Source organism: Rhineura floridana, chromosome 11 (genome assembly GCF_030035675.1).
Source record: "Rhineura floridana isolate rRhiFlo1 chromosome 11, rRhiFlo1.hap2, whole genome shotgun sequence".
Classification (NCBI taxonomy): domain Eukaryota; kingdom Metazoa; phylum Chordata; class Lepidosauria; order Squamata; family Rhineuridae; genus Rhineura; species Rhineura floridana.
In genome coordinates, this window is record NC_084490.1 from 10,724,885 (window position 1) to 10,867,122 (window position 142,238).

The following is a 142,238-nucleotide window of genomic DNA, read 5'->3' on the forward strand; positions in this document are numbered from 1 at the left end:
CTGCCGGCTTAGGAGAATTGTTGAGAGTTGAGGTGGTGGTTTTCTTTCCTTTTCATTCCTGCGCGTCAGCTGTTTAGCGGGTGCATAGCACACCTGTATTTACTTGCACGCAGGCGTTTGGTTTGTTCCCTGCCTTCGCCCCTGCTTTCGATGCTTTTGAAGCTATTGCCTGAAGGGAGTGTAGGTAGAGCTATGCATCTTTGAGCGGCCTCGCCAGCCTGCTATAGAGTGCAAGCAGTAGCCTCCTGCCTTGCCTGAGCTTTACTTTCTAAGTACTTAATAGGATTATTTTCCTGCAGATGGGTAGGTTATGCAATTGGCTTTAGAGGGGTGCCCTCAGCCTGCTCTAGAGCAGCGTCTGTAGCCTTGTGCCTCATGTGCACTTTAATTGTATGTGTAAATAATTTGATTACGTCATGCAGACTTGGCGTGCATATTGCATTTAGTCGCCACAGCAGTACAATATAGGGGGTTAAGTGGTGCTGGTCCTTTGGGTACCTTGTTTGTTTGTTTCTTTGTTTTGCAGCGCGCCTGCAGCCCTATGCTCATATTTCTCTATTACCCCCCTTCCTTTTTTCTCCCAGGCTGAGTTCAAGTTAATTTTTTATGTGCAACTTCATTCATTAGGGGTTTGGGGTATTTCATTGTGGGGTACAATTAATTGATTTCTCCCCTGGGCATATTTTGCCAATATAAATAAATATATGAATATATAAATAAATAATTTATTGGTTGATTGATTTGATTGATCAATTAATTAGTTAAGTGCCATTTATATGGTTTGTGTTTCATTTGGATTATCTTGAACTCAATACAGTTATATTTGGTTGTTTTGCAATCACTTCATTGTTGTTCCTTGGTGAGTTCAAGGTTTGACTTATAATGCTGGTTTAGATTATTTAGCTTCTTAATTCTGCTCTATGTATCATACAAAATAATAAATAAATTAAAATAAAATAACAATAAAATGATATGCCTATGCAATATCGTCTTTGGAGGGCATAATAGATGTTTTAATCTTGGTAAATAAAAATCCTGCCTCCTAGAATTCCTATGAGGCTTTAAGAAGAGCCATAAGAACATAAGAAGAGCCTGCTGGATCAGGCCAGTGGCCCATCTAGTCCAGCATCCTGTTCTCACAGTGGCCAACCAGGTGCCTGGTGGAAGCCCGCAAGCAGGACCCGAGTGCAAGAACACTCTTTAAAATATGTCAATATAGTGAGATTCAGTGAAAGGTAATGTATGCCATGTAAGTTTAAAGGAAATGCTCTTAGCCAGTTAAAATTCATCATTGTGGCTATCATTATGAGCCAAGATGTTTATGCTAATGATTACATTGAAAAGATTATAAATTCGCTGAATCAGAAGTATGGCTTTTTGTAGGATTACGTTTAATTGTAATTTTCTTTAAGGATCTCTAGTAGCTGATTAGCTGATAAAACTTAGTTATTTATTCAGCAGGAGTATGGCAGGAATGTTTTGATATGTTTGGTTGCATAAGGCATTCTATTGACTGTAGTTTCAAATCTTTTATTCTCATCACTGAAATATCTAAATGAAATATGTTCATTTTAAAATGACAGTTTACTGGTTCTTGCTTCAAGTGCTGTTAGCATTTGGTAAATCTATAGTATGAAGCTTTTGCAGGGCTTGTTTAAGTCGAGTTAACTTATTCCAAAAATGTCAATTCTATATTATATGTTTAACAATATGTAGATACCCTTTAAGTCATGACCATTTCACGGCAGTCTTGTACATAAGAAGCGATTGCTACCTGTCGTATTCACATTCAGTTGTACTTCAGGCTGGCAGTTCTTGTTTTTTATCATCTAAGGCCAACCTTCCATGGAAAAACTGCATAGGTTGTGTGGGCATTCGCTTCTTGACCAGGCCGACACGTCTCTGGGATTGTACAGGTGCTGTTGGCCAGATGTGAGAGTAATTGAACACTGGCCCATTTGTCATATCCAATTAATTTTTTTTTAGAGCCAGAGCTGTCCTGGCAACCGGTGACTGGTTTAAACCATTGTGCACAAGCACTCTCTCAGACAGTAATGCCTTTTTTGATGATACTTCAAGTTCACATTTAGAGGATTTTGTATTGCCATCCTAAAAAGGTGGATCCTATGCATCATGTCTTTGGACCTATGTTTAGACTCCTTTTATTGTAGGAGTTGCTTGGTCACTTGTACTTACCTTTTAGGTCATTTCCTCTGACAGAGCATTAATTCAGTGCATTTGTGAGAATACGGAAGTGGTGTGCTCGTGTTTTCTATTTCAGTGGTGTCTCAGATAGGAGGTGTGTGGATATCCCCTGTGGCTTACTTTTTGAAGGACCTCAGCGGCCATTCTTTGTTTGGGAGAAGCAGACTTGTCCTGGAGGATGCACTGCAGGTAAGCTTTGATGCAGTTGGTGGCTGGAATTTTGGTGTTAATTTCAGGTCCTTTGGTGTGCTGAGAAATGGCTGGCTTCCATGAGGGGCATGGGGTTTTCCTTGGATTTTATTTTCTTGGGCTATTTTTCCAATAGTGCTTGTGGTACATGTGTGGCCTTCTGCCCTTCAGAACTAAACGGTACGTTTTCAGTCCAGCCTGGCTATTGGTTCTTTGGTAAATTCCCAGACCCCTAGCTCTACTTGTGCCATGTGCCTTGTGCATGCGTTTGCTCTGCAATGTACATTCTTATATTTTGCTCATGGCTCGGCATGTTCCGGGTTTGCAGACTGATGCGACTGTGCCATCTTGGTATCCCCCACTTCGGCCGTGGCCGATATCAGTTTTACACCTTCATAGTTCATCTTCTCCTAAAAGGGGAGGGTGTTATCATAAGGAATATCTCCGCCCAACTTTCTGCCTGGCCTTTAATTTCCATGCCAAGCGCATTCTGAAACCCACTTCATGAAATGCAAAGGTGATTATGGCGCTCCACCCTAAGGCCGCCCGGTTCTATGTGGCCATTTACCCCTGATGCACTCACGATGCTCCTGCCTTCCATCAGCACATTGTGTTTCCCTCTTTATGAGGGAAAGTTATTCCTGGAAGTGGCCTTAATGGCTTGTAGGGAACCTTTTGCCCTGGTAATATATGAGCCTTCAAGGCAAGTCACGTCATGTGGAGCCCTGTGATGTTTTCAATGCATATACTCACTATGGACCAGGGGGGTAGTAGCTGGGTGTTGTAGCTGGGGTGCTACCCATGGCCCACCCGGTGTCTGGTTTTGCTGTAAAGGAGCTTTCTTTCTGTCAGGTCAGCGGGCCAGCGCTATCTTTTTATATGCATCAATGGCTATGCATTGGCTCAATTTTAATTTTGGTATATTCCCAGGGCCATGAGGGCCCGTGGGTGTGATACCCGAGGGGAAGGGTTACGTTTCTTCCATACAGGAGCGGCTGCTCTCGTAAACCTGCTTTTTGGAAGCTTTCTGGTCATACAAGCCGGTTTTACCTGTTTATCCATCTCGATGGATTCGCACTAACACAATTCTTTTCAAAGTGGACCAGCAGCAGCCATCGCCCTCGTGGGCATGCATCCAGATAGTATTCAGGCTATACGAGCCAGCGTTACCTCCTTTCCTATGGAGCTTTTGGAATTTGAGGTGGGGGCCACCATAGCTTCTGCCCTTGCTCCCAGCACTCAAGAGACCATATCAGCATGCCTTTGGAAAATTCCAGTCATTTCGAGCCCACAATGCTCTGCCTTTTGTTTGGCTAATTCCAATATCTCATTTGCTGCAGTTTATGTTATATTTAAAAGGGCAAAATGCTTCTTTTTCCACCATTGCCGGACACCTCTCTGCGCTGGCCTTTATTTCTAAGGCATGAGGATTGCAGGATCATTCTGTAGATCTTAGGGTCAGAAAGGTCCTTCAGGGTAGGTTGCGTTCCTCCCACAGGCCCGCTGACCGAAGGAGGCCAATCACGCCCGATGTTCTCCTTCAGATCCTGCCTTTATTTAGGTCTATGTGCTCATCACTGTATGAGTCGCACCTGTTCGCCGCAGTAACTCTGACGATGTTCTATGGTGCTCTTCACCCTAGTGAAGTATTGGCTTCCTCGAAGCGTGATGTGTCCTACCGAGCCTTCTGCTTTGGCGATTGCACATTAGGTGCTGATATAGTTAGGCTTTCCCTAAGAGTCTCTAAGACTGATCAAAAGGGCTGTGGCAGTATTATTTCATTGAATGTTTGCCAGGTTCCTGAATTGTGCCCAGTTGCTGCAGTGCATCTATTTCTGTCTATCAGGCCAGCAGGTCAGCGTTACCTCTTTATACATGCGGATGGTTCTGCCCTGACTCAATTTCAATTTTGGGCCGTTGTTCGGGGGGCTTGTTGGCCAGTGGTCGCAATGCTGGAGTCTATGGGCTGCATTCCTTTCGGATTGGGGTGGCTATGGCCGCTGCCCTCGTGGGCATGAGCGTTGAGGATATTCAGGCGATAGGAAGGTGATGTTCTTCCACTTTTAAGTCTTATATCAGGTATTGATTCTAATGTGTTGTTCTTTCTTTTCTTAGGTGTGCTGAGTCTTCCAGTGCCTGCGAGGGTCGTCCTGTGTGGCCACTCGATTTTATTTTGGGCCCATCGGAGGGCCTTCTCTACTCTTGCCAGGACACAGCTGCAGCTTTCTGCTAGAGCAACGGTTGGCTGGGAGACTCAGAGGGGCATGCTTTGGGATGTGTTCATGCCTTTGGTGTGTTGTATTATGTCATTAACTAACCGGCCCCATGTGCTGGTGGTTCATTTGGGTGAAAATGACTTGGTGCAGCGGCCAGGTATGGATCTGCTGCTCAAGATCACGCGGGATTTCAATGCACTCATCCAGTCATACCCGGACTTTGTTATAGTGTGGTCTGATATGCTGGTGAGGCATGTTTGGAGGGGTGCACAGCACCCTAACAGAATCGATAGATCCAGAAAGTGGGTCAATAAGAAGGTTAGGAATTTGGTTTTGTCATTAGGTGGGACTTACATCCCACATGACAGGATCTGTTTTCATTCTCTGTATTTGTTTCGGGATGATGGTGTCCATCTCTCGGAGAGTGGGTGTGATTTATTATTGGAGGATTATAGGTTGGGTTTGGGGGCTCTGTTTTCTTTGGGTTGAGGGGACCAAGCTTCAGCTGATCCCCTCTTGTGGCATCGAATTTGGGCAGGTGAGGTAATTGAGGCTAAAATTGAGGCGGATGAGGCATTTTGGTAAAGGGCACCCCCTGGTGAAACATCAAGGCATAATGCCTGGTGTGGATCTGGGGAGTGTCCACGTGGGACCGGCTTGTGCATCATGGTGAACGCCTGTACGGCGGGGCCAGGATGCGGAGGTTGGAACCACAAACCTGACTCCAATTGCAAGGAGGGAGAAGTTTTCCCACATCCTTGTCTGGGGAGTTGCAGTACGATGTGACTGACTTGCCTCCTGGTTTGGAGGGTCTATACCCTCATAGATAGGTTGAGCCTCACCTGCCCGAAGTATTTGATATTCATTAATTGGCTGATTTGAATTTGATTGATTATGTGTTATATTTTAATAAATATAACATTTCACCATATATGTGTCATGAGTCTTCTTTGGTGTGGTGGCAAAGTCATACTAAAATGCTGTCATTTTCATGAGGAACCTTTAAAAAAACAACACAAATTTATGAATAAATTTAAAGAATTGAAGACTAGAAAAATGTGAAATAGAGAGAAATGGAAATTGAGAGATCATCCATCCTTACCTGAAACAAAATGTTGCAGTGTATCCTCACTTCTTAGAAGTAACACTCCTGTTCAGAGTTCTACCCACCCAGTCATACCCTCCTCTGCATAGTTCAATTCACTTCTTTCCTACCCTCCTCCCATCTGAATATATTTATTCCTCTTGCTTTGTTTTACAGGAGGTTTTTTGCTCCTTAGGTTGTTTCTAAAATTGCTTTTATACTTTTGCAAGCCTTGGGGTTGCCTTGAGCATACCTACCTACCTACCTACCTACCTACCTACTTACGTTCTTACATATTCATTTAGTTAGCTTAACTTCTGTCCCTGGAAAACTGGTAGAAAGTATTATTAAAGCTAGATTAACTAAGCACATAGAAGAACAAGCCTTGCTGAAGCAGAGCCAGCATGGCTTCTGCAGGGGAAAGTCCTGTCTCAGTAACCTATTAGAATTCTTTGAGAGTGTCAACAAGCATATAGATAGAGGTGATCCAGTGAGATAGACCAGAGGTGATATAGATAGAGGTGATCCAGTGGACATAGTGTACTTAGACTTTCAAAAGCATTTGACAAGGTACCTCACCAAAGACTTCTGAGGAAGCTTAGCAGTCATGGAATAAGAGGAGAGGTCCTCTTGTGGATAAGGAATTGGTTAAGAAGCAGAAAGCAGAGAGTAGGAATAAACGGACAGTTCTCCCAATGGAGGGCTGTAGAAAGTGGAGTCCCTCAAGGATTGTATTGGGACCTGTGTCAGCTCTACACTGCATCAGCAGTGTCAGGGGGGGCTGGAAATTCCTGGGTCTTTGGCAGGGAAGGAAAGTCCTTAGCCAGCAGTCGGGTTGTAAATCTGCCAGGCCTATCCGAAGCGTACTTGCCGAGTCAGAAGTCCAGAAGCGAGGTCAGTGGAGGTCCGGGATCAATTGCCAAGGAGGTCAGTCAAAGAGATGCTGCAGGGAAACTAGGTCTACACAAAGCCACGCCTGACGTTGCAGTCAGCAACAAGCTGCAGCCAAGGTGTGCCTTATAAAGAGCAGGATGGACAGCAGGTGTGAGCCCTCAGCGTCTGGGCCTTAAGGAGACAGGCCTGCCTCTCTTCTGCCTGACCTTCTGCTGTCTACGTTCTGCAGGTGAGGGGGGAGTATCCTGTTCACTGTCTGTGTCTGGCTGCAGGGCCTCTGCTGTCCCTGGGGTGCTCTGCAGCTGAGGGGCAGAAGGAGCTGGATTCTCAGGAGGCTCCTCCGTGTCTCCTGCTGCTCCTGGGTCTGCTGCTGTTACTCCCGAGTCGTCCTCATCTGAGGAGTCCTCTGACAGGGCCATGACAACCTGTACTTTTCAACTTGTTCATTAATGACCTAGAATTAGGAGTGAGCAGTGAAGTGGCCAAGTTTGCTGACAACACTAAATTGTTCAGGGTTGTTAAAACAAAAAGGGAATGCGAAGAGCTCCAAAAAGTCCTCTCCAAACTGAGTGAATGGGCGGAAAAATGGCAAATGCAATTCAATACAAACAAGTGTAAAATTATGCATATTGGAACAAAAAATCTGAATTTCACATGTATGCTCATGGGGTCTGAACTGGCAGTGACCGACCAGGAGAGAGACCTCGGGGTTGTAGTGGACAGCACGATGAAAATGTCGACCCAGTGTACGGCAGCTGTGAAAAAGGCAAATTCCATGCTAGCGATAATTAGGAAAGGTATTGAAAATAAGACAGTCGATATGAAAATGCCGTTGTATGAATCTATGTTGCGGCCGCATTTGGAATACTGTGTACAGTTCTGGTGGCCTCATCTCAAAAAGGATATTATAGAGTTGGAAAAGGTTCAGAAGAGGGCAACCAGAATGATCAAGAGGATGGAGCGATTCCCTTATGAGGAAAGGTTGCAGCATTTGGGGCTTTTTAGTTTAGAGAAAAGGCAGGTCAGAGGAGACATGATAGAAGTGTATAAAATTATGCATGGCATTGAGAAAGTGGATAGAGAAAAGTTCTTCTCCCTCTCTCATAATACTAGAACTCATGGACATTCAAAGAAGCTGAATGTTGGAAGATTCAGGACAGACAAAAGGAAGTATTTCTTTACTCAGTGCATAATTAAACTATGGAATTTGCTCCCACAAGATGCAGTAATGGCCACCAGCTTGGATGGCTTTAAAAGAAGATTAGACAAATTCATGGAGGACAGGGCTATCAATGGCTACTAGCCATGATGCCTGTGCTCTGCCACCCTAGTCAGAGGCAGCATGCTTCTGAAAACCAGTTGCCGGAAGCCTCAGGAGGGGAGAGTGTTCTTGCACTCGGGTCCTGCTTGCAGGCTTCCCCCAGGCACCTGGTTGGCCACTGTGAGAACAGGATGCTGGACTAGATGGGCCACTGGCCTGATCAAGCAGGCTCTTCTTATGTTCTTATGTTCTTATCATTTGATTTATATCCCACCCTTCCTCCCAGCAGGAGCCCAGGGCGGCAAACAAAACCACTAAAATCACTTTAAACATCATAAAAACTAACTTTAAAATACATTAAAACAAAACACCTTTAAAAACATTTTTTAAAAAAGCTTTCAAAACATTTATTTTTAAAAAATGTTAAAAACATTGTTTTTTAAAAAAAGTTTAAAAAACCTATTAAAAAGCAATTCCAACACAGACGCAGACTGAGATAAAGTCTTAACTTAAAAGGCTTGTTGAAAGTGGAAGGTCTTCAATAGGTGCCAAAAAAATAACAGGGATGGCGCCTGTCTAATATTTAAGGGGAGAGAATTCCACAGGGTAGGTTCCGCCACACCAAAGGTCCATTTTCTATGTGATGCAAAACAGACCTCCTGATAAGATGGTATCTGCAGGAGGCCCTCACCAGCAGAGAGCAGTGATTGACTGAGTATATAAGGGATAAGATGGTCTTTCAGGTATCCTGGTCCCAAGTTGTGTAGGGCTTTATACACTAAACCTAGAACCTTGAACTTGGCCCTGTAGCAAATGGGCAGCCAGTGCCATTCTTTCAGCAGCAGGGTGGCATGTTGGTGACACCCTGCATTTTGCACCAGCTGCAACTTCCAGACCAACCTCAAGGGCAGCCCCACATAGAGCACATTACAGTAATCCAGCCTGGAGGTTACCCGGGAGTGGACAGCAGTGGTCAGGCTATCCCAGTCCAGAAACAGCTGCAACTGTCCAGCCAAAGCTGGTAAAAGGCACTCCTAGCCACTGAGGTCACCAGGGCCTGTAGTGACAAAGATGGATCCAGGAGCACCCCAGACTACAGACCTGCTCTTTCAGAGGGAGTACAACACCATCCAAAGCAGGCAACTGACCAATTATCTGAACTCGGGAACCACCAACCCACTGTGCTTCCATCTTGCTAGTATTCAGACTCAATTTATTGGCCCTCATCCAGCCCACCATTGAGTCCAGGCAGCAGTCAAGGGCTTGCGTGGCCTCTCCTGATTCAGATGTTACTGAGAAATAGAGCTGGGTATCATCAGCATACTGCTGACACCTCACCCCAAAGCTCCTGATGACCACTTCCAAGGGCTTCATACAGATGTTAAACAGCGTGGGGGCAACATGGTACCCTGCGGCACCCCACAGCACAACTGCCAGGGGGGTAAAAGACAGTCACCTAATGCTATTCTCTGAGATAGGATCGGAACCACTGCAAAACAGTGCCTCCAGTGGGCTGGGTATTGCCCAGCTCACCAAGTCGGCCCAGAAGGATACCATGGTCAACAGTGTCAAAAGCCGCTGAGAGATCAAGTAAGAATAACAGGGTTGCACTCCCCCTGTCCTTCTCCTGATAAAGGTCATCCAACAGGGGGACCAAGGCTGATTCAGTCCCATAACCAGGCCTGAACCCAGACTGGGATGGGTCAAGATAATCTGTTTCATCCAAGAGTACTTGCAATTGCTGCAACACAACCCTCTCAATCACCTTCCCTAAGAAGGGGGCATTTGTGACCAGTCGGTAGTTGTCACAAACCAAAGAGTCCAGGGTGGGCTTGTTCAAGAGTGGTCAGATCACCGCCCCTTTCAAGGTGGCTGGAACCACTCTCTCCCGCAATGATGCACTGACCACACCCTGGATCCACTCGGTCAAACTCCCTCGGCAAGCTTTAATAATTTATTTATTTATTTATTTTATTTAAAATATTTATACCCCGCCCTTTTTCCGAGGAACTCAGAGCGGCTTTCATTAAAACATTAAAACAGAAATAATTAATAAACATGATATTCAGTTTAAGCAATTTAAAATGAAATTAAATAAACATAGGTTAAAACTAATTACATTGGTTAAAAGCCCATCTAAATAGAACAGTCTTCACCTGTGCACGAACATTCGATAATGAGGAAGCACCGAACCCCAAAACTCCGGATAACCTCTCCCAGTGGTTTCCTGTAGATATTAAATAACATGGGGGACAAAACTGAACCCTGTGGGACCCCATAGGTCAATGGCCAGGTGGTCGAACAGGAGTCCCCCATAACCACCTTCTGGGTTCGTTCCTCCAGGAAGGACCGGAGCCACCGTATTACCGTGCCTCCAAGTTCCATCCCAGCAAGGCGGCCCAGAAGGATACCATGGTTGATGGTATCGAAAGCAGCTGAGAGATCCAGTAAAACCAACAGGGACACACTCCCCCTGTCCAGCTCTCTGTGAAGGTCATCCACCAAGGCGACCAAGGCCGTCTCAGTTCCACAACCTGGCCTGAAACCAGACTGAGCTGGATCTAGATAGTCCGTCTCATCCAAAAATCCCTGGAGCTAAGCAGTCACCACCCACTCTATTATCTTGCCAAGAAAAGGAATATTAGATACTGGGTGGTAATTACCTAATAATAGGGGGTCCAATGAAGTTTTTTCAGTAAAGGTCTTATTACTGCCTCCTTTAGACAGGACGGAATTCTGCCCTGTCCCAAAGAGGCATTAATCACTTCTATGACCCACTTAATCAATAAGCTTACTTATTATGTATATCTCTTTCTTCTTTCCCAGTGCCCTGTTTTGAATGTAGTCCAATTGGCCCTCATCATTAAGTTTTGACATTAGAGGGAATGTCCGCTGTTGACACTCAGTTGTCAACTGCTTAGGCTGCAATCGTATGCACACTTACCTGGGAGTAAGTTCTATTTGACTCAATGGAGCTCACTTGTGACTAGATAAGAAGCAATGTACTGTTGATGGGTTATTATTGTTATACTGCATTGAACCTTATGCGTTTGTAGTTGGGAGACTACATAAAATTGGATTGATTTGATTGATTGAACAGTCTATGGAGTAGTAATCCACTTCCTACAATAAATGTAGCCTGTGAAATTGAGCATCACAATGTTTAGGGAATTTCATCTGGCACCTTCATTATATAACTTCTGCCTTATTCTGACACAAAGTTGGGAGGGATAGCTAATACCACAGAGGACAGAAACAAAATTCAAAGAGGAGGGCCCGGATCTCTTCTTGAATGTCCCAGACTTCAGGACATGGAATAATGGGCTCAAGTTACAGGAAGCCAGAATTTGATTGAACATCAGGAAAAACATCCTACCTGTTAGAGTAGTACAACAATAGAACCAACTCCCTAAGGAGGCGGTGGGCTCTCTAACAGCATTCAAGAGTCAACTGGACAGCCACCTGTCAGGTATGCTATAAGTTGGATTCCTACATTGAGCAGGGGGTTGGGCTCAATGGCCTTATAGGCCCCTTCCAACTCTACTATTTTATGATTCTCTAATTCTATGATTTGATACACATAGGAGATAAGGTATATACTGGAAAGATACTAGCCTACAGTCTACAAAGCCCTGGAAAATAATATTAAATGTGCAGATTGACCAGATCTATGTCCAACTGAAAAATACCCTGCAGTGCTAGTGTTGTTAAAGGATCCTGGGCATAATTAGTAGGGGGGATATATGCAGTATTGGTAGGTCTTTCGAGGTGTCTTATGCTCAGGTGTGTATGTAGAGGGTGGGTAGGTCGAAGGAGGGCTGGCAACCTGTACCTCACTAGGTAGGAAATGGAGAAGCCACTGAAACAGAAGACCGGGGGGGGGAATGCCATGAGTGAGTTGTTGCTGTCAGTACCAGTAAATTGTGGAAACCAGAACATCACCTCCTTAATGTGGAACGAAGATCTATTTGACTTTATATTTCTGTGTTAGGCCGTGCTCACTCTCTCTCTCTCTCTCCAGATGGATTTTGAGGAGATTATTTTTTCAAAAAAAAATCTTTTTTGGAAAAAGCACACTGTAAAAGTGATTACCATGAAATCTTCTGTAGATACCCACTTGGAATTTGACATGGTTAATCCTCTCTACAAGAGCTTCATATTCTCATATTTCATGTCCCTTTGTGCATATTATCTCTATGGTGCTGCCAGCCCTTGACTGCCTAATGCTACCCATTTGTGTCTAGTATTGCAAACCTACTTTAAAATAAACCTCATATTTCCCCCCAAAACTGTAAAGAAATGAATAGGGGGAAAACAGGAGCATGAGGATTGGCATGACTGACCACCACAGTCTTTAAAAAAATGGAAAAAGCAAAGGTGGGCTAGTCTGCAATCCCATGGGGCTACCCGCTGGAAATTTGGCAGACTTAATTCCCTATATAGAAGCTACTATGTCACCAAACTTCATGCCCTGTGTGAAAAAATAAAGCCGTCATGTCCTTTTTAAAACAGTTTAAAATGTAAAGGTGCCTAGCATGAACACCCCTGGAGCTATCCACCTGCAACCTAGCAAGTTTAATTCCCTATATATCATCTACCATGTCTCCAAATTGCACGTCTCTAAAAACAAGACAGTTATATCATTTCAGTTTTGCAATGTAAATCAGTGGGATTTCCAGAGATTTGTAATACCCAGATTACGATCTGGATTCAGAATTGGGTCAGATCATGTCCAAATCTGTCCAGACTGGATTGGACCTGATCTGTATTTACAAATTAGAGCCATAAATTGGATCTAAGGGGGTACAAATGCACCAGAGAAGCAGGAGACCTGACCTTATATCTGAGATATTGTCTTCTTGTTGTTGTTATGTGCCTTCAAGTTGATTAGGATTTATGGCAACCCTATGAATCAGTGTCCTCCGAGAGCATCTGTCATGAACCACCCTGTTCAGATCTTGTAAGTTCAGGTCTGTGGCTTCCTTGATGGAAACAATCCATCTCATTTGGCCTTCCTCTTTTTCTACTCCCTTCTGTTTTTCCCAGCATTATTGTCTTTTCTAGTGAATCCTGTCTTCTCATTATGTATCCAAAGTATAATAACCTCAGTTTCATCATTTTAACTTCTAGTGACAGTTCTGGTTTAATTTCTTCCAACACCCAATTATTTGTCTTTTTCGCGATCCATGGTATGCACAAAGCTCTCCTCAACACCACATTTCTTTGTGGGTTGGTCTTTCACAGTCCAATCCACTTCCTGTGTAGCTTGGAAGAATTTGGTAACATGTGCCTCTGAGCGTATGGTGAGTAATAGCAATACCTGCAATCAGGACTGCATCCCCAAAAATGGATAATTACATTTTTGTATGTTTGTTGTTCTTACTTAGCTTCTTTCCTGTGTTATTACTGTTTCTATAAAAAGAGAATCTAAGGAGGAAAGGAGGAGAAAGGGAGGGGAGGGGGAGGGAAGGTTTGATCATTTGCATGCTTCTTGCATTCAATGGGCTTTATTCTTGTGCAATCATGCCTAGAAAAGGTGAAACTGATCACGGGGCAGAGGATAAGGGGGAAGGAGAAGGGGAAAGGGGATGGAGGCACAGGATGGGATGGGGAGAAGGAAGGGGAGGGGAGGGGAGAGGAGGGGGAAAGGGAGGGAGAGGAGGAGAGGAAGGGTGAAGGGACGGAGAGGAGGGGAGAGGGAGAGGAGAGAGGGAAGAGGAGGAGGGTAGGTTTGATCATTTGCATGCTTATTGAGTTCAATAGATTTACTTCTGTGCCACCATGCTTGGATATGTGAAACTGACATGGGGAGGGGCAGTAAGGGGACATGGGGTAGGGGGCATAGTAGGGGTAGCAATAAGGGTATGGGTAGGGAGGAAGGTGGAGGGGAGAACGGGTAAGGGTATGGAAGGTAGGTGATTGGGCGGGTGAACAATTCACAGAAGGAAAGCCCCTTTCCTTTCTAAAAGGAAAACACTGTAAACAGTAGCATAATTTTTCAGGGTTTCCTCCACCTTTTTATTCTACAGCAGACACATGTAGCCACCCACCCAAATTTAAACCAAAGCTGACTGATGAGGCCACATCCACACCAGACATTTAATCCACTTTAAACAGTCATGGGTTCCCTCAAAGAATCATGGGAAGTGTAGTTTGTGAAGGATGCTGAGAGTTGTTTAGGAGACCATTATTTCCCTCACAAAGCTCCAGTCCTGAGAATTCTCCACTGGAGCTCTGTCAAAGGAATAGGAGTCTCCTGATTAGCCAAGGTAAACAGCTGTTAGGTTTTTAGAACACTGACAGTTGGTTCTTACTGAGCATCCCCACACTCATCATTGACTCGAATGTTAACATTCTTAAATTAATTAAAAATCAGCCATGTATTTTTTTTAACTTTTAAATTGAGGAAGATGAAGCTCAGAGTATGGGGCAAGGTCAGTAACTGGATTACAGGTACTCTGTGAACATGGCTGATTTTTAATTAATTCCAACCAATTATGAGACACCTGACAGAAATAGGTCCAACAGGGGTCTGGTTTATTTTACTCTTGTTTTAGACTTTGAACTCTTGATTCTCTCTAAATGTTTTGTGTTTCACCATCAAAACTTAGAGAGTTTTTAAGCAAGTGTTTCTGAGTTCAGGACTATAAGTTTTGTAAGATTTTGTTTTGAAATGAGGTTATGGGTAGCAGTAGAATGGCATGAGGGTAAATTCAGAGCTTGGAAAAGTTACTTTTTTGAACTACAACTCCCATTAGCCTAATCCAGTGGCCATGCTGGGTGGGCCTGATGGGAGCTGTAGTTCAAACAAGTAACTTTTCCAAGCTCTTGTTTTCAATTTAACATGGCAGAATGCAAAAATTCCATGTTGGCTATAGTATACAGCCACTTTCATGGCTGTATACTAACTCTGAGGGGGGAAACATCTGGAGTCACCCTGTCCTGGACATTGTCACCTGTTCTGCTCTGAGTTCTGATCTGCAGCAGGAAGAATTCTTCCAGGCAGGGCAAGGCAGCCAGGACCAGAGTGGTTTCAAAGGGAGGAAGATAACTGTATCATGCCCCCACCTGTGAGGATTCTAACTGTCATCAAGAATCAGACTGTGCGGCAGGGGCTGCCCTGTCCTCCTGGCCTGGATGTTGTCACCTGCTGTGTTTCTGGATCTGATCTGTAAGGCTAAGTGCTTCCAGGAGGAGTGTACTGAATTTTTCAAAGGCAAGACAACCAGAACCACCACTGACATAGGCTGAAAATTTAAGAAATGTTATCAGTACTTGTGCTGGCTTTTCCCTCCTCCCTCCCATTGCTTTTTTCCCTTGTGCGTCATTGTCTTTTTAGATAGTGTGCCTAAGGACAGGGCCATCTTAGAACTGAGTTTTGCAGGCTCCTCTGAGAGCCTTTTTAGCTAAAGGGCAGGATAGCAATACTGCCAATAACAGCAGCAGCAGCAGCAGCAACATGAACTTTGTATGAGCATCTGCCATCCTGACAAGGTCTAATACTGGTTTCGTTACTGGGACCAGCTTTAGTTATTTTTCTTCAGAGCTTCAGTCCAGTGCACCAAACACTACCTGACATTTAGCAGCTACTATTTCTTCATCCTCCTATTTCCACAATTCCTTGCAGGTGTGCTGGAGTGCTTCTTTCGCTAAGGATAAGTGGCAGCGTTAACTAGGCCCAATGCCACGCCTTGCCATTTTGACATTCTGCAGGCCATTTCCTGCAGCTGAGCTGGAGTGTTTCCTTACTCAGACTTCGCTAAGCACATAAGCTGAGATGAAGCCCAGACCCCAACATGCACACCCATACACGCTACTGAAATCTGCCAACTATTCCAGAGGTGGGGAACCCAAGGGCCACACTGACTCATGGGCAAACCTCTGGGGATTGGGGGCAACCATTTTATTTATTTCAGAACTTATAAACCATTCTTCATTCAATTAATATCCAATCAGTGTACAGAACATTTTTTTTTAAAAAAACCCTGCTAGAATTAGAGACTGCAGAGATCAGATGTGACTCAACTTTACAGTAGGTTATAGTTCAGCTGGAGGAGGGTCAGTAGTCTGTGGCCTGTAGAGCGGGGACATGGCCTGGGGGAGAGTCACCAAGGACAGACAGAGAGGTCTGGATGGCCACATTTAGCTTCTGGGCCTGAGGTTCCCCATCCCTGTTTTTTCGTTGTACTCTGTCTCCTCCCCACAGGAAACACAATTCTTCACGGAGCACAGACAGCTTACCTCTTTTACAGGTTTAGTGTGAGAATGTAAAATAAGAAAACCCCTTTGCCCTGTTTAGACACTAAAGTCTAAATCCACATGGGGCATCACATATAGCACCCACAAGCCCTGTCTCCTTCACCCATAAATTAAAGTATATACTGTATATGTTTGATTTCAGATTTATGGTTGTGCCCCTATGATGAATGGGTCTCCTAATGCATCCCCTGCTCTCACCAGTCAACATTCCTTTTAAAAGACTCAATTACAGAAACAGTATTCAGCCACTCAGGGTTAAGGGTTCAAAGTGATATTGCAGAAGAAAGCATATTTATTACAGATAAGCTTTTTGTATGAGCTTCCAGGATTTTGGGAATTCTCTGACAAGACACCTTTGGAAAGCTCCTCCCCAGCTCCCCAAAAGGTGGAACACACAAGCCATGTTTTTCTCAAGTTTCTTGGGTCCTCTGAAGCAATAGGACAATTGTATTGCTGTTGGGGCAGTGGGAAATTTACTAAGCTGGTGACAACACTGTGACCTTTTACAAAAGAGAGCTACTGTTTTGTTGCAGTTCAAATGTTAAATGGGAACCTGGGATGGCAGGGTTGAAATCACCATTCAGCCACATGAATCTCACTGGGTGACCTTAGGCCAGTCACAGGTTCTCCACTTAGCTTACCTTGCAGGGTTATTGTGCGGATAAACTGGGGAAGAGAGAATCATGTATATGACCTTGCACTTCTTGGAGGATAGGTGGTACAAAAATGAAGTGCCTTGTTTAAGTAGGAGAACATTTTCCTTTATGGGGCAGAAAATGCTGTTGAGTTTGCAATGATCCTGTGTGGGTAAGTGCTTGAAGGGCACCCCTCATGTTGTAAAAATGGGGTTGGATCCAGACTTGCTGAAATCTTATTCCCTGGGACTTAAGCCTTATTGAATTCAATAGGGTCTGTTATTGAGTAGTCATGATTAGAATTGTGCTGTGAATAATGCTTACCATAGACCCATGAAACCAATGGAATTTAAGTTACTAAGTTAAAGTCATGTTGATTTGAATGGGTCTGTTCTCAAAATGACTAAGTCTGGATCTAAGTCTTAATAAACCATATGCCTGAGTAATCTGTCCTTTAATATAGGGATGGGGAAGTTGTTGGGGTCCAAATCCCATCAGTCCCATCCATTATGGCCAATGGTCAGGGATGGTGGTAGGTGTAGTCTAACAACATCTGGAGGGGCACAGTTTTTCCATCCCTGCTGTAAAGTATTCTCCACATCTGCTTCCTGAGGTGGTCCATTTCAGATTGGGTAGTGTTAGAGTGAGCTTTTATGAGAGGAAAACCCTTAGAGGAATTGTATTGTATATTAAAAGTTTTCTGCCACAGTCTATTCCTGGACACACAAAGTTCCTTCATTTTTTCTTCTTTATTAGCTGTTCCTTTTTGTTCAGATCAGGCCTCATCATAATGATGTAGGATTTAGGGAAAAAGATACAACCCAATAACCCAGCACTGGAAGTTAGGATAGAGAAAATCTCCACAGCCACCATGTATTTGCCTTTGGTGCTCAGGTAGGTTGGAACAAAGGACAACCAAACACTGCAAAATAACAACATGCTAAAAGTGATCGACTTGGTCTCCTGGAAACTGTCAGGTAAGTTTCTGGCTAGGTAAGCCACAGTGAAGTTGACAATGGCAAGGAAACCCATAAAACCCAAGACACAGTAGAATATAGTAACTGAACCCTCATTGCATTCCACAATGATTTCTCCAATTACTGAGTGCATATTAAGCTCTATGAAGGGTGGAGAAGTTGTCAGCCAGATAGTACAAATAGCAGCTTGAATGAAGGAGCAGGAGAGAACAACTGCGATGGCCAGTTTTTTCCCTATCCATTTCTGCATCCTGCATCCTGGCTTGGCGGACATGAAAGCTGAAACCACAGTTATTGTTTTGGCCAACATGCAAGAAATAGCCACTGAGAAGATGATGCCAAAAGTAGGTTGCCGAATAAGACATGTCAGTTTTCCAGGTCGGCCAATGAACAGAAAAGTACAAAGGAAGGAGAGCAGGATTGAGATAAGGAGAGTGTAAGAGAGGTCCTGGTTGTTGGCTTTGATGATAGGTGTCTCATGGTACTTCATAAAGATTCCTAGCACCAAAACTGTGATGGAAGAAAAAGAAAGAGCAGCAATGGCCAAACCTATCCCCAAGGGTTCTTCATAAGATAAGAAACTTAAAATTTTTGGAATGCATAAATCCCTGTTGTTGTTTGGATAATGATCATCTGGACACTGAAAACAGTCATCCATGTCTGGAAAAGAAAATGTGGATATTCTGGTGAATTGTACTTAGACACACTCCACATAGAACATTTCAGGGATCAAGGCTGAAAACCTGAACGAGGGCTACTAGTTAAAATCTGCAGTTCTGTAGGCATCTATTATATTTGCATGGGTATGATCAAAGATACACCTAACCTAGGACCAATATCCCTCCCTCCCTACCACTAGGAGCCCAGGGCAGCAATCTAGTGAAGGGAGTACCTTTTGTCAGCTTTGGATGGTAAAGCAGCTATGGGTGTCCCTGGGATAGCTTAACCACAACTGCCATGCACTGGTAACCTCAAAGCTGGATTCCTGCAATGTACTCTATGTGGGACTATGCTTGAAGTTTGGAGGCTGCAGCTGGCACAGAAAGTGGTGGCTAGATTCCTTGTTGAGGCAGGATTTGCAATGACTGCCAGTCTGGTACTAGGGCAAATTCAAGGTTTTAATACTAACATAAGGCATTATGCAGCTCAGGGCCAGGTTACTTGAGATATCACTTTGTCCCTTGCGTATTCAGTAGGATATTGTGTTCTGCAGGAGAATTATAACCTTAAATTGTTTCCTAAATATCAGAAGCTCACTCCACAATACATCAGAACAGGGCTTTCAGTGTGGCTTTCATTTCTGGGGAGATACAACAGGCACCCATTATCTGTACTTTCAAGATAATTGAGATATTTCTGTTTCAACAAGCTTTCTAATGGATGAATAGGTTTCTGGCATAAATATTACTTTTGTATTGTTTTAAAAACTATTTTAAAACTATTTTAGCTGTTTTTAGTATGTGTAAATTGCCTTGACACACATATAGAAGGTGATTCATAAACAAGGTCTGAATATCCTCTCTCCCTGGACATCATGACATAGGATTAAGAATTGTCTCTAGATTTATCTGTGGATAAATATTTGTTTTATTTTGATCAAATTAAGCAAAAAAGACTTAGACAAGAGAACACTCATATATGTGATAAATGTTTGTGCCAATAACTACCAACACCACCATGCAATGCTTTAAATTTTAGGGAAATAAGTAATATCTAAATGGGGGATCAGAAGCCAATATATTTAATATGCTTATATTTTTACCCTTCTGGTTTGCGATTTTCCCATCTGGACATGGAAGGCAATTATAGCAACAAAATGGCTTCCCTTCCTTCGTAGCTTTACTATAACCCAAATGGCAATAGTCATTACACACAGAAAGGGGAGAGACCTGTACATAAGTAAAAGAATAAATGCTTTAACATTTTAGGAAAATGTTTTGAGAGTTTGTATCTGTCAAGCATTGGGAGTAAGGATAATGATTTAAGCTTCATCTAGAAAAAACAATGGGTGAGATAGGAGGGGAATATCCCAGTTTGGAATCACTCCATGCTTTTCTGTTCACATCAAATTTGCATTCTGGATAGGATCATTATAAAATAAGGCAGCATCACTTTGGGCAGTGAACCACTTTTTGAGCATTGAGGAAATAATTGTAGAATATTGATGCCATGCGGGCCACATAATGATAAACACTTTATCTGGGGCGCACTTGGGTCTATCTTTAATAATAATAATATGAAGACAGGAATAAATGTTTGTTATACTGGAATTGAAATACGCAATCAAATTTCAACAAAATTACCTGTTATTTTGAGACTTTTCTTCTTTCATTTTGTGGAACAATGTCTACATTGCTAAGTTTTGGACTGTTGGAATATTGTGTACTATTTTTATTCTTACTATGTGAAAACTGGATAGACTGAATACTATATTCAATGAATATGCATGTAAAGACTGACACTGAGATTTGAAATCTCATTTTGAATGGCCTTTACGTACCTGAAAGATCACACAGAGAAAGTCACTTCAGTATTTGAACATTGTACCCTTTTGTAACAAAGTGAAGAATGACTTGTTAATATATTTGGACTGAGCCTACCTGGTTGAATCTTCTGGGCCACCTGATAACATCTTCATGAATGGTGAAGAATTTGTCTGGGGGAGCCTGTGGGTCTATCTTTCCAACCTTGACTCTGTGAAAGGACTGGTTTGGAGATGTGACCCAGTTGATAATATTGAATCCGCCTATTAATTTTCCATATTGGTCAAATGAAATCATTTCTCCAGCACTGTTGTTAAATGAGACACTTCTCAGAAAGCGGTGAAGCTAATAATAATAATAATAATAATAATAATAATAATATGCATACATCTTCAGATGATAAACTTTCCCATCTGGAGTCAATGGTTATCAGACCTTGTAAAGCTTTCTGTAGAGCAAGGATAGCCAACATGGTGCCTTCCAGATGTTGTTAGATTCCATCTTCCTTCAGCCCTACCAGTGTGGACAATAGTCAGGGAAGATAGGGTTGTAATCTGGAAACCACCATGTTAGCTATCCCTGATGTAGACTTATTATTGTTGTAATATTGATGGTAGTAGAAGTATTTTACTCAGAGCCAGAGAAGAATCTGGAGAGAGTAATGTCTCCTCTCTCCCCCATCTAATGCCTGCTATGTTTCATGGCAGGACAGCAGACCAAAGTAACTCCAGGAACTCTCATTTTCTCAAGGCACTACTGCAGTGTCATTGGGGCTCTGCTCTTTGAAGTGAATACAAGAAACTCAGAATCATAGTAAAATAATGAATAATTGCACATATGATTCATACCGATACAGTTAGAGGCAGAATAATTAATAATTGACATTGTTAGTATCCTCAGTTTCAGATTCCACTGAATCCAAGATGGCAATACCTTTTGTTAAAAAAATAAATTGCTAAATTAGATAATTTTTTTTAAAAAAACACACAAGCTAAAATCTTGATTAAAGGAAAGATGAGTTAGTATTCAGTGTCCCTTTTCACATATCTCAGATAATTTGAACATAGGATACAGCAAGTTACATTCATCAGAGATGGCAAAAATACTGTAAATCAAGTTCATTCTGGAATTAATATGAGAAGCACAAATGAGCGAACTATAAAATGGAAAATTAGCACAGTGATGGGGAACCTGACTTCCAGGGACCAAATATAGCTTCCTGCGCTGTACAAAATACATTGTTGGCACCCACTGAAATGATGAAGTCTCCTATGTTTGAGGGCTTAAGAAATTACCTGCCATGGCTGTTGATTCAAAAGCATCCATCTCCCTCTATTAGTTATCATCCTAGTCTTCAAGATGGATGAATGCATGGCATGCAAAGAATGTGCCACAGCATAGGCTGCATTATAGACACTGTAGCTGTGGCTGGTCATGCTCATTTCAAACATTGATACAGGAAGCATCTCCATCTTCTCCTCCCCAGTGCAGATATGCTCAATCATCATGTCTCCATCAGGGTTGGGGAAGACACAGTGAAATGCCTGTTGCCAGAATTCCTTGATAAAGCCATCTTCTCTTTCCAAAGAAGGCTTCCTCAATTGAATAAATTGCTGGAATTCTGATACCTCATTTGAATGAATTGCAAAAGAAATAGCACCATTGATGGGGTCTATACTCCAGTTTCTTTGAAAGGAAAATGATGTGAAATCCATCTCTGCAGTCATAATCCAAACTATACCTTGTTTCTTTGCTGGCATGTCCTCAAATTCAAGAAAGTGAAGCAAACTTCTAAAATCTGCCATGCTCTGCATTTCACCATGAAAGATCATAGTATTTGCTTTGCTTCTCCTGATGACAGTGAATATTCTCATCCCTACTGTCATAATGTCAGTGATGTCACTGGAAACATATATTTTTAATATGTTTTCTATGAAGTCAAAGCAGATACCACTCTGGGAAAACATGGGAAGCATATCATGTATAAACATCTGTGCACTCTCAACATCCAGGTAAATCACTCCAATCCATATCCAATGAAAATGCAAGAGTAACTGGAGAATCCCCCTATATTGATGGGCTCCATTTGGAAACATCCAGTAGAAGAAAACAGTTTGGGCATTGTTATTTTTCTCTGGAGCAGGAGAATATGTAAGCTAAAGAAGGAGAAAAGAGGGGAAAAAACCAGGGAATTATGCATTTTAATGGATTTATACTTCCTACCCTTTAAGAGTCTCCCTGGCAGATTACAAAAAGTTAACAATTACAATTAAATTCCCATGTTGAATGAACACAACTTACTTGTGGAATCTTGTAGAGGTCCAGTACAGTTGCCATGTGGAGACAGATGTTAGAGTTAGGCCCTCCAATTATTGCTATGAGCTTGTTCTGGACATCACATGTGTAGTTAGGGATGAATGTCTGACATGTGGAGAGAAGTTCCATTGAGGATTGAAAGGTCAAACTTGGTGCAAAATAATTATTATAAATGTTGAAGCCCAGGGTGACATTGGGTAAGATTTGGGGATTTTCATTGATCTCCTGTATAGCAAATACCAAGGCCAGGATGTGCTGGTAGATCTGAATCGCTAATCTGCAATGAGAGTTACTAGGCTGCATCACGTGTAATCTACATCAGGACTGGGGATTAGCCAGATTTCAGTCCAATGTATGTTTGTGAACAATATTGCACCGAAACAGAGGCATATATTGTAATTTGGAAAACATGCAGCTGATTTTTTTAGAAAAGTGGCGGACACACAAACACAAAACCTCTAGACATGGTAGGGAATGCAATAAGGGACTATGTAATAATGGCAAAATTAATTTATTTTATCAGATTTAGGGAACAACATTATTTAGGGATCCCGTTGGAGTAAGTTCAGGATATAAATTTAAGAAATAAATAAAATAATTAAAAATAAAAGACAATACATCTTTTTGCTAAGATGAAATACATTTATGGACCACTGTAGAATATATTGGCTATTCCCAAGTGCTAGCTGTGGATTTTCATTGTTTTGATAGTTAAGATATTAGTGTTTGCATGGTGCTTCTCCTTTTCTTTTTTGTAGTATAGTCTTGTATTTGAATGTATGAATACTGAATAAACCACAACAATTGAAATGTTTATAATAAGGAGATTTTTTTTTTAAAAAACCCTCCAGACATCATATTTACACAATGATAGAGAACTAGAGCAGTACAGAGCAAGCAAAAATGCTATGTGATATTGTGGTGGGCTGTGGAAGTTCTGTTCCTTGTTCACATAACACAGTAAGCCAAGGGTAGCCAATGTGGTGCCCTCTAGATGTTGTTCGACTACAAGCATCTTCAGTCCCAGCCAACATAACCAGTGCTCAGATATGATGAAAGCTGAAGTCCTGCAACATCAAAACATAAGAGGAGCCTGCTGGATCAGACCAATGGCCCATCTAGCCTAGCATCCAGTTGCCCATGGGAAGCCTGCAAGCAGGACCTAAGTGCAAGAGCACTCTCCCCTCCTGCGGTTTCCAACAACTGGTTATTCAGAAGCAAACCACCTCTGAGGGACATTTGGAGGGATGGTTCTCCATCTCTGGAACAAAGGTAAGAATAATATCCATTGCTTTTCTTACTGCTGGCCCTGCCCACGTTTGCCTCTGGCTCTACCTACCACAGGCATGAGGCTGCTGGAAAGTTGCTCATGAGTGAATGTGGCCATCAGGCTGACCTAATTTAGGAGTTCCTCAGTGGATGGGTCCATATGGAGAACTTGCATGGTGTAAAGGGGGGGTAGCTGGTATGGTGCCCTCCAGATGTTGTGGGACTATGTCCCATTAGCCCCAGCCAGCATGGCCAATGGTCAACTATGATGGGAGTTGTACTCCAACAATAACTGGAGGGTGTCACATTGGCTATCCCTGAAATAAGCCTTTACAAGGGTGGATATTGCTTCCCAGTAGTATAGGGTGAATTAATTGCTAATGCTCTACCACTGCTACAACTACTAGTACTACAACTGTGAAGCAGAGGCAGGGATATGAAAAGGAAAGGAAAGATGTAATGGCAACTATCCCCCAGTAAACAAAGGCAAATGTTAATCAACAGGATCAGCCAGAGAAATATGGTAAGATTAAAATAACATCTTACATGGGCTCATCAGCCAGTTCTTGATCTTGAGAGGGATGTTTTCTGAATGTTAACAGATCAGGAGCAGTGTAGATCTGAGAAATTATACCACCAATAACAAGATCCCCTAATTGATAGTATTTATGAAGAATAGGAATAGGTGTATTGATCAGATATTTAATGATAGGGATATTGCACACGCCAATTGGGAGCAGGACTAATACCAACATCAGAAATACTGTCATCTTGCATGAAAATCTTAATGCTGGACACCAGAATTTTGGACTCCAATTCACCTTGTGTTACAGTCAAGTGATCCTAAGTAGCATCATCAAGTGATCTTGAGTAGCACACCATGTCTTGAATGACCACTCATTTGACTGATTAGATGCCAGGACTGTACAATGTAAGGTAACTGCAATCAGACTGATAGAACTCTGTCTCTGCCTGTAGTCTCTGCTTTGATTGGCACATGGGGTGTATTAATAGCTTCCTCTAGGCTGCAATTATTTACTTGGCAGTAATCCCCACTGAATTCAATGGGACTTACTTTTGAGTAGAGATGTAACATTACACTGTTACTCTTGATTCACAGCTTTTGCTAGTGACCACTAGAATTATCTAGCGGGTCAGAGAAGCAGTAGAAGTAATCAAGGTTAATTTGATAATTATAGGGGAGATAATGACCTACTCAGAATTATTGGCTATCCTTGCCACTTCAGAAGAAAACATGTTTATCACATTTGGGGGTGGGAAGATAGCTCTGGTCTATTGTGAGACTTCTCCCTTTGATTTCAGAGGGACTAAAGTGTGACTAGCTTAGTCTGGATCCAAAACACCAGCTTTTAAAGACACAGAGAAAGAAATATCAGGAGGAAAAAAGAAGGGGGAGACCCCAAGATGTTGAAAAAAAGGGATTCTTGAAATGAATATCCAAGTAAGTTTTATTAAAAGAAAGCCCAAAGTGTTTTGGCCACTCAGTGACTTGGACTTCATCCCCTTTTTTCAGCATCTTGGGGTCTCCCCCCTCTTTTTTCTCCTGTTTTATCTTGGATGCTTGCCACCCTCATTGCTTACAGAGAAAGAAATGACCACCAGAAAAAAAGAGGCCAGAAAAAGAGGGTTTAAAAAACAAAAACTGACAGAAAAAGTAATTGCAACTACATTCTTATATTATAGCCCACTTTTCACCACTTAAAAAATAAAAGCATGCAATACACAAAATGTAAAATATACTCAGAGATTAAATAATCAGAGCAGCATCCATGGTGCAAAGGCCTCCTGGAATAGAACAGTTTTAACTAGGTGTCTGAAACTTAGCGGTGACTGTGCCTACCTGATTTCTACAGGGAGGAATTCCCATAAAGTTGAGCCCACGGCACTATTCTTAAATAGGAATAGATTCCCATAGTTAAACATCAGATCAATGTGCCTAATAATATAGTAACAGTTTCATTCATTGGTGGCATAATTTCTTAGATTTACATCACTTCTGATCTGCTGACATTCAGAAGACATATCATATTTGCAAGGCCTGCACTTGTAAAGGTAACAGAACATTTTGCCTGGGTTGCAAAGTAGGCCAGTTTTTGAAATGAAACATTTTCAAATTCAAGTGAAAGCTTCAATTGTGATGAACTAAAATCATGGGTAGGGAATCTATGAACTCCAGCTTCTATCAGCCTCAACCATGGTGATGGTGGGGATTATAGTCCTTTGACATCTGGAGAGCCACAAATTCCCATCCCAGTGTTAGCTCCAGGTTTTGGATAGTCCTGGGTTAAGATATCAGCCCTCCTTCCCTCAGTGAGTCTTTCTCATCACTGCAGCAATTCAAGGGGGCTCTTGTCACTCCAGCCCCTGCTGGGGTGTCAGCAGATGTCCAGTGATGCCAGCCCTCTACAGAGTAGAAGACATGGACCTCTTAGTAGGGTTGCCAGGTTCATGGCCTGAGACTTATCCTGTATCTTTAGGAGAAGAGAAAGTCAGTCAAGTGCAGGTGTTCTTGCAACCCTGCAATGGGAAAAACCACAAGGTGGAATTCTCCCTTCCCCTGCACAACTTTTAAAGATACAGAAGACCTCTTGGTTGCCAGACCCTAATTCCACCTTGTGGTTTTTCTCATTACAGGGTTGCAAGAACACCTGCACTTGGATGACTTTCTCTTCTCCTAAAGATACAGGATAAGTCTCAGGCCATGAACCTGGCAGCCCTAATACATACATACATTTGGTATGGGGCTGACCATAAAATGAATACACCAAAGCAATTCTGAATGTCCCTTAGAGTAGTGCATCATCCCCATGCATTGGGATGGAGTAGGAGAACTGGAGAAGGAGGTGGCAGAGGAAGCATGTCAGTACTTCATGGTTCCTGTTAAGCAAGTGCCTCCCTGGCTTCCCATTCCACCTGTGTTTCTGGCTGCAGCATGCAAGTGCAGCTGCATAGAGAGGAGACCAACATGGGAAGTCAGTTCATTGGTCCATCTAGATAAGGATTGTCCACACTGACTGGCAGAAGAACTCCAGTGTTTCAGACATGGGACATTTCCAGCCTTACAAGAGATGCCAGGGACTGAAGCTCAAATATCCTCTTTTCTGAGATGGCGGCTAAACTTGTGATGAAATCAGGCATAGTTTGGGAATTATAGTGCATGTAGTGTTAATTTGATGCAGTATAGAATGTGTTAATCTGATATAACATTGAACTAGAAAAGCAAAATTCCCAAGGTGCCTGTGATGCTAAATGTTCATTTCAGGCTTGATACTAAAACGCTAGCTTACCCATCCCATGTAGCAAGATACTATTCAAGAAGATAGGTACTGGAATGCATTGCGCCAGGGGGAGGTAGGCAGCACGGATGAGTGATCAAGTCCAGAGCGTTAGCTTAATGCAAGGCAACAAAGAGAAATCTGGAAAGTTACAAACAAGATGGGAGGGGCTGTGTGAGGAGGACTTGAGAGCATATAACTTGTAACTGTGTAAGCATACTTTAGACTGGTTTTCAGGTATGAGCCGAATACTTAGTCTCTCTTTTGCAAAATATATTGGTAATCAATAAAGGTGTTGTTTTATATTCTGGTCTCCCATCTGGTGTATTTTGGAGCTTCCTCCAGATGTAAAGAACCTTTTTGGTGTAACAAACTCACTGGGTGAACTTAGTGGCCAATGGTGGCCATGATATGCATATTGGATCCCTGCACCCTACAACCAGCCTGGGACATTTATTTCCTGCCAGTGGGGATTCTGAGTCTGCACACTACAATGGGGAGCACACAACAAAAAGATGCAGAGCGGTGTGTGTGTGTGTACGGTGGGTCAGCTTAGGAGGGAGACAGTCTGGAACCCTCAATGCTGTCTTGTTTCTCTGGCCTGGCCCCATAGTAGGAATTGCTTGTTGAGAAGGGAGAAGCACACTGAGCTCAGGGAGGGTGAAGTACATTAACAGAAACAGATTCAGGGCCTGAGATTTGGAATGTGCTCTCTCTGCCGCAAATCACACCTTCCCCCATTTCATCCTATGTTTATTTTACTTCAGCCCCCTGTATAGAATTCCTAGTGGCAAGCCCAGTTGTGCCTTTTTAATGAGTCTTCATCTGAATGAGGGTTCACTAATAGCATCTCTCTCTCTCTCTCCTGTTATCAGCATCAGGACTCGATCCTTGAATAAATGAAGGCAGTATTGTAGTTATGCTCTACATGCTGCAGCCATGCTCTATGGCCATATTGCACTGTGATCAATGGGACTGTTGATTCATGCTAACTTTCAATTCCCTAGTCATGTTTTAGACACATTGGCCATCAGCCATGAAATGCATGTCAGAATCTGATAATGGGTGGAGAAGTTGCAAGCTATGCAGTAGTGGTTTGAAGAAGAGGGACAGAGAGAGAAGCTGGCCAGTCGTTTTTGTATTTTCTCACTCTTAACTCTCTGTCTTGTTGGCCAGGAAAGCTAGAAACACAGTACTGGTTTTGGCCAGGATACAAAAAACAGCGACTGAGAAGATTCTGCCAAAAGAGGTTCTCTTCTGAGGTTGGCTAGTAAATAATGCAGAGCAGAAGAATGTAAAGTCAATGAGGACAGGATTTGCTTGGAAAAGTACCATTTAAATATTTTAAAATAAAATAAATGCTGAATGCGTTGAATTCTGGGGATGTGGACCAAACAAGCCACCCATTCATACTGCATGCTCTCTTTGCATGATCCCATGGTCTAGAGATATTTGAAATCCCCCAGAATAATTTATAGAATGGTGGGGATGGGTGGATTTCACCTTCCCATCCTATTTCTGTATTAAACTGAACATTTTTTCCAAATAATATTTATTATGATGTATAAAATCTGAAGTAAAATAAAAAATTAAATATATGTCTTTAAATGAATCTTCTTTCAAAATACTCATTCCGGAATGCATATCCCCTCCCCCAAAAATGAAGTTCACTTGTAGACATGGAGGGAATGAAGGGAAGACATATTTTTTCTTTGTAAATATTTTTTTTTTTAAACACAAAAATATTGGAAGATTTGCATCAAATAATTCCAACTCCTAACAGAAATGAAATGCCATTGGGTTGTACATAAAGGGAAAATCTCTCCACAAAAACCCAAATGCCAACAAACAGGACCAACACCTTCACACTTAGAAATACAGCACATTGGGAAGAACCTATATTTTTAGATGTAGGGGCAAGTCAGTCACTACCTACTAAATTCCCATTGTTTACATTGATAAATTTATATTTACTGGACCATCAGTGTTCTCCTTCTTTACCTCTTCTTTCTCATTAGCTGTTCTCTGTTGTTCAACTCAGGCCTCACCAAAATAATATAGCATTTCGGGAAAAAGATGCACCCCAGTAACCCAGCACTGGAGCCCAGAATGGAGAAGATCTCCACAGCCACCATATATTTGCCCTTGGTACTCAAGTAGGTTGGAACAAAGGACAGCCACACACTGCAGAAGACTAACATACTGAAAGTGATAAACTTCGCTTCATTGAAACTGGCAGGTAACTTTCTGGCTAGGAAAGCCACAGTGAAGCTGACAATGGCTAGGAAACCCATAACCCCAAAACACAGTAGAACATGGTAGATGAACCTTCATTGCATTCCAGTACAATTTCTTCAGTTATTGAATGTGTGTCAGCATCTGGAAATGGGGGAGAGGTTGTCAGCCAGATAGCACAAACAATAGCTTGAATTAAGGAGCAGGAAAGTACAATGTGAGCTGTTAGTCTTTCCCCCACCCATTTTTTCACTCTGGACCCCAGCCTGGTAGCCATGAAAGCTAGAACTACAATGGTGGTTTTGGCCAAAATGCAAGAAACTGCCACTGAGAATATCATGCCAAAAGCAGTTTGTCAAAGGAGGCACGACACCTCCTCAGGTTGGCCAATAAACAGCAAACTACAAAGAAATGCAAGCAAGAGGGAGATGAGGAGAGCATAGGTGAGCTTCTGGTTGTTGGCTTTGACAATGGGAGTGTCCCTTTGCCTGATGAAGATCCAAAGCACCAAAGTTGTGATGAAACAAAAGGATAAAGCAAAACTGGCCAAACTGAAACCCAATGGTTCTTCATAGGACAAGAAAATTATAACCTTTGGAATGCATGAATCCTGTATGTTGTTTGGATACTGATCTTCTCTGCACTGGAAACAGTCATTCATATCTGAAAAAATAAACACATTGAGTGGGGAAGATAACTCATTTGTACTCTCCTACAATTATATTTACAAGAAACCATACTGAAGAAGATCCAAAAGCAATTCAGGTTTTGTGAGAGCACTGAACCACAGGAATAAGAACCCCCTCACGTTATTTCTGCTTTCTTTGGATTACACAAAGATATACTGACAGACACACACACACATTATCATCACCTCCATCTTGTCTGAATACTATGGCTAAACCAAGAGAGGTCTCCTAATGCATTTCAGTTCCCAGGTTTCCCCATTACAGATAAGCAAAATTCATCCACTAGAAAGGGATAGAAGCAATGGTACAAGTGCATTGTTTGGGATTCCAGATTGACTAGTACTGAACTGCAACCTTACAGTAAGTTGCAGATTTTCTGTCAAATCTTAATAATTATGGCTCTAGTTTATCCATACCTATTTATCTCATACTGTTATTCCTAAGTATATATCCCAATGTTTGCTCCCAGTGATTGTAATAGGTAGCCCACCATGACGTGTAACACATCAAAATGTCATCATGTCCCTCATTACGTGATCTTCAACTGGCTAGAATCACACAGTATGGCGGAAGACACAATGGCATGGAAGGGGAACAGAGAGGATTTTCATCATTGCTGTAAAGCCCAGATGGGGAACTTCAGGCCCAGAGGACAAATGTGGCCCTCCAGGCCTCTCGGGACATTCCCCAGTCATTGTAAACTCTTCATCAGCCTCACTTTGTACCCTCCTTGAGTGTTTTTGCCTAACTTAAATGTGCCCTTGAACTCTAATAATGGTTAGTGCTCACTTGGAGGAAGGATAGACAGGAGGTATGTGGATGCATGTATAAAATAGCCTAGTGTACAGTTATCATTTGTTTCTCTGTCCACTTGGCTCTGGACTTGCCCACCACTTGCAAGTGGCCTCTGGAAGGCTTCCCGCAAAGGAATGTGGCTGTCTGGCTGAAGAAAGTTTCCCTATCCCTAGTGTAAAGATGATGAATAGTCACAAAAGAAGCAGATTAAAGTTACTTGGGGAGGGAGTAGTATACAAATCCTTAACCCCACCCCCTTTAAATGGATGATACTCTGTTCAGTCCTACTGGATATGCTGCCATTTATTTACTTTTGTCTTATTAAGGCACTATGCACAAGCTTATGTACACATGAGTGGCTTTATAGGAACACACATTCTTGTCAGAGACTACCAGCACCATCGCTGGAACATCAAAAACTTTTTAAATGTTAGAGAAACAAATGTTGCCCTCCTCAGGTGAAACCCCCTAAGATTGGGAGATGAAAGAAGCAACACACTCCCTTGCATCACCATTACTCCTACAGTAATCCAGTTGTTGGCATCTGAACTTCTTCACCATAAAATATTTTCCAGTTACCGGCATTAGAGATCATGGCCAATATATTTGAGAAGGCCTATGTACAACATTTCTTACCTGCCTCATTTGAAATCTTCCCCTCTGGACAAGGAAGGCAATCATAGCAGCAAGACTGCTCCCCTTCCCTCTTTGTCTTGCTAAAACCCGCATGACATTTGTCATTGCACAGAGAAATGGGGATGGCCTGTCCATAAATGAAAGGCACAGAATGTTATGGGTTTGAATTTTCTATCTCACTACTTGAATACAGTTAAGAATTTTTCCACATCGGGACTTCCGGGAAGTGGTGCTGGCTGGTGGTTGTCTCTGAGGGAGCTCTGCCTCAGAGGAAGCTTTTTTCAGGTTAAAAGCCAGCCAAGAGGAATCTTGGACTGGCTTAAATGTTCTCCAAGGTATAGGAGAACCGATCAGATCTTCCACAAGACTTCGTTGAGCTGTCGGCGGCTGGAATTGATCAGGAAATTCCTGAGATAAGAAGGCAAGCCGATCGGCTGAAGACGGAGTCAGGAATTCCACGCAAGCTGAACTGGAATAAAGCGAAGCGTTTTTTCTTCTCTCAAAAAAAAACGTTCTTAACCAGCGAGCCCACTTCTGCCTAAACCTTATCATTCGGCTTAAATTACTGCAATAAAAGGGATTTGTTTATGAATCAGCAATTGAGAAACCTGGGTGAGTCATACTTTTTCTCTTTTAAATATAATTAAGGAAGAAAGAAAATATAAACAACTTATATACTTTTTTTACGACAAAAAGCTGGCTTGAATTTGGACTTTTAAAGTTTAAAAACGGATGAGAGGTAATTATTATATTTTGGACTATTTTTCTCTTTGGACTATTTCTTGTTGGATGAATCCGCTGCTCGTATATGCTACTAATTGTTTAGTCTTGGCAACCAGAATTGTTTTGCATTCTTGGAAGCAGATAAGGACTGTGTTGTGCTGGCTGGATTTCAATAATAGGCCTGGAATATTAACTCTTCTTTTTGGTGGAGGGAAAAAAAGAAAAGAAATAGACTGCCCTTAGGTTCTGAAACAGTGATTAATATTAGAAATTAAAGGCCTCTTTTTGAAAATGACAACTAAAAAAACAACCAAGGCCCAGGGGCGAAGAGGTTCTATTGATACACAGGAAGAGGATATACCCCCAGAAATGTTTCAAAAAATAATGGAAGGGATTAATGCTATAAAACAGGAAATGAAACAGGAAATGAAAACTGAATTGACAGATATAAAAGACTATATTAAAACACAAGTGGATGAGATTAAAGGGACAATTGGGCAAATAAAGGAAGATGCAAAAAATACTAAAGAAAAGGTACAAACCTTGGAGAATAGAACAGATATACTAAATCTGGAACTAGAAAAAAATTTGGACTATTTAGCTGTGACTGAAATGAGAAATAAAGAGCATTGTTTGAGATTCCGTGCAATCCCTGAGGAAACAGGTGAAGACATTAGAGATAAAATTGTTAATGCTTTAGTAAAATTTCTGGACTTGAATGAAGATAGGATGGAATTTGAAATAGACAAAGTTTATAGAATTAACTCCAGATATGCAACAATGAAAAAAATTCCAAGAGATGTGCTTGTTCATTTCGTAAAGAAGACGACCAGAGATATGGTTTTACAGCAACACTTTAAATATACCTTTAAAATTGATGGTAAGGAAATACTGGTGATGAAGGAAATTCCTATTAGACTTTTACGTAAGAGAAAAGAATATGCTTTCCTTACAGAAAAACTTAAGCAATGCAAAATTCAATTTAGGTGGGACGTTCCAGAAGGAGTGATTTTTACATTCAGACAACAGAAATACAGACTGAATACTGTTCAAAAAGCAAGGGACTTCTTGAGAAAAGCTTCAAAAGACATGGAAGAAGATAAACTCAAAGATATGGATATAGTTCCTGGGAAACAAAGTCAACAAGGATATGCAGAGGAGGGGAAGGAAGATGATGGATCAAAAGGAGCATCAGGCAAATTTTAAAATACACGCTTAATGATGGATTACAAATACCTAACTTGGAATATAAATGGAGCCAACACGGCGCAGAAGAGAAAGAAAGTGTTTCATTATTTGAAAAAATTAAAATTGGATATAATTTGTTTACAAGAAACTCATATTCAGAAGAAAGATTCCAAATATTTGATTTGTAAAAATTTGGGTGAAGAATTTATTTCAGCTGGACCAAAAAAAAAAAATGGAGTTGTTCTCTATATTAACCCACAATTGCTTCCTAAATTGGTATTATTGGACGATAGTGGTAGATTTGTGGGGGTTGAAATTACTTTACAAGGTACAAATATTTTGATAGTGGGTATTTATGCCCCCAATGAAGATAAAACAAGGTTTTATACAGGACTTATGGAAAAATTGTCAGAGTTTTCATATGAGCATTGGTGTGTCATGGGTGACTGGAATGGGGTAATCTCACCAAAAATTGATAGGCTTTCTGAAAAAAATATCAAAGAGACACAAGGTAAATTACCGAAGATTTGTTTTGAACTCATGGAACATTTAGAATTGGTGGATACCTGGAGATATATAAATGATAATGCAAAGGAATTTACTTATTTTTCAGAAAGACATAAAACATTTTCGAGGATTGATATGATTTGGATGTCAAAAATTTTAGCGAAGGATATTTTTAAAATGGATATATTACCAAAAACTTTTTCGGACCACAATCCTGTGATATTAACTTTAAAAAAAAAAATCTTGGATTTAGATGGAGACTAAATGAATCTTTATTACAGAATGATAAAGTAGTACAAGAATGTAAGAAGAAATTAAAGGAGTTCTTTGAATATAATTTATATAAAGGAACAAGTGAAAATATTGTTTGGGATACTAGTAAGGCATTTATGAGGGGATACTTTATTAAATGTAATTCTGAATTAAAAAAAAAGAAACAACAGAAAATGCAATTAATTTTGGAAGAAATAAAACAAAAAGAGGAAGAATTGAAAAAGAATCCAGCTAAAGTTTCTATTGTAAATCAAATTAAAATGTTACAGAAGCAAGTATCAATGTTGACAGTTAGAGAAATTGAAAGGAAATTAAATTTTGCTAAACAAAGGACTTTTGAATTTGCAAATAAACCTGGGAAATGGTTAGCATATAAATTAAGAAAAGAACGTCAAAAAAATATTATTTTAAAGATACAAGAAGGAGATGAGACGCTGACAGATAATGTAAAAATCAAAAAGATTTTTCATCAATATTACTCAACATTGTATAAGTGTCAAGAAATTCCATCTGAAAAAATAGAAGAGTATTTATCTAAACAGAATTTGCCGAAAATTACAGATTTTCAGAGACAAGTTATTAATGGCCCTATTACGTCAAGAGAGATATCTGAAGCTATAAATAAAATTAAATTAGGAAAGGCGCCAGGACCAGATGGGCTATCTGCAATGTATTATAAATGTTTGGAGGAAGAACTCTTGCTACCCTTACAGTCTACAATGAATTCTATTTTGCAAGAGGGAAAGATACCGGATAGTTGGAAAAATGCTAATATAACATTAATACCTAAAGAGGACCAAGATTTAACTAAAACAAAAAATTATCGGCCAATATCTCTACTGAATAATGACTATAAAATTTTTACAATGATTTTGGCTGAAAGATTGAAAATAATATTGCAACAATTTATTCAGGAAGATCAATCAGGGTTTTTACCTAAAAGACAATTACGTGACAACGTCAGGAATGTTTTGAATGTGTTGGAATATTTAGAACAGCGAAATGATAAACAAGCAGCTTTGATTTTTTTAGATGCTGAAAAAGCATTTGATAATTTGAATTGGAAATTTATGTTCCAGGTTTTGGAGCAAATGGATTTTGGAGACAACTTTATAAAATGGATCAGATCGATTTATACATCACAGAAGGCCCAGATAATTGTTAATGGAGACTTAACGGATTCATGTGAAATACAAAAGGGTACAAGACAGGGATGTCCATTATCTCCCCTTTTATTTATTCTGGTTTTAGAAGTGCTGCTTAGAGATATAAGGCAAGATAAAAGGATTTCGGGATTAAAAATAAAAAAAGAAGAATATAAATTGAGAGCATTTGCTGATGATTTGATAATTGTACTAGAAAACCCTTTGGAAGGAATTCATATATTGATGGACAAATTAAAAGAATTTGGACCGTTAGCAGGATTTAAGATCAACAATCAAAAAACAAAGATGTTGGTGAAAAATTTAACTTTAAGGGAACAGAAAGAGTTAATGGACAAGACAGATTTTACAATAGAAAAAAAGTTGAAATATCTAGGCATCATCATGACAAATAAAAACTCAAAGCTGTTTCATAATAATTACGAAAAATTATGGACAGAGATTAAGAAAGACTTGCTAAGATGGAATAAACTACAACTGTCATTAATGGGTAGAATATCTGTGATAAAAATGAATGTATTACCGAGAATGATGTTTTTGTTTCAAACAATACCTGTAATATCCTCTGATTTACCTTTTAAACAATGGCAAAAAGATATTTCTAAATTTGTATGGCAAGGAAAAAAACCAAGAGTTAAATTTAAATTACTTCAAGACGCTAAAGAAAGAGGAGGACTGGGATTACCAAATTTGAGACTTTATTTTGCTGCCTGCTGTTTAGTCTGGATAAAGGAATGGATCTTATTGAGGAATAAAAGACTATTGGATTTGGAGGGCCACAATCTGAAGTGGGGATGGCATGGATATCTATGGTATGACAAAGTAAAAGTAAACGTAGACTTTAACAATCATTTTATAAGACGTTCTCTGTTGAAAATATGGAATAGATACAAACCAAGGTTTTATTCGAAAATACCATTATGTGTCTCAAGTCAAGAAGCGTTTTATAGAAGAGAAATGTCTGGAAAAGAGAAATGGTTAACTTATCAAGAACTATTAGAAAATGTACATGGAGAATACACAATGAAAGAGAGAGAACAATTGATAAAGGAAGGATATAGTTTTCATTGGTTTGCCTATTTACAATTGTTAGAAAGATATAAAATGGACAAGAAAATGTATGGGTTTGAAATAAGTAAATCTGATTTTGAAATAGGTTTGTATACAAATGATGAAAACATAATTGCAAAAATGTATAAACTTTTATTGAAAATGGATATGGAGGAAGAACAAGTAAAAGAGTGCATGGTAAAGTGGGCAAAAAATTTTGGTCATAACATACAAATGGATCAATGGGAAAATATGTGGAAAAAAGGCTTGAAATTTACATTATGTTATAATCTTAAAGAAAATTTTTATAAAATGATGTACCGTTGGTACATGACTCCAGAAAAGCTGTCAAAAATGTATAGTAATGTCTCTAATGTTTGTTGGAAATGTAAACAACAAGAAGGATCTTTTTATCATATGTGGTGGTCATGTAAAAAGGCGAAATTATTCTGGGCACAGATAGGTAGGAAGATGCAAAAAATTTTAAAGATAAATATTCAGTCAAAACCAGAATTTTTTTTACTGGGTTTTATGGATAAACAAATAGAAAAGAAATATGGAAGAATATTATTATATATGATTACGGCAGCAAGATTATTATATGCACAAAAGTGGAAAATGGAATCAATACCAACAATGGAAGAATGGCTACTGAAATTAATGGACTTAGTAGAAATGGATAAATTGACGTGTTTACTTAGAGAAAAATCGACAGATACATTCCTTAAGGATTGGAAGCCTCTCTTAGACTTTTTGTCGAAAGATCAAAATAAAATGATGATACTGGGATTTGATGATTAATTAAGACAGCTTATGGAGAAAAGGGATTCTGTATGTACATATTAAGGGACAGGTTTGATGTATATTATATACTTATAGCTGATCTGTGACAAATCGGAAGTCAACCATTTTATTTTTATTTTTTGTTGTAGTATTGTTATGTTTTTTCTTACTTTGTTTTGTTTGTTTTTTGGAAAAATTTGAATAAAAACTATATAAAAAAAAAAAAAAGAATTTTTCCACATCATAATCATATTGATTCTACAGAACACTTTTGTCAAACATACCCAACACTGCAGGTCTCTAGGACCCTCAGAGCTCTAGGTCAACTCTTGATTTAAGGAACCCCCTGGTGGGTCCTTCATCTGACAATTTGGGTGCCCTTTTCATCATAGGAATCCTTTTATCTTTGGTTTTATATATACAGTATTCTTTCTCTTTCATACTCCTATAGCCTTCCCCTCCTGTTTTTTTTTGGTTCGCCACTGTGGTTAACAACCTAACCACTTTCCAATTTTCCACTCTTTGCCTAGCTTTCCCTTCAGTCTCCATCTCCTCTGAGGCAAAGCTATCTCCTCCAGTGTTTTCTGTGTTTCCCCCTCATGTTTACTTCTGTTTCTTGCTGGTTTGCTCCTTTCACCCAGCTGTTCCCTGCTTCCCACCCTCCCCTTATGCTGCTTGTGGAAACATCATAAAGCCTTTAACAGTGCACCATTGCCCTACAACTCCACTTCCAGTCCACTTATCACCTCATCTGGTCAGATTAAAACGCGAACTAAATGATTGTCTCCCTAAACCCTATTTGCAATACGCTGAGTAAATGACTTGATAAGACATAAATGCCATACTTGGACAGAGCCCACCTGGTTGAATCTGCTGGGCCACTTGATAACATCTTCATGAATTGTGAACACTTTGTCTGGGGTGGCCTGTGGTTCTATCCTTCCAACCTTGACTCTGAGAAAGGACTGGTTTGGGAATGTGACCCAGTTGATAATATCAAATCCAACTTCTAATTCCTCATTTTGGTCAAAGGAAATCTTTTCTCCGGCAGTGTTGTTAAATGACACCCTTCTCAGAAACTGATGGAACTGAATTGGAGAGAAGGGGTGGGTATGGGAAGGATGCCCCAAAGGATGAAACTTATTATTATTATTATTATTATTATTATTTACCTTCAGCAGTAGGTCCCATGGCAGATTACAGAAATTTTAAACAGTACTAAAAACAGTTAAAACACATTACATTCACAATAGCTTGGACCCTGGATACATACATCTCAAGTGCCAAAGGCCAAGGTAAAGAGGTGCATCTTTAGCATTTTTATATACAAAGCTGGTGATATTTCTCAACTGAGGAAAATAGGTTATAGGTCCTTTAGAAGCTTTATCTAATCATAGCTGTATGGTGGACAGGAAAAACACAGTAATAATAGCAGCTGGTAATGATAGGTACTAAATTAATACAATGATGAAGATGAAACAAAGATGCAATGTGCCTTGCAGATAAAGGCTGCAGTCCTAACTCCACTCACCTCTGAACAAGACCCACACTGAATGCAGTGTGACTTATTTTTGGGTAGGGATGGTTAGGCAACTCACAAATGAAAAGAGAATAAGGGAGGGAGGGAGGGAGGGAGGGAGGGAGGGAGGAAGAGATCAAGTTAAAATGGTGCCTTGATCTAAAAAAATGCAATCTACTTAAATATGAAAGTGAAATAAAGGGAAGGAGGAAGAAAAAAAGGAATTCTGTTTTGCATATGTCTAGTAAATGGCCAATATGTAACACTATATTTGAACCACCCAGTAAAACCCTTTCTCAGTAGAATGAGAAGGTCACAACTAAACTGACCTGAAGTGTTTGTGTTTGTGTTTAAATTTTAAAGTAGTACAACATTATTTTATTTTAATAATTAAATAAAAAAGAAGAACTCTCCTATATATTTAATAGATGTGCTGAAGTGGGAAAAGATGCTTCTAATTCTCCCCCCCCCATAACATGTTATAAACATAATCAGTGATGTTGATTACAACAGTGATATTTATCATCCACTAGTGAACAAAACAGAAGCCATGAAAGACCTTGGGTTGTATTCAGCGAAGCCCTACTCACTGTAGACCAATTAAAATTAATGAACCTAACTTAGTCCTGCCTATTAACTTCAATAGGTCTACTCTGAGTGGGATTAGCATTGAATATCACCCCTAGAATTAAACAGCCAACAATCAAGCCAGGATGGAAAGTCTAGGCTGGTAAAAAGCAACCCTGGGCATCCCTACCAGCACCTGAGCTTCTCCAGACATCACTGAGTCCAGGAACATCCATGAAGTGTGATTCTGGTTTTTCAGAAGGAGTGCAACCCCATACCACACACACAAAGACTCAATTCTCTTGGGAAAAGGCTTGAAAAATTGCAACTCCTCCACAGGCCACATATAGTCCACAGGCTAGTGGGTTCTCCATCCCTACCTTAACGACTCCAGATAACTATTGATAAAATTGCTGGTAGTGATAGCATTTCTTGGAGAGGTGCTTTTGCTCTTACCAAGCCAAGCAGCCAAATACAAGTTCAGAATCTTGGCACTAAGTGGGAAATTAGAGCATGTTTTACTCCCAATACAGATAGTGTTCTGTATACGCCTTTGTTGCCTTTCTCTTTTGTGCCTGCCTAAGCCCATACTTTGCACAGTCACCTGTAGAATGACACTTAAAAAGAGGAGGGGCAGGCTTGGGATGTCAGTGAGGCAGAGCATCTAGGTAACAAGAGATTTTGACATGGTATTGGGATGAGTGGCTGCACCACTGATTTGGTGAGCTCTCCTGTGTTAATCTGTCCAGGACATTACCTGCCATGACTTTTGGACCAGAAGCCTCCAACTCCTTCCATTCACAATTTTTCTCTGATTGATTTTGGATGGATACATGTCATGCAAAGCATGTGCCACAGCATAGACTGCATTGTAGATGCTGTAGCTTTGGCTAGTCATGCTCATTTCAAAAACAGAGACAGGAAGAGTTTCCAGTTTCTCTTCCCCAGAGCACATTTTGCCATCTGTTATTTCTGTATCAGGGTTGAGGAAGAAACAGTTAAATACATGTCCCCAGAATTCTCTGACAAAGCCATCTTCTTTTTCTGATGTATGATTTCTGATCTGAACAAATTTCTGGAATCCCAACATCTCCTTGGTATGAATTGCAAATGATATAGCACCATAGATGAAATCTATGTCTGAACTTCTTTGAAAGGGAATTGATATAAAATCCATCTGGGCTGTCATGATCCAGACCTTTGCCTTGACTGGTTTGCCATCAGATTGTGGTAATTGGATCAACACTCTCAAACTGATCATAGTGTGAAATTCACCGTATACCACTACTACATTGGTAGTGCTTCTCATGATGTCATTGGATGTTTGAAACCAATCTTCCCCCACTACACCGACATCAGTGGAACCTGTTTTTTTAGAAGTTCTTTCTACAAACTCAAAACAGATACCATTTTGGGAATACAAAGGAAGCACATTCTGTACAAATTTCTCTCCATTGTCATCATCAACAGAAATTATCCCAATCCATGTCCACCCAAAGTACAGCAGAAGCTTGAGAATCCCTGTATATTGATGGTCTCCATTTGGGAACATCCGAAGGAAGTGAAAAGCTTCAATGTTGCTATTAATAAGTGGAGAAGAACCATATGTGAGCTAAAGAAAATAAAGGAAAAAAAGAGAAGAGACATGCAAATATAAAACTTCTGGCACGCTTGCCCAAATATTGATTAGTGGTACTATTTTAATGTGACAGAATGACACTGCACGTACCTTTTTTAAATATAATATTTTAATTTTTATGTTTTTTTTAAAAAAATACAGTATCTGATATATATGAGGTAATGGATGTGTTTTTTAAAAGTTCTTGCACCAGGTCCTGCTTGCAGGCTTCCCAGAGTCATAGAGTCACAGAATCATAGAATAGTAGAGTTGGAAGGGGCCTATAAGGCCATGAAGTCCAACCCCCTGCGCAATGCAGAAATCCAAATCAAAGCATTCCCGACAGATGGCTGTCCAACTGCATCTTGAATGCCTCCAGTGTTGGACAGCCCACTACCTCTCTAGGTAATTGGTTCCATTGTCTTATGGCTCTAACAGTTAGGAAGTTTTTCCTGATGTCCAGTCAAAATCTGGCTTCCTTCAACTTCAGCCCATTATTCCATGTTCTGCACTCTGGGACAATTGAGAAGAGATCCTGGCCCTCCTCTATGTGACAACCTTTCATGTACTTGAAGAGTGCTATCATATCTCCCCTCAGTCTTCTCTTCTCCAGGCTAAACATGCCCAGTTCTTTCAGTCTCTCCTCATAGGGCTTGGTGTCCAGTTCCCTGATCATCCTTGTTGCCCTCCTCTGAACCTGATCCAGTTTGTTTGCATCCTTCCTGAAGTGCGGAGACCAGAACTGGATGCAATATTCAAGATGAGGCCTAACAGTGCTGAATACAGGGGAACTAATACTTCACGCGATTTGGAAACTATACTTCTGTTAATGCAGCCTAATATAGCATTTGCCTTTTTTGCAGCCACATCACACTGTTGGCTCATATTCGTATTGTGATCAATGACAATTCCATGTTCCTTCTCACATGTCGTACTGCTGAGCCAAGTATCCCCCATCTTATAACTGTGCATTTGTTTTTTTTTCCTAAGTGTAGAACTTTGCATTTATCCCTGTTGAATTTCATTCTGTTGTTTTCAACCCAACCACAGTATTAGCTATGCCCCCTAATTTTGTATCATCTGCAGATTTGATAAGTGTGCTCTGTACCTCCTCATTCAAGCCGTTAATCTTCCGATTGCTCTCCTTGAGAAAGAGATGCTGGACTAGATGGCCTTTGGCCTGGTCCAGCTGAGCTCTTCTTAATGTTCTTAAGTTTTGGTTTGATGATTACCTTCTATTTTCTACATCAAACTCAATGCTTCAGGTCCATCAAGTTACTTTAGATGAACGTGACTGGACAGACACGGGAGAATGTTTGATGTTCTCTCTCATGAAAGAACAGAATCATATGCATACTATACTGGTTTTAGAACTCAGCTCATTTGAAAAATAAGTTTGCTTTGTGAAATGGCCTGTGAACACTTATGTTTGAGAGAGAGGAATTCAGCCTAAGGACATTTGACACTACCTGGACAGTGGCCCTGAAATACAGGTAATTTTTTATGTTAGTTTAGGGAAGGAGGAGAAATTCAATTTTGTTTGCATTTTAATGAGAAACTATCTAATTAGCACTTCTTGAACCAATATGCAAACAAAAACACAGCTATCCTTCAAAATTTGAATTTCTCTGAATTTTGCAATGCAGTTTCTCCAACCAAACAATACATACAAACATGCATGTATTCATGAAAATATATCACAGGAAAATGCTTGCAAAAATGTGTACATAAGGCCACCTTCCATGCTGAAGCTAAGCAGGGTCAGGTCTGGTCAGCGCCTGGATGGAAGACCACCTGGGAACCATATGTAAGCCGCCTTGGGTTTCATGAAAAAAGAAAGGCGGGGTATAAATGTAATAAATAAAGTAAATAAATAAATTCAAAAATTTGCACATTAAGAGAAATTTGCACTGAAATGCTGATGGATTTTAATGTGTTTTGTTTTTCAAAAAAACCCCACACAATTTTTTCTGTAAATGTAAATACCTTAATTTAATATTGGAAAAATAAGAAATGTAGAGAACCAAAACTGACAGATTTTCCATCCTTGGTGTAGTTGAAGGATATGTAGCATCCTGAGATAATGTAAAAATGCCCTCTAATCTCATAACAGTGAATAAATACCAGCCATGCAAATAAATGTCCCTGAATATGTAAAGAGGCATGCATAATATTTGGGGTATATTCTTTAGTTTATATTACTGGATCATGGTATGAGAACTTGAAAATCTCAGGCTTCTAGAATATAGTCTTTACATTGACCCCAAGTTACAGGATGAAGTAGCTTGCTGACCTCAGGAAGGCAGGTTAACCAAGTTAATAAGGAAAATTCCAAATTCCAGGTTTGCCCAGAAGTAATCCTTTAAACTAAACTATAGTCCATGTCCGAGGTAGAGCTTCGGTCAACAGGCAGATTTTAATTCCAACAAAAGATCCTGCTCCGAACTCATCCCCACTGTCTAGTGGGTATTACTAATTTATTTAATTAATTAATTTGTATCCAGCCCTTACTTCTGGCAGGAGCCCAGGGCGGCAAACAAAGTACTAAAAGACTTTAAAAATCATAAAAACAGTTCTTAAAATCATTAAAATAAAACAGCATTAAAAACTTTAAAAAAACAACCTTAAAAAAGGATTAAAAACATTATTGAAAAACACATTAGAGGGTTCACAGGTACACCTGTAACAAATATTCCTTAACTGTTACTTTTGTACAAGTCTGAAGAAATGATAAGGAATCCTCTTCCCTTTAGGATTTCTCAGCAATATACAAGCTGTGCCATATTATTTCAGTCATGTCAAAACAGCAAACCACATTACAGAGGAAAGAAATGCTTGAAGAGCCTGTTAAGGTATATATGTATCTGTTACCTGTGGGATCTTGTAAATGAATAGGGCGGTTGCCATGTTGAGACAGGTTTCAGAGTCCGGACCCCCAATGACCGTAACCAAATTATTTTAGATGTCACATTTGTAGTTAGGAATGAATCTACCTTGTGTGGAGAGAAGTTCCATTGCAGCAAGATAGGTCCGTCGTGGCCTTAACTTACTGTTTTTGATGTTGAAGCCAAGGCTGATATTGGGCAAGATTCTGGGATTTTCATTGATTTCCGTGACAGCAAATACCAAAGCCAAGATGAGCTGATAGCTCTGAATCGGCATCCTGTAGTGGAAGCATCATGTGGTGTCAGTATGCATCTGCTTTAGAAAATGATATTCACTCAATGCATGTCATTAATGTGTGCTTAATGGACACACTGAAATAAAATAGCCACTCAATGTATGTTTTATTTATTTATTTTTATAAATAATCAAGAAACATAAGGTGCCATACATGTGGTTCCCATGAGGTCTCCCATCCAGGCACTGACCAGACCAAGACTTCCTTAGCTTCAGCAAGGTGGTAGCCTCATGTACGTTCAGACCATATCCTGGGATCAAGGCATAGACACATTGAAATAAAATAGATGGATACCATCCACAAACTGTGATGAACCCTTCAAGGATGGACTCCTGGAACTGTTCTGTTCCACCCTTACTAATTCCTTAATGGCAAAGTGGTGCACAATCCCATGCAGACTTGAAAAAAAATTAAATCAGAAGTAAAAGCTGTTAGCTGCAGATGCAAATATTATAAAGTGAGTTTGTTACATATAGTATATGGTGGAGTTATCTGAGTATGCAGAAACTTTGGATATGGATATTAGATAAGGTTACAAAGATAATAGTTATGGAACTATTTTTATTATTTTATTTATTTATCTTATTTATTTATTAAACTTGTATACTGCTCCATAGCCCAAGCTCTCTGGGTGGTTCACAATAACTAAAAACAAATACAATTTAAAATACATCTTTTAAAAAACAATTTAAAACATAGTTTAAAAATTTAAAACAATATAGAACACATGCTAAAATGCCTGGGAGAAGAGGAAAGTTTTGACCTGGCGCCGAAAAGATAACAGTGTTGGCACCAGGAGCACCTCGTGAGGAAGATCACTCCATAATTTGGGGGCCACCACTGAGAAGGCCCTCTCCCTTGTTGCCATTCTCCGAGCTTTCCTTGGAGTAGGCACCCGGAGGAGGGCCTTTGATCTTGAACATATTAATTTATGAATCACTTTTTGCATATGTGTCAAGACAATTTACAAACATATAAACAGCTGAAATAATTTTTAAAACAGCATAAAAATAACTGAAAATAGGTTATTTTCAGGTGTACAAAATAAACAGCTAAAGGAAAGACCTTTTCATCTAGCTGGAAAAGCTTGTAAAAATAAAAATCTTCAGTTGTCTCCAGAAAGCACAGATAATGGGTTGCTGTCATTTCTCAGCAGGAAAGCTATTCCACAGAACAGGGACAGCCACACTGAAAGACCTGCTCTGAGTTACTGTGGAGTGGGCTTCTGATATTTTAACCAATAAACTCTGTTAGACTCTTATTAGGTTATTCAAAAGGAATTGGTTTGGAAGAGGAAAGAGAATTAATTTATTGTTAATTAATGGCAGAAAAAGTTTTAACAGCCCAATCCTGGAAGAGAAACTAAGCGCTTGAAATGATGAACTAGGAAATAAAGTGTTTGGATATTGATTAAAGTTGTGAAACTAACCTACTGAATTAAAGATAGAGAGAAAGAAAGGAAACCGGGAAAAATGAAGGTTTTTTATTTTTTAAAAAAATGTTATGGTAACATTTTCCTTTTAAGAGTGGTGAATGGGAAGAAATTGATGGGAAACTAGCAGTTATATTTAAGGACTAAAAGTTATATAAAAAGAAAGAGCTGTTAAAATGAGTGATGTTTTAAAATAGTTATTATGAACATTGTATTTATGAAGGAGATTTAAGTGTCATTTGTTTGTATTTTCTTCCAATCATATTTGTACTTTTTGATTTCAATAAAAAGTGGGGGGAAATGGAAAGGTCTAGTAAAATATACAATACCCCTTTATTGCTTACTAATTCACCAAAGATGATAAACCAAATCTAGAGGACCAGCCTACCTGAGAATTTTATCTTTACAGTAGGGCCCCGCTTATACGGCAGGTTCCGTTCTGGACCCCCGCCGTAAAGCGGAAAACGCCGTAAAGCGGAACCCCATTGACTTTAATGGGTCGCGTCACACGAAAATGACACAAAAATGGCGCAAAATGTCGCAAAAGGGAAAAAAGTAGCTTTTAAATTAAAAATGAACGCCGCCGCGTCAGCAGAACGCCTTAAAGCAGAATGCCGTAAAGCGGGGCCCTACTGTACAAATGTAGTGCGATATGGATTTTTAAAAAATGAATTCCTTACATGAGGTCATCAAAGAGTTCCTGAGACGGCTGTCTTTCACAGTTAAAAGGAATGGAAAATATGTAGATTTGAGACAGAATGCCAGCAACAATAAGGTCTCCTGACTGATAATAGTTGTGAAGAATATGAACAGGTTCATGAATAGGGCATCTAGATAAAGGCACCTTGCATGTCGCTTGAGGCATTGGACCATGAATAAACACATTTTGAATGAAAATCTTCCTGCTAGGCACTAATTCACCAGTTTCCACATAGTCAGAGTGCAGTCCAGCCAATAGATGGAGGGTACCCTGTCTGTTTCTAGCCCTACCCTTGAATGATATAGAGGATATTGTTAGTATCCTCCAGTCTTTCTAGTTTTCCTAGGTGCCACTGGAACTCTCCCAGGCCTTGGAGGAGAAGGAGATGTAATGGAGGTTAATTTCCTAATTACAGTGGAGATAACCATATAATTATATTTTCTGTGACATTGTACTATCCAGCAGTATTTTCTGGTTCTCAGCATGATAGCAGGAGATTTGCAGGCTTGTAATAACTCATGGCAAGAAAAGAAACCAGGGAAATGGGTTGCATCCAACTAGTTTTACTTAGAGTGGATCTATTGAAATGGATGGACATAAGTAACTTGAGGTTGAGGAGCACTGTATTTCAGTGGCTCTCCTACTTTCGGGACTGTTTCCAGAAAGTAGTTGGGGGGGGGACATGCCATGGGGGCTTTCCTGTGGTGTTCCACAAGGTTCCATCTTGTTCCCCATGCTATTTAACATCTATATGAACCTACTCTGAGCAGTCATCAGGAGGTTTGGAGTGAAGTGTTACCAATATGGCATCCAGTTCTATCTCTCTGTTCCAGAGAGGGGCTGAGGTGCTAGACCAGCCTTTCCCAACCAGTGTGCCTCCAGATGTTGTTGGACCACAACTCCCATCAGCCTCAGCCAGCATTGCCAATGGTCAGGAAAGATGGGAATTGTGGTCCAACAACATCTGGAGGCACACTGGTTGGGAAAGGCTGTGCTAGACAGTGTTTGGAGGGAGTGATGGGTTGGATGTGTACCAAAAATTGAAACTGAATCCTGAAAAGACAGAGGTGTTATGTGTTTCAAGTTATTGAGTCCAGGAAGTGGGAAGATAGCCTGTTCTGGATGGGGTTGCACTCCCCTGGAAGGAGCAGGTTTGTAGCTTGGGGGTACTCCTGGAACCAACATTGTCACTTGAGGCCCAGATGGCCTCAGTGGCTAAGAGTGCCTATTTACAGCTCCAGCTGGTTCCCCAGCTATGGCTGCTTTTGGAGAGAGATAACCTGGTCACAGTACTCCATGCTCTGGAAACTTCCATATTAGATCATTGCAATGCACTCTATATGGGATTGTCCTTGAAGATGACCCAGAAACTTCAACAGGTCCAAAATTCAACAGCCAGATTAGTGGTTGGGATTGCTTTTTGAACTCGTATATCCCTTGCTTTAAAACAGCTGCATTGGTTGCCAGTTTGTTTCTGGCCCCAATTCAGGGTGCTCACACTACTGTTTTACAGTCCTAAATGACTTAGGACTCAAATATCTGAGAGACAGCCTCCTTCCTTGCAGCCCCTCTCAGATCAGCAGAGGGGGACCTCTTGGTAGTTCTACTTCTGTCAGATTTTGGGGTGGGGGCAGGACAGGGCCTTCTCTGTGGCAGCCCGTAAATAGTGGAATATCCTTCTCATAGAGATGTGTTTTGGCACCTTCACTATACATTTTCAGCAAATGCTGAAGACACTCCTCTGTCTTCTGGCTTTTGACACCTGAAGTGTGTGTCTTGAGGACTCACCCTGTTCTTGTGACTGTAATTTGTTTTCAATGTTTTAACACTAAATTTTAAATTGATGTGACCTGTCCTGGGATCTGCTTTGACTTGGGCTGTTTTGCAAGCTGTCTGATTTGGGTCTGGTTTCCAAGTCCACTTTGTTTCTCCCATCTCCATCACTATTGGGATTTAAAAAACAAAAAAGGCTATAACTGATTTTCCTTTTAATGGAATTAGATGAAATTTGCAGGAATAGTAGCCCCTCCAGGGTGCAAAAAACCTGCCAAATTACAGGCAGATTTGATGGTTCCGTTTCACCATGCATTTTCAGCTAACATCTGATTCTTCAGAATATCTTCGTGATTGCTGAGTTCAATAACCACATGCACATTTGAATGAGGAAACAAACAAAAGCTATTGATTATATAAGACAGAAGAGAATTCAGCTTGTTGTTGTTGTTGTTCAGCTACTTCCAATTTCCACTGAGGGCTAATCTTGTAATTCCTATCTAGAGATGCCCCAAGCTTTTGCATAGGGTAGCATGGAAGAGGGAAGAGCTCTTTTGGAAAGCTTCCAAGCAGGGTCAAAACAAGCCATTTGCTATCAGCAGGTAGTGCACACCCTGCTTGTTTAAGGTCTGCATGGAATGCTGCCCCCATCTTGTAGACCTCTTACTCTCAAAGCCTGACAACTTATCTGGAGCATACCAGGGCAGGGGAAGATGGCAGCAAAGGTCCTTGATGGAACACATTCTCACACTGATGGGACTGGATTCCATATTTTTATCGTTTCTTTTTTGCATTTACTTATCTATTTTACATGTTATTTAACAAATAAAATTACATCAAAAAGAAATATATACCTGCTAACCCGCACAAACACTATGACTTCTTATAAGAGAATTAATTATATGGGTACACATTCTTATATTAAAGTATACAAATTATATGGATGTCCATTGTCTTAAATTTGTTGTTCCGATACATCAAGAAGGTAGTCCAACATTCCATAAATTGGTTTGCCTGTCCATATTGCTATTTCCAATAGTGGGTCAACTTAGATAATGTAACAATATCCCAGATCCTTACATACCACTCAGACGGGAGGCTTTTTTTGTGTGTGTGCTTCTAGGCTTTTGCTTTTTTTGGCTTTTCTGTTATTTAGTCTAAGTGCCCCAAAATGTGTAGCTGGCTCGGTTCTGAATCTGGAGTTGGGCCTTTGCACCTTAACAAGTCTGGCTTGGAGCCATACTCTATGTTACTGGAGCCAATTGCTATACAGGGAAGCTGCGGATTCATATGTTCATCTGGCACTGAAGGACTCATATATCTCTTGATGGAACAAAGCTGTCACAAAAGATCTCTTCACTTTGCCTTTCTACTTCAGAGCTGTGTAGGTTTAACAGCTTGCACACTAACTTTTTGGTCAAGCAGAGGATTCCTGATATTGACAGGCAGAGCATGACAGCCCTATCAAACCACTCCTCCTCCCCTATAGCCCTAGGACTAAATGTTCCTCCTAGCAAAGAATGTGCTCTTTATTTTGGCAAGCGATCTGTGCCAAAGTATAGGGGAGTATTTTTTTCTGGCTAGGGTTAATGCCATGCCCTCTATGATGTTGGCAGTATGCTTCCAAGGCATACCCTATGATAACAGACTATGTCCAAGTGGTTCTGGTGCTATGGAGTCTATAGCACACATGCATTTGTACTGTAATTTTTATAAGGGTTCAAGGGACAGGCTGATGAATCCCATTTTCAAAGGTTTCCTGGTTGAGCTGATGGGGTTCTTTTGGAAGTATTTTTCAATTGTAATAGTCCCTATGTTATTTTAAATGTTGCCAAATTTTAAGCATTGCTATTGACACTAGGGCTTAAATGCTTGCTGATTAGCAGTTTATAGAAGAACCGGTTTTAATACTGGTTTATTTGTTTGTAATGATCACTGGATCAATAAACATATTCAATATGTTTTAATACATTCCACAAGTTCTGCATCGTGCCAATTCATAAGCATGAAAGGAATTTGGGGCTGTTCAGGTCCCTTAAATATAAATTTAATAGAGATCCAACCACACAAACATTGAGTTCTTCTCAAGTAGCACTTGGCAGAGAATAACAAATGGACCAGTTCCCAAACAGTGTCATAATAAGCATCCATAGCTGTTAGAAATAATCAATATTGTTAATGTGTGCTTCTTTATCATAATAGTTATCAGCCACTGGCAACATCAAGCTGTGAACCTATTTCCTTAAGGGTGTATGAGCAACCCCATCCAGCTCAGGATAAATACTACACTAATCTGAGAATAAAAATCAAACCAGAAAACACAGTCACAGCAACCTTTATTCATGGCTAAGCCCTATGAGGAAATTAGTCACTAGCAGTGGATTTCTATTCATTTCAATGAGTCCTCTCTAAGCATGACTAAGTGTAGATTCAACCCAATGTGCCATATTAATGGCTAAATGTAGATGGAATGTCCAGTTTGATTCTCTATTTCTTTCTTCTCATTATATGGGCTCTGTTGTTCAACTCTGGCCTCACCAAAATAACATAGCATTTGGGAAAGAAGATGCAGCCCAGTAACCCAGCACTGGAGCCTAGAATGGAGAAGATCTCCACAGCCACCGTGTCTCTGCCTTTGGTACTCAAGTAGGTTGGAACAAAGGACAACCACACACTGCAGAAGACCAGCATGCTGAAGGTGATGAACTTGGCTTCATTGAAACTGTCAGGCAACTTCCTGGCTAAGAAAGCTACAGTGAAGCTCACAATGGCCAGGGAACCCATAAACCCCAAAACACTGTAGAACATAATAGCTGAGCCTTGATTGCATTCCAATATAATCCCTTCAGTCATGGCATGTATGTCAAACTCTGGGAATGGGGGAGAGGTTGTCAGCCACACAGTGCAAATAGCAGCTTGAATAAGGAAACAGGAAAGTACAATATGGGCTGCAAGTCTTTCCCCTACCCATTTCCTCATGGTGGACCCTGGTTTGGTGGCCATGAAAGCTAGGACCACTATTGTTGTTTTGGCCAACACACAAGAAACTGCCACTGAGAAAATGATGCCAAACACTATTTGTCGAAGGAGACACGTCACTTTTCCAGGTTCACCTATGAACAGCAGAGCACAAAGGAAGGAGAGCAAGAGGCAGATGAGGAGAGTGTAGGTGAGGCTCCGATTGTTGGCTTTGACTATGGGAGTGTCCCAGTGTTTAATGAAGATCCAAAGTACCAAAGCTGTGATGAAGCACAAGAAAAGAGCAAGACTAGCCAAAGTGATCCCCAATGGTTCTTCATATGACAAAAAATATATATATTTCAGAATGCATGAATCCTGGACATTGTTTGGATACTGGTCTTCTGGGCATTGGAAACACTCATTCATATCTGAAAAAGTCCATTATTTAAAAAACTTCCTATGTAGTAACTGGGAGTGTGCATTAGTTCTATGTGTCCCTGAATAATAAGGCAAATAGGGAATCATTGAGGATCTTCCCTTTTAAGCAAATATCATTGTTAATCAGATCAGGATGTTCATTTAGGGTGCAATCCTACTGGTATTATGCTGGGCTGAGGGGATACAGGATGTGGCAGATCTCTGGCTAAGCTGGCAGGATCCAGCTCAGCCAGGCTATGCTGGCATCAGTCCCGCATCCCAGCTCAGCCAGAGCTCAGCCAGGGCTTAGCCAAGATTGTCATATATTAAGCCAGTGTAAACCCAAAAACAGGGATGTTTGAGGGGTGTGGTGGAGGCAGGATTGAGGGGAGCGGGACTTCTGCAGAGCTTGGAAAAGTTACTTTTTTGAACTACAACTCCCATCAGCCCCAGCCAGCATGGCCACTGGATTGGGCTGATGGGAGTTGTAGTTCAAAAAAGTAACTTTTCCAAGCTCTGGACTTCTGCCATATCTTACTTCCATTCAGCATGGTCATGTGACCTCAGTCCCAGTGTAAATTAAGCCAAGAAAAAGTTCTGCCAGCTCAGCTGATGTTCTTGACTTCCAAGGCCTCCTGAATTGAGTTAGGATCTGGCAAACTTTAAATCAGCTTAAGATAACCTGTAGGATTGTGCCCTTTTATTACGATGGCTTCCTCAATGTAGTATTGCTCCCTTAGTCTCCACTTACTGTTGTTTCTGTTCATTTTAACTCTAAGATTTCCTTAATGTTCATATCTCACTATCTCACTGGGCTTTGCAATAAATGATATTGTCTAAAATATTTCCTACAGAGCACTGAAGAGCTCTGCAAGAGCTCTGGATTTTTGTTTCGTTGTTTATTAAAGCACTGCAGCAGAGGGCTTGTTCTGAAAAAAGGTAAAAGTTCATATACATTTTAAAAGAACTATATTTTGCCCTGTTTTAATGAAAGAAACAAAAAAGAACCAGATCTTGGCATGCAGCATTCTAAAGAACTTCAGATTCTAAAGACGAGCAAGGCCTATGAGGAAAGGCCAGTATGAAACTGCAAGGTTTTGGACAAATTTTAAGCAAGAATGCGTGCCACTCACCCTTCTCTTAATTGGATAAGAAAAAGCAAGAGATAAACCCTGCATCCTTCATGAGAGTTGACGGAGGAAAATTAATTTCTTTTACTTCCCCCCCAAAATTTCAACCTGTGTATCTGACATTTGGCAGCTTTATTATATGTCAAGGGGCTGAAGTGCCTGCAGATTTCATCTAATTTGGCCAAAAGGAGGGCTGGTCATAGCCATTTTTATATTCTCCATTATAGTGGAAACCACAGAGCTTTATTTTAAACAGAGTGGCTCAGAACCTAAATTAATATTTGAAGCTGAAGAGCACAGAGTGACTCAGAAACAGACCAGATTTGTTTACACACACACACACACACACACAGGTGCATCGTCAAGGTAAACTTAGTTTACGTAGTTGTTGTAAACTGTCCAGAGAGCTTCAGCTCTGGGGCGGTATACAAATGCAATAAATAAATAAATAAACTCTAGTGGTAATTGCTCCCTGTCATTTGGAGCTGTTGATTAAGGGCTAGCAGGTCAAATTTGGGAGGGGGTTGCACCATCCTGGAGCTGCAAGAAATCATGAAGGAAATTCAGAAACCATAATTTGGCCTAGAAACCATGTAGATCACAGCCCCACCATTAAACTTGTCTTCTCTCATTTGATTTAAATACAAACATACAAAGAAAGTATGCAAGAGCCCCCCCTGCCCCAACTTTTTATTGAGAATTGCCTAATGTATTTGGCAAGTCCTATACACTACATCTTTTACCTGTCTGATTTGAAATCTTCCCAGCTGGACAGGGATGACAGTCATAGCAGCAAGATGGCTTCCCTTCCTTCTTGGTCTTGCTATAACCTGAACGACACTTTTCATTACACAGAGAAAGGGGATGTGCCTGTCCATAAATAAAAGAGGGAGAATGTTATGTCTTTGGATTTTGTATCTTACTGGTCAAAGAACAACTAAGAAATGCATTGATGGAGGCATATCATAATGACATTGATTCTAGAGCAGTGTTCTTCAACCTTGGGTCTCTAGATGTTGTTGCGCTATAGCCCCCATCCTCCCTGACCATTGGCTCAGTGGGCTGGAGGTGACTTCTGGGGATTCAAGACTGAAGAATGCTGTTCTAGAGAGCACTTTGTATTCAATGGGCTGTTGGCATCAAATAAACCAATGACAGACTCCTTTTTGCAAGAGCCTGGCCTTATGTAGCCAAAACTGCCCCTTACACACAAGAGGGTGGTATCAGGAATTTACATTCAGGGAAAAGCTAAGGCAGAAAACAATGAGTTCAAGGATAACAGATATAGAATTTAAAAGACATTTGAAAGCAGTGAGTTGCTGTCAATTTGAGGTGCCAGGGTTCATATTTTGATAAACGTGATGTAGGTATCAGGACAAAATGGTTGACTTGGGCAGCAAAAAAAGAGGTGACTCCACAGCAGTGAATATCATCACAAAAGGAGCACTATATTAAAATATACTGAAGATCTCTTTCTCAGCATTTCTTGTTGGAAGTGTGGCAAGAGCAACTCCTTTTTGGGTTCTTTTTGCATTTTATTATTATTATTATTATTATTATTATTATTATTATCTTTATTTATACCCCGCCCTTTTTCCAAACTGGAACTCAAGGCGGCTTCCAGATAAAAACAAGTACACATCATTAAGAACCTATAAAAATATAAAACATATAAACATATAAAATCAGCATTAAAACAGGTTTAAACTATTAAGATGTTAAAACCAAATACTCTTAAAATACTGCAACCCAGTTTAGGAGCATACAGGTAAAACAATAACATACAGCGCCCTCTTCAATCACTACCCTTAAAACCTTCAGTTCCAAAGGCCTGCCGGAAGAAAACAGTATTTAGCTGTCGGCTGAAAGACTGCACAGAGGAGGCCATTCTTGCCTCCCTAGGGAGGGAGTTCCAGAGCCTAGGGGCAGCCACCGAAAAGGCCCTATCTCGTGTCCCCATCAGTCACACTTGTGAACGTGTTGGGATCGTGAGAAGGGTCTCTCCTGAAGATCTCAAGGCCCGGGCAGGTTCATATAGGGAGATACGGTCTGACAAATAGCCTGGACCTAAGCCATATAGGGCTTTATAGGTCATAACCAGCACTTTGAATTGTGTCCGGAAACAGACTGGCAGCCAGTGGAGTTGTTGCAGCAGGGGAGTTGTATGGTCCCTGTAACCAGCCCCAGTTAACATTCTGGCTGCAGCTCATTGCACCAGCTGAAGTTTCTGAACAGTCTTCAAAGGCAGCCCCACGTAGAGCGCGTTACAGTAGTCTAAGCGGGATGTAACTAAGGCATGTGCCATCATAGCCAGATCAGACGATTCCAGGAACAGGCGCAGTTTGCGCACTAATATTAACTGTGCAAAAGCATTCCAGGCCACCACAGAAACCTGGGCCTCCAGGTTTAAGGCTGAGTCCAGGAGCACACCCAAACTGCAAACCTGCGTCTTCAGGGGGAGTGTAACCCCATCCAGCACAGGCTGAATCCCTATTCCCTGATCCGCCTTTCGACTGACTAGGAGCACCTCTGTCTTGTCTGGATTAAGCCTCAGCTTGTTCACCCTCATCCAGTCCACCACTGCTGTCAGACACTGGTTTAGAACCGAGACAGTTTCCTTGGAATTAGGTGGAAAGGAGAAGTAGAGTTGGGTGTCATCTGCATACTGGTGGCACCGAACCCCAAATCTCCGGACAACCTCTCCCAGTGGTTTCATGTAGATATTAAATAGCATGGGGGACAAAACTGAACCCTGAGGGACCCCACAGGCCAACGACCAAGAAGTCGAACAGGAATCCCCCAGCACCACCTTCTGGGTTCGACCCTCCAGGAAGGAATGGAGCCATCGTACAACGGTGCCCCCAAGTCCCATTCCGGTAAGGCGACCCAGAAGGATACCATGGTCGATGGTATCGAAAGCCGCTGAGAGGTCCAACAGAACCAACAGGGACACACTCCCCCTGTCCAGTTCTCTGTGTAGGTCATCTACCAAGGTGACCAAAGCCGTCTCCGTCCCATAACCAGGTCTGAAACCAGACTGAAATGGATCTAGATAATCCGTTTCATCCAGGAATCCCTGTAGTTGGGAGGCCACCACATGCTCTATTACCTTGCCCAGGAATGGGATATTAGACACTGGTCGATAATTATTCATAATAGAGGTGTCCAGGGAAGGCTTTTTCAACAAAGGCCTTACAACTGCCTCCTTTAGGCACATTGGAACTCTGCCTTGTTGTAGGGAGGCATTGGCCACTTCCTTCACCCACTCGGCTAGGCCCCCTCTTGCACTTTTAATAAGCCAGGAAGGGCAAGGGTCTAACAGACATGTGGTGGGCCTCACCTCTCCAAGGATTCTGTCCACATCCTCAAGTTGTACAAGCTGAAAAGAATCCATTATTATTGGACAAGCAGGAGCCAAAGTTACATCCACTGAGCCTGTATCAACTATAGCATCCAAGTTGGAACGAATCTGAACTATTTTGTCTGTGAAGTGCCGTGCAAATTCTTGACAGCGGGCTGATGAGTGGTCTATATTACCCTCTCGGGGGCCAGAATGTAGGAGACCACTGACCACTTGAAACAGCTCTGCTGGTTGACTCCCCACAGACACAATGGTGGCTGAAAAGAATAATTACTTTGCTGCCCGCACTGCCATGGAGTAGGCCTTCAGATAGGCTCTAGCCCGTGTTCGGTCAGACTCGCTCCAAGTCTTCCACCAACGTCGCTCTAGTCTCCGTCTCATTTGTTTCATCACCATCAGCTCCCTGGTAAACCAAGGAGCTGGTTTGGCTCCATTCCGTGAGAGGGGACGCTCCGGAGCAATCATGTCCACCGCCCTGGCCATTTCCCCATTCCAGAGGTCAGCCAGAGCTTCAACAGAATTGCCTGCCCAGGTGACAGGAAAACCCCCAAGAGCTCTCAGGAAACCATCTGGATCCATCAGCCTCCTGGGGCGGACCATCCTAATTGGTCCCCCACCCCTGCAGAGGTTTTGAGTCTCAGTGAGTCTAAACCCAACCAGGTAGTGATCTGTCCATGACAACGGAACTACAGAGAGTTCCTTCACACCAACATCCCCATCATTCCACCCAGCACAGAACACAAGGTCCAGAGTGTGGCCAGCAGCATGACTGGAACCAGATATTACTTGGGACAGACCCATGGTTGTCATGGAGGCCATGAAATCCTGAGCCATTCCCACCAGAGCAGTCTCGGCATGGATGTTGAAGTCCCCCAGTACAACAAACCTAGGTGATTCCAACACCAACCCCGAGACCACCCCTGCTAGCTCAGGAAGGGAGACTGTTGAGCAGCAGGGTGGGCGGTACACCAACAGAATCCCTATTCTGTCCCGGCCGCCCAACTTCAGATACACACACTCAAACCCTGAAGACTGTGGGATAGGGCACCTGGTCAGGGGAATGGTATTACGATAGACCACTGCAACTCCAACTCCCCGCCCCCCCAGGTCTTGCCTGCTGCTGTACAGAGAAACCTGGTGGGCAAAACTGAGAGAGATTAACCCCCCCATCTTCATCCAACCAGGTCTCTGTAATAGAAGCCAGGTCGGCGTGCTCATCCAGTATCAGATCCTGAATGGCTGTTGTTTTACCATTCACCGACCTGACATTCATAAGCAGCATTTTCAACCCAGGGGGGTTATCACCCCGGCTATCCAGACTACTTGGGTGGGGAGACAGCTTGGGGGCAACCACCACCCTGTTGCACACCCATCTCCTCTGATGACATAACTGTCTCCCAGTTGGAGGTGCAATGCCCAGACTTCGGTGTTGCCCTCATGGCTCAGGAGAGAAGGACAAAAATGTCTCCTCTCTCCTCAGACAGTTGAAGAAGACAAAGGAAGGAGGGACAGGTCAACTTCCCTGAGCATATCAGTTTACAATGGAAGGAAATTAAAGAGCACAGATAAAGGTAGGCAAGCCTAGCCAGCTGGAGGACCCTAACTCTAAACTAGCCCCATGTGTGAAAGCAGCCATACATGCAACTCGTAGGCTAGTTCCACTGAATGCAATGACATGAAATGTGTAAAGGATTCTAGTCTTTTGGGAGCTGAGAATTTGATATTGGAAATCATGGTTTGAATGGTTTTATCCAGAGAGAGAAATGATTTCAGATTCTTAAACCTGAACCCTTTTGCAGTTTGTCACTTGTACCATCATCTGGGCACAGAACCTACCTGATTGAATGTGCTGGGCCACACAATGGCATCTTCGTCAATGGTGAACACTTGTTCTGGGGGAGCCTGAGGGTCTACCTTCCCAATCTTGACTTTAAGAAAGGACTGATTTGGGAATGTGACCCAGTTGATAATATCAAATCCATCTTCCAATTTCCCTTCTTCATCAAAGGAAATCTTTTCTCTGGCACTGTTGTTAAAAGAGGCAGATCTCAAATAGCGATGGAGCTGAAGAGGGAGAGAACAATGAGGATGCAACTATATGACAGGATGGTGATATTGTTCACTCCAGGACAATGATTAACATCCCTTGTAGAAGCTTCTAAAAGGCTTAGTGTTTAAGTAGAACTAGCAGCTGAACGGACACAATTAGTAATAATTGTGCACTTAATTCTGGGAACTAAATTAATAAAATGATGATGATAGCAATGAGGATAATGATGACAATGATTTGAGGTGTGGTGTGCTCCACTCCAGAGATGGTGAATTCAGCGGGCCTCCAAATGTTGTTGAACTACAATGCCCATCAGCCTTAGTCAATGGTTGATACATGGAGGAATGATTCAGTCTCCCAATACAATCCTTTCTCAATAGAACTGTGAGGTCAGTAGAACTGTATCTCCATTTAAAGGTGGTATAGCTTTCTTTTTTATTTTAATTTTTTAAATAAAAAATATTTAATAGAACATCTGCAGTGAAAAGGAATATTTCCAAACTTTCCCCCCTCCCTATAATGCATTTTAGATATCATACAAGACCACATAATCTTCCAAACTCCTAATGTGAAGAATTATATTAGTCAATGGTTCGCAACATGGAATTTATGCAATAACTATTGGACGTTGCAATTTGCATAATGCATAATGAAAGTTATGCAACTGAGATAGCTTGGATGGTTTTAAAAGATGAGACAAATTCATGGAGGAGAAGGATACCAAGAGCCAATGGCTCTGTCCCACCGGCACTGTCAGAGGCAGTATTCCAGTTGCTGGGAATCACAACTGGGGAGAGCCCTGCTTGTACCCTTCCCATAGGGATCTGGTTGCCCATTGTGAGAACAGGATGCTGGAGTGACGTGGCCCTTTGGCTTCATGCTGCAGGGCTCTAATGTTCTCATGAGAAGCCAAGATCCCAGCCATGATAAAAAAGAGGGATTTTTTATGATACTTGGACAGCTGGTGAGCTTTTTTGCATTTGTCTGCTTATGACATCACCTGCCATGGCTTTTGATGCAGAAGTGGCCATTGTCCTCTATCCACCATGACTCTGTCTTTGTATTTGGATGAATGCATGTCATGCAAAGCATGTGCCACAACATAGACTGCATTGTAGATGTTGTAGCTGTGGCCGGTCATGCTCATCTCAAAAACAGATGCAGGAAGAGTTTCCAATGTTTCTTTCTCCGTGCATATTTCTTCATTCTCTATTTCTATCTTAGAATTGGGAAAGAAACAATTAAATGCATGTCCCCAGAATTCCCTGACAAAACCATCTTCTTTTTCTGAGGTATGGTTTCTGTTCTGAATAAATCTCTGGAATCCTAATACCTCCTTTGAATGACTTGCAAAGGATAAAGCACCATGGATGAAATCTATGCTCCAACCTTTTTGAAAAGGAAGTGATGTGAAATCCATTTGGGCTGTCATAATCCAGACTTTTGTTTTGACTGGTATATCGTCAAATTGTGGTAGCTGGATCAAGGTTCTCAAAATGATCATGGTGTAAATTTCTCCATATACAACCACTGCAGTGGCATGGCTTCCCATGATGCGATAAGACATTGGGAAAAAGTCTGTCAGTACTGCACTGGTAGCAGTAGAAACAGTTTCCTTGGATAATCTTTCTATGAACTCTAAGCAGATACCACTCTTGGAATACACAGAAAGAACATTCTGAACAAAACTCTCTCCATTATCATCTTCACGAGAAATGATTCCAATCCAAATCCAGTTGAAATGCAACAGTAACTTGAGGATCCCCATATACTGATGATTGCTATTTGGGAATAACTGGTGGAAGAAAACACCTTGGTTGCCATTATTCATCACTGAGTCAGAACCATATGTGAGCTATAGAAAAATATTAAAAATGAAGAGGTGGCATTTCAGAGATTCATCTTTGGAAATACTAGGTTTCTAGTGGCACTGTTTTAATGTAACAGAATTGCATTCCCTATAAATGTTCATAACAATTTCTGAATATTTTTGTCACTTGAAATTCATCAGAGTATTTCCAAATATAGTCAATTTTTCCCTTAATCGAAGAGCTCCACCCCAGCAACAACAATAAAATTCAGGTTAACAGAGCTGACTGATAAGAATGTCTTCAAAGCATCAGTTCGTCATCCCCCCGCCATGATGGCCACCTTTGGGACGTGGCGGCCATATTCATATGCTCGTAAGTGAACAGAATTAGCATAATTGGGGTATTACTATTCTCCACTGGGAAGAGGCCATAGCTCAGAGGAAGAGCATCTGCCTTGCAAGCATATGGCTTAGGTTCAATTCCTTGACTTCTCCAGGTAGGGCTGGGATAGACCCCCGCCTGAAACCTTGGAGAAATGGTGCCAGTCATTGTAGACAATACTGAGCTAGATGGACCAAGCGTTTGACTCACTGTAAGACAGCTTCCTATGCTCCTGTGTTTACAGAGGACTTCATATACTGTAGCATTGTACCTTCCACATTCTTCTCATTAGAAGAAACATAGGAGTTAAATGCTATCAACACTTAAAATGGTTATGAAAAAGGCAGCTTAGAAATACACCAGTGGAGAATGGTGCAAAATTGTCAGGTTTAGATTTCTTGGAACTTCACATGCATGAAGAATCAACCATAACAACAAACCCCTATATTCTTCACCAGAATCCTTTGCCTGTTTCTGAGACTAATCCCATTAATCACAGCTGACTCCTTGGGCGGGGGAAAACCATGTAAGTCTCAACAGTTCTCCCTAGCTTGTACTGTTTGAGCATATACTTACAAGACATGTAGTGTGAAATGGTTTAGTCCATGGTGAATTAATTGGCAATAACTGTCCAGAGCTAGACCATTTTAGACAGGGTGGACAGGTTGCCATATTGTAATGGAATGAGTTCATTGCTCAAAGAGTATTAGCATATGATGATGAAGGGTGAGGTTTAACATTTTCCCTGAAATGCTAATATTCTCTATTGTAAGCCTTGCTTGTCTGAATGGCAATCCATTCAACTGAAGTCCCACCTCAAATCTGAAGACCCAAAAGTGGGTCTATGACCATCCTGGCAAATGTGAAGTTGAAGGGGCAGGATTGCAGCTTGAGACTGATAGACAAATGGTCAAGAAAAATCTAAGTACTTTGAACGAGTTCAAATCTGCAGGGCCTGATAAGCTGTATCCTAGAGTATTTAAGGAACTGCCTGAAGAACTCACAGAACCACGGTCTATGATCTTTGCAAAATGGTGGAGAATGGGTGAAGTGCCGAATGACTGGAGGAGGGCTAATGCCATCCCTATCTTTAAAAAGGGGGGGAAAGGATGAACCTGAGAACTACAGACCTGTCTGCCTGACATCAATCCCTGGGAAAATTCTGGAGCAGAATATAAAGCAGCCAGTCTGTATGAATCTTGAAAACAATGCAGTGATTACTAGAAGACAACATGGATTTATTAAGAACAAATCTTGCCAGACTAATCTTATCTCATTTTTTTAAATAGGATAATCTCCCTGGTAGACTGTGTGAATCCTGTGGACATAATATATCTCATCTTCTGCAAAGCTAAGTGCCCCATGATATTCTGATTAGCAAGCTAGCTAAATGTGGGCTGGATGGAACAGCTATCAGGTGGGTCCACAGTTGGCTACAGAATCATACTCAAAGAGTGCTCATCAATGGTTCCTTCTCAAACTGAGGGGAGGTAATGAACAGGGTACCTCAGGGCTTGGTCCTGGGACCAGTACTCTTCAGCATTTTTATTAATGACTTGAATGAGGAGGTGCAAGGAATTCTTACCAAATTTGCTGATGATACAAAATTGGGAGGGATAGCTAATTCCCTGGAAGACATAAACAAAATTGGAAATAGTCTTGATAGGCTGGAGCATTAGGCTGAAAGCACCAGAATGAAATTTAACAGGGGTAAGTGCAAAGTTTTACACCTAGGAAAAAGAAACCAAGTGCACAGTTATAAGATGGGGGATACTTGGTTCAACAACACTACATGCGAGAAGGATCTTGGAATAATTGTTGATAAGAAGCTGAATATGAGCCAACAGTGAAATGTGGCAGCCAACAGTGAAATGTGGCTTCAAAGCGGCAAGTGCTATTTTAGGTTGCATTAACAGTAGTATAATTTCCAAATCACGTGAAGTACTAGTTCCTAGCCGCATATGTGTTCCAGTCACGACAAAGAAGCAAAATTTCTAGATATTCTAAATGACTATGCCCTAGACCAGTTGGTCATGGAACTGACCAGAGGGACGGCAACCCTGGACTTAATCCTCAGTGGGGACCGGGACCTAGTGCGAGATGTAAGTGTTGTCGAACCGATTGGGAGTAGTGACCATAGTGCTATTAAATTAAACATACATGTAAATGGCCAATTGCCAAGAAAATCCAACACGGTCACATTTGACTTCAAAAGAGGAAACTTCACAAAAATGAGGGGATTGGTAAAAAGAAAGCTGAAAAACGAAGTCCAGAGGGTCACATCACTCAAAAATGCTTGGAAGTTGTTTAAAAACACTATATTAGAAGCTCAACTGGAATGCATACCGCAGATCAGAAAAGGTACCACCAGGGCCAAGAAGATGCCAACATGGTTAACAAGCAAAGTCAAGGAAGCTCTTAGAGGCAAAAAGTCTTCCTTCAGAAAATGGAAGTCTTGTCCGAATGAAGAAAATAAAAAGGAACACAAACTCTGGCAAAAGAAATGCAAGAAGACAATAAGGAATGCTGAAAAAGAATTTGAGGAGCACATTGCTAAGAACATAAAAACCAACACCAAAAAATTCTACCAATACATTCAAAGCAGGAGACCATCTAGGGAGGCGATTGGACCCTTGGATGATAAGGGAGTCAAAGGTGTACTACAGAACGACAAGGAGATTGCAGAGAAGCTAAATTAATTCTTTGCATCTGTCTTCACAGTGGAAGATATAGGGCAGATCCCTGAACCTGAACTAACATATTCAGGAAGGGATTCCGAGGAACTGAGACAAATTGTGGTAATGAAAGAGGAAGTCCTAGGCTTAATAGACAATATAAAAACTGACAAATCACCGGGCCCGGATGGCATCCACCCAAGAGTTGCCCTTGAGGGGCGAAATAAAACACGGACACATAAGCTTGGGTTGAATAAGGGCCACTTTATTGAATTACAGCAGACAAACCCAATTTTAAAGTGACCTGCAGAGGGAAATCTAGGTGCGGGACTAACTATGAGCAAGTAGCTTGCCATACAGCTCTTGGGCGACCAGGCCCTGCCAGGGCAAGGGCAAGCCCATCCGCTTACCCCTTACCCCGGCCACACCTTGTAGGTGAGTAGGGGGGCCTTCCTACGTCATCCCCACCCGGGGTTGAATAACCCTTGGGTGGATGAGATAAGTTGGCCCCAGAGGCAGCCCATATCCTGTCTTCGAGCCTCAAAGCCGTGAAAGACAGGCCTCCGGAACCGCCAATCACCTCCAAAGGTGCCTAAGGGGGCCACCTAGCTGTCCTTAACTATTTTACTTCCCACACCTTCCCTCCACAAAAGGGGGACAAATCTCTATTTAGTCCCCCTTTACCCCACTGCCGAGAAGCACCTCGCGCAGACCCCCCTGCAGGTCCCCAAGAAATATATCATTACCTGTGTCAGACAGGTGAATGCCGTCTGCCCTATAAAGTTCAACCTCCCAGTGCCGAATGCGTGAGTGTGGGATGGTTAACCCACCATGCGGAAGAAGGGCCAAGCGAATCCATCGGTTGACCATCTTCTGCGCTCTATCTACAGCTTGGGGATCCCAAACCCCCTGCCACTCCCTCCGTGGGAGTATGTCTGACCAAATCAGACGAATGCCAGGCCACCTTTGCCTGATGAGCTGCATGTCACTACATGCTTGAGTGAGGAGGGCCTTGCCCTGTATCAAACCAAGGTCATTTCCACCGAGATGGATGACCAATACATGCGGAGTAATCCGTGTCGCCTGTTGCTGGAATAGTGCGGGTAGGAGCCCCTCCCAATGCATTCCTTGTCGGCCAAGCCACTGTATCGCCGACCATCTGCTGAGGCCCAACTGGGAGCCGGCGCTCGAGTTCGCTGCCCTTCGAGCTGCCCAAAACACCATGCTGTGGCCACAAATAAGGATGCGTGTCTGCTCCTTCCCCGACCAGCAACCTGTCAAAGATGCAAATGGTAAGCTTCTGCAATTCCTGTCTTCAGAAGGGGCGAGTATAGCCCTTAAAAGCATCAGAAGACCAATGCTCCACCGCTTGTACCTGTGCCTGGGAAAATCCCACACCTGCTGCTGTAGAAGCAGCTCCAATTCGAAATGAGTGGGTTCCAAACTGTGCAGGGTTGTGCCCAATCCCTTGCAAGGCACGTTTAATCAAGGCCCAAAATTGGTAAATGGATAGGGGCTCCTGGTTGGCATGGATAAACAAATATCCTTCGTTTGACCCCCTAACATCCAAAAATATCTGCAAAGACCGTACAGGGCAAAGTGTAGGCACTGAAGACAGGGCCAAATACACACGTCGTCCCTTACACTTCTGGTCAGTTTTAGACCTTCGCAATACTATGCAGGCACCCCCTCCATCTATGGATATGTCTGAAAACTGGAGAGCACGCCCAGACCAGTCTCGCTTTGAGCAGGCTACTACTTCTCCAATCCTGAAAGCCCCAAAAAACAATGTAAGTGCTACTGCCTGAAATAGCTTGGCTTCATAGCTGGAGGAGCAAAGTGCTGCCAATTGTTCGACCATTCCCAGTAACATGTCCAGAGAAATGGGACGACGGGAATCCGGTGGGAACAGTTTTTCCCTGGCCCACCCTGTCAACATGCGGCGGACCCTGAAGTCTCTTGCATTATCACGAAGGCCCCTTGCTTTGGCTAAAAAGGAAAGCCCCGCCAGCTTACCTTGCAGGGCACTGACGGACAGGCCGCGTCTCCTGCCCTCCACCAGGAATTCCGTAATATGACTTACCGGAATAGGCCACTCAGGAGTATATCCCTTGGCGGCCCAGAATTCGTGCATTGCCCTACCTGCCCTTCGGTAACTGGTGAGCGTGCTGGGGGCGATGGAAAGGCCTATGGCTCTCTCCGACTCCTCTCTCCAATCTCCCATATCGCAGAGGGAACGGCCTCCGGCTGAGCTCTGACCCACGGCGCCAGCTGACAGAAGCGATCCATCTGGTTCCGTGACAGAGCATCAGCAACACCATTATCAATGCCCGGAACATGCCGTGCTCGGAACAAAACGTTAAAACGCAGGCATTGGAGAACGAAGGAACGGATGAGACCCATAACCCTAGCGTTCCTGGATGTAAGGGAATTGATGACCTGGACTGTAGCCATGTTATCGCACCAAAAATGAACCATGGAGTTTTTCAACTCCACGGCCCACAGATATACTGCAACCACTATTGGAAAAAATTCCAGAAAGGTCAGATCTTTGTCTAGACCGTGGAGCGTCCATGTCTGTGGCCATTGTCCCTTACACCAGGAAGACCCGAAGACTACACCAAAACCATAGCCCCCAGACGCGTCAGATTGTACTTGTAATTCTGCTTCTAAAAGTCGGTCCTGCCTCCAAAAGGACACTCCATTGAAATCCTGTAAGAATGAGGACCACACCGCAAGGTCAGCGCGTAATGCTGCTGTCACCCGAAATCGATGGTGGGGTTGATGCAGCCCCGCCATGGCATCATAGACTTGACGGAGGAAGGCTCTGCCAGGTGCTATAACCCGGCAAGCAAAATTTAGGTGCCCTGCCAACTCTTGAAGAGTGGAAAGATGAATTTTTTTGGCCCCCGTGACTTCCTTAATCCTCCTATGTAGCGTAAGAAGTTTGTCATAGGGCAGCCTGCAGCATTGTTGGTCAGAGTCAATTTCAATGCCCAAAAAAGTCAAGACTGTGGCGGGACCCTCAGTCTTCTCTGTGGCCAAAGGGACCCCGAGTTCCGTTGTTAAGTCATGGAACTGTGTCATTAGGTGTTGGCATACACCAGTGCCAGCACTGCCCGCAAACAAAAAATCGTCGAGATAATGCACCACCGAAGCAAGCCCCGTCCTTCTTCTAACTGCCCATTCCAAAAAAAGTACTAAAATGTTCAAATAGGACGCAGGAGATTGAGCATCCCATTGGCAATGCCCTATCCGTGTAAAAATGGTTGGCAAAGGAAAAACCCAGCAGTTCAAAATCATCTGGGTGGACAGGTAGAAGGCGGAAGGCGGATTTGATGTCACACTTGCCCATGGAGGCACCTCAGCCACAAGCGCGCACCATGCGCATTGCAGCATCAAAAGAAGTGTAGTAGACAGTGCATAGACTGTCAGGAATGAAGTCATTGACTGACTGTCCATGTGGATATGACAAGTGGTGTATTAATCTAAACTCACCCAATGCTTTTTTGGGCACAATACCCAAGGGGGACACCCTGAGAGTAGGAAGGGGGGTGATGTAAATGGGCCAAGCACCCAACCTGCCTGCACTTCCTTATCAATTTTCGCTTGCACAAGCGCCTCCATGCCTGTGATGGATCTTAAATTGGGTGACATGAAGGCAACTCGTGGACCGTCATAAGGAATGTGGAAGCCTGACCAAAACCCTTGTAATAAAATATGTGCATCCTCAACTGCCAGGTAACCAGCTAGTAAGGTTCGTAGAACGTGCCATTTAATTGGGGAGGGGCCCTTTTCCTTGAGTAACTCCAGGTGGGGGTTGCTTTCTGCCCCCTGGCTGGTCCTTAGTACCTCCCCTGTAGAATCGCTGTCTGGGGCAAGCACTGGAAGGATGTGTGGCTCTGCAGTTGGCACACTCGTATCGGAAATGACATGGGTTGCGTGCGCACACCCCTCGGGCATTAAAGTCCCAGCACAACCGCCGTGGTTGAACCCCCTGCCCCGCATTAACGCGGGGAAGGGTAGTGGCCGACTGCCGGCTGAGAAGATGCCCACTATCGCACCTGTCCCCATTCATGGCCCTTGCTGCAGACATAAACTGCAGCCATAGTTCGGGTTCTTTTTTGTCCCACGGTAGAGACCCATCGCATGCCACACGCATACGAAAGACCTTGTCGTAAGACAGCCAAGCGGGGCCAGAAAACTCTATATACGCCCTGTATATAATGTCTAAATACTTCAGGAGAGAGAGCCCTCTCTGGGGCTGCCTCTCCATCACTACCCCAGCGTAAATCAGGTATGCCAGTAACCAATTAGTCCAGGTACGGTCAACCTTACGCCGTCTGGGCTGTTCCACATCACTCTCCCCATCCTTATCTTTATCCTTCTTGGGGTGTTCTCTATATAACAGGGTAAAGACATCCACATACTCCCCCCGCCAAATTTTTTCTTTCATCGCGGGGAGTAAGTGGAATCCTAGGGTGACGGATGCATACCCAAAAGGGATGGCGTTCGCTGCTATTGATCCAAAAGGGTCGGCCACCACCTTAGATGCCCCCGCTGGTTGTTCAGCGGGAGTATGGGTTGCATCGAGCTCAGCAGGTGGCACCACTGATACCGCCACCTGACCAGAGCCTGTATGCTACCATATTTGAGTGCACGCAGCCTGGTGTGGGGGCTGCAACGTTCTAGAATTCATCATCTGGGAGGGAGTAGATGTCGTCCCAGACCCAGACTCACCTGTGCTCACAAGAGGTCAAGCCACACTCGATCCAATAGTAGCCACCTCATCTCTGGTTCCCGGTGCCGTTATTGTTGCCACAGGAGGCACCTGCCTTGCATTCCCTGTCTGTTCAGAGACAGGGCAAGACTCCAAGGCGTCTAACCGGGCTAAAATTAAGGCAAGGACATCAGCGTTAGCTTCCTGCCGCTGCCCCACGGCTGTATTAGCCCGTGCAATGGTCTTAGCCCGTTTTGGCCGCCCCACAACCCCCTTGGACGTACCAGGAGTGGCCGCCATGTCTGCTGCAAGCAAAGGTAAACCGGGACCGGGAGCAGGTGATACTCAACCCCGATTTTCTAACGCCTCTAGGCGCGCCAAAATAGCAGCCCAAGGCGATGCATCCTCCTCATCGGAAGAGCCAGGCATCGGGGGGGCGTTTCTGGGTGGGCCGGGATGCCTTCCCTTTCCCTTTCACCCCACCTTTACCTTTTTTGGGCATCGTATTATTATCAATAGTAATAGTAATAGGAGTAACAATAACAATAGCAACCACCCACAATATAAACCACTAATAAACTAGAACAATACAAAGGGTTAACCCAATAACAATAGCAACCACCCACAATATAAGCCACTAATAAACTAGAACAATATAAAGGGTTAACCCAATCTTATATGAAAAAGGGGAGGAGAAACGTGTGTGTCTTGCTTAACTAGCTGCTGAGAAGCCAATATAGGCAAGCCTCGCAGCTCAGCCACCAGCAGGGGCTGAAAAGTACAAGAAAGTGAGTGCTTGGTGAACTAGCTATTGCCGGGGGGGGCAGGGAGGGGCCGCAGCGCCCTGCAGAGCAGACCTTGATATCGCACCCGGCCACCCAGCCGCAATCACCCCCCCCCTCCGGGGTAAATCAGGCCAAAATAGGCCAAAGAAAAGGCCCGAGCTGCTCTAAGGAGCGCCGAAATGGCCGCAAATCGACGCAGCAAAATGGCGCTGATCAGTGCAACTCGCGGCAAAACAAAATGGTCACCGCAATCGTCCAGCGACGTCCTCTTGTCCCTCGTCGTCCTCATCGCGATCCGAAGAGGAAGGTAGGAGGAGCGGCTGGGCTTAAATAGGCCCAGCGGCTTCGCCCCACCCTTGCAGCCAAGTCGCGCTCGCGTCATAGGTGCGATGCGCGACTACCCCCCCCTTCAAATTGGAGGCGGCTGCTTCGCCCCCACTGGCAACTATGCTCCGCTCGTCAGCTGTGCGACGAGCGGAGCGTCATTTCTCAAAGAACTCAAATGTGAAATTGCTGATCTGCTAACTAAAATATGGAACTTGTCCCTCTGGTCCTCCTCTGTGCCTGATGACTGGAAAGTGGCAAATGTAAAGCCAATCTTCAAAAAGGGATCCAGGGGCGATCCCGGAAATTGCAGGCCAGTTAGCTTAACTTCTGTCCCTGGAAAACTGGTAGAAAGTATTATTAAAGCTAGATTAACTAAGCACATAGAAGAACAAGCCTTGCTGACATAGAGCCAGCATGGCTTCTGCAAGGGAAAGTCCTGTCTCAGTAACCTATTAGAATTATTTGAGAGTGTCAACAGGCATATAGATAGAGGTGATCTAGTGGACATAGTGTACTTAGACTTTCAAAAAGCTTTTGACAAGATACCTCACCAAAGACTTCTGAGGAAGCTTAGCAGTCATGGAATAAGAGGAGAGGTCCTCTTGTGGATAAGGAACTGGTTAAGAAGCAGAAAGCAGAGAGTAGGAATAAATTGACAGTTCTCCCAATGGAGGGCTGTAGAAAGTGGAGTCCCTCAAGGATCGGTATTGGGACCTGTACTTTTCAACTTGTTCATGAATGACCTAGAATTAGGAGTGAGCAGTGAAGTGGCCAAGTTTGCTGACAATACTAAATTGTTCAGGGTTGTTAAAACAAAGAGGGATTGAGAAGAGCTCCATAAAGACCTCTCCAAACTGAGTGAATGGGCAGAAAAATGGCAAATGCAATTCAATATAAACAAGTGTAAAATTATGCATATTGGAGCAAAAATCTTAATTTCACATATATGCTCATGGGGGCTGAACTGGCAGTGACCGACCAGGAGAGAGACCTCGGGGTTGTAGTGGACAGCACAATGAAAATGTCGACCCAGTGTGCAGCAGCTGTGAAAAAGGCAAATTCCATGCTAGCGATAATTAGGAAAGGTATTGAAAATAAAACAGCCAATATCATAATGCCGTTGTATAAATCTATGGTGCGCCCGCATTTGGAATACTGTGTACAGTTCTGGTGGCCTCATCTCAAAAAGGATATTATAGAGTTGGAAAAGGTTCAGAAGAGGGCAACCAGAATGATCAAGGGGATGGAGCGACTCCCTTATGAGGAAAGGTTGCAGCATTTGGGGCTTTTTAGTTTAGAGAAAAGGCGGGTCAGAGGAGACATGATAGAAGTGTATAAAATTATGCATGGCATTGAGAAAGTGGATAGAGAAAAGTTCTTCTCCCTCTCTCATAATACTAGAACTCGTGGACATTCAAAGAAGCTGAAAGTTGGAAGATTCAGGACAGACAAAAGGAAGTACTTCTTTACTCAGCGCATAGTCAAACTATGGAATTTGCTCCCACAAGATGCAGTAATGGCCACCAGCTTGGATGGCTTTAAAAGAAGATTAGACAAATTTATGGAGGAGTGGGTTATCAATGGCTACTAGCCGTGATGGCTGTGCTGTGCCACCCTAGTCAGAGGCAGCATGCTTCTGAAAACCAGTTGCCGGAAGCCTCATGAGGGGAGAGTGTTCTTGCACTCAGGTCCTGCTTGCGGGCTACCCCCAGGCACCTGGTTGGCCACTGTGAGAACAGGATGCTTGACTAGATGGGCCACTGGCCTGATCCAGCAGGCTCTTCTTATGTTCTTATGTTCTCTCTATTTGGTACTGGTTAGGTCTCATCTTGAGTGCTACATTCATTTCTTGATAGCACACTTTAAGAAGGATGCAGACAAGCTGGAACAGGTTCAGAGGAGGGCAACAAGGGTGATCAGGGGACTGGAAACAAAGCCCTATAAGAAGAGACTGAAAAAACTGGGCATGTTTGGCCTTGAAAAGAGAAGACTGAGGGGAAATATGATAGGACTCTTCAAGTACTTGTAAGGTTGCCACACAGAGGAGGGCCAGTATCTCTTCTTGATCATCCCAGAATGCAGAACATGGAACAATGAGATCAAGTTACAGGAAGCCAGATTTCAAATGGAGATCAGAAAAAAAAACGTCCAAACTGTTAGACTGTACAACAATGGAACCAATTACTTCATTAGAAGAGATAATAATGCTGGGAAAAACAGAAGGAGTAGAAAAAGAGGAAGGCCAAACAAGATATGGATTGATTCCATAAAGGAAGCCACAGGAGGTCGCTGATTCATAGGGTTATCATAAGTCGTAGTCGACTTGGAGGCACATAACAACAACAAACTTAGGGATGTGGTGGGCTCTCCAACACTGGAGGTATTCAAGAGGCAGCTGTATTCCTGCAAGGAGCAGGGGCTTGGATTCATTGTGTGTATAGGTCCCTTCCAACTCTACTAATCTATAATTCTGTGATTCTAAGAATTATTGAATGCATCAAATGGCCCTGAAACTGAAGCCATTCCTGGCACTAATAGACCTAAGATAGTATAGAAATGTCCTTATTATCATGTCAATGGCTCTGCACATTAACAAAGGAATATTAGCCATGCCCACAACCAAATGTTATTGAGTTAATACCCCCAACAAGTCTGATGGGTTGTAGTTCAATATCATCTGGAGAGGCAAAGATTCCTCACACTTGGAATAAACAATGTTTCTTTCTGCTCAGGTTCTAACTTTAAGTAGAATACAACTTGTGAATTGTTACTGCAGTCATGTCAAGACACCAAATCACATCGCAAAGGAAGTAAACTTTTGGACCGAATGTTGTTGTTACATCCACATCTCTTACCAGTGGAATCTTGTAGAGGAACAGGGTGACTGCCATGTTGAGACATGTTTCAGAGTCTGGTCCTCCTATGATTGCTATGGGATTGTCCTTGATGTCACACTTGAAGTTAGGGATGAATCTACCTTGTGTGGAGAGAAGTTCCATTGAGGCAAGATAGGTCAATCGTGGCCTTAACTCACTATTATAGATGTTGAAGCCCAGACTGACATTAGGCAAAATCCAGGGATTTTCATTAATCTCCTTGACAGCAAATACCAAGGCCAGGACGTGCTGGTAGCTCTTAGTCAATAACCTTTAGAGAAAGCATCATGCAGTGTCACAGTGCATATTCACAATATGATATTCACTGAAGCCCTCTTCAGATATTCATCTTGAACACACAAGGGCAAAACATATACTGGTGGGAAGACCCCCGTCTCCAACATCCATGAGTACCATCCATGCCCCATCTGCTCCCAACCTTCAGACCTTTACTGCAATGGACTGAAAGATGTTTTGAAATGCATATAGCTGAACATACTTATATGCTCTCTCACAATTGAGAACCCTGCCTTATCAGACAAACACTGTTAGAAATGCCCTTTCAGACATTCCCACTCAGTTCACAAAGGGATATTCCTGTGGGGGAGGACATTTACTATCACTCACTGGCTACAAATCCACTCAAGATAAATCCAATCCACATGATCAACCTGCTTGAGAATACTATCTATAGTACAATATGGTTTGTTAAAATAGCTATTTACATGAGGTCATCAACATCTTCATAAGATGGTGGTTTCTTAAAGCTTAAAGGACTTGAGAGTATGTAGATCTGAGGAAGAATTCCAGCAATGGTGAAGTCTCCTGACTGAGAATACCTGTGGAGAAGATGAACAGGTTCATTGCTAGTGCATTGAAGAACATGAGAATTGTACACCTTTTGAAGGAGAAAGAAGAATGCTATAAAGATCTTGCATGGAGAACTCCCTTCTACCATCAAGCCCATTTCTTCCCATATCACCATCTGAGCACTCCTGAGTAGCACAGGTGACTTGAATGCACACTTGTCTGAATTATTCAAAGCCAGGAATGCACAATTTAAAGAATCAGCTCTCAGACTGATGCTGATCTCCAAGTGTAAATGGCACAGGGACTATTAACACAATCCGTCCGGCTTGATTCATTGTTTTGCTAGTGGCAGCTGGAAATCCCTAGGGACTTTGTGTACAGGCGGAAGAAATCATACTTCATTTGATGATTTAAGGGGAAAAATAACCTGTTCAGAGGTATTGCCCCCCTGAGACTTTTCAGGGTGAAAACATATTTTTCCTGTGTCAGCAGAACTCTTCTTCAGCTGTCCTCAATTGGATTGTAGTAAGCATGTAATGGTCCACAGTGGCAAAAGGCCTTCAGAAAAATGAGGCCTTCAGAATGAAGAACCAATGCAATAGATGAACCAGTTTTTAGTTATTTACTTGTAGAGGTCGAATCCAATTGTGTTTTGTTTTGTCTTTGAAATTCATATCCATTGATTTATTCCAGCAATTTATGTACTGCTTAACACTTTCATTCCAAAGAGGTGTACGATAAGGTAACAAAAGATACAATAAAGATAAATGAGTTAAAATTAATCAGAAAAATAGAAAAAATAACTACTGCTGAAATAAAAAAATGACTTCACCAAGCGCTGCAAGTTCAACTGAGATAGGCCTCAGCTGATCTCAGCCCTGAGAGAGTTCCACAGAATTAGGCCCATGAGCCAGAGGTTTCTCATCACTTCTGTACCACCTGTCACAATGCAACCCTAATTATACAGCCACAATAATTGCTGTATACAAGAGCCAGCATGGATTTTCCACATTCCGCAATGTTAAATTGAAAATACCTCCCATGCCGTTCTGTTGATTCCCCTTACCTCTTTTCAAAACAAAACCTGACAAAACTTATAGTCCTGAACTCAGAAACACTTGGTTAACTACCATCTAAGTTTTCATGGGAATACACAAAACAGTCAGAGAGAATCAAGAGTTCAAAGTGTAACAAGAAAAAAAATCCAGACCCCTGTTGGACTTCTTTCTGTCAGTGGTCTCAGGATTTCCTGGAATCAATTAAAAATCAACCATGTTCACCGAGTACCTGTAATCCTATTACTGACCTTGCCTCATACTCTGAACTACATCTTCTTGTAGTTTAAATGTTTAAAAAAATGCTGATTTTTAATTAATTTAATAAATTTAACATTGGACTCTATGATAATGCAGGCATGCTCAGTAAGAACCAATCATCTGTGTTCTAAAAGCCAGACTCACAGCAGCATGGCTTGGCTAATCAGGAGACCACACCCACACCAGACCTTTATTTCACTTTAGACAGTCATGGCTTCCCCCAAAGAATCCTGGGAAATGTAGTTTGTGAAGGGTGCTGAGAGGAGACTTCTATTCTGCTGACTCTTGAAGATCCTTTCACTACATAGTTTATTATTGAAAATGGGAAATGCAACTTTAAACTTCTCTAATTTCTGGAACACAAAGAGATACAAACATCATACATGGCAAACATATGGAAAGTGATATATATTTAATAAATAAATTATACAGCCACAAGGGTGGCTGTATATTATAGCCAGAGTGGATTTTTTGCATTCCACAATGTTAAATTGAAAATAACTCCCATGACATTCTGATGCTTCCCATAAGCTCATTTCAAAACAAAACCTTACAGAACTGATAGCCCTGAATTCAAAAACGCTTGCTTTATAACCCTCTAAATGTTCATGGTGATACACAAACAGTCAGAGAGAATCGAAGTGTAAAAAGAGAGACCCCTTTCAGACTTTTTTCTGTCAGAGTTCTCATTTTTATTTATTTATTTATTATTTGATTTATATCCCGCCCTTCCTCCCAGCAGGAGTCCAGGGCGGCAAACAGAAGCGCTAAAAACACTTTAAAACATCATAAAAACAGACCTTAAATTACATTAAAACAAAACGACGTTAAAAACATTGTTTTAAAAACCCTTTAAAAACATATTTTAAAAAAGGGTTAAAAACATTATTAAAAAACATATTAACAAACAATTCTAACACAGATGAAGACTGGGATAGGTCTCAACTTAAAAGGCTTGTTGAAAGAGGAAAGTCTTCAAAAGGCACCAAAAAGATAGCAGTGATGGCGCCTGCTTAATATTCAAGGGGAGGGAATTCCACAGGGTAGGTGCCACCACACTAAAGGTCCATTTCCTATATTGTGCAGAATGAACCTTCTCATAAGATGGTATCTGCAGGAGGCCCTCACCTGCAGAGCACAGTGATGGACTGGGTATATAAAGGGTAAGACAGGCATTCAGGTATCCTGGTCCTGAGGTATATAGGGCTTTGTAGACCAAAACTGGAACCTGGAACTTGGCCTGGTAGCAAACGGGCAGCCATAATTTGTTGAAATTAATTAGAAATCAGCCATGTTCACAGAGTACCTGTAATCCTATTACTGACTTTGCCCCATACTCTGACCTTCATTTTCTGCAGTTTAAAAGTAAAAAAAAGCCTAGCTGATTTTTAATTAATTTAAGAAATTTAGCATTGAAGTAAATGATAAGGGCAGGCATGCTCAGTAAGACCCAACTGTCAGCATTCTAAAAGCCAGACTCACAGATGCTTGGTTTGGCTAATCAGGGGGGCATGCCCACACCAGACCTTTATTTCACTTTAGACAGTCATGGCTTCCCTCAAAGATTCCTGGGAAGTGTCATTTGTGAAGAGTGCTGAGAGGAGACTCCCATTCCCCTGACAAATCTCCAGTGGCCAGAGTGGTTTAACAGTTTAAAAAGTTGGAAAAACCCTGAAAAACAATGATACTGCTCACAATATTTTCCTTTTGGAAAGAAAAGGGGCTTTCCCTCTGCCCATTGCCCATTGCCCAGCCACCCAATCCCCTCCCCCTCCCCCCCTCCTCCTTCCTCCCTGCTCCTACTCTTCTTATCCTTTACTCCCCCTCTGCTACTCCCCCAGATCAGTTTCACCTATCCTATACATGATTGCACAGAAGTAAATCCCACCGAACACAAAAGGCATGCAAATGATCGAACCTGCCCTCCCCTCGTCCTCCCTTCTATCCCCTCCCTTATGCCCCTTCCCTTTTCCCTTCCTTCCTCCCTCCCCTCTCCTTACAATCCCCTCCTTCCCCCTCCCACTCCTTCTGCTCCCCTGTCCCCCCTTCCCTCTCCCCTCCTCTCCCCTCTCCCCTCATCCTCCTTCATGGTCAGTTTTACCTATCCTAACCATGGTTTCATGGGAATAAATCCCATTGAACCCAATAAGCATGCAAATGATCAGACCGGCCTTTCTCCATCTTCCCCTCCCACTCCTGCCTGCTCCCATCCCCTCCTCTCCTCTGCCCTTCTTCTCTTCCCTCCTCTTCCCCTGTGGTCAGTTTCACCTATCCTAAGCATGATAGCAGGGGAGTACATCCCATTGAGCTCAATAAGCATGCAAATGATCAATCCATTCTCAACAAACTTTTCTTACTTCCCAGATTAAAAAGCAGAGAAATTCACTAATAGGCAAAAAAACCACACCCTTGCAGTTTAAAAACGTGGTTATAGCCAACAGATATTTCTATCAAACTTTAAAAAGCAGGGAAATTGGGCAGTTATAGTGAATGTACCAGGGGTGCAGGAGATCTGAGCTCCTTTCTGAGATATCATACTGGCCTAAAGGCTTTACTTTTCTTATGGCCTTAAGAAAAAACCCACTTCATTGAAAGCATGTATGTCATTTGTTATCTCTTTAGAGAGCCACAGATGCTTTCTGATGAGATGTGAACATGTTTTTTTTCTTGTAGTGTCACAAGATATAACAAGGTGATTGCATACCCTGTAATTATCAAATCAGATAGAATTACTTCTGCCTCTACTCCAGTTCCCTACAGACTTCCAGTGTTCACTGACAAAACTACAAACTGAAGAATGTATTAATATCTCCTGTGCCATTCAAAGCTGGGGGAAGAGGCAAACAGGGCTCCAGCGGTCTGTGCATACTTCACACTGTACTTTGGGTTCCAAATCACCTGAATGAGTCCCCATTGAAAGCAGACTCTGTTGCTCAAATATAATCTAATCACAATGACAATGTGGAAGGAGATCAACTGATGCCCAGAAGGAAGATTTTCATGCACAATGGTGTTATTCATGGTGTTGCTAATAGTATTGCTGCTTCCAGTGACAAAGAATGCTCCATTTTGTTCCATCAGAACTCCTCTTCAAATTCTTCACAAGTATTATCAGTCAGGAGACGTCATAATTGGTGGCATCTTTTCTCAAGTCTATATATTTTGCATTCCAATAAAGTTTAAAGAAGAGCCTTCTTATTATATCTTTGAAGACCTTGTGTAAGGAGTTGACCACATCATATGTCTAGTTAATATTCTCAATTGTTTTTAGTTGAGCAGAATAATAGTGATGTTTTTGTATTTTATTGTATCTATGTTCACCGCCCTGAGAGCTATTGCTAGTCGGGCGGTATATAAGTTTTAAAAATAAATAAATAAATAAATCATTACCATTACTTTTGCTACTATTACTACAACTATTAGTATTATTATTTCTCATTAATTCTGGAACATACTCATGCTGTATGGGTATAGGTCATCCCAAGTATTGCACAACAAATGGTGAATATTTATATGGTAAATCTGGAGCTTTCTGCCTTTGGAAATGGTGAATGTAGTTGTAGTACATCATTATGCCTGAGTGATATCACAGCACCTATTAAAATAGCTGATTTAGAGACAGAGAATTTTCTGATTAGCTGAATTATGTGCAGACTGTTGTAATCTATCATTTAATCTATTGCCCTAGTACAGGGAAGTATTCTGAAGAACTGGGTCAAGACTATATTTACAGTTTCAAATGGTAGTTTTTGGGTGGTTATAAATTGACTGGTTTGCACTGCATACCCAATTGGCAATGAATGGGTTTGCACACAGATTGCATATAGTAGGGAGAGCTAATGTGGTGCTCTTGAGATGTTGTTGACTAAAACTTCCATCATCCCTGATCACTGAGCATCCTGGCTGGGGGATCCTCACAGAGCTACAATTGCCAGAGTGGTTTAACACTCAGCACTCTTTCCAGGGAACTCTGAGAACTGTGGCTCTATGAGGGGAATAGGGGTCTCATAATAACTATTTACACCCTTAACAAACTAGTTTCCAGCTTACTTTGAGGGAAGCCATGACTGCTTTTCCCGGTAAAAGTGGAATAATAGTTAAATAAATGTATGGTGTGAATGTGGTATTATATTTTTTTTTCTAGACTGAGCAGCCCCCAATGATGTAATAATTACTGATAGGAGAGTTGCTCCATATGCTTGATCATTTAGTAAAAGTACACAGAATTGAGATGTTTATAGTAGATGTGCTGAGAGGAGCCTGTAACTTTCATTGTAGATACCTAACTCACAGCTACCAGCATATACTAGCCTTGGAATTTGCAGTCAAGGAGGTGAATGAGAATCCCTGGATCTTGCCCAATCTTACCCTTGGCTTCCACATCTTCAATAGCCATTTCAGTGCGAGCTGGACCTACCTTGCCTCAATGGAACTTCTCTCCTCACAGGGCACATTCATCCCTAATTACAAGTGTCATGTGCAGAATATTCCAGTAGCAGTCATCGGGGGACCAAATGCTAACATCTGTGTCTATATGGCAACCATCTTGAGCCTCTACAAGATGCCCCAGGTAAGCCCTGCAGACAGAAAAGTGGGCTACATATGGGGCAATTTCAGTTTCTCTTAGTGTGTTATTTCCCCAATCAGTTCTCCACATCAGTTTGCTTTTTCTTTCCTTTTTTAAAAGTCCTCATTAAAGTTAATCAGCAGATTTCTCCAAATACATATGTTTGTATGCATTTTTGCCTAATATACACCATTGCAAAACAAATTTTAACTGTTTTAATATTGTTGCTTCCTCCCTGCTAAAACAAGATCAGCACAGCACATGTCTTGCTTCTGTTATTTGGGCTGATTGCAGGTGTTGCCACCACTCACCATATGCTCAAAGGCACGTTACCAAATTCTTCCATGCTACACAGGAAGTAGATTAGACTATGAAAGACCAACCTAAATTGTGTTTGCATTTTGACAAATTTGTAGGGCAGTACAATATCTCAGAGAGGAGGCTAGGTCTCCTGCTCTCTTGGTGCATTTACTATAACTGCCCAATTTCCCTGCTTTTTAAAGTTTGATAGAAGTATCTGCTGGCTAGAGGTACATTCTTAAACCGCAAGGTTTTTTGCCTATTAGTGAATATATGCTTTTTAATGCATACTTTGTGTCCTAGCTTATTTATTTTTGTACCTATTACTTGGCTGGAGAACTGCATTGCAAAATTTGGAGGAGGGCAAATTTTGATTGTTTTCCTGATAGTTTTGGGAAGAGAAAATTAGGCAGGTTTGCTTTCAGATGTGAACTGAATCAAATTTCTCCCCTAACCTGCCATAATAGGTCATCACCACTATGTGGTTAGAAAGGTTTTTATGGTTGGGAAGATATCAAGTGCCAGGATTAAAACAGAGAGGCTCATGTTGCATGCTGCTTAAAAGCCAAATCCCAAATAAGGAAAATAAATCTTTTGATTGGTTCTGACTTACAAAACTAAATGAAACAAACATGACTTTTCCTTTGTTTATTATGCAGATGAGATTGCAAAACATCAATCCATTCCCTACAACTACCTTAACTTCAGTTGGAAAGCCAGTTTTTAACATTTATTTATGTATATGTGTGTGTGCATGCATGTGTGTGTATATATATACATGAAAATATTTTAGAAAATTTATATCCTGCCATTCCCAGTAAAAGAATACTAATTGTGGGTAATTGTGCCTGGTATTTTAAAGGCTTTTTAAAGGGGGTGTAATGTGGTTCCAACTGGATTATTTCATGATGTTTTATTGTGGTTATTATCATAATTGTACTTTATGACAATAATTATGCCATTTTGTACACCACCTTGAAAGGCCAATTGCCCCCTGAAAAGTGGTTTATGAATCAGGCGATAGGTATATAAATAAAACAGAAATAATTCAAAAACAACTTATTCATAATAAAATATGTTAAAACAACAATAAAAGTCAACTATCATCAAAGATGTGACTCCCCATTTGTGAAGTGTGCTCCCCAGTGAGGTCCTCTAGCACCTTCATTAACATCTTTTTGGTGCCACGTAAAGACTTACCTTTCACCTCTAGACATTCGATAGACTGAGATGATGTTGTCAGCTATCAGTATGCTACCAAAGCTTCCTGTGGTTTCAGGGGGGTGATGTTGTTTTATTGCTTTGTTTTTATAGTATATTTATTGTTTGTTTTTAATATTGTTGTAAGCTACTTGGAGACCTTCAGGTGGCAAGGGACTAATAAATGTAAATAATATAACAACATAAGAAGAGTCCTGATGGATGAGGCCAGTGGCCCATCTAGTCCAGCATCCTGTTCTCACAGCAGCCAACCAGTTGTCCATGGGAAGCCTGCAAGCAGGACCTGAGTGCAAGATCACTCTCCCCTCCTGTGGTTTCCAGCAACTGGTACTTAGAAGCACGCCACTTCTGATTATGGAGGCAGATCATCATTATGATCATCTACAATCAGGGTCAGCCATTAAAAAGTAAGCAGGCAAATTAAAAACTAGTCTGCCTAAAACATTCAACAATCCATAAGACATTATCCATTCCTAACTAGGAAAATGCTGCAACGCTTGCAAAGCAAAGACAAGTGTCCCTCTCTATCCTTCTCCCTGACTTGTCAATAGAAGCATGCCACGATGGGGGGCATTCAATTAAATCCTACTCAGAGTAAACCCATTGAAATTGATGGACCTAAGTTAGCCATGTCCAATGAGTCTACTCTGAGTAGGACTAGCATTGAATACCACTCAATTGTTAAGCTCCCCCTCCATTGTTGGAGACAATATTCCATTGAATACCAAATACTGGGGGGGGGTGTCAAAAGTGGGGAAAGTGCTGTTGCACTTAGGTCCTGCTTGAAAGATTCCCTTAGGGATCTGCCTGCTCTCTGGATACTGGATTAGATGGGTTTTGGGCCTGAACCAGTCAAGCTTTTTCTATATTCTTATAATATTTTTCTCCAGTGTGGAAAAAATTCAAAAATCCTTCCCCCTGCATCTTCCAATTACAATCTTTACTGGTGCAATCTTGAAGAAGAACACACACTGAGCCCTACTGGATCAGGCCAAGCCCTATTTAGTCCTGCATCCTGTTTTCATAGCAGCCAATCAGAGGCCTGTGAGAAGCCCACAAGGAGGACCTGAGTGCAATAGCGCTGTCTCCACTAGCAATTTCCGACAACTAAGACATATTACCTCCGATCCTGCCTGAACCTGCTGGATGTGTAAGCTGAACTTCACAAACATATTTGTACATGTGATGTGTGTGTGTTCGGAGAAGAACGATAACTGAACTATAGGGCTCATGCATATAATTCCATTTGTCTATACCAGAGCTTGGAAAAGTTACTTTTTTGAACTACAACTCCCATCAGCCCAATACAGTGGTCATGCTGGCCGGGGCTGATGGCAGTTGTAGTCTAAAAAAGTAACTTTTCCAAGCTCTGGTCTATACTGATATGAACGTGGTCTCCATGCCTTGGTACATTTAACACTACACTGCTGAGAGTTGAAGAGGCAAGCAGGACTATAGGTATAGTTTGGTGCCTTACCCGAATATTCAGGTCCAGGAGTGCCTCAAAGCTACTATGCTTGTACCCCTTGTGGCACCTCTATTGCATGTTGTTCATCCACAGAATCAACTGTCTTGTATTGGCATATTTTAAAAATATTTTTAATGTTGTTTTGTTTTAATGTATTTTAAGGTCTGTTTTTATGGCGTTTTAAAGTGTTTTTAGCATTTCTGTTTGCCACCCTGGGCTCCTGCTGGGAGGAAGGGCGGGATATAAATAAAATAATAAATAAATAAATAAATAATGTTTCCTAAGTCTTTTTGTTCCATTGTATCATAGTATATTCATGGAATGTGAATATCCATCAGTCACAAAAATGGAGAGAGAGAGAGAAATAAAAAAAAAATGAAGCTCCCTGGTTCATAAATGCTCTCTAAAAAGTATTTGGGGACATTTCAATTTGGCAAGGAGAGGGAGAGAGAGAGAGAGAGAGAGAGAGATGCTTGCTATATTTTAGAAATATCTCTTCCAAACCCCTTATTTTCAATAGCTCATCTATGGTTCTGCCCCAGTGATGAATGCCCAAAGAGTTTTCTTTAACCAGATGTTTCCAAATGGGGACCATCAATATAGAGGAATTCTCCAGTTGCTGAAGCACTTCCAGTGGACATGGATGGGGGTGCTTTTTGTGAATGATGACAGTGGAGAGAGGTTTGTACATGATGTGCTTCCCATGTTTTCTGAGAATGGCATCTGTTTTGACTTCATAGAAAGATTCCCATCAACAGCTTTTGCAAGCGACATTACGGAAATTGTGGCAGAGATGACCATAACATCCAAAATTGTCATGGGAAGCACTGCCAATGCAGTGCTTGTGCATGGTGAAGTTCAGACCATGATAGTTTTAAGAGCATTGCTCCGGATTTCAGAAAGCGAGGATCTACCTGTAAAGACAAACGTCTGGATCATGACAGCCCAGATGGAGTTCACGTCATTACCCTTTCAAATAAATTGGGGTATACATTTCCTCCATGGTGCAATATCCTTTGCAATTCACACAAAGGAACTGTTAGGGTTCTGGAAGCTTTTGCAGACCAGACACCCAACATCAGAAAAAAATGATGGTTTTATCAGGGACTTCTGGGAACAGGCGTTTAGCTGTTTGTTACCAAATTCTGAGTTATACGATAAGGTTGGGGAACCTTGCACAGGGGAGGAGAAGGTGGAAGCTCTCCCTGGGAATGTTTTTGAAATCAGTATGACTGGCCAGAGCTATAGCATCTACAATGCTGTCTATGCAGTGGCACATGCTTTACAGTCTATGCGTTCATCCAAATTCAAGCACCGAACAATGGCAGATTGTGGGAGACAAAAGCTCCTGGTTGAAGAGCCATGGCAGGTAACATCCTGAGTGCATTTGTGGAAGAGTCCTCATTGTATTTGGGTGTGTCACAATCAGCTCTAGACTGCATAGTCCAATGTCCTTCAACCTTGGGTTGAATAAGATAAGAATTGTAGTCCAACAACATCTGGGGATCCAAGGTTGAAGAACAGTGTAGACCCACTGTGGAGAAGTAGCTGGAAACAGCTCAGGCAGCTGTGCCAGAGTGGATGAGGCTTGGAGGGCACCAAGTTGATGTAGGTCATATTTCACCATGAACCAGATGGAGGTTGTTGTACGCCATATTTCACCACGAATCATATGACATATAATATTAAGGAACAATGTGCCCCATTTTATACCAGTCTACATTCCTTTTCCTCCCAATTTAGCTCCACCACTATCTGAGAGGTTTCTCATTTAACAACAGTGCTGATGAGACAGTTTGCTTTGATTCAAGTGGGGAATTAATAGCTGGATTTGACATTATCAACTGGATCACTTTTCCAAATCAGTCCTTTCTTAGAGTAAAAGTTGGAATGGTGGAAACAGTGGATCTCCAAGACGCAGCACTCACCATTTCTGAGGATGTTATTGTATGGCCCAGCAGGTTTAACCAGGTAGGGGTCATGTACATTTTTACAAGTTTCACAAACTTGCCTCTGTGACTATAATCCTATGCATGCTTACAGCACTATCCAAACCCAAGATCCACCACAATGAGAGAATCTGGGTTTAACAGAACTTGGGCTTTCCTGGCTAAACTAGGTCTAACCCAGAGCTACAGTGGCATAAGACAGTCACCCTGATTGAGCAGGATAAGCCAAAGCAAGTCTCTCATCCTAGCATAGCCGGTGGAACAAAAGCTGGTGCAATTTATGCCAGCATATGTCTAAAAAAAAAAAAAGCATGGAAGGAGCAGGGTAGAGCAAGGAGAGACACAAATTCCTAACTTTGTTCAGTTTAGTCATCAGCCTAGCAACCTACGTGACCTAGGAACTTAACTGGCAGAAATGGGTGATGTATGTCAAATTCCTCCTGGACAGAGTTTGGAATAGGATATGAGCCTTTAAACACTCATGTGAGCACCTTGAACTGGTCTTGGAAACAAACTGGCCACCAGTGCAACTGTTTTAAAACAAGGATTATGTGTGTTCTGAATTGAACCCCAGTCGGTAATCTGGTTGCTGCATTCTGGAACCAGTTGTATTTCCTGAGTCATCTTTAATGACAATATCATACAGAGCATGTTGCAACAATTTATTTATTTATTTATTATTTGATTTATATCCCGCCCTTCCTCCTAGCAGGAGGAATTCAGCATGAAAGTTACCAGAGCATGGGGAACAATATGATTCCTACAGTCATTGCATACTACAAGCGTTGCCAAGACATGACAAAGCCATTTCTTAAATGTAGAGTGACCAGTGTGATTTTTAAAGCAACATTAAAACATTGTATGCTTTCATATATGGACAGGTATGCCCCCTTTCTCTGTGTAATGACTATTGTTGTATGGGATTTCATAAGACAAAGAAGGAAGAAAAGCCATTTTGCTGCTATGATTGCCTGCCATGTCCAGAAGGGAAGATTTCAAATAAGAAGGGTATGAGATGTAACTTATAAAATATATCGGCTGTAATTTTCATAACATTTAAGGAAGTTGTTCACAAATAAGATATATTGTGCATGGACTGATATAATGGCTGTCATCCAGCTTGCATAGACACTCATTTCCCTCATGCTTAAAAAGTTGCTCATGTATCCCAGTGGGGGATGGCGGTTATAGCAGAATATTATTTGCCGTAGTCACAAACAAATATGTGCTTTTTGTTTAGCTCCTCAGTGGACTGAAACAAAAAAAGTGTGATTGACAATATGGGGATAATTATAACTCCTAGTGTGTGATTTCCAAGTTACAAAGAGATACTGGAGATGGGGTGAACTTTCGTTGATTTCATATCCCCCATTATCTGGGTGGCTCCTGGTCTCTTTGTCAGTATGGATTAGTGTAAATATCATGGTAGGAGAATAGGCAAATTGTTGTTCAGATTTTGAGCTAGCTTTGTCATACAGTAGGGCCCTGCTTTTCAGCATTCTGCTAATACGGCGGCTTTCAGTTAGAGGAAGGCCCCACTCATACGGCGCTTGTTCTGCTTTTACAGCGTTTTTCTGGCTTTGGGCGCCATTTTATTGACGGAGTTCTGCTTTTTGGCAGGTTTCGCTTTTCGGCGGGGGTCTGGAATGTAATCCGCAGTATGAGTGGGGCCCTACTGTATTAATATATGATTGCATTAATACAGTACCCATACAAATTAATGGGCTAAGTTCAAGGTGCTGGTTCTTGTGTATAAAACCCTATACAGCTTGGGTCCACAATAACTGAAAGACTGTCTCACCCCTTACATACCCAGTTGATCACTGTGCTCTGATGTTATCTCATCAGGAGGTCCATTCAGCACAATGTAGAAAACAGACCTTTAGTGTTGTGGCACCTACCCTTTGGAATTCCCTCCCCTTAAACATTAGATAGGTGCCATCTCTGTTGTCTTTTGAGCACCTACTGAAGATCTTCCTCTTTCAACAAGCCTGTTAGGCAGAGACCTTATCCCATTCTTCCTCTGTATTGGAATTGCTTTTAAGATGATATCTGTAAACCACTGAAGAGGTTTTTCACAATTAAGCAGAATATACATTTTGTTAAACAAATAAATAAGACAAAATATTTTGTTTTTAATGTTTTTAAAAGACATTTGCATTTTAAAAGTTGTTTTTTAAAAGATATTTTGTTTTTAATATTTTTAAAAAATGTTTTAGTGCTTTATCACTTATTGATCCTTGAGCTCCTGTAAATAACAAGAACAACAACACCCACAAGAATTCCATATATAGAAACCTGCATTATCTTTTTCAGATATGGATGATTGTTTTCACTGTCCAGAAGATCAGTATCCAAACTTTGGCCAGGATTTATGCATTCCAAAACATATGAGCTTTTTGTCTTATGGAGAGCCATTAGGGATCACTTTGGCTATTTTTGCTCTGTCCTTTTCTTTCATCTCTGCTATGGTGCTTGCAATTTTCATCAAGCACCAGGACACTCCCATGGTCAAGGCCAACAATCAGAGCATCACTTACACTCTCCTTATATCCCTCCTCCTCTCCTTCCTTTGCACCCTGCTGTTCATTGGCCAGCCTGAGAAACTGACATGTCTCCTTCGACAAACTGCTTTTGGCATCATCTTCTCAGTGGCAGTTTCTTGTGTTTTGGCCAAAACCATCACTGTGGTTCTAGCTTTCATGGCCACCAAGCCAGGATCCAGGATGAGGAAATGGGTGGGGAAAAGACTGGCCAACTCTATTGTTTCTTTCGGATCCCTGATTCCAGCTGCTATTTGTACTGTGTGGTTGGCAACCTTTCCACCATTCCCAGATTTTGATATGCATTCAGTGGCAGAAGAAATTGTACTGGAATGCAACGAAGGGTCAACTAAAATGTTCTACTGTGTCCTGAGCTTTATGGGATTCCTGGCCATTGTCAGCTTCACAGTGGCTTTCTTGGCCAGAAAGTTACCTGCTAGTTTCAATGAAGCCAAGTTTATTACATTCAGTATGTTGGTCTTCTGCAGTGTTTGGCTGACCTTTATTCCAAGTTACTTGAGCACCAAGGGGAAACACATGGTGGCTGTGGAGGTCTTCTCCATGTTGGCCTCCAGTGCTGGCTTATTGGGCTTTATATTTTCCCCCAAATGCTTTATAATTTTAGTGAAGCCTGAGCTGAACAACAAGGAGCATTTAATAAGCAGAAAAAATAAACAAATGTAAACATGTATATCCCTGATTTAGCTGGCCAATTAGTGTGGTTAATACTGATCATAAAACAGGGATGCCTAAACATGTTATTTATTTATTCATTCATTGAGGTCTAAGGACTACAGTTATTCTTGGCCAATCCTCTGGGAGCTACATGTGAGTGATGGAAAGGCAAAAGTGAGTATGGCTATCCCACACTCATGTATACCTTCATGCACACACAATAGGACACAGCCACAAAAGTACACATGCAGCTCCCCCTCCTGTCATCAAATGATGATCAGGAGGGGGCAGTTTGCATTCTACCAGGGTGCTAGGCTCCACCCACCCTAGCAATGTTTTGTTTGGGTTTTTTGCCCCCAATGTCAAAATCAGTAGAGCCTTGAGGGCCAGAAAAGTTTGCTTGGGGGCCATATCAGGACATTGAACTGCTGTTAACCACCCCTGTTGAAAACTATTGGGTTTATATCAGTTATAACTGCCTGCCTGGATGATTTCAGTGTGATATAAACAAGATAGACTGAGACTGTGTCATCTGCTTTGTATTTATTTCAGCATAGAAAACTCAGTGGATTGAATCTAGAAGGACTATTTTGCTAATTATGTATGAGAAGTTTGTTTTATATCTTCATCCACATGTAACTGATATGTATATAATTATAGCAGAGTTTACTTAATGCATTTTGTATGTTTGCGTGCATCTCTACTTACATGTGTTATCTGAAACAAAATTTTAAGTGACAATTATGTAAGAGTCTTCAGTGTGACTTCCATTGAGATAACATTTCTGCATAATGAGAAATGTGTTTATTTTGTGGGGAACCGTTATATCCCACTTTATAGCTTCAAAAGACTATCAAAGTGGCTTTCAAGATTCTCTCAATAATTCAGGTCTGGTACAGTCAATTTAACAGCATAGGAAACTGTCTTATGCTGAGTCAGACTAATTGGCCCATCTAGCTCAGTGTTGTCTACACTGACTGGCAGTGGCTCTCCAGGGTTTCAGACAGGGGGTCTCTCCCAGCCTTACCCGGAGATGCCAGGGATTGAACCTGGGACCTTCAGCATGCAAGGCAGATGCTCTGCCTCGGAGGTACAACTGCCATTCACCTGACGTCTGGTCAGTTGCACTGAAGTTAGAGGGGAGGGACAAAACGGTGGTGAAGTTGTCATAGCTGCCACTCCCCTGCTGGTAAGCAGCAGCAATGGAACCACCCGGAGGTCAGGTAAGTAGTGGTGTCCCACTACACCATCCGCTACTGCCAGTGGACTAGATGCAGACTTGGGCTCAAATAGCAGAGATGCTCTTACAGAATTCTGTTAATTTCTCCAGCCTGTCCACGCTTTGCTGTCACAGGAATCTGCTGGACATATATCAGACTTCAGACATGCATAACTGTATGTGTTGAGGTGCTCACGTGTTGCATTCAAGGCAGTGTACAATCTGTGTCCCTCATGTGTGTCTACAGTTATTCAAATGTGGACATACAAGTGTACAGTGTGTGCAGCTGTGTACGCAACATCTGAGCTGTATCACTCAACAAGTGTACACTACCAGAGAGATGATTTATAGTGTCCAAGTTTGCTGACGACACTAAATTGTTCAGGGTTGTTAAAACAAAGAGAGATTGCGAAGAGCTCCAAAAAGACCTCTCCAAACTGAGTGAATGGGCGGAAAAATGGTAAATGCAATTCAATATAAACAAGTGTAAAATTATGCATATTGGAGCAAAAAATCTGAATTTCACATATACGCTCATGGGGTCTGAACTGGCGGTGACCGACCAGGAGAGAGACCTCGGGGTTGTGGTGGACAGCACGATGAAAATGTCGACCCAGTGTGCGGCAGCTGTGAAAAAGGCAAATTCCATGCTAGCAATAATTAGGAAAGGTATTGAAAATAAAACAGCCGATATCATAATGCCGATGTATAAATCTATGGTGCGGCCGCATTTGGAATACTGTGTACAGTTCTGGTCGCCTCATCTCAGAAAGGATATTATAGAGTTGGAAAAGGTTCAGCAGAGGGCAACCAGAATGATCAAGGGGATGGAGCGACTCCCTTATGAGGAAAGGTTGCAGCATTTGGGGTTTTTTAGTTTAGAGAAAAGGCGGGTCAGAGGAGACATGATAGAAGTGTATAAAATTATGCATGGCATTGAGAAAGTGGATAGAGAAAAGTTCTTCTCCCTCTCTCATAATACTAGAACTCGTGGACATTCAAAGAAGCTGAATGTTGGAAGATTCAGGACAGACAAAAGGAAGTACTTCTTTACTCAGCGCATAGTTAAACTATGGCATTTGCTCCCACAAGATGCAGTAATGGCCACCAGCTTGGATGGCTTTAAAAGAAGATTAGACCAATTCATGGAGGACAGGGCTATCAATGGCTACTAGCCATGATGGCTGTGCTCTGCCACCCTAGTCAGAGGCAGCATGCTTCTGAAAACCAGTTGCCGGAAGCCTCAGGAGGGGAGAGTGTTCTTGCACTCGGGTCCTGCTTGCGGGCTTCCCCCAGGCACCTGGTTGGCCACTGTGAGAACAGGATGCTGGACTAGATGGGTCACTGGCCTGATCCAGCAGGCTCTTCTTAGAATCGTCTATAAGACAAAAGCAAGGATGCTCAGAAACATCCCCAGCCACTGCACTTCCTTTTCCATTAATTCAGAGAATGTCCCCCCCCCAAGAGAGGGGAGATGAGAGGAGAGGGAAGCGGGGAGAGGGGAGAGGGGAGCAGAAGGAGTGGGAGGGGGAAGGAGGGGATTGGAAGGAGAGGGGAGGGAGGAAGGAAGGGAAAAGGGAAGGGGCATAAGGGAGGGGATGGAAGGGAGGAGGAAGGGAGGGCAGGTTCTATCATTTGCATGCCTTTTGTGTTCGGTGGGATTTACTCCTGTGCAATCATGTATAGGATAGGTGAAACTGATCTGGGGGGTGGCAGAGGGGGAGGAAAGGATAAGAAAAGTAGGAGCAGGGAGGAAGGAGGAGGGGAGGGGAGGGGAGATTGGGTGGCTGGGCACTGGGCAGAGGGAAAGCCCCTTTTCTTTCCAAAAGGAAAATATTGTGAGCAGTATCATTGTTTTTCAGGGTTTTTCCAACTTATTAAACTGTTAAACCACTCTGGCCACTGGAGATTTGTCAGGGGAATGGGAGTCCCCTCTCAGCACTCTTCACAAATGACACTTCCCAGGAATCTTTGAGGGAAGCCATGACTGTCTAAAGTGAAATAAAGGTCTGGTGTGGGCATGCCCCCCTGATTAGCCAAACCAAGCATCTGTGAGTCTGGCTTTTAGAATGCTGACAGTTGGGTCTTACTGAGCATGCCTGCCTTTATCATTTACTTCAATGCTAAATTTCTTAAATTAATTAAAAATCAGCTAGGCTTTTTTTTACTTATAAACTGCAGAAAATGAAGGTCAGAGTATGGGGCAAAGTCAGTAATAGGATTACAGGTACTCTGTGAACATGGCTGATTTCTAATTAATTTCAACAAATTATGGCTGCCCGTTTGCTACCAGGCCCAGTTCAAGGTTCTAGTTTTGGTCTACAAAGCCCTATATAGCTCAGGACCAGGATACCTGAATGACTGTCTTACCCTTTATATACCCAGTCCATCACTGTGCTCTGTAGGTGAGGGCCTCCTGCAGATACCATCTTATGAGAAGGTTCATTCTGCACAATATAGGAAATGGACCTTTAGTGTGGTGGCACCTACCCTGTGGAATTCCCTCCCCTTGAATATTAAGCAGGCGCCATCACTGCTATCTTTTTTGTGCCTTTTGAAGACTTTCCTCTTTCAACAAGCCTTTTAAGTTGAGACCTATCCTAGTCTTCATCTGTGTTAGAATTGTTTGTTAATATGTTTTTTTAATAATGTTTTTAACCCTTTTTTAAAATATGTTTTTAAAAGGTTTTTTAAAAAATGTTTTTAATGTCATTTTGTTTTAATGTATTTTAAGGTCTGTTTTTATGATGTTTTAAATAAATAAATAAAAATGAGAACTCTGACAGAAAAAAGTCTGAAAGGGGTCTCTCTTTTTACACTTCGATTCTCTCTGACTGTTTGTGTATCACCATGAACATTTAGAGGGTTATAAAGCAAGCGTTTTTGAGTTCAGGACTATCAGTTCTGTAAGGTTTTGTTTTGAAATGAGCTTATGGGAAGCATCAGAATGTCATGGGAGTTATTTTCAATTTAACATTGTGGAATGCAAAAAATCCACTCTGGCTATAATATACAGCCATCCTTGTGGCTGTATAATTTATTTATTAAATATATATCACTTTCCATATGTTTGCCATGTATGATGTTTGTATCTCTTTGTGTTCCAGAAATTAGAGAAGTTTAAAGTTGCATTTCCCATTTTCAATAATAAACTATGTAGTGAAAGATCTTCAAGAGTCAGGGGAATAGGAGTCTTCTCTCAGCACCCTTCACAAACTACATTTCCCAGGATTCTTTGGGGGAAGCCATGACTGTCTAAAGTGAAATAAAGGTCTGGTGTGGGTGTGGTCTCCTGATTAGCCAAGCCATGCTGCTGTGAGTCTGGCTTTTAGAACACAGACGATTGGTTCTTACTGAGCATGCCTGCACTATCATAGAGTCCAATGTTAAATTTATTAAATTAATTAAAAATCAGCGTTTTTTAAAACATTTAAACTACAAGAAGATGTAGTTCAGAGTATGAGGCAAGGTCAGTAATAGGATTACAGGTACTCGGTGAACATGGTTGAATTTTAATTAATTCCAGGAAATCCTGAGACCACTGACAGAAAGAAGTCCAACAGGGGTCTGGATTTTTTTTCTTGTTACACTTTGAACTCTTGATTCTCTCTGACTGTTTTGTGTATTCCCATGAAAACTTAGATGGTAGTTAACCAAGTGTTTCTGAGTTCAGGACTATAAGTTTTGTCAGGTTTTGTTTTGAAAAGAGGTAAGGGGAATCAACAGAACGGCATGGGAGGTATTTTCAATTTAACATTGCGGAATGTGGAAAATCCATGCTGGCTCTTGTATACAGCAATTATTGTGGCTGTATAATTAGGGTTGCATTGTGACAGGTGGTACAGAAGTGATGAGAAACCTCTGGCTCATGGGCCTAATTCTGTGGAACTCTCTCAGGGCTGAGATCAGCTGAGGCCTATCTCAGTTGAACTTGCAGCGCTTGGTGAAGTCATTTTTTTATTTCAGCAGTAGTTATTTTTTCTATTTTTCTGATTAATTTTAACTCATTTATCTTTATTGTATCTTTTGTTACCTTATCGTACACCTCTTTGGAATGAAAGTGTTAAGCAGTACATAAATTGCTGGAATAAATCAATGGATATGAATTTCAAAAACTAAACAAAATACAATTGGATTCGACCTCTACAAGTAAATAACTGGTTCATCTATTGCAGTGGTTTTTATTCTGAAGGCCTCATTTTTCTGAAGGCCTTTTGCCACTGTGGACCATTACATGCTTACTACAATCCAATTGAGGACAGCTGAAGAAGAGTTCTGCTGACACAGGAAAAATATGTTTTCACCCTGAAAAGTCTCAGGGGGGCAATACCTCTGAACAGATTGTTTTTCTCCTTAAATCATCAAATGAAGTACGATTTCTTCTGCCTGTACACAACGTCCCTAGGAATTTCCAGCTGCCACTAGCAAAACAATGAATCAAGCCTGAAGGATGGTATTAATAGTCCCTGTGCCATTTATGCTTGGAGATCAGCATCAGTCTGAGTGCTGATTCTTTAAATTGTGCATTCCTGGCTTTGAATAATTCAGACAAGTGTGCATTCAAGTCACCTGTACTACTCAGGAGTGCTCAGATGGTGATATGGGAAGAAATGGGCTTGTTGATAGAAGGGAGTTCTCCATGCAAGATCTTTATAGCGTTCTTCTTTCTCCTTCAAAAGGTGTACAATTCTCATGTTCTTCAATGCACCAGCGATGAACCTGTTCATCTTCTCCGCAGGTATTCTCAGTCAGGAGACTTCACCATTGCTGGAATTCTTCCTCAGATCTACGTACTCTCAAGTCCTTTAAGCTTTAAGAAACCACCATCTTATGAAGATGTTGATGACCTCATGTAAATAGCTTTTTTAACAAACCATATCATACTACAGATAGTATTATTAAGCAGGTTGATCCTGTGGATTTATCTTGAGTGGATTTGTAGCCAGTGACTGATAGAAAATCTTTCTATTTCTTCACCATTTTCTAATGCAAATATAAATTACAATTTCTATTTCTTATTTGCCATTTTGTTATACACAGATTTTAATTTTTACAAATCCCTAACAATCAAGCCAATATATACTGTAGGTTTGGTTTTGAAAGGTATATATGAGTGTTCATTAAAGATACAGAAGACCTCATGGTTGCCAGGCCCAGCCTCCAAGAGGTGTTCTGTATCTTTAGAAGTTGTGCAGGGGGAAGGGAGAATTCCACCTTGTGGTTTTTCCCATTACAGTGTTGCAAGAACACCTGCACTTGCCTGACTTTCTTTTCTTCTAAAGATACAGGATCAGTCTCAGTCCCTGAGCCTGGCAACCCTGGTGTTCATAGTCCCTCTACCAGATATGTATTGTTTACAGGGGTTTATAAGAGTGTCTGAGACTGCAACCTCTTTGGGGGCAATTTATCTATTAAACACAGCTTGAATTGAGACCTCTAAGCCCTCCTAGACATTCAATCTGAAGAGATGAAGGAAAAAGTTGTGTAGGGGAACAGCTTTGGCATGTCCTTTGTGAACTGAGTGGGAATGTCTGAAAGGGCATTTCTAACAGTGTTTGGCTGATAAGGCAGGGTTGTCAATTGTGAGAAAGCATATAAGTATGTTCAGCTGTATGTATTTCAAAACATCTTTCAGTCCATTGCAGTAAAGGTCTGAAGGTTGGGAGCAGATGGGGCATGGATGGTACTCATGGATGTTGGAGACGGGGGTCTTCCCACCAGTATATGTTTTGCCCTTGTGTGTTCAAGATGAATGTCTGAAGAGGGCTTCAGTGAATATCATATTGTGAATATGCACTGTGACACTGCATGATGCTTTCTCTAAAGGTTATTGACTAAGAACTACCAGCACGTCCTGGCCTTGGTATTTGCTGTCAAGGAGATTAATGAAAATCCCTGGATTTTGCCTAATGTCAGTCTGGGCTTCAACATCTATAATAGTGAGTTAAGGCCACGATTGACCTATCTTGCCTCAATGGAACTTCTCTCCACACAAGGTAGATTCATCCCTAACTTCAAGTGTGACATCAAGGACAATCCCATAGCAATCATAGGAGGACCAGACTCTGAAACATGTCTCAACATGGCAGTCACCCTGTTCCTCTACAAGATTCCACTGGTAAGAGATGTGGATGTAACAACAACATTCTGTCCAAAAGTTTACTTCCTTTGCGATGTGATTTGGTGTCTTGACATGACTGCAGTAACAATTCACAAGTTGTATTCTACTTAAAGTTAGAACTTGAGCATTGTTTATTGTTTATTCCAGGTGTGAGGAATCTTTGCTTCTCCAGATGATATTGAACTACAACCCATCAGACTTGTTGGGGGTATTAACTCAATAATATTTGGTTGTGGGCATGGCTAGTATTCTTTGTTAATGTGCAGAGCCATTGACATGATAATAAGGACATTTCTATACTATCTTAGGTCTATTAATGTCAGGAATGGCTTCAGTTTCAGGGCCATTTGATGCATTCAATAATTCTTAAAATCACAGAATTATAGAATAGTAGAGTCGGAAGGGACCGATACAATCATTGAATCCAAGCCCCTGCTCCTTGCAGGAATACAGCTGCCTCTTGAATACCTCCAGTGTTGGAGAGACCACCACATCCCTAGGTTTGTTGTTGTTATATGCCTCCAAGTCAACTGTGACTTATGGCGACCCTATGAATCAGCGACCTCCAAGAGCATCTGTCATGAACCACCCTATTCAGAACTTGTAAGTTCAGGTCAGTGGCTTCCTTTATGGAACCAATCCATATCTTGTTTGACCTTCCTCTTTTCCTACTCCTTCTGTTTTTCCCAGCATTATTATCTTTTCTAATGAAGTAATTGGTTCCATTGTTGTACACTCTAACAGTTTGGATGTTTTTTTTTTCTGATGTCCATTTGAAATCTGGCTTCCTGTAACTTGATCTCATTGTTCCATGTTCTGCATTCTGGGATGATCAAGAAGAGATACTAGCAACCTTACAAGTACTTGAAGAGTTCTATCATATTTCCCCTCAGTCTTCTCTTTTCAAGGCCAAACATGCCCAGTTTTTTTTCAGTCTCTTCTTATAGAGCTTTGTTTCCAGTCCCCTGATCACCCTTGTTGCCCTCCTCTGAACCTGTTCCAGCTTGTCTGCATCCTTCTTAAAGTGTGCTATCAAGAAATGAATGTAGCACTCAAGATGAGACCTAACCAGTACCAAATAGAGAGAACATAAGAACATATGAAGAGCCTGCTGGATCAGGCCAGTGGCCCATCTAGTCCAGCATCCTGTTCTCACCATGGCCAACCAGGTGCCTGGGGGAAGCCCGCAAGCAGGACCTGAGTGCAAGAACACTCTCACCTCCTGAGGCTTCCGGCAACTGGTTTTCAGAAACATACTGCCTCTGACTAGGGTAGCAGAGCACAGCCATCATGGCTAGTAGCCATTGATAATCCTGTCCTCCATGAATTTGTCTAATCTTCTTTTAAAGCCATCCAGGCTGGTGGCCATTACTGCGTCTTGTGGGAGCAAATTCCATAGTTTAATTACGCACTGAGTAAAGAAGTACTTCCTTCTGTCTGTCCTGAATCGTCCCACATTCAGCTTCTTTGAATGTCTACGATTTCTAGTATTAAAATTTTTATCTATCTACTTTCTCAATGCCATGCATAATTTTATACACTTCTATCATGTCTCCTCTGACCCTCCTTCTCTCTAAATTAAAAAGCCCCAAATGCTGCAACCTTTCCTCATAAGGGAGTCGCTCCATCCCCTTGATCATTCTGGTTGCCCTCCTCTGAACCTTTTCCAACTCTACAATATCCTTTTTGAGATGAGGCGACCAGAACTGTACACAGTATTCCAAATGCGGCCGCACCATAGATTTATACAACAGCATTATGATGTCGGCTGTTTTACTTTCAATACCTTTCCTAATTATCCCTAGCATGGAATTTGCCTTTTTCACAGCTGCTGCACACTGGGTCAACATTTTCATCATGTTGTCCACTACAACCCCGAGGTCTCTCTCCTGGTCGGTCACCGCCAGTTTAGACCCCATGAGCGTATATGTGAAATTCAGATTTTTTGCTCCAATATGCATAATTTTACACTTGTTTATATTGAATTGCATTTCCCATTTTTCCACCCATTCACTCAGTTTGGAAAGGTCTTTTTGGAGCTCTTCGCAATCTCTCTTTGTTTTAACAACCCTGAACAATTTAGTATCATCAGCAAACTTGGCCACTTCACTGCTCACTCCTAATTCTAGGTCATTAATGAACAAGTTGAAAAGTACAGGTCCCAATACCGATCCTTGAGGGACTCCACTTTCTACAGCCCTCCATTGGGAGAACTGTCCATTTATTCCTACTCTCTGCTTTCTGCTTCTTAACCAATCCCTTATCCACAAGAGGACCTCTCCTCTTATTCCATGACTGCTAAGCTTCCTCAGAAGTCTTTGGTGAGGTACCTTCTCAAAAACTTTTTGAAAGTCTAAGTACACTATGTCCACTGGATCACGTCTATCTATATGCCTGTTGACACTCTCAAAGAATTCTAATAGGTTACTGAGACAGGACTTTCCCTTGCAGAAGCCATGCTGGCTCTGCTTCAGCAAGGCTTGTTCTTCTATGTGCTCAGTCAATCTAGCTTTAATAATACTTTCTACCAGTTTTCCAGGGACAGAAGTTAAGCTAACTGGCCTATAATTTCCGGGATCCCCCCTGGATCCCGTTTTGAAAATTGGCGTTACATTTGCCACTTTCCAGTCATCAGGCACGGAGGAGGACCTGAGGGACAAGTTACATATCTTAGTTAGCAGATCAGCAATTTCACATTTGAGTTCTTTGAGAACTCTTGGGTGGATGCCATCCGGGCCCGGTGATTTGTCAGTTTTTATATTGTCTATTAAGCCTAGGACTTCCTCTTTCATTACCACAATTTGTCTCAGTTCCTCGGAATCCCTTCCTGAAAATGTTAGTTCAGGTTCAGGGATCTGCCCTATATCTTCCACTGTGAAGACAGATGCAAAGAATTCATTTAGCTTCTCTGCAATCTCCTTGTTGTTCTGTAGTACACCTTTGACTCCCTTATCATCCAAGGGTCCAATTGCCTCCCTAGATGGTCTCCTGCTTTGAATGTATTGATAGAATTTTTGTTGTTGGTTTTTATGTTCTTAGCAATGTGCTCCTCAAATTCTTTTTTAGCATCCCTTATTGTCTTCTTGCATTTCTTTTGCCAGAGTTTGTGTTCCTTTTCATTTTCTTCATTCGGACAAGACTTCCATTTTCTGAAGGAAGACTTTTTGCCTCTAAGAGCTTCCTTGACTTTGCTTGTTAACCATGTTGGCATCTTCTTGGCCCTGGTGGTACCTTTTCTGATCTGCGGTATGCATTCCAGTTGAGCTTCTAATATAGTGTTTTTAAACAACTTCCAAGCATTTTCGAGTGATGTGACCCTCTGGACTTTGTTTTTCAGCTTCCTTTTTACCAATCCCCTCATTTTTGTGAAGTTTCCTCTTTTGAAGTCAAATGTGACCGTGTTGGATTTTCTTGGCAACTGGCCATTTACATGTATGTTTAATTTAATAGCACTATGGTCACTGCTCCCAATCAGTTCGACAACACTTACATCTCGCATCAGGTCCCGGTCCTCACTGAGGATTAAGTCCAGGGTTGCCGTCCCTCTGGTCGGTTCTATGACCAACTGGTCTAGGGCATAGTCATTTAGAGTATCTAGGAATTTTGCTTCTTTGTCGTGACTGGAACACATATGCAGCCAGGAACTAGTATTACACATGATTTGGAAATTATACTTCTGTTAATGCAGCCTAAAATAGCACTTGCCACTTTGAAGCCACATTTCACTGTTGGCTCATATACAGCTTCTTATCAACAATTATTCCAAGTTCCTTCTCTCATGTAGTGTTGTTGAACCAAGTATCCCCCATCTTATAACTGTGCACTTGGTTTCTTTTTCCTAGGTGTAAAACTTTGCACTTATCCCTGTTAAATTTCATTCTGGTGCTTTCAGCCTAATGCTCCAGCCTATCAAGACTATTTCCAATTTTGTTTATGTCTTCCAGGGAATTAGCTATCCCTCCCAATTTTGTATCATCAGCAAATTTGATAAGAATTCCCTGCATCTCCTCATTCAAGTCATTAATAAAAATGCTGAAGAGCACTGGTCCCAGGACCAAGCCCTGAGGTACCCTGTTCATTACCTCCCCTCAGTTTGAGAAGGAACCATTGATGAGCACTCTTTGAGTATGATTCTGTAGCCACCTGTGGACCCACCTGATAGTTGTTCCATCCAGCCCACATTTAGCTAGCTTGCTAATCAGAATATCATGGGGCACTTAGCTTTGCAGAAGATGAGATATATTATGTCCACAGGATTCACACAGTCTACCAGGGAGATTATCCAATTAAAAAAAATGAGATAAGATTAGTCTGGCAAGATTTGTTCTTAATAAATCCATGTTGTCTTCTAGTAATCACTGCATTGTTTTCAAGATTCATACAGACTGGCAGCTTTATATTCTGCTCCAGAATTTTCCCAGGGATTGATGTCAGGCAGACAGGTCTGTAGTTCTCAGGTTCATCCTTTCCCCCCTTTTTAAAGATAGGGATGGCATTAGCCCTCCTCCAGTCATTCGGCACTTCACCCATTCTCCACCATTTTGCAAAGATCATAGACCATGGTTCCGTGAGTTCTTCAGGCAGTTCCTTAAATACTCTAGGATACAGCTTATCAGGCCCTGCAGATTTGAACTCGTTCAAAGTACTTAGATTTTTCTTGACCATTTGTCTATCAGTCTCAAGCTGCAATCCTGCCCCTTCAACTTCACATTTGCCAGGATGGTCATAGACCCACTTTTGGGTCTTCAGATTTGAGGTGGGACTTCAGTTGAATGGATTACCATTCAGACAAGCAAGGCTTACAATTAGTATTTCAGGGAAAATGTTAAACCTCACCCTTCATCATCATATGCTAATACTCTTTGAGCAATGAACTCATTCCATTACAATATGGCAACCTGTCCACCCTGTCTAAAATGGTCTAGCTCTGGACAGTCATTGCCAATTAATTCACCATGGACTAAACCACTTCACACTACATGTCTTGTAAGTATATGCTCAAACAGTACAAGCTAGGGAGAACTGTTGAGACTTACATGGTTTCCCCCCGCCCAAGGAGTCAGCTGTGATTAATGGGATTAGTCTCAGAAACAGGCAAAGGATTCTGGTGACGAATATAGGGGTTTGTTGTCATGGTTGATTCTTCGTGCACGTGAAGTTCCAAGAAATCTAAACCTGACAATTTTGCACCATTCTCCACTGGTGTATTTCTAAGCTGCCTTTTTCATAACCATTTTAAGTGTTGATAGCATTTAACTCCTATGTTTCTTCTAATGAGAAGAATGTGGAAAGTGCAATGCTACAGTATATGAAGTCCTCTGTAAACACAGGAGCATAGGAAGCTGTCTTACAGTGAGTCAAACGCTTGGTCCATCTAGCTCAGTATTGTCTACAATGACTGGCACCATTTCTCCAAGGTTTCAGGCGGGGGTCTATCCCAGCCCTACCTGGAGAAGTCAAGGAATTGAACCTAAGCCATATGCTTGCAAGGCAGATGCTCTTCCTCTGAGCTATGGCCTCTTCCCAGTGGAGAATAGTAATACCCCAATTATGCTAATTCTGTTCACTTACGAGCATATGAATATGGCCGCCACGTCCCAAAGGTGGCCATCATGGGGGGGGGGATGACGAACTGATGCTTTGAAGACATTCTTATCAGTCAGCTCTGTTAACCTGAATTTTATTGTTGTCGCTGGGGTGGAGCTCTTCGATTAAGGGAAAAATTGACTATATTTGGAAATACTCTGATGAATTTCAAGTGACAAAAATATTCAGAAATTGTTATGAACATTTATAGGGAATGCAATTCTGTTACATTAAAACAGTGCCACTAGAAACCTAGTATTTCCAAAGATGAATCTCTGAAATGCCACCTCTTCATTTTTAATATTTTTCTATAGCTCACATATGGTTCTGACTCAGTGATGAATAATGGCAACCAAGGTGTTTTCTTCCACCAGTTATTCCCAAATAGCAATCATCAGTATATGGGGATCCTCAAGTTACTGTTGCATTTCAACTGGATTTGGATTGGAATCATTTCTCGTGAAGATGATAATGGAGAGAGTTTTGTTCAGAATGTTCTTTCCGTGTATTCCAAGAGTGGTATCTGCTTAGAGTTCATAGAAAGATTATCCAAGAAAACTGTTTCTACTGATACCAGTGAAGTATTGACAGACTTTTTCCCAATGTCTTATCACATCATGGGAAGCCATGCCACTGCAGTGGTTGTATATGGAGAAATTTACACCATGATCAGTTTGAGAATCTTGATCCAGCTACCACAATTTGACGATATACCAGTCAAAACAAAAGTCTGGATTATGACAGCCCAAATGGATTTCACATCACTTCCTTTTCAAAAAGGTTGGAGCATAGATTTCATCCATGGTTCTTTATCCTTTGCAAGTCATTCAAAGGAGGTATTAGGATTCCAGAGATTTATTCAGAACAGAAACCATACCTCAGAAAAAGAAGATGGTTTTGTCAGGGAATTCTGGGAACATGCATTTAATTGTTTCTTTCCCAATTCTAAGATAGAAATAGAGAATGAAGAAATATGCGCGGAGAAAGAAACATTGGAAGCTCTTCCTGCATCTGTTTTTGAGATGAGCATGACCGGCCACAGCTACAACATCTACAATGCAGTCTATGTTGTGGCACATGCTTTGCATGACATGCATTCATCCAAATACAAAGACAGAGTCATGATGGATAGAGGACAATGGCCACTTCTGCATCAAAAGCCATGGCAGGTGATGTCACAAGCAGACAAATGCAAAAAAGCTCACCAGCTATCCAAGTATCATAAAAATCCCTCTTTTTATCATGGCTGGGATCTTGGCTTCTCATGAGAACATTAGAGCCCTGCAGCATGAAGCCAAAGGGCCACGTCACTCCAGCATCCTGTTCTCACAATGGGCAACCAGATCCCTAGGGGAAGGGTACAAGCAGGGCTCTCCCCAGTTGTGATTCCCAGCAACTGGAATACTGCCTCTGACAGTGCCGGTGGGACAGAGCCATTGGCTCTTGGTATCCTTCTCCTCCATGAATTTGTCTCATCTTTTAAAGCCATCCAAACTATCTCAGTTGCTTAACTTTCATTATCCATTATACAAATTGCAACGTCCAATAGGTATTGCATAACTTCCATGTTGCGAACCATTGACTGATATAATTCTTCACGTTAGGAGTTTGGAAGATTATGTGGTCTTGTATGATATCTAAAATGCATTATACGGAGGGGGGAAAGTTTGGAAATATTCCTTTTCACTGCAGATGTTCTATTAAATATTTTTTATTTAAAAAATTAAAATAAAAAAGAAAGCTATACCACCTTTAAATGGAGATACAGTTCTACTGACCTCACAGTTCTATTGAGAAAGGATTGTATTGGGAGATTGAATCATTCCTCCATGTATCAACCATTGACTAAGGCTGATGGGCATTGTAGTTCAACAACATTTGGATGCCCGCTGAGTTCACCATCTCTGGAGTGGAGCACACCACACCTTAAATTATTGTCATCATTATCCTCATTGCTATCATCATCATTTTATTAATTTAGTTCCCAGAATTAAGTGCACAATTATTACTAATTGTGCCCATTCAGCTGCTAGTTCTACTTAAACACTTAAGCCTTTCAAATGCTTCTACAAGGGATGTAAATCATTGTCCTGGATTGAACAATATCACCATCCTGTCATATAGTTGCATCCTTGTTGTTCTCTCCCTCTTCAGCTCCATCGCTATTTGAGATCTGCCTCTTTTAACAACAGTGCCAGAGAAAAGATTTCCTTTGATGAAGAAGGGAAATTGGAAGATGGATTTGATATTATCAACTGGGTCACGTTCCCAAATCAGTCCTTTCTTAAAGTCAAGGTTGGGAAGGTAGACCCTCAGGCTCCCCCAGAACAAGTGTTCACCATTGACGAAGATGCCATTGTGTGGCCCAGCACATTCAATCAGGTAGGTTCTGTGCCCAGATGATGGTACAAGTGACAAACTGCAAAAGGGTTCAGGTTTAAGAATCTGAAATCATTTCTCTCTCTGGATAAAACCATTCAAACCATGATTTCCAATATCAAATTCTCAGCTCCCAAAAGACTAGAATCCTTTACACATTTCATGTCATTGCATTCAGTGGAACTAACCTACGAGTTGCATGTATGGCTGCTTTCACACATGGGGCTAATAGCGCTAGTTTAATGGATTAAAAAGGTAGCGCTTCTGTCCCAAATTCTAAAACCCCTTTCACACTGCAGTACCTGTTATACCGGCATTTCATGCAACAGTCTTTCATACACACACAGAGCTACAATGAACAGAGCAGTTTTTCTCCACCCCCCCTTCATTTTAAGGGGTTTGGTGTATTTCCCAACTTGGTTTTTGAGGCTCATGGAGGCGGCCCTGGGGGTTGGGGGGCGGCGGCGCCTGCTATTGTGGCCGCCAGAAGTTCACGGAGGTGGCTCTCCTTATTCTTACTTTTTATTTTGGGGACTATGGGCGGCAGTGGCGGCGGCAGCCTCAGCAGCCATTGGTTGTTCACGGAGGAAGCTCCTTTTACCATTGCTTTCCCCATCTCGGACTATACCAGAGCTTGTGGCTGTGCTGTGGCTCTAGTCCATTAATCCCTTCATCGGCCCCAGTCCTCATTTCCCCCCTCTGTTTTAAGATGGCTCCTGCTAATTTCCCCTGTTCCACACTGCATGCTGGGATGCCTGTCACGTGAGCGGCTGTAACTAGCAGAAAACTCCCGAGATGTTCCGTATTCCCAGCCTAGGGGTGCTTTCACACTGCACTTTATTCCGTTATTCTGACGATTTATTTCCTGTTAATTTGCGCATAAAATTTGAGCTTTCACACGACATAATGGGTGTCTCCGGAATTCTGGTGGAATGTAGTGGAAGTTTAGCGCTAAATTCCACAATAAAAGATACCTGAAAAATTCCGATAGCAGGCTGGGAACCTGGAAGATTGCGGGAGTTTTGTGCTACTGCTGCTGCTGACGTGACAGCCATCCCAGCATGCAGTGTGTTCCCGCCCTTACCAACTGCCACCGCCATGCCTTCCAGCCGATCCCAGCTGCTCCTGGAGAGCAGACTATGCTGCGGCTGCTTAACCAGAGCCTCTGCTGCTGTGCTGCTGCACCTCTCAGCTGATCGCAATCATGATCGCGCCTCCTTCAACCCCCCCATGCACCGAAAGAACAGGCCTCAAACCGGTAGGTGAAGACCTGTGTGAAAGATTGTTGCGCAAAATGCCTGTATAACAAGTACTGCAGTGTGAAAGGGATTTTTGAAATCCGGAATGAAGTGCTACCTTTTTAATCAGTTAAATTAGCGCTATTAGCCCCATGTGTGAAAGCAGCCTTGCTAACAGATTAAATGTGATATCATTTACTGCAGAAATTAGCACTATACTTGCACTAGATTCCACCAGAATTCTGGAGCTACCCGTTATGTTGTGTGAAAGCTCAAATTTAATGTGCAAATTACCAGGAAAGAAATCGTCAGAATAACGGAATAAAGTGCAGTGTGAAAGCACCCTATGTAATCTATGTAAGTCATGAGTTTGGGATCAGATTTCATATATTAAGAAAGGAAACATCACATAAATCTTCAGCAATCCAAAAACAAGAAATAAAAATGTCCTGTGGATTAATGGGAAACAATATATTACTCTCGGAGTAATATATGACTCCCTGCTGGGAAGAAGGGTGGGATATAAATCAAATAATAATAAATAAAATAAATATTTTTAATTTTTATTTATTTAAATCATTTATATACTGCTTAATCATTTTTTTCTAAAAGGTGTACATAAAAAGAAGCTATACATAAATTAAACAGCAGAACTATAAAAGCATCATAAAACCAAACATTACCTTAAAATGCCTCTTGGAACAAGGAAGTTTTAGTCATAAGGCTGAATAGGTTGTGTTGAAACTTTTGGGTTGCTGTTGTTTCTGTTCCCAAATCATACAATGTGGAACCCCACTTAGGTCCTATTGATTTCAGTGGGGATGATATTGGATCCAACCCATTGTTTCCAGATACGACATCTATTATTCCAGTTAAAAAGGCAATATGTCATAACTTGGGGTTTAACTAAGAAATGTTGTGTGTATGCAGAATAACTCACTGGTCCGAGTTTTGTGTGTCAGTGTGTGTATTTACCTAAGAAGCAGGCTTCTACTTTGCATTTAAATCACTAAGACTTAAGACTTAGTAAAATAAGAAAGAGCTACTTTATTTCTAGAAATACATAGTAGATAGGAAAGGCGTACCTAGTTCTAACACGAAGTTGGAGGTGCAATGCCCAGACTTCGGTATTGCCCTCATTGCTCATGAGAGAGAGAAAGACAAAAATGTCTCCTCTCTCCTCAGACAGTCAAAGAAGACAAAGGAAGGAGAGACAGGTCAACTTCCCTGAGCATATCAGTTTACAATGGAAGGAAATTAAAGAAGAGCACAGGTAAAGGTAGGCAAGCCTAGCCAGCTGGAGGACCCTAACTCTATCTTCCTTATAAAATGCAAAAAGAACCCAAAAAGGAGTTGCTCTTGCCACACTTCCAACAAGAAATGCTGAGAAAGAGATCTTCAGTATATTTTAATATAGTGCTCCTTTTGTGATGATATTCACTGCTGTGGGGTCACCTCTTTTTTTGCTGCCCAAGTCAACCATTTTGTCCTGATACCTACATCACGTTTATCAAAATATGAACCCTGGCACCTCAAATTGACAGCAACTCACTGCTTTCAAATGTCTTTTAAATTCTATATCTGTTATCCTTGAACTCATTGTTTTCTGCCTTAGCTTTTCCCTGAATGTAAATTCCTGATACCACCCTCTTGTGTGTAAGGGGCAGTTTTGGCTACATAAGGCCAGGCTCTTGCAAAAAGGAGTCTGTCATTGGTTTATTTGATGCCAACAGCCCATTGAATACAAAGTGCTCTCTAGAACAGCATTCTTCAGTCTTGAATCCCCAGAAGTCACCTCCAGCCCACTGAGCCAATGGTCAGGGAGGATGGGGGCTATAGCGCAACAACATCTAGAGACCCAAGGTTGAAGAACACTGCTCTAGAATCAATGTCATTATGATATGCCTCCATCAATGCATTTCTTAGTTGTTCTTTGACCAGTAAGATACAAAATCCAAAGACAACATTCTCCCTCTTTTATTTATGGACAGGCACATCCCCTTTCTCTGTGTAATGAAAAGTGTCGTTCAGGTTATAGCAAGACCAAGAAGGAAGGGAAGCCATCTTGCTGCTATGACTGTCATCCCTGTCCAGCTGGGAAGATTTCAAATCAGACAGGTAAAAGATGTAGTGTATAGGACTTGCCAAATACATTAGGCAATTCTCAATAAAAAGTTGGGGCAGGGGGGGCTCTTGCATACTTTCTTTGTATGTTTGTATTTAAATCAAATGAGAGAAGACAAGTTTAATGGTGGGGCTGTGATCTACATGGTTTCTAGGCCAAATTATGGTTTCTGAATTTCCTTCATGATTTCTTGCAGCTCCAGGATGGTGCAACCCCCTCCCAATTTTGACCTGCTAGCCCTCAATCAACAGCTCCAAATGACAGGGAGCAATTACCACTAGAGTTTATTTATTTATTTATTGCATTTGTATACCGCCCCAGAGCTGAAGCTCTCTGGACAGTTTACAACAACTACGTAAACTAAGTTTACCTTGACGATGCACCTGTGTGTGTGTGTGTGTGTGTGTGTGTAAACAAATCTGGTCTGTTTCTGAGTCACTCTGTGCTCTTCAGCTTCAAATATTAATTTAGGTTCTGAGCCACTCTGTTTAAAATAAAGCTCTGTGGTTTCCACTATAATGGAGAATATAAAAATGGCTATGACCAGCCCTCCTTTTGGCCAAATTAGATGAAATCTGCAGGCACTTCAGCCCCTTGACATATAATAAAGCTGCCAAATGTCAGATACACAGGTTGAAATTTTGGAGGGGGAAGTAAAAGAAATTAATTTTCCTCCGTCAACTCTCATGAAGGATGCAGGGTTTATCTCTTGCTTTTTCTTATCCAATTAAGAGAAGGGTGAGTGGCACGCATTCTTGCTTAAAATTTGTCCAAAACCTTGCAGTTTCATACTGGCCTTTCCTCATAGGCCTTGCTCGTCTTTAGAATCTGAAGTTCTTTAGAATGCTGCATGCCAAGATCTGGTTCTTTTTTGTTTCTTTCATTAAAACAGGGCAAAATATAGTTCTTTTAAAATGTATATGAACTTTTACCTTTTTTCAGAACAAGCCCTCTCCTGCAGTGCTTTAATAAACAACGAAACAAAAATCCAGAGCTCTTGCAGAGCTCTTCAGTGCTCTGTAGGAAATATTTTAGACAATATCATTTATTGCAAAGCCCAGTGAGATAGTGAGATATGAACATTAAGGAAATCTTAGAGTTAAAATGAACAGAAACAACAGTAAGTGGAGACTAAGGGAGCAATACTACATTGAGGAAGCCATCGTAATGAAAGGGCACAATCCTACAGGTTATCTTAAGCTGATTTAAAGTTTGCCAGATCCTAACTCAATTCAGGAGGCCTTGGAAGTCAAGAACATCAGCTGAGCTGGCAGAACTTTTTCTTGGCTTAATTTACACTGGGACTGAGGTCACATGACCATGCTGAATGGAAGTAAGATATGGCAGAAGTCCAGAGCTTGGAAAAGTTACTTTTTTGAACTACAACTCCCATCAGCCCAATCCAGTGGCCATGCTGGCTGGGGCTGATGGGAGTTGTAGTTCAAAAAAGTAACTTTTCCAAGCTCTGCAGAAGTCCCGCTCCCCTCAATCCTGCCTCCACCACACCCCTCAAACATCCCTGTTTTGGGGTTTACACTGGCTTAATATATGACAATCTTGGCTAAGCCCTGGCTGAGCTCTGGCTGAGCTGGGATGCGGGACTTATGCCAGCATAGCCTGGCTGAGCTGGATCCTGCCAGCTTAGCCAGAGATCTGCCACATCCTGTATCCCCTCAGCCCAGCATAATACCAGTAGGATTGCACCCTAAATGAACATCCTGATCTGATTAACAATGATATTTGCTTAAAAGGGAAGATCCTCAATGATTCCCTATTTGCCTTATTATTCAGGGACACATAGAACTAATGCACACTCCCAGTTACTACATAGGAAGTTTTTTAAATAATGGACTTTTTCAGATATGAATGAGTGTTTCCAATGCCCAGAAGACCAGTATCCAAACAATGTCCAGGATTCATGCATTCTGAAATATATAATTTTTTTGTCATATGAAGAACCATTGGGGATCACTTTGGCTAGTCTTGCTCTTTTCTTGTGCTTCATCACAGCTTTGGTACTTTGGATCTTCATTAAACACCGGGACACTCCCATAGTCAAAGCCAACAATCGGAGCCTCACCTACACTCTCCTCATCTGCCTCTTGCTCTCCTTCCTTTGTGCTTTGCTCTTCATAGGTGAACCTGGAAAAGTGACGTGTCTCCTTCGACAAATAGTGTTTGGCATCATTTTCTCAGTGGCAGTTTCTTGTGTGTTGGCCAAAACAACAATAGTGGTCCTAGCTTTCATGGCCACCAAACCAGGGTCCACCATGAGAAAATGGGTAGGGGAAAGACTTGCAGCCCATATTGTACTTTCCTGTTTCCTTATTCAAGCTGCTATTTGCACTGTGTGGCTGACAACCTCTCCCCCATTCCCAGAGTTTGACATACATGCCATGACTGAAGGGATTATATTGGAATGCAATCAAGGCTCAGCTATCATGTTCTACAGTGTTTTGGGGTTTATGGGTTCCCTGGCCATTGTGAGCTTCACTGTAGCTTTCTTAGCCAGGAAGTTGCCTGACAGTTTCAATGAAGCCAAGTTCATCACCTTCAGCATGCTGGTCTTCTGCAGTGTGTGGTTGTCCTTTGTTCCAACCTACTTGAGTACCAAAGGCAGAGACACGGTGGCTGTGGAGATCTTCTCCATTCTAGGCTCCAGTGCTGGGTTACTGGGCTGCATCTTCTTTCCCAAATGCTATGTTATTTTGGTGAGGCCAGAGTTGAACAACAGAGCCCATATAATGAGAAGAAAGAAATAGAGAATCAAACTGGACATTCCATCTACATTTAGCCATTAATATGGCACATTGGGTTGAATCTACACTTAGTCATGCTTAGAGAGGACTCATTGAAATGAATAGAAATCCACTGCTAGTGACTAATTTCCTCATAGGGCTTAGCCATGAATAAAGGTTGCTGTGACTGTGTTTTCTGGTTTGATTTTTATTCTCAGATTAGTGTAGTATTTATCCTGAGCTGGATGGGGTTGCTCATACACCCTTAAGGAAATAGGTTCACAGCTTGATGTTGCCAGTGGCTGATAACTATTATGATAAAGAAGCACACATTAACAATATTGATTATTTCTAACAGCTATGGATGCTTATTATGACACTGTTTGGGAACTGGTCCATTTGTTATTCTCTGCCAAGTGCTACTTGAGAAGAACTCAATGTTTGTGTGGTTGGATCTCTATTAAATTTATATTTAAGGGACCTGAACAGCCCCAAATTCCTTTCATGCTTATGAATTGGCACAATGCAGAACTTGTGGAATGTATTAAAACATATTGAATATGTTTATTGATCCAGTGATCATTACAAACAAATAAACCAGTATTAAAACCGGTTGTTCTATAAACTGCTAATCAGCAAGCATTTAAGCCCTAGTGTCAATAGCAATGCTTAAAATTTGGCAACATTTAAAATAACATAGGGACTATTACAATTGAAAAATACTTTCAAAAGAACCCCATCAGCTCAACCAGGAAACCTTTGAAAATGGGATTCATCAGCCTGTCCCTTGAACCCTTATAAAAATTACAGTACAAATGCATGTGTACTATAGACTCCACAGCACCAGAACCACTTGGACATAGTCTGTTATCATAGGGTATGCCTTGGAAGCATACTGCCAACATCATAGAGGGCATGGCATTAACCCTAGCCAGAAAAAAATACTCCCCTATACTTTGGCACAGATCGCTTGCCAAAATAAAGAGCACATTCTTTGCTAGGAGGAACATTTAGTCCTAGGGCTATAGGGGAGGAGGAGTGGTTTGATAGGGCTGTCATGCTCTGCCTGTCAATATCAGGAATCCTCTGCTTGACCAAAAAGTTAGTGTGTAAGCTGTTAAACCTACACAGCTCTGAAGTAGAAAGGCAAAGTGAAGAGATCTTTTGTGACAGCTTTGTTCCATCAAGAGATATATGAGTCCTTCAGTGCCAGATGAACATATGAATCCGCAGCTTCCCTGTATAGCAATTGGATCCAGTAACATAGAGTATGGCTCCAAGCCAGACTTGTTAAGGTGCAAAGGCCCAACTCCAGATTCAGAACCGAGCCAGCTACACACTTTGGGGCACTTAGACTAAATAACAGAAAAGCCAAAAAAAGCAAAAGCCTAGAAGCACACATACAAAAAAAGCCTCCCGTCTGAGTGGTATGTAAGGATCTGGGATATTGTTACATTATCTAAGTTGACCCACTATTGGAAATAGCAATATGGACAGGCAAACCAATTTATGGAATGTTGGACTACCTTCTTGATGTATCGGAACAACAAATTTAAGACAATGGACATCCATATAATTTGTATACTTTAATATAAGAATGTGTACCCATATAATTAATTCTCTTATAAGAAGTCATAGTGTTTGTGCGGGTTAGCAGGTATATATTTCTTTTTGATGTAATTTTATTTGTTAAATAACATGTAAAATAGATAAGTAAATGCAAAAAAGAAACGATAAAAATATGGAATCCAGTCCCATCAGTGTGAGAATGTGTTCCATCAAGGACCTTTGCTGCCATCTTCCCCTGCCCTGGTATGCTCCAGATAAGTTGTCAGGCTTTGAGAGTAAGAGGTCTACAAGATGGGGGCAGCATTCCATGCAGACCTTAAACAAGCAGGGTGTGCACTACCTGCTGATAGCAAATGGCTTGTTTTGACCCTGCTTGGAAGCTTTCCAAAAGAGCTCTTCCCTCTTCCATGCTACCCTATGCAAAAGCTTGGGGCATCTCTAGATAGGAATTACAAGATTAGCCCTCAGTGGAAATTGGAAGTAGCTGAACAACAACAACAACAAGCTAAATTCTCTTCTGTCTTATATAATCAATAGCTTTTGTTTGTTTCCTCATTCAAATGTGCATGTGGTTATTGAACTCAGCAATCATGAAGATATTCTGAAGAATCAGATGTTAGCTGAAAATGCATGGTGAAACGGAACCATCAAATCTGCCTGTAATTTGGCAGGTTTTTTCCACCCTTTTAAAAGGAAAATCAGTTATAGCCTTTTTTGTTTTTTAAATCCCAATAGTGATGGAGATGGGAGAAACAAAGTGGACTTGGAAACCAGACCCAAATCAGACAGCTTGCAAAACAGCCCAAGTCAAAGCAGATCCCAGGACAGGTCACATCAATTTAAAATTTAGTGTTAAAACATTGAAAACAAATTACAGTCACAAGAACAGGGTGAGTCCTCAAGACACACACTTCAGGTGTCAAAAGCCAGAAGACAGAGGAGTGTCTTCAGCATTTGCTGAAAATGTATAGTGAAGGTGCCAAAACACATCTCTATGAGAAGGATATTCCACTATTTACGGGCTGCCACAGAGAAGGCCCTGTCCTGCCCCCACCCCAAAATCTGACAGAAGTAGAACTACCAAGAGGTCCCCCTCTGCTGATCTGAGAGGGGCTGCAAGGAAGGAGGCTGTCTCTCAGATATTTGAGTCCTAAGTCATTTAGGACTGTAAAACAGTAGTGTGAGCACCTTGAATTGGGGCCAGAAACAAACTGGCAATCAATGCAGCTGTTTTAAAGCAAGGGATATACGAGTTCAAAAAGCAATCCCAACCACTAATCTGGCTGTTGAATTTTGGACCTGTTGAAGTTTCTGGGTCATCTTCAAGGACAATCCCATATAGAGTGCATTGCAATGATCTAATATGGAAGTTTCCAGAGCATGGAGTACTGTGACCAGGTTATCTCTCTCCAAAAGCAGCCATAGCTGGGGAACCAGCTGGAGCTGTAAATAGGCACTCTTAGCCACTGAGGCCATCTGGGCCTCAAGTGACAATGTTGGTTCCAGGAGTACCCCCAAGCTACAAACCTGCTCCTTCCAGGGGAGTGCAACCCCATCCAGAACAGGCTATCTTCCCACTTCCTGGACTCAATAACTTGAAACACATAACACCTCTGTCTTTTCAGGATTCAGTTTCAATTTTTGGTACACATCCAACCCATCACTCCCTCCAAACACTGTCTAGCACAGCCTTTCCCAACCAGTGTGCCTCCAGATGTTGTTGGACCACAATTCCCATCTTTCCTGACCATTGGCAATGCTGGCTGAGGCTGATGGGAGTTGTGGTCCAACAACATCTGGAGGCACACTGGTTGGGAAAGGCTGGTCTAGCACCTCAGCCCCTCTCTGGAACAGAGAGATAGAACTGGATGCCATATTGGTAACACTTCACTCCAAACCTCCTGATGACTGCTCAGAGTAGGTTCATATAGATGTTAAATAGCATGGGGAACAAGATGGAACCTTGTGGAACACCACAGGAAAGCCACCATGGCATGTCGCCCCCCCAACTACTTTCTGGAAACACTCCCGAAAGTAGGAGAGCCACTGAAATACAGTGCTCCTCAACCTCAAGTTACTTATGTCCATCCATTTCAATAGATCCACTCTAAGTAAAACTAGTTGGATGCAACCCATTTCCCTGGTTTCTTTTCTTGCCATGAGTTATTACAAGCCTGCAAATCTCCTGCTATCACGCTGAGAACCAGAAAATACTGCTGGATAGTACAATGTCACAGAAAATATAATTATATGGTTATCTCCACTGTAATTAGGAAATTAACCTCCATTACATCTCCTTCTCCTCCAAGGCCTGGGAGAGTTCCAGTGGCACCTAGGAAAACTAGAAAGACTGGAGGATACTAACAATATCCTCTATATCATTCAAGGGTAGGGCTAGAAACAGACAGGGTACCCTCCATCTATTGGCTGGACTGCACTCTATGTGGAAACTGGTGAATTAGTGCCTAGCAGGAAGATTTTCATTCAAAATGTGTTTATTCATGATCCAATTTCTAGGGCTGCTGCCTCAAGCGACATGCAAGGTGCCTTTATCTAGATGCCCTATTCATGAACCTGTTCATATTCTTCACAACTATTATCAGTCAGGAGACCTTATTGTTGCTGGCATTCTGTCTCAAATCTACATATTTTCCATTCCTTTTAACTGTGAAAGACAGCCGTCTCAGGAACTCTTTGATGACCTCATGTAAGGAATTCATTTTTTAAAAATCCATATCGCACTTCATTTGTACAGTAGGGCCCCGCTTTACGGCATTCCGCTTTAAGGCGTTCTGCTGACGCGGCGGCGTTCATTTTTAATTTAAAAGCTACTTTTTTCCCTTTTGCGACATTTTGCGCCATTTTTGTGTCATTTTCGTGTGACGCGACCCATTAAAGTTAATGGGGTTCCGCTTTACGGCGTTTTCCGCTTTACGGCGGGGGTCCAGAACGGAACCTGCCGTATAAGCGGGGCCCTACTGTAAAGATAAAATTCTCAGGTAGGCTGGTCCTCTAGATTTGGTTTATCATCTTTGGTGAATTAGTAAGCAATAAAGGGGTATCACGTCTATGGCCCCTATAGTGTTGGCCAAAATCAGGAAGGAGATAAGTGCTGACCGGATTTCAGGTCCCTTTACTTCTCCTCCTTTGGAGAATTTGAGAATTTCTCCTTTGGTTATTGTTCCCAAGAAACAGCCAGGCGAATATCGCCTCATACACAATTTGTCATTCCCCAAAGGTGCTTCTGTTAATGATGGCATTTCCCCTAGTCATGCATCAGTTAGGTATACATCCTTTGATGAGGCAGTGCGAGTAGTTCGCAGAGCTGGTAAAGGTGCTTTATTAGCGAAATGCGATATAAAATCTGCGTTTCGTCTCCTACCAGTGCATCCCGATGATGTGGACTTATTGGGTTTCAAATTTCAAGGCCAGTTTTACATTGATAGGGCCATGCCAATGGGTTGCTCCGTGTCTTGTGCAGCTTTTGAAGCGTTTAGCACATTTTTAGAATGGGCGCTGAGAAGAAGGACTTTTTCTTCTCTGTCAGTTCATTATCTCGATGATTTTTTGTTTGTTGGGCCGGCAGGGTCTTCCCATTGCCTATATTTGTTGCACTCTTTTGAGGCCTTAACGGCTGAATTGAGTGTCCCCTTAGCTCCAGAAAAGACTGAGGGCCCTTCTTCTTCACTTACCTTTTTGGGTATCAAATTAGATACGATTGCCCAGTCGTCCTGTTTGCCTCAGGACAAATTGCTTGCTTTGCGGCAGCGTCTCCGGACCGTACTTGTATTAAAAAAGATTACATTAGCTCAATTACAGCAACTTGTGGGACACTTAGTGTTTGCCTCTAAAGTCATTTCCCCAGGGCGTGCATTTCTCAGGCATCTCTGTGACGCCATGAAAGGTGTGCGCTCTCGATCCTATTTCATTCGGGTTTCTGTCGGGATGAGGGTTGATTTATGTATGTGGCTTACGTTTTTGGAGGACTTTAATGGTCTTTCCTTTTGGCGTGATGAATTGCTTTTGGAAGCTGAATTACAGGTACATTCTGATGCTGCTGGGGGTATAGGTTTTGGTGTTATATTCCGGTCGCAGTGGTGCGCTGATAGGTGGCCTAATACATGGCAGGCCTCCAGGACCACTGGAGATATGACCTTTTTGGAATTTTTCCCGATAGTTGTGGTGGTCCATATTTGGCCGCAGGCATTTAAAAACCGTACAGTACACTTTTGGTGCGATAATCTGTCTACTGTGTGTGTTATTAATGCCCAGACTTCCAAATCTCCGCGAGTTATGCGACTAGTGAGCACATTTGTATTGCAATGTTTGCGTTTTAATATCCTTTTCGTTGCTCGGCATGTTCCAGGTTTACAAAACTGCGTTGCTGATGCTCTTTCCCGATTACAGATGGCGCGCTTTCGGGAGCTTGCACCTGGAGCAGCTCTGGACCCTGTCCCGGTCCCGCCTTTCTTATGGAACCTTGGCGTTTAGAAGTTGGGGCTGCTATTGCATCTGCTCTTGCTCCCAGTACTCAGAAAGCGTATCAGCGTGCCTTTGCGAAGTTCCAGGCTTTCCGAATCAGTTCTGCTTTATCTATGGCGTGGCCTATCCCCGTGGATCAATTATTACAGTATATGACGCACTTGAAAGGGCAAGGCTCTTCTGTTTCTACTATCGCTGGGCACCTCTCTGCGCTGGCCTTTATCTCTAAGGCACGGGGACTGCCGGATCATTCTGTAGATTTTAGGGTCAGAAAGGTCCTTGAGGGTTGGTCGCGTTCCGCTCCCAGGCCCGCTGACCGGAGGAGGCCAATCACACCCGATGTCCTCCTCCAGATCCTGGCATTGTTTCATTCTTTATGCTCATCCCTGTATGAGGCGCACCTTTTCGCCGCAGTAAGTCTGACGATGTTCTATGGTGCCTTTCGCCCTAGTGAAGTGTTAGTCCTCTCTAAGCGTGATGTGTCTTATAGGGCCTTATGCTCTGGCGATTGCACGTTAGGTGCTGATATGGTTAGGTTCTCCCTACGAGTCTCTAAGACTGATCAGAAGGGCTGTGGCAGTCTTGTGTCTTTACACAGCTGCCAGGTTTTAGAATTATGCCCTGTAGCTGCCATGCGTCAATTCTTGCTTCTAAGGCCAGCGGGCCTGCGTTATCTGTTTATACATGCAGATGGTTCTGCCCTGACTCAGTTCCAATTTTGGGCCGTTGTTCGGCGGGCCTTGTTGGCCACTGGTCGCAATGCTGGAGTCTATGGGCTGCATTCATTTCGGATTGGAGCGGCCACGGCCGCTGCCCTCGTGGGCATGAGCGTTGGCGATATCCAGGCAATTGGCAGGTGGCGTTCCTCCGCTTTTCAGTCTCATATCCGGTATTAATGTTGTATTTAATTTTGTTTTTCTTTAGGCATTTTGAATCTTCCAGTCCCGGTGCGGATCGTTCTGTGTGGACATTCCATCTTGTTTTGGGCGCATCGGAGGGCCTCTTCGTCGTTTTCTGGGACGCAGCTGCAGCTTTCTGCATCAGCGACAGTTAGCTGGGAGGCGCGGAGGGGCATGTTTTGGGATGCGTTGTTGCCATTGGTGTGCCGTACCATGGCGTCAGGTGCACAGCCGCATATTTTGTTAATTCATTTGGGGGAGAATGACCTTGTGCAGCGCCCTGGTATGGACTTGCTGCTTAAGGTCAGGCGTGATCTCACATGGCTTAGGCGTTCTTATCCTAATTTAATTTTGGTATGGTCTGATATGCTCGTGAGACGAGTATGGAGGGGTGCAATTCACCCAAACAAAATTGATAGGTCGCGCAAATGGGTGAATAGGAAGGTCAGGGATTTGATTTTATCCCTTGTGCATATCCCATGATAGGATAAAGTTTTATTCCCCTCAATTGTTTAGGGACGATGGTGTCCACTTGTCTGAGAGGGGATGTGATTTGTTTTTAGAGGATTTGAGGTTGGGTTTAAGGAGTCTGTTTTCTTTATTGGGTTGAGGGGACCAAGCTTGAGCTGATCCCCTCTTGTGGCATGGAATTCGGGCAGGTGAGGTATATTGGGTTATTTTGAGGTGGTTAAAGTATACAGGTAAGGGGCACTCCCCAGGGAACCATCAAAGCTTAATGCCTGGTGGCGAACTGAGGAGTGTCCTTGTGGGACCTGCTTGCGCATCAGGGTGAACGCCTGTACGGCGGGGCCATGGTGCGGAGGTGGGAACCACAACTGACTTCAGCAGCAAGGAGGGAGGTTTTCCCCCACGTCCTTGGCTATGGAGTTAAGGTCTGAAGAGAATTATTTGCCTTTAGAAGGCGTGGGAATATTCCCACATTTGTAGGAGGCCTCACCTGCCCGAAGCAATTTAATCTGATGAATTGGCTTATTTGCATTTGATGTTGAATGTTATATTTAATAAATATAACATTATTCCAACTTGTGTCACGAGTCTTCTTGGGTGTGTGGGCAATGTCGTTCCTATAAAGGGACGTTTTTGCCTACACCCAAAATGCTGAGAAGACTCGAGAATGATCTAGAAAAATTTCAAGTGTGCCATGTGAGATCAAGGGACCAATTAGGTTTGGGTTTGAGCGGAGTATTTAAAGCCGCTCCTTCCCTCAGCGTTTGCCTTTTTTGCCTCGCTGCACCCTTCCTCCCACCCTCGTCAGTATGGGCTTAGCTAGTCGCCTTACTGGGGCTGAGTAGGAATTTGGGGGGGGGGGATCCTGATTTCAGGATCCCTTTGGTTTTGCCTACTCCATACTGCTTGGGTTTAATTCGATTGGCTTGTTGGGAAGGGTTGTGGTGTTTAGCTTGGCTGGCATGGAATTCGGGCAGGTGAGGTATATTGGGTTATTTTGAGGCGGTTAAAGTATACAGGTAAGGGGCACTCCCCAGGGAACCATCAAAGCTTAATGCCTGGTGGCGAACTGAGGAGTGTCCTTGTGGGACCTGCTTGCGCATCAGGGTGAACGCCTGTATGGCGGGGCCATGGTGCGGAGGTGGGAACCACAACTGACTTCAGCAGCAAGGAGGGAGGTTTTCCCCCACATCCTTGGCTATGGAGTTAAGGTCTGAAGAGAATTATTTGCCTTTAGAAGGCATGGGAATATTCCCACATTTGTAGGAGGCCTCACCTGCCCGAAGCAATTTAATCTGATGAATTGGCTTATTTGCATTTGATGTTGAATGTTATATTTAATAAATATAACATTATTCCAACTTGTGTCACGAGTCTTCTTGGGTGTGTGGGCAATAATATACTCCCAATATATATAGCAATGATGATTTGTGATTTAAAGGGTTTTTTGAAGTTTCACTTGGAGAGCCGTTAATCCGTCACCAAAAACTCTCGATGGGAGTCAGTTTACACTCCCTATAGATGTGCCTATATTCAAGAGCCAGTGGGCTGTATTCAGCTAAGTCATACTCAGGGCAGACTCATTTAAATCAATGAACCTAAATTAGGCATGTCTATTAACTTTAATGGTTCTAAGCTGAGTCAGACTAGCATTGACTGCCACCCAGTGGATTGTATCCAACTAACTTTTATTCAGAGGGGATGCATTGAAATTAATGGACCGAAGTTAGTAATGTTCATTAATTCCATTATTTTTATTTCCAGCACTTTGCTCCCCAATACAGGAGGGGTTTGGGTTGGAGATAGATATTTGCAGTAGCATTATACTTTATACCTTCCAATCAGTTCCAAAATTAGCATTAAAACAGGTTAAAATGAGTCTGCAATACTATGGACAAAACAGCAGTTTCACATTTGCTCAATCATAGGTTGGTCTTGTCCCATATTGTTCTTAATATTTTGCTATTTGAAAAGAAATGGTGGGAATAGTCACATTTAAAGTATACCTATTTTCCCAAAAAAGAATACTTTCCGTATGCATTTTTCATTCTTCCCCTGAAATACACATTCTGTGCTTTTCAGGGCATGCTTCCTAAAATACTCGTTTCTGTACACATTTCTTGCTGTAGAAACATATTTCAACTGAACCTGCATGACGAAATTTGGAGAAGTGCATAATTTAGCTGTGTTCCAATTCACATAGAAGTCTAAGACTGGCAATTTAGATTGGTTTGCTTTTCAAGCAGAACAAACAAATCTATCCTCCCTCATTAGTGTACATTTTTAACCCAAGATCCTCTGGCTCTCCAGCTCAGTTGGCTGAGTTCCTGGCTCTGCTGGCATAACTCACTCATTCTGGGTCAGCCAAAGATACGCCAGCTTAACTTGCTTATTCTGGCTTATTGCTGTGTAATTAATGTTGCTGTAAGCCCCCCAAAAATGGAGGCTCTAGGGGAGTGGCAGGATTGGGACCTGTAGTCTGAATCAGCTTCCAATGTGTAGCAGCAGATGAGACAAAAGTCTTAATCACTGGTTTACAAATAAGTATTTACTAGAAGTAAGGCATATCTCTGACACTGGAGGCATTCAAGAGGCAGCTGGACAGCCATGGTCCGGGAAAGCTTTGATTTGGATTCCTGCATTGAGCAGGGGGTTGGGCTTGATGGCCTTATAGGCCCCTTCCAACTCTACTATTCTATGATTCTATACATAGTAGGGCACAGACACTGTGCAGCAAGTTTGGCTGCCATCAGCATGAGGGTGGAAGTAGAAAAGGAAAAAGGAAGACGTAGAGCAAAGTGGTGTGGCTAAAGCAACAGGAAGTGACAAGACAGTTTCCCTCAGATTAACCCTTTGTGTTCAGGTTCTCAATGACTCATGGACTGAGTCCTCCAACAAAGGGAAAAACGGACTTACACTGGATACTAACTCCTGGCTACCCAGCTGAATTTACACTGGCAAAGAGGGTGGTGTAAGTCAAACTTTATTTTATAGACTTGTTTTCCCTCTGCCAGGCTTCCATGACTCAGAATTCATCACACTAGAATGATGAAGCCTTTTCAGGACAGGTCCCCTTCAGAAAGTAGTGAGTGGTTGCTACCTGGAATGTGGTCAGATTCTGCCTGGCATTGTAGTGATCAAACATGTTAATGATCATCTGAAGCCTAAAAACCAGGAAAAAGATTGTGACTTTTGTTAAAGATATAAAATGGCAATGACACTGAAGTTATCATAACGTGAACTGAGAGGAGATATGTTCGCCTTTGTCATAGCACTGGTACAAATTGAAGAATTTTTTTATATATACCAGTCTGAATAAGCTATAAGAATACTTATCCCTGGCCAAAATTTGCCCTTTAAACTTCATGCAAGGTATGACTGCTTATATCAATCACAGCACTTTCTTTCTGCAAGGTCGCTGCTAAAACTATGTTTGAAAGACAAAGGTGGTAGCAAATAGCTTGCTGAACTCCTATACTTCAAGAGTATATCTTACCTGGGGAATCTTGTAAATGAACAGGATGGTTACCATGTGAAGACAGATGTCAGAATTGGGGCCCCCAATGACTGCAACCAGATTATTCTGGATGTCACACTTGTAGTTAGGGATGAATCTTCCCTGTGTAGAGAGAACTTCCATTGAGGCCAGATAGGTCCACCTTGGAGGAAAATTGCTATTATAGATGTGGAAGCCCAGAGTGATGTTGGATAAGATCCAGGGATTCTCATTGATTTCCTTCACAGCAAATTCTAATGCTAGGATGTGCTGGTAGCTCTGAGTGAATACACTGCAAAGAGAAATAAACAACGCAGCAGAGTTCATCTTCAAAATGTGGCACACAAAATGGTGAAATATGCCTTCCAGGACAAGGCTTAGCGTATGGGTGCTCTCCCTGAAATTTATCTGCTGTGAATGGTCACAGGCAATGATGCAGAGACAATCAATCCCTTCTAATTATCTGGGGGGAAAGTCAATTTGATCAGCTTTCCTGACAATATATGCTTAAAAAAATAAACAAGCAAGCAACCAATAATAACATAACAGAATTCCTTACATGGTATTGTCAAATGCTTCATATGAAGGATTTTTTTCAAAGGTGATTGTATTGGAAAATGTATAGATCTGAGATATAATGCCAGCAATGACAAAATCCCCTGCATGGTCATACTTGTGTTTAATAGAAACAGGGTGATTGATGGTGCATTTAGCAATAGGAGCATCATGCACCACTTGGGGAACCAACACTGATAATACCATCACAAACATCACCCTCTTGCTTGGAAATCTTCCTTCTAGATACCAATTCACCTTTTCCTATATTGGCATGTGACTCCCTTTGATTTACAGTTTGCCTTGAATAAATATTCTTTGGGCTCTGAATGACAGATGGGATGTTAGTAGCTTCCTTCAGCCTTGGTTCACCGTTGTATTAGTGGTCACCGGATTCTCTGGGAACTTGGAGAAGAAGTAGAATTAATCATGGTTCATTTGATAATTACAGTTGAGATAATCACCTATGTAAAATTACTGGTTATGTGACTTATTGCAAAAGAAAACATGTTTATCAGAACTCAAGGGAAGTATTCCCTGGTCTTGCTCAATGGGACCAGCCTATCTTGTAATGACCCATAGCAAGAAATGATAAGTTTAAAAACAGGTGTTCAAAAATAGACTGCCAGAAAAGAGGAAACACCTTTTAAGGCTTGTGCTCATGAACAAATTCTAAACTGGGCCAGAAAATCTAAATGAAAATTTCAGTTCTCATACACTACTCTGTGTGGGTTTTAAAATTTCAGTTGAATTGCTAATATAAGGAGGGCATGTATTTTCTTCAGCTCCACTAATATAAAGCAGTTAGTTTATATTTACTATATTGGTGGTCCAAAACAAAGGGAAGCTTTGAAAAATAAGAACATTTGGTGGTGGTGGAAAGTGGAAGGGACAAATGTATTAAAAACAAATCCCAATGAATATTTGGTCACAGAGATTTTATAGTATTATTACATATACTCTAGAGCAGTCTATGACATAGTGATGATGTAGGGAATTTACTAACCACTCATTCCCCCTCCTCTTTACCAGCTTAATAATAACACATTGCCAGTGGTCACAAGTAAGTTCCATTGAGTTAAATAAGATTTTGCCCAGGTAAGTGTGCAGAGGATTGCAGCCTAAGTGACTGAGAGCTGACGGGCAGAGCAATCCAAATGGTGAGAAGCTGGCAGAGGGGACGCTGGCTGAGGAGGAGCTGGTGAAAAGTTCCACAGCACCCACTTCCCACTGGGGAACCGCCAGCCCAGTTGCATGCCAGCTCAGCCAGCAGAGCTGTGCGCAGGGGCCAGAAATCATGAGCTAGTGCTCACCAATACTACTTCTGAGGAGTAAGAACCAGAAAATGAAAGCCCATACATCTGCAGGACACAGACAAGGGAGCATACAGCCAGATTAGCAAGGGAAACTCAGGCTGCCAGCAGAGCACCCATTGCTATGACAGCAGTAGCAGCCAGCCCTGAGAAACACAGGGGACAGACCCCAGGCATCCTGCTGAAGCCTGCCAGATACAGTCAGAAACCCCATCTGCAGCCCCTGGGAAGTACCCCAGGATTGGGAGCAGTGACATGAGTGTCGGGCAGATGGTGTGGCAGGCAGAGCAGAAGCCACCCTAACAGCAGGGCACAGTGGCTCCCCCCCGTCTGCATGCCCTGTTGTAACTATTTCCTTAGACTGGTCTTTTCCCTGACTTGAGACCTTGAAGGCTCCTCTGAACAGGAGTTGGCTATGGCGCATGCCACCTCACCTCAGCCCTTCCTCCACCATAACCCCAGAATGCACCACTTTGCCTCCATCCAACAGGCTTGCTGTTCCTGGTGGATCCCTGGCTGAGCCAGCAGGGGTGGCGCTGCAGCTCCGCTGCCACAAGAGGCTTCTGTTGACAGAGCCCTGCAGAGCCCAGTGAGGCTGGGAGCCTGCTGACTCAGCCAGAAGTCTGCTGGATGCAACTCCCCCTAGTCTGGCAGAAATATGAGTTGGATTGCACCCTGAGATACTGCAGTTCCCTCTAATATTAAAACTCATGAGTGCCAATAGGACTACAAGCAATTTTTTAAAAAAACTTTTGTCATAAAAAGTTATTATTGTTGTTGTTGTTATATAACAACAAGCAGCAACTACAACAACAACAACAGCAACAGCAACAACAATAATGTAAATTAGTACAAGAACCTTGAACCTGGCTCAGTAGCATGTGGGTAGACAATGAAGATATTTTAATATGTTTTTTAAAATGGTGTCACATATTGTTGGCTAACTGCCCCCATCAGTAACTTAGCCAATGATTTGTACACCAGAACATCCAGACCAGATCAAATGACAGCTCCCCCATAGACTGTGTTATGATAATCCATCCTCAAGCTTGTCAAGAACGCCTGATTTTAAAGGACTGTGGGATTTCATCTTGTCTATAATGGGGCCTTTGTGACAGCAATGACTTTGCAGTTTTGTTTCACAGCTGAAGCTAGTTAATTAAGCCAAAGCATGAACACCTGCTTATCAGTAGAGACTGGTACCATCAAGGTCACAAGGCCTGGGAAGCTTTGGGGAGTACGTGGCAGTTAGGCACAAAAACTTCAAGTAGCATTGCATCATGAGAAAGCCTTCTGATTGGCTAATTAATTTTTGCCTGTTGCTAGGACCTTTCCCATATGTATAGGATTGAAACTTTAGCCTTTGTTCCTCTGGGTTCCATCATGCCTAATGATGTTACCTGTGTGAGGTTTCGTTTTCCATCTGCTATCCAGGCTATGCATCTCTGGGGAGATGTGGAAACATGAAGGTATGCAACTGTTACCTCTTTTGTACGTACAGAATAGATTAGATGCTTTGTTGTTTTGTTTTGTGCCTGAACTCTCTGTATTTCACCTTGCCCTCTGGGTGTGGGTTTTAAGGAACCATTTTGCTGCTATTTTTGTGCAGTTATATTATATTTAATAAAGCTACTTCTTATTTACCAGTGTATGTTTATTTCGGGAGGAGTGTGGCTCTGAATATGTTACCTTGGCTACTGACCATGGACTACCATGTATTTGGTTGTTTGTCTAAGGCTCCAAGACAAGGAGTGCATTTTTGGCTCTTGTCTATTGGAATCTTTGGCAGGTCTATTTCTGGCATGTTGGGTTTCCCCTTAGCCCAAAGATGTTGACCAGTTTAAGGGGTGGTGGCAGTCTTGCAGGGTTGTTGTTGAATTACTCAGCCCTGGTAAGGGAGGTACGAGTTGTGCCTTGCCAGGATCAATTGCCCTGGGTTTGGGAATTGAGTTCTGGGACTGAACTGGGTCAGGTAAATAACAGGTTCATGACAAAGCTTACCAATGCATGAACTACAGTGGTCAGGCTGTCCCTGTCCATGAATGGCCATAGCTGAATCAGACAGAGTTGGTAGAAGGCACTCCTAGCCACAGAAGGCACTTGAGCCTCTAGCGACAGAGATGTGTCCAGGAGTAGCCTCAAATTATGTACCTGCTTCTTCAGAGAGAGAGAGCAACCACATCCAGTACAGGTGATGTGACTAACGTTTGGACATGGGAACATCCTAACTAAAGATCCTTCATCTTCCCAGGATTCAAACATGATTTACTTGCTCTCATCCAAATCACTGCTGCATCCAGAGACCAGTCCAGATCTTGCACAGCCACTCCTGTTGCAGATATTATGGAGAAATAGAGCTGTATATTATCAGCATACTGATGACATCTTAATCCAAAACTCCTAATGACCACTCCTAACAGTTTCATAAAGATGCACTGGAAGCAGAAACCCCATAGCACAAGTGCAGCAGGCACCACTCCATCATGCGATAATTCATTTACCACACCCTGGACCTATCCTGCCACCCCAATCTGACTAGCTTCAATAAAGCAGGATTGACTAAGTTCTAATGATGAAGATATCTTGTGATAACTTTGGAGGAGCTTTGACCATCATCACATGCTAAATTTTCTCTCCATCCACTAACTCACTTCCCAACTCCCCAGTCTTCCCAATCTGCAAACCCCCTCTCTCTTCCCTTTAAGCAACACTTACAGGTGGCAATGGTGGTGCTCAGGACACACAGGAAGAGGGAAGGAGGGAGTTTTCTCCTTCCTCTTCCTCTCTGGTATGCTGAAAGCATACAAGGAAGGAAGTCCCTAGTAGTCTATGGGGATGTAGATGCTATAGCTTTTTAGAAATCTCTCTTGGGTGGGAGACCTCTGGAGTGAGGTGGGACCAGAATGTAAGCTGGTCATTTCCCAGCACAAATACAAAGGAAGAGGAAAGTTGTCCATCACTACTCCAGACAGTGATAATCAGATCTCATCAATTGGCAAAAGAACAGATTTCAGCATAGACGCTGTCTACTTCCATTTGTCTATACCAATGTTGAACTTATGTTTAACAAGCATGCCCCCCATCCCCTGCATAGCATATAACCCATGATTCCCCCCTTCATCTTCTTCTTCTTCTTTGGTAAAAAAATGCAGGTGCCATTATTCATATCTTGAAAACCATGCTGTGGGTGACAGCACAAAACAGTTGCCTTGGCAACAAAAAAAGGGAGGTGATGGTACTCCATACCAGTGAATACTGTCACAAAAAGCACTGTATATACTTAAGCAATTTTGACACTGGGAATAATTTAAATGGGGGGGGAAGTCTCCTCCCGGAGATCTGACAAGCATCTTTGGTTGTATTTTTCTTGTAGCAATTAAAACTATTTTAACTGGACCTTAAATTTAAACAAAATCTGCTCAGTTATTCTCCATTTGTACCACTTAGATACAAAAATGCTGGAGGTTTAAAAAGTAAGGTTTTTAAGAGAATGAATGATGTAGCTAATGTGCTATCCTATTGAGAAAGGCACCTTAAGAAGATAAACCTGTAACAAAGAACAATAAATAATGGCATGAAATTGAGACATTAAAACTTATTTGTTTTATTTTATTTGACAGGATTGATAGATCACCTGGTGCCTAAAGACAATAAATTTGTTATGAGTAGTTCCACACCGGGGGTCTCACTACAGAAAAAGGCATCTCAGTTTTGATACAAAGCTCACACCAGATGGCAGTGCTATTTCAAGAACAGCAAAATTATTTATTTCAAGTACTTATATACTGGTCCTTCACCAGTGCTTTGAAATAATATGCAATTTCATATCATAGGCCAGGTTATTTATAAGAACTTATTAGAATTGGTTTAGTGCATTCTCATTTCTCCTTATTAACATATCTTTGTTGTTCAGCTCAGGTCTCAGGATAATGATATAGCATTTGGGGAAAAAGATGTAGCCCAGTAACCCAGCACTGGAGGCCAAGATGGAGAAGATCTCCACAGCCACTGTATATTTCCCCTTTGTGCTCAGGTACGTTGGGATGAAGGACAGCCAAACACTGCAGAAGACCAACATGCTGAAGGTGATAAACTTGGCTTCATTGAAACCATCTGGTAACTTCCTGGCTAGGAAAGCCACAGTGAAGCTGACAAAAGCAAGTACACCCATAAAACCCAGAACAGAACAAAACATGGTAACAGACCCTTCATTACATTCTAATACAATTTCTTCAGGCATTGAGTTCATGTCAAATTCTGGAAATGGGGGAGAGGTTGCTAGCCATGCAGTACAAATAGTAGTTTGAACAAGGAAACAGAAAATAATGATTGTGTTAGATACTTGTTTCCCCACCCATTTCCTCATGCTAGAGCCAGGCTTGGTAGCCATGAAAGCCAGAACTACAACAATGGTTTTGGCCAACACAGAAGATACAGCAACTGAGAAGATGACACCAAACATTGTTTGTCGAAGTAGACACATCACCTTCTGAGGCTTTCCAATGAATAACAAAGAAGAAAAGAAAGAGAGCAGGAGGGAGATGAGGAGAGTGTAGGTGAGGTCCCTGTTGTTGGCTTTGACTATGGGGGTGTCCTTGCGCTTAATGAAGATCCAAAACACCAAAGCTGTGACAGAAGAAAAGGAAAGGGCAACAATGGCCAAACCGATCCCCATAGGTTCTTCATAAGATAAGAAGTGTATTCGTTTGGGAATGCAAAAAACCTTCTCATTGTTCGGATATTGTCCTTCTGGACATCGAAAGCAGTCGTCCATGTCTGAAAACAAAACACATTTTTCTATATATAGAAGCCCAAAGTATAGTTTATTACAGTAGATAATCTGCTTGGTCAAAATATGAAGGAGAAGGGTGCCATCCCCACAAGACCCTATAAGCATGCATTCATGTTCCAAGGGCAACCAAGGTTGTTGGCCTCCTAGAAAACCCATCACTGAAGTTACTTCTCTCATTGGAGAACCATTGTAGCAGAGAGGTCAGAGTGTAAGACTAGATCGGTTGAGATCCAAAAAGAAGTCTATTAGCCTTGAAGTGCTCTGTGTGATCTTGAACCAGTCACTACCTCTCAGGTTAACCCATCACAAACAGTTTATATGAGGTTACACCTGTACTGGGGTGGAGGAGCTGTGAAACCTTGGTTGTACATGTAATAAATATCACAAACAAGTGTCTTTATCTTGAAATACTGGCTTAGCTATTGTCCTGTGCCAAAAAAAATAATTCTTCCACTTATTTTTTCCAGTGTTCTCCTTCAGTTAATGAGAAAATAATTTTGATTTTGAAAAATATCAAGAGAAAAAATCAATGAAATCTTCAGATATTGTGCATGTGCTTTGTTGTTGCACTTATCTTACTTTAAATATGATTTCCACTTTATTTGCATTTATTGTAACACTTGCTTAGTTTCAGTTAAGTGATGTGCTATACACAAGAGCATGTACATGAAAGTAGTTTGATTAAACTGTGTTATTTTGTCAGCAATCACCACTGGACTATGAAAAACCTGTTAGGGAAGGGCAATGAATGGCTTATTAACTGGTAACCCCCTCTAGGATGCACACCTTAACGTGGTGAGGGGGTTTGAGAGTGCTGAAGAAGCAGAGAGCAATGCCATCATGAGTCTAGACCAAGAGGCTAGACTCCTAGCAGGGGCACCCAAGGCGGAATGGTCAAAGGTGAAACACCAGACTAAGATGCATCCAAACTCAGAGGCAATGGTAAACCACCTCTGAATACCTCTTACCATGAAAACCCTATGAACAGAGTATCCAAAATCCAATATGAGATAGTGCTGGAAGATGAGATCCCCAGGTCAGAAGGCACTCACCGAGCTACTGGGGAAGAACAACTGACAAGTCTGAGTAGCACTGTGACTAATGATGCAGCTGGGTAAAAGCCGAAAGGAAGTGCAGAGGCTGATGCACACAGATGAAAGTCCGGAGTTGTACAACACACACAATAGGAACATGGAATGTGAGAAGCATGAACCAGGGAAAGTTAGAAATTGTCAAGCAACAAATGGAATGTATCAACATTACAATACTTGGCGTGAGTGAATTAAAATGGACAGGAATGGGACATTTTCAATCAGACAACTACAAAATATTTTATGCAGGAAATGAGAAATTAAGAAGAAATGGGGTTGCTTTAATACTGAGAAGTGATGTAGCAAAAGTAATTAGGAGCTACAACGCAAGGTCTGAGCTAGTTACATCAATGAGATTAAACGGGAAACCTATTAACAAAACCATCATCCAAGTCTATGCTCCAATGGCAAACGCAGAAGAAGAGGAATTGGAAAGTATGCAGAAGTGCAGAAAGAAATTGATCACACACCAAAACAAGATGTGCTAATAATCATGGGGGATTGGAATGTAAAAGCAGGGAACAGAGAAGAACTAGGAATTGTGGGGAAATGGGGCTTAGGAGACAGAAATGAAGCAGGAGATAGACTCATTGAATTCTGTGAAGCCAATGATTTCTTTCTTGAAAACACATTTTTTGAGCAACCAAAAAGACAACTGTACACGTGGACATCACCAAATGGTCAATATAGGAATCAAATTGATTATATAATTGGTAACAGAAGATGGAGAAGTTCCATATTTTCTGTGAAAACAAGAGCAGGAGCAGACTGTGGTACAGATCATGAAGTAGTCATATTGAAAATCAGAGTAAAGCTAAAGAAGACCAACAAAGCAATCATGATTCCAAAATACAGTTTAAATAACATACCAGAAGAATATAAAGATCAAATAAGGAACAGGTTTGAGGCTATAAACTTAGTTGACAGAGAACCAGAAGAACTATGGAATGAAGTCAGAGACTTATCAAGGGAAAATGCAAAAAGACAAACCTCTAGTTAAAAAGAGAGAAAGAAAGCAAAACGTGATAGAAACATGGTCAGAACCCTAAATGCAACTATACAATGACTAGTACATAGGGACAAAGAGAACTATTACAATAGTTATTGTATAGAAATAGAAGAGGACAACAAAAAGGGTAGAACAAGAGTCCTATTCCAAAAGATTAGAGAAATGAAAGGGAAATTTAAACCAAGAGTAGGGATATTAAATAATCAACAGGGAAACACACTGACTGACCGAGAAGAAATAAAAGGAAGATGGAAGCAATACACTGAAGAACTCTAGAAAAGAGATGCAAGGATGACAGATTCATTCATGGAGGAACCATATGATGAAGAACCAGAAATCTCAGAATGTGAAGTGAAAGCTGCTCTTTAAATACTTGGAAGAAACAAATCACCAGGAGCAGATGGCATACCAATAGAATTACTACAAGCTACTGAGACTGAATGTCCAAATTCGGACAAAAATTTGTCAACAAATATGGAAAACTAAACTATGGCCCACAGACTGGAAGCGTTCCATATACATCCCAATTCCAAAGAAAGGGGATCCCAGGGAATGCAGTAATTATCGAACTATTGCCTTAATATCCCATGCAAGTAAAGTAATGCTCAAGATTCTACAACAAAGGCTCTTTCTATATTTGGAACGAGAAATGCCAGATGTCCAAGCTGGATTTAGAAAGGGAAGAGGCACCAGAGATCGTATCGCAAACATATGTTGGATAATGGAATGGACCAAGGAATTTCAGAAGGAAATCACCCTGTGCTTTATAGATTACAACAAAGCCTTTAACTGTGTAGATCATGAAAAACTATGGAATGCTTTAAAAGAAATGGGGGTGCCACAGTATCTGATTGTCCTGATGTGCAACCTATACACTGGGCAAGAGGCTACTGTAAGGACAGGATATGGAGAAACCAATTGGTTCCTTATCAGAAAGGGTGTGAGACAGGGGTGTATTTTATCACCCTATTTGTTTAATCTATATGCAGAATATATCATATGGAAAGAGGGATAGGACCAAGATAAAGGAGGTATGAAAATTGGAGCGAGAAATATCAATAATTTAAGATATGCAGACAATGCTATACTATTAGCAGAAACCAGTAACGATTTGAAAAGAATGCTGAAGAAAGTTAAAGAGGAAAGCACAAAAGCAGGACTGAAGCTGAACATCAAAAAGATCAAAGTAATGACAACAGAAGATTTATATAACTTTAATGTTGACAATTAGGGCATTGAACTTGTCAAGGATTATCAATACCTTGGTGCAGTCATTAACTAAAATGGAGACAATAGTCAAAAAATCAGAAGAAGGCTAGGACTGGGGAGGGCAGCTATAAAAGAACTAGGAAATGGCCCTCAAATGCAAAGATGTATCACTGAACACTAAAGTCAGGATCATTCAGACCATTGTATTCCCAATCTCTATGTATGGATGTGAAAGTTGGACAGTTAAAAAGCAGATAAGAGAAAGATCAACTCATTTGAAATGTGGTGTTGGAGGAGATCTTTGCACATACCATGGACCGCGAAAAGGCCAAATATTTGAGTGTTGGAAGAAATTAAACCAGAACTATCACTAGAAGTTAAGATGATGAAACTGAGGTTATTATACTTTGGATACATAATGAGAAGACAGCATTCACTAGAAAAGACAATAATGCTGGGAAAAACAGAAGGGAGCAGAAAAAGAGGAAGACCAAACAAGAGATGGATTGATTCCATAAAGGAAGCTACAGACCTGAACTTACAAGATCTGAACAGGGTGGTTCACAACTGATGCTATTAGAGGTCACAGATTCAGAGGGTCGCTATAAGTCATACTCGACTTGAAGGCACATAACAACAACAAATTAGCTGGTATGTGTAAATCAGGCTCAAGGTTCTTCTGTTAAATCACAAAGTCCTAAACCATTTGAGCCCAAAGCACTTTCAGGATTGCCTGATTCCTTATGCCCCATCTCGATCTCTGAGAATTTCTGATGGGGCACTTTTGATGGTCTCTCATGTCCATGAGGTTTGATTGGCCTTTACCAGACACTTAACCTTTAGTGTGGCAGAACCTGCCCTGTAGAATTCCCTGCCAGGAGTTCAGACAGGCCTTGGGAATGTGCTCTTTTATCAACTAGTTTTCATGGATAACATAAGAACATAAGAAGAGCCTGCTGGATCAGGCCAGTGGCCCATCTAGTCCAGCATCCTGTTCTCACAGTGGCCAACCAGGTGCCTGGGGGAAGCCCGCAAGCAGGACCCGAGTGCAAGAACACTCTCCCCTCCTGAGGCTTCCGGCAACTGGTTTTCAGAAGCATGCTGCCTCTGACTAGGGTGGCAGAGCACAGCCATCATGGCTAGTAGCCATTGATAGCCCTGTCCTCCATGAATTTGTCTAATCTTCTTTTAAAACCATCCAAGCTGGTGGCCATTACTGCATCTTGTGGGAGCAAATTCCATAGTTTGACTATGCGCTGAGTAAAGAAGTACTTCCTTTTGTCTGTCCTGAATCTTCCAACATTCAGCTTCTTTGAATGTCCACGAGTTCTAATATTATGAGAGAGGGAGAAGAACTTTTCTCTATCCACTTTCTCAATGCCATGCATAATTTTATACACTTCTATCATGTCTCCTCTGACCCGCCTTTTCTCTAAACTAAAAAGCCCCAAATGCTGCAACCTTTCCTCATAAGGGAGTCGCTCCATCCGCTTGATCATTCTGGTTGCCCTCTTCTGAACCTTTTCCAACTCTATAATATCCTTTTTGAGATGAGGTGACCAGAACTGTACACAGTATTCCAAATGCGGCCGCACCATAGATTTATACAACGGCATTATGATATTGCCTGTTTTATTTTCAATACCTTTCCTAATTATCCCTAATGTTATTTATGTTATTTATATGTTATTTATGTCTTTACTGTTATTGATGCAGTATTGTGTTATGTTGCATCCTGCCTTGTTACATTTTCCATGAAACTGCAGTTTTTAAATATCAACCTAAAAGAATATACCCCCAATATAATCAGGTCATTTTATATAGGAATTTGCAGAGATAAAATTCCAACATTGTCATTACTTTTCCCTGAGTTTGGTTAGAGTATAATACTCTTTGCTTCTATCCAGCTATTGAAGTGAGCACTAATCATTGAGTATTGACATATCAATAGCTGTAACAGACTACATTGCTGTTATCATTGTTGTTGTTAAGTTTCCACCCCTCACCAAAAGGTCCCAGGGTGAGTTACAGCAATACAAAACACAATTATTAAAGAACAGTTTTAAACAAAGTATATTCACAGCTAGAAAGGGGCCTTTTCAGCATGTTCAGCATACAATAACAGCTGCATAATCCAAGTGCCAGATGCATCTCTGTGGCAAGCAAGTTACACAAGTTATGGGCTTCAACAGAAGATGCCCTCTCCAAGACCACCACCACCCTGAATATCTGTGGGTGGTGGTACTACCAAGAGGGTTCCTTCTGACAATCTCAATCTCTGAGACAGTCTGTAGGGAAGGAGGAGGTGTTTAACATATTTGGGGCCTAAGTCATTTAGGCATTTAAACACTAGCATGAGCACCTTAAAGTAGGCCTGGAAATGCCTACTGGCAATCAAAAGGGGTTGGAGCTGGAGAACCAGCCAGAGCTGGAAAATGCAGTCCTAGCTACAGAGGCCACCTGATCTTCCAGCGGCGTTGAATACAGGGGCACCTCCCTCAATACAGACCTGATCCTTCCAGGGTAATACAACCCCACACAGGAGAGGCCGCTTCTCCACCTCTCAGATATGAGAACTTGGGACATGGAACACTTCTGTCTTTGCAGGATTCAGCTTCCTCATATCAGCAATCACCACGCCTATAAAACTATGAACAATATTTTTGACACAATGGAATTAAATTAAATATTGGTGCATGATGATGCCAATTTTCCCAATGAACTCTATACTTGACAATGAACTCTTACCCTTTTGATTTGAGATCTTTCCTTCTGGACAAGGGTGGCAATCATAGCAGCAAAATGGCTCCCCTTCCTTCTTGGCCTTATAATAACCCCAAGGGCAATTATCATTGCACACAGAAATGGGTACTGCCTGTCTGTAAATAAGAGAAACTTTTTTAGGATTCAGAAAATATGTATAAGGAATGTATGACAAACGGAACAGTTAAAGATGGTTGCATGCTGGTATGTACTAAAGGTGTTTCCTATAGAGGGCACTAGTAGGCATGCAAAGGGTAGCTGGGTCTCTACAATCGGTGAACTCTGTTGAGAATATGATAAAGGTCTTAGGCAACTATGCCTACTCTCTGAAGAGTCTAGCGCATTATTTTTTGGATCACATCAAAATCCAATTTGCCACAATATCTTGATTTATGGCTGTTGCTTGGCTATAATTTGCTCTCTTTTTTGCCATGGAGTGATGTCTTGCAATTCCTATACATGTGCCCTATAAAATATGTTCTCCTGCTATCTATATGATTTACTTCTAGATGTGCCTGCATAGAATTACAGCCTTATGCCAAATAATGCTTATGCAACATTTTGTAAGATCAAGATTCAAGTTGAAAACATTGTCTTGAATGGGCTGCACCTAGATGACAGAATACAAAAACCCTATTGAGGTATAAAGACACCTCTTCCCACTGAGAATGAATAAAGAGACATTGACTCATGGTAGACTCTGCCTCCTATTGTCTGTGAAGTGAAATACACAACTGCAACAAGGGAATGGTGGAGGGTGATGGCAGTTTAGAGCCTGCCTTCTATTGCCTACCATCCATATGTTTGCTCTATGCATAAAGAGCAGACTGAATGCCTAAATAAGAATTGACAAAGAACTACTTCAAAGTCTGGAGAGTGAACAACATCTTGATAAAGCTGAGTTAAAACAATCACAGTAAGTTTGAAGTCTCATTTGTTACTTCCAACTTCAACTTCCACTGATGCTCCAAGAGTTGAAGAACATGTCTCCTGTTGTATCATTAAGTGGAAGGAAATGTGGGCCAGTACCAGGACATTTCATCTCTTTCCATGCTGGACTTCAGTCTCACAACACACCATGGGAAGAGAGAGATGCACCCTCACTTTGCTGACACAATTTTGGCAGCACACACCCTTTTCAAGCAAAAGCAGGCATTACTAAGTTGCCCAAACAATTCAGAGTTCTTGTTTAGCTTATAGAAGTCTGTTGCGTAGCTAGAAGCTAGCAAGTGTACCAAGACTGAAAGCAAGATTGACCTTCATAACTACAAACCATGGTTACGTACTGTGTTGCTCTGTCTCTTCTCTCTCTCTCTCTCTCTTTTACAGAGAAATAGGATTTTGCATCCCAAAATGCACTCACCCCAATTTTGCAACAACTGTTTCGATGAGTGATACATTGGTGGCAGAGAACTGTATTTGGAACGTTAGAGAAATAATTCAAAAACATGCACAGACCCTACCTGGTTGAAACTCTTAGGCCACATGATAGCATCCTCCTGAATTGTGAACACGTTTTTAGAAGAAGCCTGCAGGTCTATCCTTCCAACTCTGACTTTAAGAAAGGACTGGTTGGGGAATACAACCCAATTAATGATATCAAATCCAGCTACTATTTCCCCATTTTGGTCAAAATAAACTTCTTCGCCAACACTGTTGTTAAATGAGACTCTTCTCAGATAGTGGTGGAGCTAAATAAATAATTTTTAAAAATCATAAGAGTGAGTATACTGTAAATATTAGCAGTGGTGTCAAAATTTGTAATTAACCTTGCTGGGAATCTTGACCAACTGAAAAGCAAGTAAGAAGTGGGCATGATGGAAATGTATTAACATTACAAATTGGTGGGGTGAAAGTAGATAGACTTTTTCCCCTCCTCTAATATTAATAGAAGTCTGAGTCAACTAATGAAGCTGAATGGTAGGAGATTGAGGTCAGACAAGTGGAAATATTTCCTCACACAGAGCAATGTCTATTATGGGAATTGTTGGTTTGCTTTTATGGTATTATATAATTATATTTTTAATGTATTCTAAAACCCTTGAAGACCTTTGGGTAACAAGCAACAAACAAATAAATAAATAAAGGAATTCAAGCCACAAGCTGAAATCATAGACACCACGTAGCAGAGCTTGGAAAAGTTACTTTTTTGAACTACAACTCCCATCAGCCCCAGCCAGCATGGCCACTGGATCGGGCTGATGGGAGTTGTAGTTCCATAAAGTAACTTTTCCAAGCTCTGCCACTTAGATAGCTTTAAAAGGAACTTAGACGAATGGATTCTAAGGCTATAAAAATCAATTCTTCATAATGGCTATATGGTCACCTTGAGGATCAGAAATACAATGCTGGAGTGTAACAGGGGAGAGGGTTATTGCCCTCATGTCCTGCTTGTGGGCTTCCCATAGGTATCTGGTTAGCCACTGTGGGAATCAGATTCTGACCTTCATATTGTAGGTCTTTGGTCTGATCCAGCAGGGCTCTAATGCAGAGCTTGGAAAAGTTACTTTTTGGAGCTACAACTCCGATCAGCCCAATCTAGTGGCCATGCTGGCTGGGGCTGATGGGAGTTATAGTTCAAAAAAGTAACTTTTCCAAGCTCTGCTCTAATGTTCTTAGAAGGCTGGGGATACTTAGGAGAAGTGGGTTTTTTTGTTTAAAAAAATATTAGATGCCAGTACTCATATCTGGTTGCCAAAAAAGGAGTGCCGGTACTCCATACAGGTGAGTACCAACACATAAAAAAGCTCTGGTTAAAAGTAAATTTAAGATTAAATTCTCCACTTCACATGCTACAATCCAGATCAGGTATGGGGCTCATTGCGGTGGCAATACTTGCTGCAAAATAAGTCATTCTAAATGCTGTTAGGCATTTAAAGTAACATACAAGGTGGTCATAAGGGATAGCCATTAGAATGACCAAATAAACAAACCAGAATTATATTATCTGGGGGATACGTAAACTGACTGTAGAATGAGTGATATGTCAGAAGTATGCCAGAATAAACAGCCTGGATTGGCACAGAGAGAGACAGATGAAAAATGATAGATGCAGAGCTTGGAAAAGTTACTTTTTTAAAACTACAAATCCCATCAGCCCCAGCCAGCATGGCCACTGGATTGGGCTGATGGGAGTTGTAGTTCAAAAAAGTAACTTTTCCAAGCTCTGGAAGATATAGGTAGATGGACAGAGTTTTACCAATTGATATGGTGATGTGGTGATTATTCTTGCTTTAACCTGCTCAGGATACTACCTGCCATGGATGGTGATTCAGAAGTTTCCATTTCCCTCCATCCACCATTTGTCTGTGTTTAACTTGGGGCAAATACATGGCATGTAAAGAATGTGCCAAAGCATATATGGCATTATAAACGGTATAGCTGTTGCCACTCATGCTCAGATCAAAAAGAGGCTCTGGAAGAGTCTCCTGCTTCTCCTCTCCAGTGCAGATTTCCACATTCTGGTCCTCTATTTCAGGTTTGGGGAAAAAACATTTAAATGCATATTCCCAGATGTCCTTGATGAAGCCATCTTCTTGATCTGAGGCTGGATTTCTCATCTGAAGAAATTTCTGGAATCCAAACAACTCTCTAGAATGAATTGCAAAGGATAAAGAGCCATCAATGAAGTTTAAATTCCAACTATTTTGATGACCAGCTGATGAGAAGTCCATCTGAGCCATCATAATCCAGACTTGACCACTTGACTTCACTGGTATATTCAGTTCAAAAATGTGAAGTAGGGTTGTCAACATGATTATGTCTTTAATGTCACCATGCAAGATAAATATATTGGCAGTACTTCTTATGATAACCTTATTTGCCTTATTCACCTCTGCCACCATTTTAGGAATGCCACTGGAAAAAGATAGTTTGGGGAACCTTACTATGAAGTCAAAGCAGATCCCCTTCTGGGTAAACAAGGGGAGTATATTGTGTACAAATCTGTCTCCAGTCTCATCATCCTGAGAGCAAATCACTCCAATCCAAGTCCACTTAAAAAAAATCAGCAATTGGAGAATACCCATATGCTGATGGACCCCATTTGGGAACATCTGGTGGAAGAAAACAGCTTCGGTTTTGTTATTTATCTCTGGAGCAGAACCATACATAACCTAAAAAAGAAAGAAAGAAAGAAAGAAAGAAAGAAAGAAAGAAAGAAAGAAAGAAAGAAAGAAAGAAAGAAAGAAAGAAAGAAAGAGTAGGTACATTTATTTCCATAATAACACAAATGGATATGTTTGCTTGATAACACCTCTGGACTGCAATCCTTGTCTCCAAACACAGAGATTTCCCCAAACATAAAAACATAGTTACAATTCAGATTTCAGTGATAATTTATGAACAAATGGATTCAAAATATGAGTACAGTAGGCTTTGTGGATGTCCAATCTCCAGCTGAGCTGTCACAGCTGACAAAGGCAGGAGGAATTTGACCCACACCTAAGCATGAGCTGGCAGACTACTCAACCTAGATATTGTCTTCTTCCTGCTTCCCAAGGGCATGAAAGCAACAGGCAAAACCAGACAAAGGTAATGATTGTCTGTATATGTGCCATATTGATCATTACAATGATACTGGCTTACACACAGAGCATAAAGACTTGCCCAAGGATCCTACTTTAATCTAATCTGTTGGCACCCTCCATCCATCCAATCTTAACTCTTGGGGGGTCATGGACCCCTTTGGGAATTTGATGAAAGCTTTGGGCCCCCACCCCAGAAAATGTGCATAAATATATTTTGCATGAAATTTATTTTATTGAATTGTAAATTGATTGATCCAAATATCTTAGAGAATGAGAAAGTCCATATGGGAGTAAAGTGACCCAGGAGAATAGATAGAAACACTCCACCATTGTTGCAAAAGTAGCACACATATAAAGGAATTCTTTGTTAGAAAACTTCATATGAACCAGTAAGACTTTTCCTTAGTTCCGGCTTTAACCATCATGCAAGATATGCCTTTCTGTTTTAATCATGCAGTTTTATATCCACAAACCACAAAAGAAGGAGAAGTCTTAATGAACTCCCACACTCCGTGTGCACATCTCACCTGGGGAATCTTGTAAATGCACAGGTTAGTTGCCATGTGAACACCAACATCAGAATTAGGTCCCCCAATGACTGCCACTGGTTTGTATTGCATGTCACACTTGTAGTTAGGGATGCATTTTCGCCGTGTGGAAAGAAGTTGCATTGAAGCACGATATGTCCAGCTTGCACTAAAATAGCTGTTATAGATGTGGAATCCCAGGGTTATATTGGGTAAGAGCTGTGTGTTTTCATTAATCTCCTTTATGGCAAACACCAAGGACACAATGTCCTGGTAGCTCTGAGGCAACATCCTGTAATGAAAGTTGCAGGCTGCATCATAGCTTATCTGGTTCATATGGCATTCAAAACTGTGTTTCAGCTCAGTATATTTTTAATGAATGTATTGCACAACAAGTTATGCAAATACACACAAAATTATGCATGCAATTTATTTTATTGCATTGGAAATTGATTTTTTCCCTTCCTGTTTATAGACCATGAGAGCCATTGTGGTGTAGTAGTTAAGGTGTTGGACTACGACCTAGGAGACCATGGTTTGAATTCCCACATAGCCATGAATTCCCACATAGCCACTGGGTGACCTCGGGCCAGTCACTACCTCTCAGCCTCATGAAAACCCTATTCATAGGGTCACCATAAGTCGGAATCAACTTGAAGGCAGCACATTTACATTTTTTGTAGATCACAGGTTAAGAACCCCTGCTCTACTCTTTATATCAGTTTTTGCCAACTTTTTTTTTAAGTCATATGTTTGATGGCACTTGCACACACAGCTGTTCTCATTTATAGGCCTAACTCATACTTTACAAAACAATGTACAAACTGAAACACAACCACCCTTCAAATTTTGCACTTTTCCAAATTTTGCAATGCAGTTCTCCAGCTAGTGCATGTACCAGGGTGAAGTGTGTATTCATGACAATAGGATAAAAATCCACTATATTAGGGATAATTGCTTCACAAAAATGTATATATTAGACAAAATTGCAAAGTTATTCGGAGAAATTTGCACTAAAGTCTGCTTATTGCATGAGGACTTGTTTTTTAAACAACCACAAACTGGTATGGAAAGATGAAGTGAGCTTAAGAGTGGAAAAAATGAGAAATGGAAAAACTGATAAAAAGGGAGATTGACACATAGCTGTATTTAAAAAAAAAACAAAATTTTATGAATAAAATACTGATTCTGGTCACTTACAGGACAAATGACCAGCACTGAATCAAATTCTCTAAAATACACTTATACATAGTATATAGGTAAACAAAACTGTTTTCATCAGCTGACAAAATATCAAAATTGTAGGTTCCTGTTTGATTTCACTAGGAGCAGTCTTTCAAAGAACTGGTGTCATTATGCTAAAGCCTGAGATTGCACAGAAACTAAGCAAATATGAGATAATTGTGTGGCAGTCAGGATGTTCACGGTGATCTGGTGATAAAAAGGACAAGGGGGTCCTTTAGGTTAGAGAGATGAAGACAAACCTTATGTAGACAAGCCTTTTAAGTAGAGATCTTCATCCCAGCCTGCATTGGAATTGTTTTTAATTGCTTGTATTGTTGATATGTTTTTTCTATGAAAACACTTTGATAAATATTATGGGAAGCAATTCATAAATAGAGTCAAATAAACATTAGAGAAATGTGAACAACATGCTCTCATTCGCTCCCTCACTCCCTCACATGGGTGTAAAAATCAATGCAATTCCTCCATAAGAGTTTAGAAAGGTACACCTTGGTACAAATGTGGTCTGTGATATCCTGATTCCTTGAAAAGTGGGGAAGGGGGATGTTTTCTATTTAACTATCAACACCCACGGAATGTTATGCCTTCACTTTCAAGTATTTAAATAGTTTGGCTCTAAAGTGACAGAAGAATCATTTGTTTTTATATATTATTGTTGGCCCATTGAGATCTGTAGAAGAGATTCTGCTCCCCCACCCACCCCCATCCAACCATTGTCTGCATTCAGGCTTGCATGCATGAATGAAAGGCCTTCTCAGTGATGCCACCTAAGATGTAGAATCTCCTCACCAGAAGGTATGTCTCAATCCCTCCATTCAGGACTGGAGCCAGTATGCAGCCAGGTTGGGCTTTGGCCAATGGCCCCTGTGGCACAGAGGAGCCCCTCCATAGGGTGGAGCCTGCTCCGCAAACTGCAGCAGCACTGGGTCATGCAACCTGACACTGCTGCAGATTGCAGAGCAGGAGCTCCCAGGCACTACCCCATACAGGCAGTGTAGGATTAAATAAGCCCTCCTGCCTCACAAACCTGTTGTGTTAGCACATCAGTGTGTGCACCCAGCACAATGTGTGTGCATGCATGCCATCACCCAAGATGGTGGCAGGGACATCCCTAAAATCCACTGTTGTCTTGGGTGATGGCAGACATGCACTCACAGTGCCCAGGACATGCACACTGATGCCAGAGGTAGGTGGGGCAGGTAGGCCTATATAAGGGAGTGTTGGCATGAACATCACTGCAGGCCTGGGCAGGCTGGTGCCCAGGGGCCCAGTCATGCCCAGCACCGATCCTGCCTCCATTTCCTTCTGCCAATGGAAGGTGAAGGCAGAGCACAAGAACAGCCCTGCTCAATCAGATCCAAAGGCAATCTAGCCCAGAGCTTGGAAAAGTTACTTTTTTGATCTACAACTCCCATCAGCCCAATCCAGTGGCCATGCTGGCTGGGGCTGATGGGAGTTGTAGTTCAAAAAAGTAACTTTTCCAAGCTCTGATCTAGCCCAGCATCCTGTTCTCACAGTGGCCAACCCGATGCTGATGGGAGGCTTGCAAATGAGACCTGCTTGCAACTCTCCCCACTTGTGATTCCCCAACAACTGGCTTTCACAGGCATCCTACTGGAGGTAGTACACTGCCATCATGCCTAGTAACCATTAGTGTTGTTCTCCATGGGGACCATCCTAGGATTAAGCTGCTTTATGTTGCTTTTCTTTAGTTCCATTATCTCCAATGATCCAAAATTTACATAGTGATATCATTGCTGTCTTTTGATTGCAACATTTTTCTTTACTGTTATTATTTATGCATTTCTTTTGTGCCATTTTGGAAATTAAACTTTAACAGACGCAGACATCTCTCCACAACAGACCAAGGACAAAACTAAATTTGGGACAGAATTCCATTTGCCGTCATGCAGTAGAATTAGCCAGAGTGGGACCTACTTTTCAGAAAGCTAGTTGTATTTACTAGTACTGCTGTTATTACTCATTATGTGCTGAAAATTTTCACCCTGTTCTAGAACTGAGCAGTGCTGAGGGACGATCAGAATTTCAAGCCTCTAAATATCTAAAGCTCAGTGATGAATTATTGTGGGTAGCTTCAGTGCCAATGAAAGGAATAGCCAGTGCAGAGAAACCCAGAACTCTATATTGGAAATACACAGAAAATTCTAATAATGAAAAATCAATGTCACTTCTGAACAGAATTATCTAAACTCAAGTCTGACTCAGAAACTATTTTTATCACTGCTTTCCAAGGCTACATTGATTGCTCCTAGCAATTCACAAAAATACTTTGGCATAAATGGATGTCTAATTTCTGTTGGTGTCCTTTTTGCATTTCTCCCAAGTCTATTCCTTTCCATTTTCACATTAATCTATGAAATTCATATGATAATTTGCATTTAATCATTTATTTAAATGCATATTTTCAGTGCATTTTCTCGTTGAAGTGTACTTCTAAATTTATCTCAAAATATGCATTTTAAAATGTATTTTTCACACTTGTTTTTGAGCCAACACCTGTGGCACAAATTTCAGAGCCATTGACAATTTGATGGACAGCTTGCGTCCTGATCCAAACATTAGTCTAGGAAGTGCATATCTGGTCAGTTAAGAGCAAAAATCACAAAGATCCATTTCTTTACGTATCTCTCATGTGTGTAATTTTAATCAAAGAAGCAGTCACTTGTAAGCAGCACAAAGAGAACATAGAATTAATAAATTTCTTGTATGAACAGCTTCCCATAAAATATAGGAATAATAGAACATGTAATAACTGTATCAGTACAAATGTCATTCCAACCCTATTCCAACAATGTTCAGAACCACCCCAAAACTGCAAATGTCCTGACCTAGTTCATGAGAGTAATGGTGACTTTTTGGACTGTTAGAAAATTATTATTACAGAATCAACAAGAGATTACAATAGGACAGAATTCTGCTAAACCAACAAAGCAAATAGCCTAGTTCAGCTACCATAACAGATTGTACAATCTCTCTCATGCACAGCATTGTTTTAAAAAATACATGAACAACCCTGAAAGATCAAATGACATGCAAGGATTCATTTCCATTTAATACAGTTCCACACACCTACTGTATCTCTAGGAAGTATACTTTAATAACAGCTAACACTCCTTACAAAACGAGACTTGGAAAATCTGCTAGGGGGAAAAGAAACTGCTGAAAACTATTATGAAAGAGGGAAAGTGATGAAGGGGATGACAATGATAAGAACAAGTTTTATTAATGTTAAGTTTTAGTCGTTGCCTCATGCAGCTAAGAAGTAGAAAATATAAAACTTTAAAAACAGTACAGTCATCATCACCATAAACGATAAAACAGCAGCCACCAAAATAATATGAAAACAAGTGAAAATAAGCATATGGGCCAAGATCAGGGGCTTTTTAGTTTAGAGACAAGGTGAGTAAGAGGCAACATGATACAAGTGTATATAATTATGCGTAGCATGGAGAAAGTGGATAGAGAAAAGTTTTTCTCCCTCTCTCATAACACCAGAACTCGTGGACATCCAATGAGACTGATTGTTGGAAGAATCAGGACAGGCAAAAGGAAGTACTTCTTCATGCAGCATGTAATTAAACTACGGAATTCATTTCCACAGGACGCAGTGATGGCCACCAACTTGGATGATTTTAAAAGACAATTTCATGGAGGATAAGGCTGTCAGTGGCTACTAAACCTGATGGCTATGCTCTGCCTCCACAGTTGGAAGCAGTATGCTTCTGAATAGGAACCAATGACCTAGAGAGGTAGTGGGCTCTCCGACACTGGAGGCATTCAAGAGGCAGCTGGACAGCCATCTGTCGGGAATGCTTTGATTTGGATTCCTGCATTGAGCAGGGGGTTGGACTCGATGGCCTTATAGGCTCTACTGTTCTATGATTCTATGGTTCTATGAATACCAGTTGCTGGAAACTGCAGGAGGGGACAGTGCTTTTGCACTCAGATCCTGCTTGAGGTGTTCCCATAGGGATCTGGTTGGCCGTAATGAGAACAGGATGCTGGCCTAAAGGGGCCATTGGCCTGATCTAGCAGGCTCTTCTTATGTTCTTATATTGTGTGAATTCAGATTTGCTACTGAGGATCAGAAGGATTGCTTCTGTTTGCAGAACAGGCTCTGATCTAGCGGAGGATCACACTTTAAGAAGGGGGAATCATCTTTAGCCAATTCCCCCATCTCCTTTAGCCCCTAGCTACAGACTGTAGTCAGCCTCAGGATCAATTAAAAGGAATATTTGGGACATGGAAACTATAGTGGAAATACACTGTTAGTTCTTACAATGAAATATGAATTTCGCCTCAGCAGATAACTGTTCAGTGGTGGATCTTTTAAGGTCAGAAACTGCTTTTATCAATGTTTGTCAAGGCTACATTGATTGCTACCAGTAATTAACAAAAAACACATCAGGATGGATGGATCAATCTGTTTCCAGATTGTGTCATTTCTGCATATGTTCACTCATAAGTCCAATTCTTTCCCATGTTCATATTAATTTGTGGAATCCAGGAGATTCCACTGAATTCTGGAGGGACACCTAACCCTCTAGACCTGATTTTCTGGAGACAGAAGGTGCTTCAGGAGAAGGGGGAAATTGTCAAAAAATC

At 41.7% G+C, this 142,238-nt stretch overlaps 3 protein-coding genes and 1 pseudogene across 3 annotated transcripts; all 4 read right to left on the reverse strand.

The window, feature by feature from the left end:
• Positions 1–17,478: 17,478 nt before the first annotated feature.
• On the reverse strand, positions 17,479–22,822 carry LOC133367330 (vomeronasal type-2 receptor 116-like). The gene is made up of 4 exons (XM_061591433.1): positions 22,505–22,822; positions 21,499–22,359; positions 19,483–19,609; positions 17,479–18,380 (listed from the first exon to the last, which is right to left on the reverse strand). Exons 1-4 carry the CDS (start codon positions 22,820–22,822, stop codon positions 17,479–17,481), a joined length of 2,208 nt encoding a protein of 735 aa, XP_061447417.1.
• Positions 22,823–29,054: 6,232 nt separating this feature from the next.
• On the reverse strand, positions 29,055–43,737 carry LOC133367331 (vomeronasal type-2 receptor 26-like; annotated as a pseudogene).
• A 6,666-nt stretch (positions 43,738–50,403) lies between these two features.
• Positions 50,404–119,290, reverse strand: LOC133367332 (vomeronasal type-2 receptor 26-like). Its single transcript, XM_061591434.1, has 6 exons — positions 119,139–119,290; positions 118,580–118,757; positions 58,836–59,690; positions 57,622–57,849; positions 53,168–53,294; positions 50,404–51,305 (listed from the first exon to the last, which is right to left on the reverse strand). Exons 2-6 carry the CDS (start codon positions 118,721–118,723, stop codon positions 50,404–50,406), a joined length of 2,256 nt encoding a protein of 751 aa, XP_061447418.1. The 5' UTR covers positions 118,724–118,757; positions 119,139–119,290.
• A 5,013-nt stretch (positions 119,291–124,303) lies between these two features.
• Positions 124,304–136,658, reverse strand: LOC133367333 (vomeronasal type-2 receptor 26-like). Its single transcript, XM_061591435.1, has 5 exons — positions 136,368–136,658; positions 135,422–135,426; positions 134,642–134,902; positions 131,297–131,427; positions 124,304–125,223 (listed from the first exon to the last, which is right to left on the reverse strand). Exons 1-5 carry the CDS (start codon positions 136,656–136,658, stop codon positions 124,304–124,306), a joined length of 1,608 nt encoding a protein of 535 aa, XP_061447419.1.
• Positions 136,659–142,238: the final 5,580 nt, after the last annotated feature.

What these genes read in the sequence shown, in the direction of transcription:
- LOC133367332 (XM_061591434.1), bottom strand. Translation starts at nt 118,723, where the DNA reads ATGGAAGTTCTCTCTACACAGGGAAGATTCATCCCTAACTACAAGTGT. An exon ending in TCATTTACAAGATTCCCCAG is followed by an intron (nt 59,691 to 118,579) that starts GTAAGATATACT and finishes ATTTTTCTATAG; the next exon opens with CTCACATATGGTTCTGACTC. An exon ending in GAAGATTTCAAATCAGACAG is followed by an intron (nt 51,306 to 53,167) that starts GTAAAAGATGTA and finishes GGACTTTTTCAG; the next exon opens with ATATGAATGAGTGTTTCCAA.
- LOC133367333 (XM_061591435.1), bottom strand. Translation starts at nt 136,658, where the DNA reads ATGTTGCCTCAGAGCTACCAGGACATTGTGTCCTTGGTGTTTGCCATA. An exon ending in GCACATTCTTTACATGCCAT is followed by an intron (nt 131,428 to 134,641) that starts GTATTTGCCCCA and finishes TCTTATTTACAG; the next exon opens with ACAGGCAGTACCCATTTCTG. An exon ending in AAAGATCTCAAATCAAAAGG is followed by an intron (nt 125,224 to 131,296) that starts GTAAGAGTTCAT and finishes TTTTGTTTTCAG; the next exon opens with ACATGGACGACTGCTTTCGA.
- LOC133367330 (XM_061591433.1), bottom strand. Translation starts at nt 22,822, where the DNA reads ATGCAGCCTAGTAACTCTCATTGCAGATTAGCGATTCAGATCTACCAG. An exon ending in ACCTCTACAAGATTCCACAA is followed by an intron (nt 22,360 to 22,504) that starts GTAAGTTGTGTT and finishes CTCCTTCTTTAG; the next exon opens with CTTACATATTCTCCTGCTCC. An exon ending in GAAAATCGCAAACCAGAAGG is followed by an intron (nt 18,381 to 19,482) that starts GTAAAAATATAA and finishes TTTCTTTTCCAG; the next exon opens with ACATGGATGACTGTTTTCAG.